The 142,284-nt window shown below is 45.6% G+C and overlaps 3 protein-coding genes and 2 long non-coding RNA genes across 11 annotated transcripts in view; 2 read left to right on the top strand and 3 right to left on the bottom strand.

Annotated features, from left to right (window-relative positions):
- Positions 1-29,796: 29,796 nt before the first annotated feature.
- On the bottom strand, positions 29,797-33,021 carry LOC129534654 (uncharacterized). The gene is made up of 2 exons (XR_008681325.2): positions 32,632-33,021; positions 29,797-29,955 (listed from the first exon to the last, which is right to left on the bottom strand). It is a non-coding gene; the product is annotated as an uncharacterized lncRNA (long non-coding RNA).
- A 29,862-nt stretch (positions 33,022-62,883) lies between these two features.
- Positions 62,884-71,805, bottom strand: AOC1 (amine oxidase copper containing 1). Its single transcript, XM_004046484.5, has 5 exons — positions 71,742-71,805; positions 66,280-67,865; positions 65,271-65,556; positions 63,645-63,777; positions 62,884-63,335 (listed from the first exon to the last, which is right to left on the bottom strand). The coding sequence occupies exons 2-5, from the start codon at positions 67,859-67,861 to the stop codon at positions 63,069-63,071; spliced, it is 2,268 nt and encodes a 755-aa protein (XP_004046532.2). The 5' UTR covers positions 67,862-67,865; positions 71,742-71,805; the 3' UTR covers positions 62,884-63,068.
- Positions 71,806-82,889: 11,084 nt separating this feature from the next.
- Positions 82,890-133,044, top strand: TMEM176B (transmembrane protein 176B). Of its 4 annotated transcripts, none has more exons than XM_055392396.2 (7): positions 82,890-82,910; positions 127,790-127,998; positions 130,273-130,383; positions 130,743-130,799; positions 131,028-131,255; positions 132,168-132,287; positions 132,721-133,044. In XM_055392396.2, exons 2-7 carry the CDS (start codon positions 127,795-127,797, stop codon positions 132,811-132,813), a joined length of 813 nt encoding a protein of 270 aa, XP_055248371.1. In that variant the 5' UTR covers positions 82,890-82,910; positions 127,790-127,794; the 3' UTR covers positions 132,814-133,044. The 4 variants fall into 4 exon arrangements, with proteins under 4 accessions (XP_055248371.1, XP_004046534.3, XP_055248369.1 ...); XM_004046486.5 differs by lacking the exon at positions 82,890-82,910 and adding an exon at positions 123,916-124,047; XM_055392394.2 differs by lacking the exon at positions 82,890-82,910 and adding an exon at positions 125,175-125,235.
- TMEM176A (transmembrane protein 176A) lies at positions 119,230-123,831 on the bottom strand. Of its 4 annotated transcripts, none has more exons than XM_004046485.5 (7): positions 123,513-123,831; positions 122,618-122,806; positions 122,009-122,119; positions 120,885-120,941; positions 120,509-120,721; positions 119,869-119,979; positions 119,230-119,515 (listed from the first exon to the last, which is right to left on the bottom strand). In XM_004046485.5, exons 2-7 carry the CDS (start codon positions 122,789-122,791, stop codon positions 119,474-119,476), a joined length of 708 nt encoding a protein of 235 aa, XP_004046533.2. In that variant the 5' UTR covers positions 122,792-122,806; positions 123,513-123,831; the 3' UTR covers positions 119,230-119,473. The 4 variants fall into 4 exon arrangements, with proteins under 4 accessions (XP_004046533.2, XP_018886597.3, XP_055248372.1 ...); XM_019031052.4 differs by having other exon boundaries at positions 123,373-123,567; XM_055392397.2 differs by lacking the exon at positions 123,513-123,831 and adding an exon at positions 123,294-123,313.
- An 8,662-nt stretch (positions 133,045-141,706) lies between the features above and the next one.
- The window catches only part of LOC134758965 (uncharacterized), a 4,874-nt gene continuing 4,296 nt past the window's right edge, over positions 141,707-142,284 (top strand). Inside the window, exon 1 of the long non-coding RNA XR_010134784.1 lies at positions 141,707-141,939. This is a non-coding gene — a long non-coding RNA (uncharacterized lncRNA). The remainder of the gene's footprint in view (positions 141,940-142,284) is intronic.

The raw sequence follows: 142,284 nt of genomic DNA, 5'->3' as shown, positions 1-142,284 counted from the left end.
CAAATATTTTTTTCTTTTCAAAGTGTGTAGTCCCACTAGCGTATGTCCCTGTTGGTGGTCCTGTGATGACTTTCCTATTGTACAATATGCTTCCATATCCAATACAGTATGCAGTTTTAAGTATCTTTATTTCAGGAAAATTCTAAATTTAGTTTTCCATGTTATTCTGTGCTGTGGCTTTTGTTTTCTTCTTGGGGATTTTTATTATATGAATCCTTCATCTTCTTAGTCCGCCTCCTGTTACTTTCTCTTGTATTCTTTTCATTGCCTTGTTCATACCTTTTAACTAAAACTTTTTTCTTTTTTCATCCTTTATTTCATTTAAGACATTATCCACTGTGTCTATTTGCACCGACAGTTCTTCTAACTTAGACTTCATTTCTAAAATAATTTTTATTTCACATCTGAGTCTCTTCTGTCTTTTCATACTATTGTTTTATTTCCTTATTTTGGATCTTTTCTACTTCTGACTCATGCTGGTCTTCATAGCGTCCATCACTTTGTGTATTTTTGTTCATTTTGAACTATGAAGGGCCAGTGTTGGTTTGTGCTTTGGCCAAGTCATTCTGGTTGGCGAGCCTTCATTGTCTGCAGGATGGTATTTGGCTCCTCATCGCTTTTTTCTCAAATTAACTTAGAATGATATTTATGTGGAATTATTTCCCACTGCTCATGCTTAAGTAAAATGAATTTTCTGTACTTTTAGGGAAGAAGGTTGGGCTAGGATAACTTTTTTTGGACTTTATGACTCTAGAGTCTGACTTCTGTTCTTTCACTCGGGGTTAGAAGATACGAACCCCACATTCTGAGCACTCTCTCTCCTTTGATCTCCTCCCTCACTTTAAACTGGGCCTTGTCTTCTCTTTGTCCCCATTGACCCCAACCCAATCAATTCACATTCTTTTCTCAGCAGTTTTTCCCCAGTGCGAGATTTGGACTCAGAAGGCAGCTGTGGTGTGTCAGTGTGCTGAATTCCCAGGGTCCAGGTCACTCCAGCACAGTTCCATCTTACTGAGGTCCCCTTGTTCTCACCTCTGACACGGCACCTACACACCCCCCGCCCGGTGTTGGCAGCTGCACTCCGACAGGCCTGCAGGGAGTCCCTGGACACACACCAGACGGGCTGTGCTGTTATGATCCCCGGGCCCAGCAGAGGCCCAGCTGTTTTTCCTGCTCTTCCTCCTTCCTACACAACTGTTTACGTCATGCTGCTCTTGAAGCTATCAGCAGTTTGCCCGGACACATTCATAATTTGGGTTTGTGAGTTTGTGGGGACACCATGTCACCCAGATTTGTTGTAGATATTCTCCATAGATCTACAACAGGAAACGTTTTCAGGAAGGGTTTTGGTTTTGCTATTCTGGTTCTGTTCTCTTTTATGTGGTGATTTGGGGACATATATACATATATATATATTTTTTCTTTGTCTTTTTAGAGACAGGGTCTCACTCTGTTGCCCAGGCTGGAGTGCAGTGGTGCCATCGTAGCTCACTGCAGCCTCAAACTCCTGGGCTCTGACAATCCTCCTGCTTCCGCCTCCAGAGTAGCTGGGACTATAGGTGTGAGCCACCAGGCCCAGCATTGATTTGAGGATATTAAACAAACAAGCAATTGTGGGCCATTAATATCCATATCTGGTCCTGTTTATTAATTGAAATTATTAAGAAATTTTAAGTGTAATATATACCTGGTGATGTTAATGAAATGCTAGTTAACTACTGTATCCTATGTGCTGGAAATGTCCTATTTAGGGCAATGTGTCCAAAGGGCACAGACTGAGTAAACATAATAAAGATTTCAGGGTTGAATTAAGTTTTCTAGGGCTGCTATAACAAAATGCCACAAACCTGGTAGTTTTAAATGGCAGAAACAGACTTTCTGGCAGTTCTGGAAGACAGGAGTTGAAAGTGTTGGCAGGCTATGCTCCCTCTGAAGGGTCCAGGGAGGAGTCTTCTTGCCTCTCTCAGCTTCTGGTGGTTGCCAGCAATTCTTGGCATCTTGATGACATCTGCAAAGGCCTTATTTCTAAAGAAAGCCACGTCCACAGGGACCAGGTGGACATGGATTTTGGGGGACATGATTTAACTCAGTACAGGGGTCTTAAGTTAGGTAATTATATAATAGGGGGACTTCCTAGATAAAGAGAAACAAAAATATTCCAGAAAAAGAGTCAGGAGACCTAGATCCAGCTCTTCCAACCTCTGGCATCAGCAAGATGACCACTGAATCCCTATTAATGGGTTTCTTTTTAGAAGCCTGAAACCCTCCTGTAGGCTAAGAAGGAAACGAGTCAGAATAGGTGCCAAGAGCTATAAATTTTCTCTGTCTGGGGTCATTATTCCATTGCCTACAGGCACATACTTGGCAGCTCAAAGTAAATCAGTCACATTCACCAGTCTAGGTGGATGCATTGGTTATTTAATTAATTGGATGTACATGGTTCAGGGTCCTAGCTCTTGATGGGCACCTGCCAAATTCTTGGCAGTCTAGAAATATCCCAAGGGAACTTTTCTGACTTATAAATAGAATTCTCATAATCACACATGCCACCCTTGTTCTACCACCAAGCCTACACCTCATCAGTGTATTTTAACAACAACGACAACAACGACAATGACAATGAACAACAGCAGCAATCCTATTCCAACTCACCATTTCTGGACAGTGTTTTACGTCTTCAGAACATTAGTAGCTGCTTCACAATGAATATGGAGCAGTCTCTTAGCTAGTTGGCATGGTCCTATGAATGATTAATATGCTCTTTGTCTTTCTGTATCATTTTTAAAAGATTTGAGCAGCTTCTCCAGGAACTTTAATTCTACTGGACACACACTGAAGTTGTGATATTTGAGGCCCAAGGTAGGATAGAGTTAGCTGTTTATTCCCCCAAGGTCACAGTTATCCAGTGTATTGCACACTATCCTCCACCATTCTCAACAACTTTTCATTCATTCTCTGCTAACGTCATACCAACTTCCCACCAGCCTCGCAAGTCAGCCTCCCAATTTCGTATTACCAACTGGTCATCTCTCAACCGTGGGCCATTGTCCCCAGCAAGGCCTTTTACCTTTATGTGGAGCATCCTCTTGGGTCTTAATGAATAGCAATTTGAGACATTTTTGCACTTGCGTCTGTCCCTGCATGCATCTTTCTATTTCTGCGTATCTTTTCATATGTCCTTCTCTCCTACTGGCCTTCTCTTTAATTCTCCTTTTCCTCTGGTAACGAGATCTGTCTAGTCTACTTTCCTTCTATTCCTTTCTCTAACAGGGGTATCAGGCAGACTTGACTTGCAGACAATAGAACTAACTCTAGCTGTTTAAATCAGAAAAGGATTTAATACAGAGAATTAAGTGCCTATAAAAATGTTGCCAAATTGGAAGGCTGTTTCCAGACCCACTCTTAGAACACCAGCAAGGAACTGGCAAGGGAACTGCTACCTCTCCCATCAACCAGGAAGCGGACACCAGAATCACCCACTAGCTGCAATCCAGGATCAGGAAGCCATGGCTATGCCTGTTTCTCCCCAAACACAACGCCGTTCATTGCAATCTGCAGGCAGAAATGTTGTTGTCACAATTGTTGGTGGAAAATGGATGCCTTCCATACTGCTGCCTCTCTTCCTACTTAAATCAGTTTTGAGATCTAGTCTATGGGCATGCACACTTTACCTGGAAAAATGGATGGGCTGGAGTGAAGCTCAACAGTAATTCATGGGCAATGGAAAATATTTGGCCAGAGACTCAGAGGCTTGGCAGGGACCCAGATGGATGATTGGTGATAGAACAACCTGAGGAAGAGGGAGGTGGGTGAACCCTGAACATGTGAGGATATTTGTGTCCCATGTGAATACTCCAGAAGAGGCTCTCAGTAAACGCAACCCAGTCTGTGGACACTGGTCAGCCTCCCCTCCACTTCCCCCAGCCATCCCAGTGATCTCTCAATGGGCCCGTGTACAAAATGCCTGTGGCAGCAGAGACGGAGGCCCAGATTTGGGCTCAACGCTATGGATTTTCCCTCACCAAGTCTGGTCTGCATCCTGCTAGCACTAAGTGCTCAGCTTCTTCTTTTTTTTTGAGATGGAGTCTCCCTCTGTTGCCCAGGCTGGAGTGCAGTGGCATGAGCTTGGCTCACTACAACCTCAGCCTCCTGGGTTCTAAGCAATTCTCCTGCCTCAGCCTCCTGAGTAGCTGGGACTACAGGTGTGCACCATCATGCCCGGCTAATTTTGTATTTTTAGTAGAGATGGACTTTCACCATGTCGGCCAGGCTGGTCTCGAACTCCTGACCTCAGGTGATCTGCCCATCTTGGCCTCCCAAAGTGCTGGGATTACAGGCGTGAGCCACTGCACCCAGCCTCAGCTTCTTAATAAGTGTCTTCTTGACCATGACAGTATTACATACAAATTACTTCCAACCAAGGAAGTGATTTTACTTCAAAAGAGTGATATGCTGGAGGGACATTCGCAGGATTCCACTGTCTGGCAATGTCCTCAGATCACCTGAAGTGCTGGCCTGATGGAGGGGTTGGCCTGTTGGAGATGCATTCCAGGCACGGGCCTGCTCATGTCACAAGGCCCAGGCTGTTGCTCTCCTCTGAGCCTTATTCTTACTCCCTTCTGCCCCATCTATCTTAGCCTTTTTCTCTTTTCCCAGCTTCCTAAAATTTTCACTCCCCAGTGTGTCCTATGAACCATTGTTCTACTGGTGGTAAAGTTCAAGGTCAACTCATTTCTTCCCCTCACTCTACCTTCATATTAACTGAAGCCTTGCTCTCTGTCTTCTGAACACATTTTTATTAGACAAGGCACTTTATGTTGGAAGTTGCAGAAACCCAACTCCAACTAGCTTATGCTAAAAGGGAATCTGTTGAGTGCTATAACAGAGAAGGGCAGGATATTACTGGTTTTAGGTTAGGCTGGATTTACATGATCAACTGATGTCCTGAGAGCTCAGTCTGTCGCCAACTTTGGCTCTGCTTTACTCTTGTTGGGTTCATTCTCTGGCCGTATCTTTCTGTGGCTTTAAGAAAGCGACTGGTAGCTCCAGGTTGTGATCTTTACAAATGCAGCTCTCATGAGGGAAGCCCTGTTTCTCTTTAATAGAAATAACCAGGCTGGATGCAGGGGCTCACACCTTTAATCCCAACATTTCGGGAGGCGAGGTGGGAGCATTGCTTGAGCCTAGGCATTTGAGACCAGCCTAGGCAACATAAAGAGACCCCATCTTTACCCCCGCCAACAACAAAAAAAGGAATTAGCTGGGTGTAGTCCCAGCTACTCAGGAGGCTGAGGTAGGAGGATCACTTGAGCCCAGGAGTTTTTGAGGCTGCAGTGAGCTATGATAGTGCCACCATACTCTAGACCGGGCGACAGAGTGAGGCCCTGTCTCTAAAGAAAAAGAAATAAAATTAAATCAGCAGCATCAAATGGAAAATTGGCCCTGCTTGGGTCATGTGCCCATCCTTCTTGAATTAATCTAGGATGACCAGGCATGTGCCATGTGATTCTTCCTTTGTGGGGTAGTTGAACCATGCAAAGCTGTGTGAGGGGCAATTTCCAAAAGGAAGGAGAGCTGGGCCGCTGGAGCATAGCAGAGCCCACTGTGATTCTGCGTTTCATACACCTGCCATTTATGCCACAAGTGCCTTTCCTCTTCTTCCTTTAGCCTGCACCTGCGCTTCTAGCTGCTCATGTCCTATTTCTTGCTGGTGAGTGTGCCCATATTTTCATACTTGATTCACTCAGACAACCACCATCTAGGTTGGGAAATCGAACTCACCGGCCCCCTAGAAGCTCCTGTGTGATGCTTCCTGATCACAATCTGTCTGTGAAAGACAAAACATAAAATACTTTTAGAAAGTAATAGCAGGAAACTAGAAGCACTAAATCTAAAGGAAAACATTAGTTCATATGACTACACTAAAATGAAGAATTTCTGTTTATCAAGAGACATCTTTAGGGAGTACCCATACAAATTCCCACAATGACAAGGACATATCACAAGGATAGAGGAGCCAGCCTGAACGAGCTTCCAGTGGCCAAAGCTGGAACAATTTGAGCAGCAAAGTAAATAACAATAGTAGTGAATTATAAACTAAAGAATAAAATAAATATCTGTGAGTAGAAACTGATATAAATACATGATTGAGTATGTAAATAAAATGGGAAGACGGGATAAGTCTTCCACGCAGAAGAATTCTAAAGTAGGTAGATGCTCCTCCCTCCAGAAATATGAGTTTCAGCACGAGCTAGACTTAGGGACTTGCTTCCAAAGAACGGAATATGGAAAAGGGAGAAGAGTCACATTACAGTGGGAAAGCCTTAACCAAATGCTCAAAGCTAATATTCCCCATGATGAGCCATGCTGAGATCACGTGCCCTAGATATGAAGTGAGGAGAAGGGCGCCTGTCGTCTGTGGTTCGCCTCTAACACATATGCCCAGTCTAGTCGTCCAAAGACATCAGACAAGCCCAAAATGAGGGACATTCTACAAAATACTTCGTCTTCAAAAGTGTCAAGATCCTAAAAAAGGGCTAAGAAATGGTCACACGCAGGAGGAGGAAACCTAAGGAGACATGACAATGAAGTGAAACGTGGTGTCCGGGATTGGATTCCGAAACAGCAAAAGGACATGAATGGAAAGAGTGGTGAAGAGTGTTTCGTTTAATTAATAGTATTGCACCACTGTCAGTTCCTCAATGTTGACAAACGTACTGTGGTAACTTAAGGTGTTAACGTTAGGGGAAGCTGGGTGAAGCCTATGTGGAACTCTGCATTATCTTTGCAACTTTTCTGTAAACCTGAAATTATTCCAAAATAGAAGTTTATTAAAAACACATCTGTACGGCCAGGTGGGGTGGCTTCCGCCTGTAATCCCAGCACTTTGGGAGGCTGAGGCGGGCAGATCACTTCAGATCAGGAGTTTGAGACCAGCCTGACCAACATGGGGAAACCCCGTCTCTACTAAAAATACAAAAATTAGCCGGGTGAGGTGGCGCATGCCTGTAATCCCAGCTACTCCGGAGGCTGAGACAGGAGAATTGCTTGAACCTGGGAGGTGGAGGTCGCGGTGAGCCGAGATCACGCCACTGCACTCTAGCCTGGGTGACAAAGTGAGACTCTGCCTAAAACAAAAAACAAAACAAAACAAAACAAAACAAAACAAAACAAAACAAAACATCTCTGAGAGAGGAAAAAAAGCTGAGTCACAGAGGGGAAGAAGGTATGTGCAGTGCACATAACCTACAAAAGACTCCTATTCAGAATGTACAGAGTCCTTACAAATCAACATGAAAAAGGCACTGGAATCAATAGAAAAATGAGTAAAAGAACAGAACAAGCACATTGCAAAACAGGACAGCCAAATGGCCAAGAAACATGAAAAAGTGCCTTGTCTCATTAGGGAACTGTGCATGAATTATTTTTTAAAATATTTGTTTTGTGGCTGCGTTTCTTCTTCGTGCATTCCAATTTTGTGGGAGTTGCAGCTCCTCTGCCTTCCTTCATAGCTGTCACTTTCTCTCTTTGTTTGCCTTTCATTTCGCTCGCCCGTCTAATCCGTTTCCCCCTTCTGGGTTCCGAAGTACTTTCTCGTGCTGCTTCCAGTTTTGTCTTCATTTTTGTGATGATTTAAATTTTGATTCTACTCTTTCTTGGGTTTTGCCAGCTTTCTTTTCATATCCTTCTGTTTTCTCACCATCTCTTTCTTGAGCTGTTACTTCATTAAGTTTAAAAAATTCATGGCAAAATATTTGGATATGCTTTTCATCTGTTCATTGCAACACATTTTTGACAAGTGTTTTTTATCTGCCATTTTTCTCTCATTTTTAGTCTATAATATTTTTGTATAGATTGTGTATAGATCTAAATATTATCCTTCTTTGATGCAGACAAGTTTTTCTTGGACCAGACATTTGCAGGAGGTTCATAAGAGGTAGGGGCCGGGGCCATTCTAGGCTGACACAAATGAACCTGTGAATTATACATATATTTTAAAAAACAGAATTTGTTTAAACTTTTTCTTTTCTCTGCTCAGCAGGGATAGGAAGGTGTAGAGCTGTCTGCAACGCAAAGTCTTTCTTCTGCTGTTGCCTTAGGGTGTGTATTACTTTCATATTTGTAGTAACAAACACTGCAAACTTAGAACAATGCACATTTGGCTTAAAATAACACAACTTTACATCTTACAGTTCTGTAGATCCAAAAGGGGTCATAGTGGGCAAAATGATTTATGACCCCTTTTGGATCTCCAGAACTGTAAGATATAAAGTGGTGTCAAGATGTTTGCAGGGCTATGTTCCTTCTGGTGGCTCTAGGGGAGAATCCACTTCCTTGTCTTTTTCAGCACCTGGAGGTCAACGACATCCCTTAGCTTATGGCCTGGTCCTCCATCTTCAAATGCATAAACACAGCATCTCCAGATCTCTCTCTTGGACATTCCTGCCTCTCATAAGAACCCTTGTGATTACATTGGGCCCACCTGGAAAATCCAGGCTAATCTCAGCATCTCAAGATCCTTCATTTAATCGTACCTGCGAAGTCCCTTTTGGCAAGTAAAGTAGCGTGTTCACAGGTTTTGGGGATTATAATGAGGACATCTTGGCGGGGGCACTCGTCTGCTGCCTCAGGGGTCACAGTCTGGATTAGGATGCTTATTATATGTGCCCTTGGGTCAATGCCTGAGGAAGGGAGGAGGGGAAGCAGGAATGGGCAGAGGCAGTTGTTGGGCTGGGATGCAGCCTGACAGCCTCTGCTCACCCATGAGGAGGTCCGGAGCTGAAAGGAACAAGAGAGTTGTCTGGGGTTGGGCAGATGTGGTGAACTTTGTTTGATACTTCTGCTTCCATCAGTCTTTGGATATGGGTTGCACACAAGCTGGTGTGACCTGGATGAGCAGTGGTCCTCAGCTGAAGAAGCCCTGGCAAGGCTGACAGCTCGAGGTCGCCCCTGATGGCACTTGCAGAAGGTGGGAGAGGTCCTTCCTCAAAGCAGGGTTTGGGTGGCACATCTCCATGGGTCCCCTTCCCTGGGACAGACTGCTTCCTACAAAAAGCGCTCATCAGTGTGACTGCACCTTCACCCGCCTCTGCTTCTTGGGATCCGATTCGGTCTCGGGAGGCCCCCGGGGTCTGCCTCCACTGTTGGAAGTGAGGAGTCCCAGGGTTTCTCTGTGGGCTGCACCCTCATCCTCCTGAGCCACCACTGCCAAGGACTCTCTCCTCTCATCCTGCATGCTCAGTCTTCACTCCATTTGGAGAGGATATTGTTCAGAGACCTATCTGTCTCCTAGCTTCATCAGGTATGGCCACTGTGTTTTGGTTTTCCTTTCTGCTCGATGGTCCAGCGCAATTTCCAAGAAGGTAAGGGGAAAGCCATCTCACACCATAGGATCCAAACTGCTCTCTCCCCTTCTTAGAGAATCACCTTCTCTCCACTCTAGGAGGACAGGAGGCACTGTGACCTGCGCTCGCTCCCGCACCCCACCCTCTGCCACTCCGCTTCAAAGGCACGCCATCCCTTGCAACACACAGTCCCAACAATCTGTGTGGCTGGTGCCCTCTGGGCCTTGCCCCCTCTCCTGGATGATCCTGACTTCTCGTCACTCCATTCCTGGGGCACACACATTATGGTGAGCATAACTTGCAGGCTCCCTCCATCTCCACCTCGCTGTAGACATACCTGAACTCCATCCTGTCTTGGCCTTAGCTGCATCAGGCTTCTGAGATCCCAGACTTGGCATTTCCCCACTGGTCAGCACTGCCTGCATCTCCAGCCTGTCCTTCACCTCCCTGATCAGCGTTCTCAGATCCAGGTGTCCTTCCCTCCCTGATTGACCCAGTTCATCCCACTGTTGTTGCTACACTTGAGCCCTCATAACTTTTCAGCTACTTCATGAAATTCTAGCACTTGGACATTAAAATGGGACTTACATGTCCTCTAGGTCAACTTGTATTTGTGGGAAACAGCCTCCAGCTTTCTGTGTGGTGAAGCAAGGGGCCCGGGCATGTGTGGCCTGGGCCTGGGTGTGTGGTCCTGTTTTCTCTAGCTGGAGGATGCTCCTCCAGCTCTCTCTTGGCTGAGGGGCTTGCAGAGTGGACAGGAGCGAGGTATAGAGGAGAGCTTTGAGCATATAAAGAAGATCTTTTGGGTTGAGTTCTCTAGATGGGGTTTAGGGGAGGAAAAAGAATCCCCAGTCAACAGAATCAATTTGGGACTATCCTCTTTGAAGAAAAGGAGTTAGTATAGAGTGGGGAAAACATTTGCTTTGGAGTTGGATTGACTTGGGTTCAAATATGAGCTCCAACATGTGCTGGCTGTGTGACCTCAGAGTCATTGCTTAAAGGACCTCATTTATTGTACCTGTAAAGTGGTTAGCGACAGGATCTCCCCATATGTGGTCATGCAATTTAAAGGATATGTGAAAAGCTTGGCAAGTGTTTAGTTAGGTTAAGCCATGCTCACTGCTGTAGTAAGCCAACTCCAAAACCTTAACCATGGTTAAGAAATAAACCTCAACCGTGGTTTATTTCTCATTAGGGCAAGGTCCCAGGCGGTGCTCCTCCCTGCCATGACAGGGGTCGAGCGGCTCACATCCTGTGACTCTGCCCTCTCAGCAGGCGGCCTCTGTAGTGGCTGCCATGTGGAGAGTGGCTACCACGTGGTGACCGAAGAGACACACCAGCTTGGAGCTTTGCCTGGAGCCAGTTTCATGGCCCCATTGAAATGCATGGGAGGCCAGGAAACATGAGGGAGACTGACGGGCTGACTCACGTATCTTAGTTCTTTACTCCACAAACATGACAACATTTTGCATTTTCCTTTGAATGAGAACCCCATAACAATTCCTTTAGCAAATCCCACGGTGGCCTCAGATGTCCTATTAGAAAAGGGGGTTCACACTTTCACACTCAGGTCTGGATTGGGACCAGGAATGTGATGGAGAGGCTGGCAGTAAGGACATTTTAAAAAAAGATGTCTAAATTTCTCAGAAGGAGAAGGGAAACCAGAAAAAGATGGGAGAAATTTAAAACTCTGGGGGATTGAACCTGGACTGGTGGTGAATGTACTTTCCTTACTGCTGGAATGTTCCTTTGAATCCATGCAAAATGAAAATCCCCTCCAACACAGCCCAGATGGATGGACCCCTGTCCAGGAACAGAGCATGCTTGACTTCACTGGACAGTGCCTGTTGTAGGCAAAATCTGTCTTCTAGTGCCTTCCATCTGTTGGTCCTGCTTCTCCTTCCAGCTGCTCCATAAGCACAGCCTCTGACAACGACTCAGATATGTTAGGCAAATGCTCGGGTCCCCTCAACCTTTTCTTCTCTGGGCAAAACAACCCTTAACACTGCAACCACTCCTGGGAGGATAGAATTTTGAGATGCTGGCAAGACACAGGGAGAGAGCCCTCACTAGCCCAACACCACTGGCTTCATGCGTCTGCAGAGCTTAACCCTTGGCTGCCCCTGTGGGGACAAAAGAAAGGCCCCCAGGAGAGCTTGGTTACTAGAATCAATGCAAATGGCAGGAGACAGGTTGCCTTCTAGGCTAAAGGTAAATCAGAGGTGACTTTAATAAAGCTAAATAAATAATGCGAGCAGAGGAAGGGCGACTTGGGGATAGACAACCCACAAAATGGGGAGTCCGAGAGATGGATGTTGATGGTGTCTGCCCAGCACTGTCCAGGGGACGTGGAATTTGAGTGTTGTGAGCATCCAGGATGCTGGAGCACTGATGTCTCGGGCAGGGAGAGTCGTCAGGCCATATCATAGCATTGGGGAGATGCCCTCCAATATTAGCACCTGCCATGGACCAAATTCCATGTTCACAGGCAATGTTTAGTTTAACAATTTTACGTCCCAGTTCTCTGATCCTGGGAAGGACAGTGTTCTGGTGGGAAGGTCATTCTGGTGGTTGGAGTGGGAACGAATGCACTGGACCCTGGTTCATCTATCAGTCTATTGCGGGCAGGAACCACTCTCTGCTAGAACGATTCCCCAGGGAGGCTGTGCACCACTGACAGTTGCCACTGTTATCTATTTTCCATTCTTCCCTGTTAGTAGAATCCATGTGCCAGCTAAAATACTCACCCTCCAGACCCTCCTGAAGCTCAGGGGAGCTGTGTGCCACAGTTCTGGCCAATGCAATGTGGGCGGAAGTTTATAGGGAGTGTATCCTTTTTCACCATAACAAAGGTAAAGCCCTGCTGGAGAAAACCTTTTTGCCCTTCCCATTTCTTTCTACCTAGAACATGATTGTGAGGCTTGGAAGTGCAGCAGCGATTTTATGACAATGAAGACAAAAGCTACACTCAAGAATGTCAGAGGAAGAAGAGAGAGAGGGGCTGTGGCTCCTTGGTGACATCCACGAGAAGCTGCCCCAGCCCCCACTTGCCTTGCTCTGGACATTGTAGAAAATAAGCTCCTGTCTGTTTAAGCCAGAGTTGGTGGTGGTCTTCATTGATGCAGGTGCTAAGCAGAGTTTCTGGGCTAGCAGAACTGAGACAGGACCCTACAATGTAGTCAGTGCACAAGGTGATGCGTCTGCGAGGTCTTTGGTGGTCTTCCCCTTGGATACTTCTCAGTGTTTTTCTGATCATAAATATAACTCACATACTTAGTGAAAATTCAGATGAATCAGTGAATTTTAAAGAATAAAGAAAAAAACTTCCTTAAGCCTACCACCCAGAGATAACCACTGTTTACACAGTGGTGAATGTCCTCAGAGATATCTGTGGGTCTCGTCGATATAGGAAATGCATTTTTAAAAACATATATAGGATCGCATTTTGAAACTTGCTATTCACTCAACAGTGTATTGTGAACCTCTTTCTAGTGATTTTGTTAAGAAAATCCCTTCTGAATGTCATCTGATTGAAAAAATATCTCCACTATTAATGTTAGCTCTTTTCACACTTAAATACTATTATTTAATCTATTATACTATAATTTAGCCGATCTATCCTCAGTGGGTATTGAATTTCTGGTATTATGTGTAGAGCTGCTGTGCAGGGTCTTGGGAGAATGTCTTTGTGAACTTCCTGATCGCCTCCCGAGGAACATCTCTGGGAGTGGGTTTGCTGGCTCAGAGGGATGCAAGCATGAGGGTCTCTCACTCCCTGGCCTGAGCTGCTTCCTGCTGTGAGGTCCCTGCTCCTGCACTGTGGGATGTTTCTGGAGATGGTCTCAGCTTTGCTGACTTCTTCTACATGTCTGTGCTCTCTGGTTCAAAACGACCCGAGACAGCTCATCGGTAGTTCAATCACTGCCGTTGCCCTTACACATGCCCCGTGACAGCTATTCTAATTCCCATCCCACTTCTTAAGCCCCCAGTCCTACCTTTCTGGAACCACTCTCAGGGAGATTTCCTTCTTTGAAGATCCAAATTAGGCTCAATTTGAGCTCAGTGTATAAGGCACTCTGCAAAAGGTTTAGCTTTCCAAGAAAAGCACTAGTCAGAATGGATTTTCTTTACAAAATCCTTTTATTTTCCAATAGAAAGGGCCCTGAGTGGGTGCCGAGACATCGCCTCCAGTGCGTTCAGCCACCCTTTTGCAGGGTGCTCTCTGTACAGTGAGCTTGTTTGTACCCAGCTCTCCATGTCCTCCTCCTCCCCAACTTAGGGGGAGGGTCGGTCATCCACAGGGACTCTGTGGCTGTAACCCAGTCCCGCTTTTCTCCTCCAAGGTGAGCTGCACCCCTTCTTTTCGCCCAAGTTGATTGACAGCACTCACAATGGATCTCAGTGTCCCTGTCCTCATTAGGGGAATTGCCAAGCTGGCTCCCTCTGTCTTGTAACAGAGATACCGTACAGTAGCCAGCACTCAACGTTTTCTAATGAAACAATGTAAGACATGAGGCTGAAGAACATTCTGTGCCCATTGTATTCACTTGTTACATTAACAAAAGGCATTAAGTATCTCGTGGGATCAGGCTCTCCTAGGCCTTGGAGTACTGGTCTATTTAGTGATGGTTTTCAAAGTCCACACATTCACAGGTGGAGGAAGTGTTGTAATTAGCAAATGGGCAGCGGCCATCCCCCAGCCTGCCACTTCTGCAGGGTGGCTCAAGTGTCCCTGGCAGGTCAACCCTTTCTTCCTTTCCTCCTGGATAAGAGGAAAGGGAGATTAGATTCCAAATCTTCTCACATCCTCTGGTTCATGGCGCTTTGTCCCTTTAGATATGTTAATTATTCAGCTTCTCTGAGTAACGAAGAAGCTCCCTTCATGAGTGCCCCCCTTACCATGAGAAGCTTGCCCTGGGCTCCATCCCAATTCTCACCAGATTTCCTGACAGACACACAACCCTCTCCGCTTCTCACACGTGCGCTCTTTCATGCACAGCCTGGCTCAGCTCCTGCACTGTCTTGAAAACACACCACTGACCGCCCCCCTGGACCTGGAATCTGTGTCCTCTCCAGGCTTCGACGTCTTCCACTGCCACCTCCTCCAGCTTCACGAGCGCAGTCAGTGGCCGCCTGACTTGCAAGCTGACTTCCATTCCCTTCCTCTTCTCTGCACCGACCATTCTTCCAGGTCGCCTTTGTTGGCTTCTTGTTTCTCCTCCTGTAAAGGGCTGATGGCCCCCAAGGTTTCCTCTGCGCCTTGAGCTCGTTCCTGTCTACATCTAGTTTGAAGAGCTCAGGCATGTGCACAACTTCCTAAGACATCTGTAGGAGGATAGCTCCCAGGCCCTTGTGTGTGGCAGGGTGTGTGCGTGGGTGCACATATGTGTGTGTGGCAGGGTGTGCATATGTCTCTGTGTGTGTGCACGTGCATATGTGTGTGCACATGGCAGGGTGTGTGTGTGCATGTATGGCAGGTGTGTGTGTGCATGTGTGTGTGTGTGTGTGTTGAATTTTCTGATGAGTGGGAGCAATGTAACTTTCACTCTCTCTATTCCACTATACTGGCCTCCTCCCCAGTCCAAAAACAAGGCGAGCCTTCTCTCACCTCTGCCCTTTTTTCTGCAGAAATGCTCTCTCTCCAGGTGTCCCCATGACGCTGTCCTCATCCCTTCTGGTTTCTGTTCCAAGGGCAGCTTGTGAAAGACTTCCTGACCCATCCATATAAAATAGCGACCTCATTTGCTGAGCTTTAAAATGTTTCTCCATAGCCCGTACCACCACTTGACATCTCTCAAACACACACACACACACACACACACCACACACACGCACCACACACACACACCACACACACCACACACACACGCACCACACACACACCACACACACACCACACACACACACACCACACACACCACACACACACCACACACACACACCACACACACCACACACACACCACACACACACACCACACACACCACACACACACACACACCACACACACACCACACACACACACCACACACACACCACACACACCACACACACACACCACACACACACCACACACACACACCACACACACACCACACACACACCACACACACACACCACACACACACCACACACACCACACACACACACCACACACACACCACACACACCACACACACACACACCACACACACACACCACACACACACACCACACACACACACCACACACACACACACACCCCCACACACCACACACACACACACACCACACACACACGTTTATTTCTTTATTGTCTGTCTCCACAAACTTAGAAGCTCCTAGTGAAAAAAGATTTTGTCTCCCTGGAAGTCATACAGTAAATATTTGTTGAATAAGTGAATTCTCATTAACACCTGGTAGGAGCAAATCTGTTGATAAGGTTATTAGCTGCAGAATCCCCTCTACTCAGTTTAAGAAGAAAAGGATTGATTCGGGGTTTGTGGTAGATCATAGGATCTTGGAGCTTGGAAGAAACAGACTCAAGAATGAGCTTTCAAGAATGACTTACCGTGTGATACCGCAGACCAGCCCCTTTCCTCTGCCTCAGTCAAGAGTTTCTAGAGCAGGAAGCCCCATCAGCCGCCAGCTCCAACAGTGCACGGCTTCTGCTACCAACCTCAATGGGACCTCTGCACTTTCCCTCTTCCCCACATAACTCAGGTCTAAATCTAAGTGTCATGGGCCCATATGTGGTTAGTGGAACCTAAATCCCATGTCCATTCCCTAACAATAACTGAGGCTCAAAAATGTGGGCTCCTCCCCACCCTCCAGTGTTAGGAAGGCAATGTTCACTTGGGGAAGAGGTGTTCAAAAGATTTGGGGGGCTGAGCGTGATGGTTCACTCCTATAATCCCAGCACTTTGGGAGGCTGAGGCAGCTGGATCACTTGAGGCCAGGAGTTTGAGACCAGCCTGGTCAACACGGTGAAACCCCATCTCTACTGAAAACACAAAAATTAGCCGGGCATGGTGGTGCACACCCATAGTCCCAGCTACTCGGGAGGCTGAGCTGGGAGGCTCGCTTGAGCTCAGGAGGCAGAGGTTGTAGTAAGCCAAGATCATGCCACTACACTTCAGCCTGGGTGACAGAGTGAGACCCTGTCTCCAAAAAAAAAAAAAAAAAAAAAAAAAAGATTTTGGGAAGGCTGGAGGCATGGTGGCTCATGCCTGTAATCCTACCACCTTGGGAGGCTGATGCCGGAGGATCACTTGAGCCCAGGAGTTCAAGACCAGCCTGGGAAACATAGTGAAACCCTGTGTCTACAAAAAATAAATTAGCTGGGTGTGGTGGCACCTCCCTCTACTCCCAGCTACTTGGGAGGCTGAGGTGGGAGGATTGCTTGAGCCCAGGAAGTCAAGACTGCAGCGAGCTGTGACTGCACCATTGCATTTCAACCTGAGTGACAGAGAGAGACCCTGTCTCAAAAAAAGACAAAAGATTTTGGGGAGCCATGAATGACAGATGCCAATTATATATACTTTCCTAGGTTTTCCATTCTGATGGGATTAAATGTTTCTGTCACTGTAATTTTAATTTTCTATGAGCTTTCCTTTCTTGTATGTTCTGTTAATGCTTAGTCAGTTTTTTTTTTTTTTTTTTAAAATAGAAACGAGGTCTCACTATGTTGCCCAGGGTGGTCTTGAACTCCTGAGCTCAAGTGATTCTCTTGCTTTGGCCTCCCAAAGTGCTAGGATAACAGGTATGAGTTATGGTGCCCGGCCATTAATACTTACTCAGTTTTAGACATTGCAAATGCCTTTTTCTAATCAGGTTTCCATATGTTAGTTTTGTCTATGGTATTCTTTATTGATTGATTGATTGAGATAGGATCTTGCTATGTCACTCAGGCTGGAGCACAGTGGCACAAACATGGCTCACTGACACTTCAACTTCCTGGGCTCCAGTGATCCTCCCAGACTCTCCAGTAGCTGGGACCACAGGCATGTGCCACCATGCCCAGCTAATTTTTGTATTTTTGGTAGAGACGGGGTTTTGCAGTGTTGCCCAGGTTGTCTCAAACTCCTGAGCTCAAGCAATCCAACCACCTTGGCCCCCCAAAGTGCTGGGATTATAGGTGTGAACAACTGCACCTGGCCTTGTCTACGGTATCCCTTAAATAGAAATTCTTTTTGCCCCTGAATGGTCATAATAAGTTAACTTTTACCTATGGTGGGTCCTCCGGAGTGCTGAGTTGTATCAATTAGATTTTTTTAAAAATAAATTTTATTGTGTATATTTAAGGCGTACAACGTGATGTTACGAGATCCATGTAGATAGTAAAATAATTACTATAGTGAGGTAAAGTAACATATCCATCATCTTATATTAGCACTTTTTTTTTGGTAAGAGTAGTTACAATATACTCGTTTAGCAAAAATTCCTAATATGATACACTATTAGTAACCAAAGTCCTCATGTCTGGATCTTTAGATTTGTCCATCCTACATATCTGCTATTCTGTGTACTTTGACTCACATCTCCCCATTTCTTTCTCCCACCTTGCTCCTGGTAACCACTGTTTTATTCTCTATCTCTGTGTATTTGCGTTTCTTTCTTTTTTTCTTTTTTAAGATTCCACATATAAGTTTGATCACACTATATTTGTCTTTCTGTATCTGGCTTATTTCAGTTAGCATAATGTCCTCCAGCTCTGTCTACATTGTGTCAAATGGCAGGATCTCCTTTATAAAGCCGAATTAATATTCCACTGTGTATACATACTATAGTTTCTTTATCCATTTGTCCACTGACAGACATCTAGGCTGTTTTTGTACCTTGGCTATTATGAATAATGCTGCAATGAACTTGGGAGTGCAGATATCTTTATGAGGTGGTGATCTCATTTTCTTTGGGTATATGGCCAGTAATGGGATTACTGGATTATAAGGTAATTTTATTTTTAATTTTTTTGAGGAGCTTCTATATTGTTTACTATAATAGCTAAACGAGCTTATATTCTCACCAGTAGTGTACAAGGAAGGTTCCCTTTTCTCCACACCAACACCAACACTTGTAATCTCTAGTCTTTTTGGTAATGGTCACCTTGACAGATGTGAGGTGGTATCTCATAGTGGCTTTGATTTGCATTTACCTGATCATTAGTGATGTCGGGCATCTTTCATATATCTGCTGGCCATTTTTATGTCTTCTTTGGAGAAATGTCTATTCAGGTTCTTTGCCCATTTTTAAATTGGGTTGTTTGTTGTTTTTGCTGTTGAGTTGTATGCGTTTTTAAAAGGCATTTTCGATATTAACTCCCTATTAGATACGTGGTTTACAGATATTTTTCCCTGATTTGTTGGTTGCCTTTTTTGTTGTTGTTGATTGTTTGCTTTGCTGTGCAGAAGCTTTTTAGTTTGATGCAGTCCCATTGATTTATTTTTGCTTTTGTAGCCTGAGTTTTTGGTGTGGTATCCAAAAAGTCATTGCCAGGGCCAATGTCGAAAACTTTTTCCCGCTTGTTTTCTTCTAGGAGTTTTATGGTTTCAGGTCTTACCTTTAAGATCTTTTATCCATTTTGAGTTGATTTTTGTGTATGGTGTGAGACGAGGGTCCAGTTTCATTCTTTTGCATTTGGAAATCCAGTTTTGAATATAAATTCTTAATTTTTATATAGGGAAAACATCAAGTTTTGCCTTATAGTTTGTGCTTTTTAGGTCTTTCTTATGAAAGCTTCCCTGAATCCAACCCCAGGTATCAAATACATGATTGTAATTTTTTCTATTGCCTTTATAGTTACATCTTTCACATTGAGATCTTTAATTCACCTGGAGCCCACCTCTGCATATGGGTGTGGTGGGAATCCAACACCCTCCACCCCCTATTAAGGAGCTAGTTTTCTCAGCAATCATTTGCTACACATGTTCTTCTTTCTACACTGACCTGTGGTGACTTCTCTGCCATAAACCAAGTTCTTGTACACACATGGGTCTATATCCAAGTTCTCTATTTTGGTTTATGATGCCAGCACTTTACCTTATTACTATGATTTTTGGGTTATCTTCCTTCTGGTGAGATACATTCTTCTTGGCTCATCTGGGATCTGTGGAAGGGTGAGTAAAAGCAAATCTTTCTGTCCTTTTCTTTGGAGTCCCTAAGCTCCACAATAGTCAAAATGAAAGAAAAATACCGGGCCTCTGACAGCCAGTTAAAAGCTACCAGCGCGGCTGCCGGACTTAAGGCACGGAGGATGGCCAGAAGATGAAGAGGGCAGAGAGATAATGGGACAGGACGACCAGCTGCAGAGAGGAGTACCCTCTCCACTGAGAGCTGCAGAGATGACCAGTGTGCAGAGAGGAGCTACCCTGTCTGCTGAGAGCTTCAGAGACCTGCAGAGACCTCCGAATGACTTGCCTGCAGACAGGAGCCATCCTCTCCAGGCCTCCTCTGCTGAGAGATGAACACTCAACGGAGGACCTACCTATAGAAAGGAGCTACCCACTCCTCTGAGCTGTTCTAACACTAAATAAAACTCTTCTTCTTCTTTACCCATCACTTGTCTGTGTACCTCATTCTTCCTGGACACAGGACAAGAACGGGCAAAGGCGCCGTGGCCACAGAGGTTTCCAGTCAGAAAAGTCGACACCCCAGAGATCCTGTAACATCTTTAAAAAAATTATGGTAGTAATACGGGAACTTTTATTCTTCCTTCTAAATTTTAGAATAAATGTATTGCATTCCTAAAAAAGGACAGTTGGAATTTGATTAGGACAACAATTGTGGTAATAATTGGGTAGAATTGATACTTTTATGTTAAGTTGTCCAATCCAACAACACAGATTATTCTGTTTATTTAGATCCACTTTTATCTCCTTTATTAGAGGGTAAAAATTTCCTTTACAGAAGACTAGTATATATTTTTTAGGCGTTTTATATGTTGTGTTGCTGTTATGAAAGGTATCCTATTTTCTTATATGTATATATGTCTTATTTTCTCCTATATATTGTAGGTGGTTAATGTGGTATAGACAAAGTGTTATTGGTCTTTGTAAGTTGACTTTACATCCATCCAGCAACCTTGTTATTAGTTTTAATAATTAGTTGAAATTTCTATGTAAATTTTCATATAGTCCACAAATAACATTTTAATCTCTTTCCTCCTTCCAACTTCTACACCTCCTTTTCTTTTTCTTGTTTTATAACATTGGCCCTGACTCTGGCTCTTTGTTACATAGCAGCAATGCTAACAGGCACCTTATCTTCTTGCCAATCTAGATGGGGATGTTTCTAAGGTTTCTCCATTGGATGTGATATTTGCTTGGGGTTTTGGTATGCAGTCCTTAAAAGTTGAGGTGATTCTATTCAAATTCTAGTTTTCTGAATTACTCTTTGGCTTTTTGCCATAACGGCTGCCTGTCCCCCATGCCCTTGGCCCACAGAGCACAGCCAGGCTTCCGCCATGCCACCACATGCAACTCCATGACTTACAAGCTGGTGGCTTACAAACAGGATGTCACTCCTCCTGGGAAGCATCCTCCACTACTGTCCTGGAGGGACATAGCTCAGCCCAGGTGGAGGAGAGTAGTGATGCCCTCCTGTGACACACAGACACCTCATGCACAACTCTGACCTGTGGTACACAGGCAGGAGGGGTCATGGAGAGAAATGACAATGGCTGTGAAACAAGGTGATTTGGCCTCAAAGTTGGGACCTGCCATGTACTAGCTGTGTGATGTGAACAATTTATTCAACCACTCTAAACCTCAGCTTCCACATTTGTGAAATGGGGAATCTAACTGTTCTTGGGGAAACCATGTGGTAGTTTGTTAAATAAAATAGCCAGCAAAAAGTATTTAGCAGAGTAATAACTGTCCGCTATTGTATTTGTAATCCATAAACGAATATCATTCACACATTATGAGCAGGGTAAATGCTCTTGATAAGAAGTTAAGCAAAAGCTATATATAGACTAAGTCGACGTTTGTTTTAAAATTTGCATAAGTAAAAGACTGAGGAGAAATAGATCCTTTATATTTGTGTTTTCGAATTTTTCTGTAGTGAGCACATGATTACCTCATAAATCTCTGAAACATGTTTTATGGAAACAGAAAGCCCAGTGTGACTCAGCAGTGCCACGGCTGCCAAGAGAGCTGGCGGTGGCCCGGCCGCTTCAGCAGAAACAGCGCCCGCACCTGGAGGTCCTGGGCCTGCCACCCTAGGCCCTGGCTGGAGCCCAGCTACACCAGTGCTTTGTTTAGCTCTGGGCATAGGTAGCCATGGAGACCCTGAGTGCCACGGTGGAACAAGAATGTGGCGAGTGTGCGAAGGCCACAAAATCTGCAGGACAAGAGGGCTGAGAAAGCCAGGAGGGGTGATGTGGGATGGGAAGAAGCAGGGAGCCCCCCGCCCGGTAGGCTTAGGGGGGTAGGGGAGAGGGGGAGAAGAGAGAGGGACAAATAGAGACAGAGAAAGAGAGAGAGAGGTATGGAGAGAGAGATGGAGAGAGGCTGGGCGTGGTGGCTCACGCCTGTAATCCCAGCACTTTGGGAGGCCGAGGCGGGCGGATCACGAGGTCAGGAGATCGAGACCATCCTGGCTAACACGGTGAAACCCCGTCTCTACTAAAAATACAAAAAATTAGCCGGGCGTGGTGACGGGTGCCTGTAGTCCCAGCTACTCAGGGGGCTGAGGCAGGAGAATGGCGTCAACCTGGGAGGCGGAGCTTGCAGTGAGCCAAGATCATGCCACTGCACTCCAGCCTGGGTGACAGAGCGAGACTCCGTCTCAAAAAAAAAAAAAGAGAGATGGAGAGAGAGGAGGAGGTGAAGGAGAAGGAGGAGGAGGGAGTCCCAGTGTGAGGAGGTGCTTCTGCTGTGGCCATCTGACCTCAGGGCCCACCTATTGCTTTCCCTGTGCCTGGCCCCAGCATGTTCTTCTGGGCACTGCCCTCCCCACTCAGCCACAATGTTCCTACAGGTCCGTCCATTGCCCCATGGTTCATGGTCCTGGGCCCTGAGATGTCTTTCTTGGGAGTTTGCAAACTGGCCTGGGAATAGAGACTCTCTCTCAGGCTGCAGGGCCTGCAGTGTCCTCAAAGGCCATGGCCCTGCAAGAGGAAAAAGATGAGAATGAAATCAACCAGTTCAGGCGTGAGCGCCCGGCCAGCTCCTCCCAGAGGCAGGTCCCTGCCCTTCTCCAGGGTCTGGTTGTTGAACGTTCCTTCACTGGGCTCGACTCCCAGGCATCTTGTCAAAGTTCATCTCCTTTTTCTTGATCTTGTTCAAGTTGAAGTTTTATCACTTGCAACCAAAAAGGTCCTGAGTAACACAAAATGACCAGTATCAGTGGTAAAGAGGAGCCTGAAGGAGAGGCTCCAGGAGAGGGTGGCCTGGGAAAGACATTGTAAAGGTGTGGCTCCTGGGGATGGGGGTGGGGCCCCAGCTGCCTGTGCTTGGTGCGCACATGCTCTGTCTCTCTCTCTCTCTCTGAGTCTCTGTCTCCCTCCCTCTGAGTTTTCATCTCTGTCACTCTGTCTCATTTTCTCAGCTCAGTAGAGACATTGGCCCTCTTTTCTAAGCTCCCTATTTTGCCCTGTCTCCTTCACTCTCTGCTGCTGACCCGCTGCTAATATGCTCTGCCTCAGCAGCCTCCCCACTCCGCAGTCCAACTGTTCCCGCGCCATCCACGACCATTCCTGCAGGCTCAAGGACAAGCTGGGCTTTGACACATGCCCTTGACTCCTACCCCCTTGGTAACATTTCCCACCCCCACCCTGCAGTCCAGCTCTCCCACCTGGGTCCCGATGTGGGCGGTGGCAGTATATCTGTGCCCAAGCTTGAAGCCCCCTCCTTCCTTCTGTGTGTCCTGGATTCTCTGAGCTCTGGTGCTTTAACCTCTGGGATCCTTCCTGGATGTGCCTCTTCTTTCAAAGCCTCCTACCTTGGCCCTGATTTAGACTCCTATCATCTCTTGTATGAAGATTTTCTGTCTCCTGCATGATTTCTCTGTTTTTGTTCCTCCCTAATCCACCCCCCACCCCGCTGTCATCATGGCAAGCTCACAGATCTCTTTGTGCCACTGCCATGCAGAGAGCTCTGCCAAGGCCCCGCCAGCTGTGCAGTAAACCGCAAGGTCGGGCCCTCTCCAGGCTCAGCCAGGCAACTGCCCACCTGTCACATTTTACTCCAGGCACCCTGGACTATTACAGCTCCCAGCACAGAATGCAGTGATGTTTCTCAACTGTGTGCCTTCGATCAAGCTGTCGCCCTCGGTTGGAACACCCCCTCCACAGTTCCCCAAGCCTGGCTCACTCTGATGCATTGGACCTCTGCCAGACCCCTCCCCTCGCCATACCCCAGCCTGCAGGGAGAGGTAACCTCTGCATTTACACCATGATTTCTAGTTACTTCCTCATGAATCAGTGCTTCCCACTAAGCAGCAGGGGCCTTGAGGTTGTGGGGCCTCTGATTTCACCTCTTTGTAGTGTAGTCCAGATATTCAATAAACAGGGACTCAGGCCTCACGAAGCAAGGAGGGGACGGGCCGAGGCTGCCTGGGCCGGGACACAGGGGCTGCAAGGGTGAATGCAGTGCACGTGCAGTGTGGCTGGGGAGGGAGCTCAAGTTCGCTCTGCAGAGGCTTGGCTGCAGCAGCAGCCCTTTGATCCCCGAGTTACAGACCTTGCCCTGGGCCGGTTCTTCCTGCTCTGGAGCTGGGGGCAGGGACAATATCACAGAGTAAGGCCAGTCTGGACTCTAGAAAAGTGTCTCTAAACCAGGAGACTCCTCCATCCCACCCAGAGTCCAGAAGCAGGCTAGGGTCTCCTCCATCCAGAAAGAAGGTGCCCTCCCCCCAGCAAGCTGGAAACATCAAACTCGACTGGAAATCCAGGTTTACCAAGGGCCTGCTCCATTCCAGGTCCCAGAGGTGTAGGTCCTGGAGGTGTAAAAATGAGCCAGGGGCTTTCAACCCAGCGAGGCAGAGAGGCAAGTGAGGCCAGGGGTGAGAGCAGCTGGGTAAGCACAGGGAAGAGGCCCCGGTACCCGTGAGTGCTCCATGGTACAGAGCCTGGGTTCTCACTGGAGAGAGAGACAGAGTAAGTGCAAGTGCATAAGGCAATTCCCTACAGCAACAGTGAGGGCAGAAGACAGGGCTGTGGGGGCTGGGTTGCCATGGAGAAAGTCTCTTTGGGAAGTGACATTTGAACTGGATGCACTGGGTAAAAGGCCAGGAGAGGCAGATGCAGAGGAATCAGAAGATGCAAGGCCCTGAGGTGGAAACAAGTTTTGGTGTGGCTGGAAATGAGGATGTCATAATTTTGTCAAAGTAATGCTGCCCAGGCCAGGTGCAGTGGTTCATACCTGTCACCCCAGCGCCTTGGGAGGCCGAGGCAGGAGGATCACTGAGCCCAGGAGTTTGAGACCAGCCTGGGCAACATAGTGAGACCCCTACTCTAAAAAAAAAAAAATTAGCCAGGCATGGTGCACACCTGTAGTCCCAGATATTTAGGAGGCTGAGGTGGGAGGATTGCTTGAGCCCAGGAGTTCAAGGCTGCAGGAGTGACCTGTGATTGCACCACTGCACTCCATCCTGGAAGACAGAGAGAGACTCTGTCTCTAAAATAATAATCATAATAACAAACAGCTCTCAAACTCAGTGCATTATGACAACCAGTGTTAATTACTCTCATACTCACAGGTCTCAGATGAATATAATTTGGCTGATCCAGGATAGGTGTGGCTGGACGGCCCTGCCTTAGGCTGTAGGTAGCCTGGGTTTGACGCAAGTTCAGGTGGTTGCACCAAGTTTGTCCTGGGGCACAGCAGAGGCTCTCTGGAGGAAGCTCTTCTTACCCTGGACTTCTGGAGTGGAAACAAGGAGCTAGGCCATGCGGGCGCAAGGAGTGCTTCTGCTAGTTCCATCCTCCAACAGCCCCAGGGCCAAAACACGTCAGGTGGTCAAGTCCAACATCAATGAGCAGGGGAGTCTATACGGGAGAAGTGTGAGTATTTGCTGAATAATAATAACCCAGACTCTCACCCGCCACCTCAGAGAGGAGCTGTGAGGACGGAGGGAGTCACTGCCTGGTTTGTGCACATGTTAAATGCTTACCCCATGCTAACTGATACGTGGAGGATGTAGGGATGGGTCAGATTCTCAAGGTCTTGATAAATCACGTTGAAAATTTTGGGAGCCATGGAGGCTTCAATCAGAAGGGTGACAGGGTTTGATCTGGATTTCAGAGCAACCCCTCTGGAAGCCGAGTTGAGGTTGGTCTGATGGAGGCGAGACTGGGGTCTCAGGGTGATGAGCAGTAAGTCATCATGGGGAAAGGAAAGATGGAACGAATTCAGGAAATGCTGGGAAGGTGGGACTCAAGGGTAGATGGCAGAGGGGCTGTGTGGAAGGAAGCAGGTGCCTAGGCTCTCGGTTCTTGGCTTGGGTCAAGGGACATGATGATAGACCCTGGGCTGGGGAGCACAGGAGGGAGGGCTGGCCTGTGCAGGGGATAGAGGAGGTGATAAACCGGCTTAGACATGTGGAGTGTGAGGTTCTTACAGGACGTTTAGGTAGAGGTACAGGTCTTGGCGTGTAAGAGAAGAATATGGACATGGGACATATATTTGGGAGTCAAATCGGTTAAGGGGCAGGCAGGAAGTGAGCTCCAGTTATTGAGGTTTCCAGGGAATGGGAAATATGCTGGGTTGGCGCAGGGGAACTCCAGTGGCGCATATTCACATGTGGCTGATGTCGCCGTGAGATAGCCATCCTCATATTCTTCTTCTAAACTAAAGCCTGAAATTACTTGGGGGTGGCAAAGCCCAGCAAAAGAGCCCACCCCCAGCCTCCACGGCTAAGGCTTGGCCAATGAGTTGTAAGACAAGTGATGTCTGTGAATTCTGGCAAAGCACAGTGAAGGTAGCCATACCCTTCTCTGTCCCCTCCTCCATCCTAATGCCTGACTTGTATGAGATGGCTGGAGCTCTGGCAGTCACCGTGGACTAGGAGGCTGGGGGCCACATCCCAGGTGGAGACCATGAGGAGGAAGGAGGCTGCGTGCCCTAGGCCTTCATGGGGCTCCTAAGCCACTCAGGACTGTGTTTACAGAGAAACACGACTGTCTCTTGTTGAAGCCGCTGTGAACACATTTTTCTGTTCCATTCAGCTGAACTTGGTCCACAGGGAGCCATTTTGAGTCTGCTGTTCTTGGTCAAGCCTCACCCCGGGGGCATTTCCAGCCTCTGTTTTCTCCGCGGGATTAATAAGAGGCAGCCGTGCCCGGTCCAGTCGCCGCGAGGTGTTGTGCGCCACCTGGTGGTCGCGTGGCAGACAGCATTCCTCCAAGCGAGACGGCACCAGCAGCTAAAATGCAGCTATCTGCACCTCGAACCCAGCCCATCTTTTAGCCAATGACAAGCCAAATGCCCCAGAGTCCTGCATGGCAGTGGACGCTGACAAGAACTCCAGGAATTCCAGATTGCATGGAGCTTCTCGGCTCAGGTGTGTTTTCGGAATCAACTGCGGGCAGTTTCCAAGGAGCCGGTTGGCGGTCCCTGCGTCTCCTCGCCCAGGTCGCGAACTTCTGTACTAAACGATTCCATGTGACCCCTCTGCTGCAGACTCTGGTCTCAGAGCAATAGTGAGAGCTGGAGAGAAGGGAGGGAGATGACTCACTGCTTTACTGAGCAGGAAATTAACACCAAGGGAGCCTAACCTGGCAGCAGCCTGGAAAAATTGGTTTGCGGTGGTTTGAGCAGTGGGCAAAGTGGGTTTATGTGGGCGAGCTTATTAATACTTCCTTTTGCTGACTGCGGGTACAAGCTTGAAATGGCCAACAGTGCAGCAAATAGAGACCGAGTTGCAAAAATGAGTCTTCATCTCACTGAAGTTTGAGAAATTGCAGAGGCTCGTGGAGAGACTCCTGGTGCCGGGACACGCAGGTCTCCACCCAATCTGGCCACTCTGTGTGTGACCCGGGGCCCGTCCTCTCTCTCCAGGCTCCCCTTGCTACATGAGGTGGCCGGAACACTGCCTGGGTTTTGAGGCCAAGGGTTTGTAGGTGTTGGTGAAGAGAAGGGGCCCCCAGGCTAGGTGAGGGGACCTCAGTTACCTCCCCCTTCCCCAATCATCCTTTTCTGAGGCCACCTTCAATTGCTACCCTATCCTAAAAGGCCTCGAAAAGCAACAGGCTCTGGTGTCCCGACATCTTCTGGTTTCCTTTTCTTTCTGTGAAACAACTGAGTCTCAGCTTTTCTCATTTGCATCCCCACCTGGCAGCTGAAGAGCCGCAAACAAAATAACACCTGCTTTACATGAAGAGGAGTGACTTGGGGCTGGAGTGAGAGGTGGGCCCGGGTCAAAAGTCCTTGTTTGTTTTCTTCTTTCCTTACCCTGCTTGGTGGGTTCTTCGTGGTCCTCCGCAAAGAGGGTTTGGGAATGGCGGGTGTCTCTCTCACTCGGAGCCAGCCCGTCTCTCTTCTGCACTGTTCCTGAGCCTGGGGTGGGTGTCTGGAGCGAATGGACTGGATTCCTCCCCAGCCCCAGGGTCTCTGTCTCTGGTGAGGGGCAGGTGGCTGTGTGTTTAACAAGCCTCTCCCTCCTCGGTGTACCCTCTGATCCACAACCAAACACATACTGGGAGTGTCCCCGTCTCTGGCCCTGCATTCTGGGGTCTGTGAACTGCAAATTGCTAGGTGGAGGGATCTGCCCACCCCAAAGGGGAATTTCCAGGGAGAGGGATCTGTCCACCCCAAGGGGTGTGGCCAGGGATCCTCCTCCAGGAGATGAACCCCACAGACATGACTTTGGGTCCAAGCACCATCAGTGCCATTTCCTGGGGCTGCATGGCTGGGAACCAGTTTGCCGACCAGTCGGAGCTAGATAGGGAGGGGGCAGGGCCGAAGTGGAGGTCTCCCCCTTTCCTTTCACTGCCTTTCTACATGCAGTGCTGGTCCTGGATCTGTTGTCCTGAGACCCTACACTTGTCCTCTCCCTCCTCTGCCATGTCTTGTGGGGACAGACCCCTGCAAGTGGTGTCTCCCACACTGCCAGGTTCCACCCACGGGAGGGCTGAGCGTGAGACAGAGGGGGCAGGACCTTCTTCCCCTTTCTCTCCAGCTGCGACAGACAGGACCCCAGGGCTCCCAGCTTCCACTGGTGACCCGGCTGCAGGGTCTGGGAACTCCACGCCCTCCCTCTGCCCCTGCCTCTCTGGGCATTGCTGTCTCTGGAGTACCCACCCTGTTTATCTCTTAGTTCACCCATCCTCTCAGCTTCCAGTTCGCTGAAGTCCAGTGTCTCTGTGCTAAGTCTCCCAGCAGTCCCTGATTCCCAACACATGTGTCTTGCTGGATCTTCCTTCCCCACCTTAATCACGCTGGCGCAGATCCCCCCATAGTTTTTTGATTGTGTTTGTGTGTGAAACGGGTCTGTCAAGTTCAACCAACATCTGACATCCAGTTCAGTTTTTCCTCTCCTCCCAGCTCTGCTGGACCCCAGGTCCAAGGCTCCTACCCTGGGGAGGGGCAGGTCTGGCCATCCCCTCCTCTCTTCCTCTCCCACACCTGCTGATACTCCTGGGGCCAGGATGGAGGGGAGGGGGCTTGAAGGAAAAGTGGCCCCACTGGCGTGGCCATTTTTGCTTACATGGACCCTTGGGCTCCGGGTGGCTGATATGCAAACACTGGCTCTTCTGCTGGATGCAGGTGTGTGTTCTTCCGAGCATCATGGACCTGGACCTGCACAGTGCCCTGATGACCTGTCCCCTGCTGTCCACCCCACAGCCTCTAACTGCATAGTTCTCCTCGTCTGCCTGGCTGCCCTCTTAGAAGGGGGTGTTACTGGATTCCTGTGGCCACCACCACAAGGTGCATAAACTGGGTGACTCAAAACAACAGAAATGTATTCTTTCGTGGTTCTGGAGGCCAGAAGGTCAAAATCAAGGTGTTGGTAGGGCCACGCTCCTTCTGCAACCTCTAGGGGAGCATGCTTCCTCATCTCATCTGGCTTCTGGTAGCCCCAGGTGTTTCATGGTTTGTGAAAGCATCACTGCAATCTCTGCCTCTGTCTGCATATGGGCTTCTTCTTTGAGTGTGTATGTGTCTCTCTGTGTCTTCTCTTCTTCTTATAAGGACACTGGCCATTGGATTAGGGTCCACGCTACTCTAGCGTGACCTCGTCTTAACTGATCACATCTGCAAAGACCTGTTTCCAAATAAGGTCACAGTGATAGGTACCAAGGGTTAGAACTTCAATATATCTTTTTGGAGGACACAGTTCAACCCACAACAGGTGCAGACACACCTTGGAAATATTGTGGGTTCACTTTCAGAACCCGCAATAAAGCAAATATTGCAATAAAGTGAGTTATACAAATCCACTGGTTTTCCAGTGCTTATAAAAGTTATGTTTACATTATACTGTGGCCTATTAAGTGTTCAATAGCATTATGTCAAAAATACAATGTACACACTTTAAATTAAAAAATCTTTATTGCAAAAAAATGCTAACAATCATCTGAACGTTCAGTGAGTCATCATCTTTTTGCTGGTGGAGGGTTCTGCCTTGGTGTTGGTGGCTGCTGACTGATCAGGGTGGTGGTTCCTGAAGGCTGGGGTGGCTGTAGCAATTTCTTAAAATAAGAAAACAATGAATTTTGCCACATCAATGGACTGTCCTTTCATAAAATATTGCCTTGTAGCATGCAATGCTGTTTGGTAGCATTTTACCCAAGGTAGAACTTCTTTCAAAATTGGAGTCAGTCCTCTCAAACCCTGCTGCTGCTTTATCAACCAAGTTTATGTCATATTCTAATTTTTTTGTTGTCGTTTCAACAATGTTTACAGCATCTTTACCGGGAGTATATTCCATCTAAGGAAACAGGCAGGATATGGTGGCTCATGTCTGTAATCCCAGCCTGGAATCGTCCCAGGCCTAGGTGGAAGGATCACTTGAGGCCAGGACTTTGAGACCAGCCTGGGCAACATAGTGAGACCCTGCCTGTACATAAAAAAAAAAGAAAAAGAACCAGGCATGGTAGCATTCACTTGTTCTAGCTATTTTGGAGGCTGAGGTGGGAGGATTACTTGAGGAGCTTGAGGCTGCAGTGATTCATGATTACATCACTGCACTCCAGCCTGGGCAACAGAGCAAGACTCTGTCTCAAAAAAGAAAATAAAAAAGAAAGAAGAAACTGTTTTCTTTGCTCATTCATAAGAAGCAACACCTTGTCCATTCAAGGTTTTTTTTTGTTTGTTTTGTTTTGAGATGGAGTCTCGCTTTGTTGCCCAGGCTGGAGGGCAGTGGCATGATTTCAGTTCACTGTAACCTCTGCCTCCTGGGTTCAAGTGATCTCCTGTCTCAGCCTCCTGAGTAGCTGGGACTACCGGCACATGTCACCATGCCCTGCTAATTTTTGTATTTTTGTAGAGAAGGGGTTTCACCATGTTGGCTAGGCTGGTCTTGAACTACTGACCTCTGATGATCCGCTCACCTCGGCCTCCCAAAGTTCTGGGATTACAGGCTTGAGCTACCGCGCCTGGCTGCCAGTCATGTTTAGTCATGAGATTGAAGCAACTCAGTCACCTCTTCAGGCTTCCCTTTTAATTCTACTTCTCTTGCTATTCCCACCACATCTGCAGTGAGTTCCTCCATTGAAGTCTTAAACCCTTCAAAATCATTCAGGAGGGTTGGAGTCAATTTCTTCCAAACCTCTGTTAATGTTGCTATTTTGACCTCTTCCCATTAATTACAAATGTTCTTAATGGCATCTAGAATGGTGAATCCTTTCAGGAAGGTTTTCAATTTACTTAGCCCAGATCCATCAGAGGAATCACTATCTATGAGAGCTAGAGCCTTACAAAATGTATTTCCTAAATAATAAGACTTGAAATTTGAAATTGCTCCTTGATCCATGGGCTGCAGAATGGATGTTGTATTAGTGGGCATGAAAACAACATTAACTCCTTGCATGTCCCCATCAGAGATCTTGGGTGATTAGGTGCATTGTCAATGGGCAGTGATATTTTGAAAAGAACAGTTTTTTTCTGAGCAGTAGGTCTCAACAGTGGCCTTAAAATATTCAGTAAACCATGCTGTAAACAGATATACTGTCATCCAGGCTTTGTTGTTTCATTTATAGAGCACAGGTAGAGTAGATATAGCGTTACTCTTAAAGGCTCCAGAATTTTCAGAATGGTAAATGAGCATTGACTTCAACTTAAAATCACCAGCTGCATCAGCTCCTAACAAGAGAGTCAGCCTGTCCTTTGAGGCTTTGAAGCCGGGCATTGACTATGAATGTCTCTAGTTATGAAAGTCCTCGATGGCATCTTCTTCCAACAGAAGGCTGTCTTATTTACTTTGAGAATTTGTTGTTTATGTAGCCACCTTCATCATTGATCTTGGCTAGGTCTTCTGAATAACTTGCTGCAGCTTCTCCTTGCACTTTGATGTTATGAAGATACTTTCTTTCCTTAAACCTCATGAGCCAATCTCTGCTGGGTTTAGACTTTTCTTCTGTAGCTTCCTCAACTCTCAGCCTTCATAGAATTGAAGAGAGTTAGGGCCTTGCTCTGGATTAGACATTGGCTCAAGGGAATGTCGTGGCTGGTTTGATCTTGTATCCAAACCACTAAAATTTCCTCCATGTCAGTAATAAGGCTGTTTTGCTTTCCTATCATTCGTGTGTTTACTGGAGTAGCACTTTTAATGTCCTTCAAGAACTTTACCTTTGCATTCAAAACTTGGCTAACTGGTGCAAGAGGCTCAGTTTTTGGCCCATCTTGGCTTTTGACATGCCTTTCCCACTAAGCTAAACCATTTCTAGAGCTTGATTTAAAGTGAGAGATATGCAACTCTTCCTTTCACTTGAACATTTAGAGGCCATTGTAGTGTTATTAATTGGTCTAACTGCAATGTTATTGTGCCTCGGGAATTGGGAGGCCCAAGGAGAGGGAGATAGATGTGAAATGGTCAGTGAAGCATTCAGAACACACACAGCATTAACCGACTGAGTTCACTGTCTTACACGGGCATGGCTCACGGTGCTTCAAAACAATAACAGTAGTAACATCAGATCACAGATCACTAATCACAGATCACCCTAACAGATATAATAATAGTGAAAAAGTTTGAAATATTGCACAAATTACCAAAATATGACCCAGAGACATGAAGTGAGCACTTGCTTTTGGAAAAATGGTGCTGATAGACTTGCTCCATGCAGGGTTGCCGCAAACCTTCAATTTGTAAGAAATACAATATATGCAAAGCACAATAAAGCAAGGTGCAATAACATGAGGCATACCTGTATCTTCAAGAGGTCCACAGGCCACTTTCTCTGGAGTTTCCCGTCATCCTTTTCACTATAAAAGGTGGGTGCAGGCTATTCCCACTTCCTGGCCATCTCAGGCTGCTTGGCTAACCTGCCACCTTCAAGCTTCTGGCAATAAGCAGGCACCAGTCTCTAAATCCATGTATGTGTCAAACTTGTGGGGTCCATGGCAAGCTCCAGATAGGAAGGGCCTGTGTGTTTCCACAACCACTCAACAGGTAGCCAGGGTGTGGGGTCCTCCCCCATGCCCCTTCCCCAGGCAGGTGCTGCATCTCTCCCAGTCATTCCCTGGGGGCCCCTCATGTGACTTGAAGTGGTGGGAGGAGAGCCATGGCACCCCTTCTCCAAGCACACCCGCCTCAGTGAACCCCCTTCATGCTCAAATAGGCTGGAGGAGGTGGTGGTTCCACCTGGGGCTGGGGGCAGCTCTGTGATGTCACCTTTAGAATGGGGGGTTCTGAGTGCCTCCTTTTCACTCCACTGCTGAGGGAGGGATCCTCTGCCTTAAATATTATGGGATGGCCCAACATATGACAGCCGACATGGGACAGGTGAGATCAACAGCAGTTCATTAGTCACATGAACTCACAGCCCCAGGGATGGAGGAAGCGCATGTCACACAGGGCCACACGGGCGGGTGCACTTGTAGCAGGGCTGTAGGAGGCAGGCTGTGGAGTGACAAGAGGATGGGGTGGACCCTAGTTCCCATGGGAGGATGTGATTGGCCTTTTTGAATAATTTCACAGGCTGGCAGGTAAGTAAACCTATTAGGTTGACGGCCAGGTGGAGTCCAGCTGGTCTGGGTGACAGGGGAACTAGAGGATGGGGAGCCTCTTCTGTGGGGTGGGGGCACCTCTGGAGAACTCTAACCCCTAACTGCAGGGGAGCTTGCGGTTAGGCCTTTGAGGCTACATGGTGCTCAGAGATGTCAAGGCAGCCTATGAAATTTTAGGCCTTAAAATACATTGCAGTGCTATGTGCTGGATGTTTTCAGCTTTGGGCTTTAGAAAAAACTGATAGACACTGAAAAAGTCCCATTCAATCATCTATTGCCTTTTTCTCATTCTTTCTAATGAGCTACCATAACAGTGACAATTCAGGTGTCTGCTCAAGTTTGTGGTCAAATCTAAATCTGTTCAATTACTTCTTGGCTATATAAATTGTTCCTGCAGTGGCCTGACCTGTCAATCAGGACTTCCTGCTAAGTCACCCACTCATTAATTAACCCTCATCCCTCTCCCTTCCCCTCCCCTCCCTTTTCCTTCTCCTTCCCTCTCTCCCTTTCTCCTTCCTCCTCACCTTCCCTTCTCCTTTCCTCCCTCCTCCTCTCCGTCCGCTGCTTTTAAAAATATAACAGTGGGAGGCTGAGGTGGGAAGATCACCTGAACCTGGGAAGTTAAGGCGGCAGTGAGCTGAGATTGCATCACTGCACTCAAGCCTGGACAGTGGGAGAGAGGCCCTGTCTCAAAAAATATTGTGTCTGTCTGTCTGTCTATCTATCTATCATCTATCTATTTACAGCTTTATCGAGTTATAATTTACATACCTTACAATTCATCCATTTAGCCTGTGCAGTTCAATGGTTTCTAATATATTAACAGAGGTTGTGCAACAATCTGAATTTTAGAACATTTTTAACATTCCCCAAAGTAACCCTGTACCCATTGGCAATTACTCCCAATTTCCCCCCAAGTCCCCTCAGCCCTAAGCAATCACGAACTTACAGAAAGTAGTAAAAAGGTGGTACCATTTTACATTCTCACCAGCATGTATGAAGGCTTCAATTTCTCTACTTCTCTACATTCTTTTTTTTTTTTTTTTTTGAGATGGAATTTCGCTCTTATTGCCCAGGCTGGAGTGCAATGGCACGATCTCGGCTCACTGCAACCTCCGCTTCCCGGGTTCAAGCGATTCTCCTGCCTCAGCCTCCTGTGTAGCTGGGATTACAGGCATGCACCACCACGCCTAGCTAATTTTGTATTTTTAGTAGAGACGGGGTTTCACCATGTTGGTCATGGCTGGTCTTGAACTCCTGACCTCAGTTGATCTGCCCTTCTTGGCCTCCCAAAGTGCTGGGATTACAGGCACGAGCCACTGTGCATGGCCTAATTTCTCTACATTCTTAACAACACTTGTTATTGTCTTATCTTTTTCATTATAGCCTTTCTAGTAATGGGAAATGGCATTGCTCTGTGGTTTTGGTTTGCATTTCTCTAATGACTGGTCATGTTGAGCATCTTTTCATGTGCTTATTGGCAATTTGTTTATCTTCTTTGGAGAAATGTCTATTCAAATGCTTTGCCCATCTTTAATTGGGTTGTCTTTTTATTGTTGAGGTGTGTGTGTGTGTGTGTGTGTGTGTGTGTGTGTGTGTGTATGGTGGACACTAGACTCTTACCAGGTATATAAATTTATAAATATTTGCTGCCATTCTTGTTGTTGTCCTTTCACTTTCTTGATAATGTCCTTTGAAGCGCAAACATTTTTAATGTTGATGAAGTCAAATGTATCTATTTTTTCTTTAGTTACTTGTATTTTTGCTGTAATAGTGAAGAAATCATACCCTAATTCTAGGTATTTCAATATTTTCTATTTTTATCTTTTAAGAGACAGGGTCTCACTCTGCTACCCAAGCTGGAGTGCAGTGGCATAATTACAGTCCACTGCAGCCTCAAACTCCTGAATTAAGTTATTCTCCCACCTCAGCTTCCCGAATAGCTGGGACTACAGACATGTGCCTCTATGCCTGGATTTAAAAAATTTTTTTTAGAGAGGGGGCCTCACTATGTTGCCCAGGCTGGTCTCAAACTCCTGGGCTCAAGTGATCATACTGCCTTGGCCTCCCAAAGTGCTGGGATTACAGGTGTGAGCCACTATGCCCAGCCTACAGTTTGTATCTTGATCTCGCATTCTGCAAATAGAGATAGTTTACTTCTTCCTTTCCAATCTGAAAGCCCTTATTTAATTTTCTTCCCTAATTTCCCTGAATAGGACCTCTGGGACAATGTTGAAGAGAAGTGATAAAAGTAGATATTTCTATCTTATTTCTGATCTTAGCAGGAAAGCATTCAATCTTTCCTCATCAAGTGTGATCTCAGCTGTGTGTGTGTGTGTGTGTGTGAGTTTTTTTGGTGGATTCCCTTTATCAGGTTGATGAAGGTTTCTTCTATTCCTAGTTTGTTCAGTGTTTTCATCATGACAGGGTATTGAATTTAGTTAATGTTTTACTGCATCCATTGAAATGATCATGTGGGTTTTGTCCTTTATTGTACTGATATGATGTATTAAATTAGTTGAACTTTGGATGTTAAACCAACTTTGCATTCCTAGGATAAATCCCAGCTAGTCCGGGTGTGTAATCCTTTTTATATACTGCTGAATTTTGTTTGCTGGTATTTTGTTGAGGATTTTTGTACCTATATTAATAAGATCTCTCTCTCTATATATAACATTTATATCTATTATAAAATATAATACATATATTTTATAGAGACAGGGTCTCACTCTGCCACCCAGGGTGGAGTGCAATGGTGCAATCATAGCTCACTGCAGCTTCAAACTCCTGGCCTCAAGTGATCCTCCTCAGCCTCCCAAAGTGCTGGGATATAGGCATGAGCCACTGTGACTGGCCTCATAAGAGATATTGATGTGTAGTTTTCATTTCTTGTGATGTCTTTGTCTGGTTTTGGTGTAGGATAATACTGGCCCCATAGAATAAGTTGAGAAATACTCTCTTCTCTTTTATTTTTTGGAAGTGTTTGTAAAGGACTGATCTTAATTCTACTTTAGAGTTTGGTAGAATTCACCAGTTGAAGCCATCTGGATCTGGGCCTTCCTTTGTGGGAAATTTAACATGACTAATTCATTCTCTTCACTTGTTATAGGTCCATTCAGATTTTCTGTTTCTTCTTGAGTCACCTTCAGTAGTTGTGTCTGTTGGGAACAGGCCCCCCAAAATCTGGCCATAAACTGGCCCCAAAACTGGCCATAAACAAAATCTCTGCAGCACTGTGACATGTTCATGATAGCCATAACGCCCACGCTGGAAGGTTGTGGGTTTACCAGAATGAGGGCAAGGTACACCTGGCCCACCCAGGGCAGAAAACTGCTTAAAGGCATTCTTAAACCACAAACAATAGCATGAGCGATCTGTGCCTTAGAGACATGCTCCTGCTGCAGATAACAAGCCAGACCCATCCCTTTATTTCGACCCATCCCTTCCTTTCCCATAAGGGATACCTTTTGTTAATCCTGTTTCCCATAAGGGATACTTTTAGTTAATCTAATATCTATAGAAACAAAGCTAATGACTGGCTTGCTGTTAATCAATACGTGGGTAAACTCTGTTTGGGGTTCTCAGCTCTGAAGGCTGTGAGACCCCTGATTTCCCACTTCACACCTCTATGTTTTTGTGTGTGTGTCTTTAACTCCTCTAGTACCACTGGGTTAGGGTCTCCCCGACCGAGCTGGTCTTGGCAGTGTCTTTCTAGAAATATGTTCATTTCTTCTAAGTTGCCTAATTGGCTGGCATAGCGTATTGTTTTATAATCATTTTTATTTCTGAAAAGTTGGTGCATTAGTTGCTAGGACCTCCACAACAAAGTATCACAGATTGGGTGGCTTAAACAATAGAAATTTATTTTCTGGCCGGGTGCAGTGGTTCATGCCTGTAATCCTAGCACTTTGGGAGGCTGAGGTGGGCAGATCACTTGAGGTCAGGAGTTTGAGACCAGCCTGGCCAACATGGTGAAATCCTGTCTCTACTCAAAAAAAAAAAAAAAAAAAAATTAGCTGGGTGTGGTGGCATGTGCCTGTAATCCCAGCTACTTGGGAGGCTGAGGCAGGAGAATTGCTTGAACCTAGTGTCAGGCCTCTGAGCCCAAGCTAAGCCATCATATCCCCAGTGACCTGCGCGTATACATCCAGATGGCCTGAAGAAAATGAAGATCCACAAAAGTGAAAATAGCCTTAACTGATGACATTCCACCATTGTGATTTGTTTCTGCCCCACCGTAATTGATCAATGTACTTTGTAATCTCCCCCACCCTTAAGAAGGTTCTTTATAATCTCCCCCACCGTTAAGAAGTTTCTTTGTAATTGTCCCCACCCTTGAGAATGTACTTTGTGAGATCCATCCCTGCCCCTAAAACATTGCTCTTAACTCCACCTCCTATCCCAAAACCTATAAGAACCAATGATAATCCCACCACCCTTTGCTGACTGTCTTTTCAGACTCAGCCCGCCTGCACCCAGGTGAAATAAACAGCCTTGTTGCTCACGCAAATCCTGTTTGGTGGTCTCTTCACACTGACACATGAGACACCTGGAAGGCAGAGGTTGGAGTGAGCTGAGATCACGCCACAGCACTCCAACCTGGGTGACAGAGCAAGACTCTGTCTCAATTAAAAAAAAAAAAAAAGAAAGAAATGTATTTTCTCATGATTCTGGAGGCTAGAAGTCTAAGATTAAGTCCTTGGAAATTAATTTCTTCTCAGGCCTCTCTCCTTGGCTTGTAGATGACCATCTCCTCTCTGTGAACTTCACGCTGTGCATTGTCTATGTCTTAATCTTTTTTTTTTTTAATAAGGACACCAATTATTTTGGATTAGGTCCTCCCAAATTACCTCATTTACCTTAGTTACCTCTTTCAAGGTCCTGTGTCCAAATACAGTCACATTCTGAAGAACTGGGGGTTAGGACTTCAATATATAAGTTTTGTTTTTATCGGGGGAGACACATTTCATCACATAAGAGTAGTAATGTAGTAATGGCCCCTTTTTCCTTTCTGATTTTGACAGTTTGAGCTTCTCTCTTTAGCTTTCATCAATCTAGCTAAAGGTTTGTCCATTTTGTTGATTTTTTTTCAAAGAACTAACTTTTGGTATTATTGATGCTATTTTTTTCTGTTCTCTTTATCTCTGTTTTAATCTTTATTATTTCTTTTCTTCTGCTGCTTTACGCTGAGTTTGCTCTTCTAGTGTTTTAAGGTGGAAGGTTAGTTTAGTGATAGAAAAACTTTCTTCTTTTTTAACATAGTTATTTATAGATATAAATTTTCTTCTAAGCACTGCTTTAGTTGCATCCTATACTGTGTCTTATATATTGTGTCTTCATTTTCATTCATCTCAAAGATTTTCTAATTTCTCTTGGGATTTCTTCTTTGACCCATTGTTATTTAGGGAATATGTTGTGTAATTTCAACTTATTGTGAATTTCTCAAATTTCTTTTTGTATTGATTTATTTTATTTCATGTGGTCAGAAAACATATGTTATATGATTTTAACCCTCAGAAATTTATTGAGGCTTCTTTTGTGGCCTAGAAAATGGTTGATCCAACCAGGTGCGGTGGCTCATACCTGTAATCCTGGCACTTTAGGAGGCCAAGGTGGGCGGATCATGAGGTCAGGAGATTGAGACCATCCTGGCCAACATGGTAAAACCCTGTCTCTATTAAAATACAAAAAATTAGCTGGGCGTGGTGGTGCGTGCCTGTAGTCCCAGCTACTTGGGAGGCTGAGGCAGGGGAATCACTTGAACTCAGGAAGCAGAGATTGCAGTGAGCCAAGATCACACCACTGCACTCCAGCCTGGCGACAGAGTGAGACTCCATCTCAAAAAAACAAACCAACAAAAACCAACAAAACCGAAAATGGTTTATCCAGAGAATGTTCCATGTGCACTTGAGAAAGATTTGCTTTCATTGGGTGGGGTATTCTGTAGACATTTGTTAGGTCTAGCTAGCTTATAAACAGTCTTCTGTAGTCTTGTTGATCTCCTTCCTAGTTGTTCTGTTCTTTACTGAAAATAGGGAATTGAAGTCTCTATTATTGTTACATTGTCTATTTCTCTTTTCAATTATTTTAGTTTAGTTTTATGTATTTTAGAGCTCTGTTATTAGGTGCATTTATGTTTATGATTATTATATTTCCCTGATGGATTAACTCCTTTTGTTATTGTAAAATGTTCTTTATCTCGAGTAACATTTTTGTTTTAATGTCTATTTTGTCTAATATTAGTATAGCTACTCCAGCTTTCTTATGGTAACTTTTGTATGATATATCTTTTCCCATCCTTTGCCTTTTGGCCTATTTATAATTTTGAATCTAAGATTCATCTCATATAGACAAAATATAGTTAGATCTTGCTTTTGTGTCCAGTTTGATAATCTCTGCCTTTTGATTAAATTGTTTAATGCCTTAACATTGAACATTGTTATTGATATAGTTGGATTTATATCTGCCATTTTGCTATTTGTTTTCTGTATGTCTTTTGTTTCCTGTATTCCTCCTTTATTGCTTTCTTTTGGATTAAGTGAATATTTTCTAATGTAACACTTTAATTCCATTAATTTTTTTGTCTGTATATTTTTCTTTTTCTTATTTTTTAATTTCAATAGTTTTTGGGGGTACAGGTGGTTTTTGGTTACATGAATAAGTTTAGCAGTGATTTCTGAGATTTTAGTGCACCCATCACCCGAGCAGTGTACACTACCCAATAGGTAGTCTTTTATCCCTCATCCTCCTCTCAACCTTCTCTCCCAAGTCCCCAAAGTCCATTATATGATTCTTATTCCTTTGAATCCTCATAGCTTAGCTACCACTTATAAGTGAGAACAAATGGCATTTGGTTTTCCATTCCTGAGTTATTTCACTTAGAGTAATGGCCTCCAGCTCCTTCCAGGTTGCTGCAAAAGACATTATTTCATTCATTTTTATGGCTGAGTAGTGTTCCTTGGTGTAGATATACCACATTTTCTTTATCCACTTGTTGGTCGATGCGCACTTAGGATGGTTCCATTTCTCTGCAATTGCAAATTGTGTTCCTATAATCATGCATGTGCATATGTTTTTTTCATATAGTGACTTTTTTATTTCCTTTGGGTAGATACCCAGTAGTGGGATTGCTGAATCAAATGGCAGTTCTACTTTTAGTTCTTTAAGGAATCTTCTTACTGTTTTCCATAGTGATTGTACTAATTTATATTCTCACCAGCAGTGTAAAAGTGTTCCTTTATCACCACATCCATGTGAACATCTATTGTGTTTTGACTTTTTACTTATGGCCATTCTTGTAGGAGTAAGGTGGTATCTCACTGTGGCTTTAATTTGCATTTCCCTGATGATTAGTGACATTGAGCATATTTTCATGATTGTTGGCTGTTTGTATATCTTATTTTGAGACATGTCTATTCATGTCTTTTGCCCACTTTTTGATGGGATTATTTAATTTTTCTTGCTGATTTGTTTGAGTTCTCGTAGATTCTGAATAGTAGTCCTTTGTCAGATGCACCGTTTGCAAATATTTTCTCCCACTCTCGGGGTTGTCTGTTTACTCTGCTGCTGACTATTATTATTATTATTTTTTGCTGTACAGAAGCTTTTTAGTTTAATTAAGTCCCATTTATTTATTTTTGTTTTTGTTGCATTTGCTTTTGGGGTCTTAGTCATGAATTCTTTGCTTAAGCCAATGTCTAGAAGAGTTTTCCCAATGCTATCTTCTAGAATTTTTATTGTTTCAGGTCTTAGATTTAAGTCTTCGATCCATCTTGAGTTGATTTTTGAATAAGGTGAGAGATGGTGATCCAGTTTTATTCTTCTACATGTAGCTTGCCAGTTTTCCTAGCACCATTTATTGAATAGGGTGTTTCTTTTCTCCCAATTTCTGTTTTTGTATGCTTTGCCAAAGATCAGTTGGCTGTAAGTATTTGGCTTTATTTCTGGGTTCTCTATTCTGCTCCATTGGTATATGTGGGTATACCTGCCTATTTTTATACCAGTATCATGCTATTTTGGTAACTATAGCCTTGTAGTATAATTTGATGTTTGGTAATGTAATGCCTCCTGATTTTTTTTTTTGTTGTTGTTGCTTAGTATTGCTTTGGCAATGTGGGCTCTTTTTTGGTTCCATATAAATTTTAGAATTGTTTTTTCTAGTTCCATGAAGAATGACGATGGAATTTTGATAGGAATTGCACTGAACCTGTAGATTGCTTTGGGCAATATGGTCATTTTCACAATATTGATTCTTTCCATCCATGAGTGTGGGATGTGTTTCCATTTGTTTGTGTCATCTATGATTTCTTTAAGCAGTGTTTTATAGTTTTCTTTGTAGAAATCTTTCACTTTCTTGGGTAAGTACATTCCTAAGTATTTTATTTTTGCAGCTGTTATAAAAGGGATTGAGTTCTTGATTTGATTTTCAGCTTGGTTGTTGCTGCTGTATAGCAGTGCTACTGATTTGTGTACATTGATTTTGTCATTTGAGACTTCACTGAATTTGTTTATCAGATCTAGGAGGTTTTTGGATGAGTCTTTAGGGTTTTCTAGGTACATGATCATATCGTTGGTGAACAGCGACAATTTGACTTCCTATTTTCCAATTTGGATCCCCTTTATTTTTTTCTCTTGTCTGATTGCTCTGGCGAGGACTTTTAGTACTATGTTAAATAGAAGTGGTGAAAGTGGGCATACTTGTCTTATTCCATTTATCGGGGGAATGCTTTCAACTTTTCCCCATTCAGTATGGTGTTGACTGTGGGTTTGTCATACATGGCTTTTATTACTTTGAGGTAAGTCCCTTTTATCCCTATTTTGTTAATGGTTTTTATCATAAAGCAATGCTGGATTTTATAAAATTATTTTCCACATCTATTGAGATGATCAGATGATTTTTGTTTTTAGTTCTGTTTATGTGATAGATCACATTTATTGACTTGAGTATGTTAAATATTCCCTGCATCCTTGGGATGAAACCCATTTGATCATGGTGGATTATCTTTTTGATATGCTGTTGGATTTGGTTAGCTAGTATTTTTGTTGAGGATTTTTGCAACTATGTTCATCAGGGATATTGGTCTGTAGTTTTCTTTTTTTGTTATGTCCTTTCCTGGTTTTGGTATTTGGGTGATACTGGCTTCATAGAATTATTTAGGGAGGATTCCCTCTTTCTGTATCTTTTGAAAAGTTTCTGTAGGATTGGTACTGATTCTTCTTTGAATGTCTGATAGAATTCAGCTGTGAATCCATCTAGTCCTGAACTTTTGTTGTTGTTGGAAATTTTTTTTATTACTGTTGAAATCTCACTACTTGTTATTGGTCTGTTCAGGGTTTATATTTCTTCCTGATTTATTCTAGGAGAGTTGTATGTTCCCAGGAATTTATCTATTTCCTCTAGATTCTCTAGTTTGTGTGTGTAAAGCTATTCATAGTAGCCTTGAATGATTTTTGTATTTCTGTGGTATTGGTTGTAATATCTCCAGTTTCATTTCTAATTGAGCTTATTTGGATATTCTATCTTCTTTTCTTGGTTAATCTCATTTAGCTGTATTTTTTTTTTTTAGTTATTTTCTTAGTGGTTGCTCTAGGCCTTACCATACACATTTTAACTTATCAGAATCTGCTTCAGATTATACTAACTTAATTCCAATGAGTTATAGAAATGCTACTTTTGTATAGTTCTATATTCTCTTCTCCTTTTGTGTCATTATTGTTATACATATTATATCTATATATGTTACAAACCCAAAAGAACATAGTTATAACTATTACTTTATGGAATTCTATACCTTTTAAAGAAGCTGAGAGAAGAAAGGAAAGCAAGTATGTATTTATAGATTTTGTTATATTAACCTTCTTATTTATCATTTTTGGCTCTTTTTATTGTACCTATGGATTCAAGTTACCATCAGCTGATATTTCCTTATTCCAATGCAGCTTTGCTCCCACCTACTGGTTTTGTGCTATTATTGTAAAATAAATACATTTCTATATGTGTAGACCCAACAATACAATTTTAAACACACACACACACACACACACAGCCCACAATTGCTTTTAAAATTAGTTAAGTAAAGAAAGAAGAAGAAATATGCATTTACACTGTTGTTTTTATAATTACAAAATTATCTACATTGGTGCTCTTTAAGTTTTGTTTGTGGGTGTGAGTTAATATCTAGGCCATTTTCTTTCAGCCTAAAGAATTTATGTTGCTATTTTTTGTGAGGTGGCATGCCAGCAAGGAATTCTCTTAGTTTTTGTTTATCTAAGAATGGTTTTATTTTACTTTCATTTTTTAAAAAACAATATTGCTGGATATAAGATTCTTGCTTGACAGTTTTTTTTTCTTTCAGCACTTTAAATATGTTATCTCAGTGCCTCTGGCCTCCATTATTTCTGATGAAAAGTCAGTTGTTAATCTCATTGGGGTTCCCTTGTATGTGACTAGTATTTTTCTCTTGGTGATTTCAATATTTTCTTTATGTCTTTGGCCTTCAACATTTTTAAGATGATGTGTCTGGGTTGAATCTGTTTTTGTTTCTCCTAATTGAAGTTTGTTGAGCTTCTTGAACATGTGGATTAATGTTTTCCATCATATTTGGGAAGTTTTCAGGCATTATTTCTTGATTTTTTTTCTGTTTTCTTCTCTCTCTTCCTCCTTCAGTTACTCCCATTATGCATATTTGGTACACTTAATAATGTCACACATTTCTCTGAGGCTCTGTTCATTTTTCTTTCTGCTTTTTTTCTCTCTGCTTTTCAAATTGCATAATCTTTATTGATCTGTATTCAAGTTTGCTGATTTTTTCTTCTTCCAGTTCAAATCCACTACTCAGCTCCTCTAGCAAATTCTTCATTTTAGTTATTATATTTCTCAACTTCAGAATTTCCATTTGGTTCTCTAAAAAAATACTTTCTGTCTTTATATTAATATTCTCTATTTGAGTGGACATTGTCATAACCTTATTCACTTCTTTAAGCATAGTTTCCTTTAGTACTTTGACCATATTTATAACAGCTGCTTTGATGTCTCTGTTAATTCCCCCATCTGGGCCCTCTCACAGAGTTTTTGTTGCCTGGTTTTTTACTCTGTGGGTTATACTTTTCTGTTTCTTTGCATGTCTCATAATGCTTTGTTGTTAAAAGCTGATCATTTTAGATAGTATATTTTAGATAATATATTGGAGCAACTCTGGATACTGATGCTGCCCTCCCCTCCACGTACTCCTTACTCCTGGCCAAGGCTTCTTGTTGTTTTTGGCTTATTTGTTTAGTGACTTTGCTTGACTATTTTGTGAAGTGTATTTCCCCATAATGTGAAGCCTCTGATTTCACTCCTCAGAGGGCTCTGCCTTAGGTACATGTACAGTCAGTCATCTGGGGTGACAGAAGTTTTAACAGGCCTCTCTTTAATTTTCTCATTTCCTCATCTCTTTGCTAAGCCATCAGTCTCTGTTGGCATCACACCCAGCTGTCAGGGTACACTAATTACTGGCTGATTTTCTACTGTTTTTCTACAATGCCTGGAGTATGCAATGCTTCACAGTATGATCCAGATAAATTTGGGTCCCTTTGTAGGATTGTTTTGAGTCCAGTCTTTGGGGTTTGTTCAGACAGTGGAAGGACTCTTCTTAGCTATTTGTTTTGTTTTCTCTGGTAAACTGGCTGGCATACAGTTTATCCCTTTATCTTTATTGTTTACCACCAAAATCTCCATTGTTTTTGCGAGTTCCCTTATGCTTGAACTTCTCTACATCCTGTTTTAAATCAAGTTAGTTTCTTGGGGGGTCGGGGGGAGAGCTTCAGTGCTCTCTGTTCTTATGATCTACCTCTTCCTTTGGGCAAAATCTTTGAGTCACTGCTCAAGACCTGGGGGTAGGGGCTGTGGCTGGCTTCTCTCAGAGCCCTCCTGCTTTACAGAGCAGGGCTCTGCGTGGTGGCAGTAGCCTCTTGTCTTCTCAGGTTGCTGCTGTAGCATGGAACCTCTGATCCAAAGGCAATTGGGGCCTCAGTAATTTCAGCCTGCATCACCTGGGGTAGTCTCCACTTATGAGTGGGGACTGGGTGGAGGAGAGAAGCTTCCATTCTCTCAGCTGCACTCATCTACAATTTAGCCTGTGCAAAATGGGGGCTGAGGGATTCTGGTGGCCTGCCTCTTCTGGGGAGCCATTGTATTCCTTGACTGGGAGCTGGCTGGAGAGGGAGCTGTGTTTTCCTGGCTACGTCCATGAAGAGTGGAGTTTCTGTTAAGTGAGTTGGGGGGATGGAGGAGGGAGGAAGTGAGTCATGGCTCAAGTGTCATCGATTCTCATTGTTCTTATTGGGAACAATTTCCAGAGACTTTAAATGCTTAAACATCATTTAACTAGATATAAGTGTTTTGCTGGGGAGCAGGTCTGCAGAGCTCCTCATACTATCATTCTGGAAGTGGTCTCTGCTTTTTTCTCTTCCTTCTTTTTTCTTTCTTCCCTTTCTTTTTCTTTCTGTGTGTAGTTTTTGTTTTGTTTTGTTAACCTATGGATCAACAGCAGAAGATGTCAGATGTAAGAAATGATGGTAGGACGTGGGATGCTATTAGTAGGTATATCAGCTAATGTTGAAGACACTACTCTTAAATCAAGGAAAATATGATCAGAATAATAAATGTTTAAAGTATAGTGAACAAATTCTTCAGTAAGGCTGAAGGTTAAAAGTAAAAAGTTTCAAAGCAATACTTTTCTTGGCTCTTCTTTATAAGAATTTATTGTCTAGTGAGCTACTAACCCTTTTTCTTTATGACTTGATTGCCCCCATATGCTAAAATACTTGCTGTTTTACTTTTCCTTTCATTGACATTTATAATCCTTTGTCTTTTAGTAGCTTCGCAAGCTTTGAAACAATGTTCAGATAATTTTAAAAAGTAAAAATAAAACAATGCTAAGGATACAGTCATTGATGTTTTAAATATATCAGCTGCTATAAGGCACTTTGTCCAATTTTCATAATAATTTTGTCTTAATGGTGTTAAGAGCAAAGATTTAAGATTTACTTTCTTAGTGCCATAAAAATAAGAGCTATTCAGCTGGGTTTCTGAAATATTAAGTGCAATGCAAAAGTTTGTTTGCCTAATATCCCTGGACACCAGGCTTCCCAAAATATCCTGCCCCAGACCACAGCCACATCTTCCCACTAGATTCCTGGGCAACTAGAAACAATGGTAAAGGAAAACAAGGTCACACAATTTTTTTTTTTGTTTTTGAGATGGAGTCTTGCTCTGTCGCCCAGGCTGGAGTGCAGTGGCGTGATCTCGGCTCACTGCAAGCTCAGCCTCCCGGATTCACACCATTCTCCTGCCTCAGCCTCATGAGTTGCTGGGACTACAGGTGCCTGCCACCACGCCCAGCTAATTTTCTTTTGTATTTTTAGTGGAGATGGGGTTTCACCATGTTAGCCAGGATGGTCTTGATCTCCAACCTCGTGATCCACCCGCCTCGGCCTCCCAAAGTGCTGGGATAACAGGCGTGAGACACTGTGACCGGCTAAGGTCACACTAATTGTTAGCTGGGAGTGGACCCCACACCTGTTGAAAGAACCCATCAGCTTTCCTTTAAGAAGGTAATGCCACAGACCACAACAGATAATTGAGGGCTATTCTGTGAGCTTCCACTAAAGCTAAAACATGTGTGGAAGGGACAGAAGAGAGGATAACAGGTTTGCTGGCCTGTTTACCACTTGGGGACATTTGGAAGGATGATGAAGAAGAAAAAGAATCAAAAGGACTGGGGCTCATCACAGGTGGGAATAGTATAATATTAGCTCTTCATTCAGAACCATGGTAGCAAAAAGAGAGAAAACTGCATCTGTGGACTGAATTATTCCCCTCAGCCCTCTACCCCAGTGTGTCTTCTTTTTGGGAATAGAGTAGAAAGCCAGGAAAATGGTGGGGATCTAGGAGGAAGCAGGCATCTCCTCTGACTTGCACGTCCCCCTGTTTCACTGTCCTTTGTTAACTCACTGTGTTTGACAGCCACATCTGTGGTCAGCCAGGGGTGCAGCTGCTCCTCCTGGTAGCTAATGGCCATAGAACACCAGGGGCGTCTTAAAGCCCCTTCTGTGATCCGCACCACTGCTCCTGGATATACTCCCAGGGTCTGTTATATGGGTAACATGCACCTCGCAGCAAGATCTCCTGAAATGGGTTAGGACAGGAATATTAGGTAATTGCAAACCCATACTTCCCACCATTCTTGTCTTCAATTATGGCCAATTACATAGTTATGGCAGCCTTGTATTGTTACAATACAATCTTCCTCTATGCTTAGGAACCTCTATGGAGATGGTTGTGTTACTTCAACCAAACACAAGAAGAGACTAATCTGCAGAATTAAAACAATTCCCTAGTTCTTCAACAAATCAGTGCTGCTTTTCTTGCCAATAATAGACGTGTTTGTATTTCTCCGTGGAAACCCTTGGGGTAAACATGTTGCTTGTTCTTCCAATAAAGAATTGAACCACCACAGGGCCTCAGGCGACTCAGGAGGTTTGGGAAGAGACAAAGGCACATGCTTAGAGGGTCTGGAGAAGGCGAGGAAGAAGGAAGCGAGCCAAGTAAAACATGTGACTGACCAGGGGCTTTGGAGAAGACAAGCCCTGCAGGAAGGCAGGCATGTGGTCATTCTGTCTGTAGCCTCCCATTCCTCCCTGCTTTCCCCAGCTGCATCTACCTGGATCCTGAATTTGAACCAAGTGGTCCAAACGGCCTGGTCACCTGAGCAACCCCTCTGCAGGAACCGCAGGTGTGGGCGGGGTGGTGGGGAGGAGGCGGGGGGTGGGGGAAAGGCGGGGGGTGGGGGGAAGGCGGGGAGGGGTGGGGGGTGCTCAGCGGCGCCATCTAGCGTCCAGACAGCGGTGGCTCTGGGAAAGCTGATTGTTCTCTTAGCCAGAGGAGGAAGAGAAGGTTGGTCCTCAGCGCCTGGACGCCTGGTAGACGAGAGGAGATGACATGATGAGTAAAATAAGGACAGGAACACGCCGAATCCCCTTTCATAGTGATAGGACCAAGCCAAATCCCCTTTCTTTTTAAAATTTGACATATACCCTTGAATATATATGTATTCTTATAAAATATGGTTATCTGGTATGTATTTATGTATATTGATATAAAGCTGCAGATTTAAAAATAGTACTTCTTTCATCTCTCTCCGTCTACGTAGTCTTCGTGGTTTTCAGTAAAATGATAATTTCTGGATTACTTAGATGTTGTGATTATGATCCAACCCTTGAGTAAGGGGAGTTGAGAGTTGGTGAAACATCCCTGTCTCAATATTTGTTCATGCCATATTTCCTTTGAAAGAATTTACAGATAAAGGCATCAAATACCTGAAAAAGTAACAAGTTTACTATATTTTACTTGAGAATTTGTATATGTATTTTTAAGAAAGCTTTTTAGTTTTAGCGTAATTATAAACTCACAAGAGGTAGCAAAAAGAGTACAGAGTTCTGTGAACCTTCAACTGGATTTCTCTAATGGTGACATCTTGCAATGGACTGAGTATGTCTCCCTCAAATTCATGTGTTGAAATCTTAATCTCCATGGTGGTAGCATTAGGAGATGGGGCCTTTGGAAGGTGATTAGGTCACAAGGGCAGTGCCCTCACAAATGAGATTAATGCCCTTATAAAAAAAAAAAAGGCCGCAGAAAACTCTCTTGTCCCTTCCACCATGTGAGGACGCAGTGGGAAGATGGCCAGTCCATGCACCAGGAAGCAGGCCCTCCCCAGACACTGAAGCTGCCAGGGCCTTGGTCTTGGACTTCCAGCCTCCAGAACTGTGAGAAATTAACTTATGTTGTTTATAGGCCACCTAGCTACGTGTTTGGTAGTCCATTGGCCTCAATGGCCTCAATGGACTAAGACACAGATAACTGGAGTACAATGTCAAAACCAGAAAATCCACATAGGTACACACTACTATTAACTAGGCTACAGAAGTTATTCGGTGTTCACTGCTTTTAAACCTGCATTCATCTCTCTCTCTCTCTGTCTCTCTGTCTCTCTCTGTGTGTGTGGGTTTGTGTGTGCATACGGTTCTATGCAAATTTATGTCAGGTGTTTTTGTCAGGTGTGGATTTGTGCAAGCAGCGCCTCAGTCAAGATGCAGAACTGCTCCAACACCACAAAAGAACTCCCTCTTGCTACCTCTTTTTATTAACATCCATGCCACCACCCCAATCCATCCCCATCCCCTGGAAATCCCTAACATTTTCTCCATCTCTGTTGTTTTCTTATTTTGGGAATGCTATCTGAGTGAAATCATACTGCATGTGACATTTGGAGTTTGGCTTTCTCCCCCACTAAGCATATGCTTAGCGATGTCTGTGCTGGTTGTCGCGTGTATCAATCATTCATTCCTTTTCATGACTGAATAGTATTTTATTGTGACAGAGTTCATTAAACCATTTATCCACTGAGAGACATCTGGGCTGTTTCCTATGCTGTTATAAGTAAAGCTACTATGAACATTAGCGTACAGGCTTTTGTTTGAATGTAAGTTTTCATTCCTCTGGGATAAGTGCCTGGAAACGTCATTGCAGGGTGATATGGTAAGTGAGTGTTTAGTTTTATAAGCTAACAAAGTATGTTTTCATTTACATCAGCAATGTGTAAGAGATTCAGTTTCTCTGCGACCTCTCCAGCATTTGGTATTATCACCATTTTTAAATTTAACTTTTCTAATTGGTGTGTAGAGACATCTCAATGTGGCTTTAATTTGGATTTCCCCAATGGCTGTTTGTGTGTGTGTGCGTGCATGTGTGTGTGAGAGTGTGTGTGCATGTGTGTGTGTGTGCGTGTCTGCGTGTGTGTGCATGTCTGTGTGTGTGTGCGTGCGTGTGTGTGCGTGCTTGTGCATGTGTGTGTGTGTGTGGTCAGCTGATGGCTCAAGCTGTTAGATTCTTCAGGGTCTATCTCAGCTTTTGAGTGAGGCTCTGCTCTTCTCTGGGTGGTCCCCAGTCAATGACTGAGCCGAGTGGCAGTTCAAAGTCTGGACCATCTCTACCCCCTACAGGATTCCTTCCTCAGGCCATCTTAGTTCTGGCCTCTTTTCCTTTTCTTTCCCAGGTGTTAGCTCCACAATAAATCTAACTCCATTTCAGCATCTCAGTGTCTGCTTCCTTGAGAACCCAACAAGTACAGCATGTTTCTTGGTACTTCATGGTGTACATTCAGTCCATTTGACTCATCCATTCCTCCAAGGATGGATACTGAATTTGCCTCTGACTCCCACTGCCATGACAAATGCTATGACGAACATCCTTGTTCTCATCCCTTCATAGTCCTGGGGGAGAATTTCTTTCAATTAGGTATAATTTGTAGTGGGCTTTCTGAGTCATAGGATGTATGTATGTTCAATTTCACCAAGTACATGCAGGCTATGTTACAGAGAGGCTTCATCAGTCCACATTTCCAAAGGCACGAAACCCACCTTAGACCCACGTTTGTGTTTCTGAAAGCCCTGCTTATATTTGGCACTAGATAATTTTCTAATTTTGATCATCTCTTGATATATTTATTAATTTGTTTTTCTATGAATTACTTGCTTCTATACTTTGCCATTTATAGAATGGGTTTCTGACTTTTACTTACAGATTTGCAGAAGTTTCCTATGTATTCTAATCATGAATCCTTTGTCAGTTTGAGATGTTGAAAGTATCTTCTCCCTCTCAACTTTGACTATGGCTTCCTTTGTTGAATAGAAACCCGTAATCTTAATGAAATCAAATCTACATATTTTTTTACCTTGTGGTTTATGATTTTTAGGTCTTGTTTAAGAAAATTTCCACCTTTAGGTCACAAATATTTTCCTACATTTTTAGTTTCACTGTTTATGTATAGATTCTTACTCTTGCTGAAGTTCATTGTATATTATATCAGGTAAGGATGCAGTTTTATTTTTCTCCATATTATGGGAGCTTTTCCCCACTATAACCTACTAAACAGTCAGTTTTTTCCTGTTTCTTCGTAATTCCCTTATATTCATGGGTCTCTGAGCTCTTTTTGGTTCTGTTGGTCTATTGGTCTACTCTTGAGCCAATACCATGATTAAAAAAAATTTCCATGGCTTTATAGTGTAACTTAATATTTGATGGGACCAGTCTCACTTCTTTGTCCTTCTTTCTGAAAAGTGATTTCACCATTTGTGAACCCATTTTTCATATGTTTTAGAATAAATTCATTAACCCCTAAAAAATTCTGGTTGGGATTTTGATTGGGATTGGAATTATAAAAAACATTTGAGAAGGATGGATATCTTTACAATGTTAAGCCATACTATCAAAGAGCACGGGTTTTTTTATTTATTCATATATTTCATTACATTATGGTCTCAGAACATGGTCTGTATGCTTTCAATTCTTTAGAATTTGAGACTTCTTTTAAAATCATTATTTGGTCAGTTTATGTGAATGTTATATGTACACAATATACACATGCATTCTTTGGTTTGTGGAGGGTTGTATACAAATATGAGTTTATTAAATGTCTTATTTAGATAATCTATGTCTTTGCTTTTTTTGTCTACTTGATCTATCAGTTCTGAGATTTATGTACTAAAATCAGCAATATTGTTGGTTTTCTTCTTGCTTGAGATTATGTTGTTAGATGCATATATGTTATGCATGTTGTATCTTCTTTGTCTATTGTTTCTTTCATCAAGATATACTATACCTCTTTCAAGCAGATACAGAAGTAGAGAGAAGGATATAATGAACCCTCTCAAATCCATCATCCAGCTTCAACTACTCATGGCTACTCTTATTTTATCCATACTACACAAACTCTTCCACACCCCTTCTACTGGATTATTTTGAGGTAATGGCAAACATAATATCATTTAAAAAGTAAATACACTAGCATCTATCTATAAAAGATAAGGAATTCTTTTTAAGCATAATCATAATACCCTATCATACCTAAAAAATTAACAATAATTTCTTAATACCATCAAATATCCAGTGTTCTAATTTTCCAGTTGTCTTATAAATATTTCTATTCTCTTTACTTAAATTAGGATCCTAATGAGATTCATACCTTAAAATTAGCTGATATGCTTCTTGAGTTTCTTTTCATCTATAGGTATAACATATCTCTATCTCTTTTGATATTTCCTGGCTATGAATTCTATTTTGTTATATATTAGGATGGCTACATTTTTGTAATTAAATTTTTTAAAGATTACAAAAACAATATATGAGTAAATGTTCATAAAACATTAAAACACATATGGAAGTGTGTTTTTTGTTTATATAAATAGAATTCTACAATGTTTATTATTATGTGACTTGCCTTTATCACTTAACAGCAAATACTGAAACATATCCTTTTTAAAAAATCACAGCTTTATTGATATACAATTCACATACTATACAATTTATAGATTTATTAAATCTATTGTCACAACCAATTTTAGAATGTTTTCATTACCTCTAAAAGAAACTCTATATCCAATTCTCCCCAATCCTCCCAGACCATGGCAACCACTAATCTACTTTCTGCCTCTATGGATTTGTATATTATGAACACTTCAAATAAATAGAATCATATACTACGTGGTCTTTTGCATTTGTCTTCTTTCATTTAGCTAGTGTTTTCAAGGTACATCCATGTTGTAGCATGTATCAGTATTTCATTTTTCCTTATTGCAGAATAATATTCCATTGTATGGATATATGACATTTTGTTTATTTAATCATCAGTTATTGGATATTTGTTTTGTTTCAACTTTTTGACTATTATAAATAATGCTGCTATAAACATTCATGTACAACTTTTTGTATGGACACATTTTCATATTTCTTGGACACATACCTGGGGTGAAATTTCTGTATTCTATAGTAGTCTGTCTAACCTTTTGAAGAACTGCCAGACTGTTTTCCAAAGTAGCTGCACCATTTTATATTCCCACCAGCAATGTATGAAGTTTATAATTTCACCACATTCTCACCAACACTTGTTGTTATCTGTCTTTCTGATTACAGTCATCCTGGTGGGGATGAAGTGGTATCCCATTGTGGTTTTGATTTGCATTTCCCTTATGACTAATGATGTTGAGCAACTTTTCATGTGATATTGGTTACTATGTATCTTCCTTGGAGAAATGTCTGTTCAGATCCTTTGCCCATTTTTAAATTGGGTTACCCATATCAGATATATGATTTGCAAGTATTTTCTCCCATTCTGTGGGTTGTCTTTTCATTTTCTTAATGATATCCTTTGAAGCACAAAGGTTTCTACATTTTGATGAAGTTTATTTTATCAATTTTTTCTTTTGTTGCTTGGGCATTTGATATTATATCTCAGAAATCATTGCCTAAAATTGGCAAGGTTGTGAAGATTTATGCTTACATTTTATTCTAAGAGTTTTAGCTGTTACATTTAGGTCTTTGATTCATTTTGAGATAATTTTTATATATGATAAATACTAGGGTTCCGGTTTCATTCTTTTACATGTGTATATCCAGTTGTCCCAGCACTGTTTGTTGAAAGTCTATTTTGCTATTGAATTGTTTTGGTAATCTCATCAAAAGTCAACTCTATATGTGAGGGTTTATTTAATTAATGTATTTATTCTGAGACAGGGTCTCACTCTGTCACCCAGGCTGCAGTGCAGTGGTGTGATCATGGCTCCACTGCAGCCTTGAACTTCTGGGCTCAAGCCATTCTCTGCCTCAGCCTCCCAAGCAGTTGAGACTATAGGTGTGCACAACCATGCCTGGCCAATTAAAAAAAACCTTTTTTTTTTTTTTTTTGAAGCGACAAGGTCTCTTTATTTTGATCAGGTTGATCTCGAACTCCTGGGCTAAGCGATCTTCCTGCTTCAGCTTCCTAAAGTGTTGGGAGGCCAAGTTGGGAGGCCAGGTTCCTAGGAGAATGGGCCCTGCAGCACCACACACAAGTGCATGATCATTCTGCCAGTCCCTGCCTTTCTAGACCTGGGAAGCTGGGGACTGGAATGCTGTTGCCACTCCTTGACCTCGCCTGCAAAACACAGCAGCATCAAAGGCAGAAAGGCAGTTTCAGTATCCCTTTCATCTTCCAGATCTTGCTCAAATGCTCCTGATTGGTAGAAACTAATTCTATACAGATAGTATAATTCTATACTAGAAAACCTAGTCCAGATCCTGCGTGGGCAGCAGCAAGTCAATAGAACACAGGTCGTTCACAGTGACACAGAGAGAGGGGACAAATTCCAGCCTTTCCTGGATCTTCAGGATGTCCCTTACTGCCTGTAACTTTTCTGAGCTCAAGTGCACAAGCTCTATGATTGGTCTTAGAGCTTAAACACCTGTTACAACACTACTGTTAAATGTCACCATCAAACTCAGCTATTGACATCCTAAACTATTGCTCTGGGCTCAGAGAAGGGACAAGAAACAAGTTTTTATGTACATGTTAAGAGTATAGCCAGGCATGATAGCAAGTGCCTGTAATCCCAGCTATTCGGGAGACTGAGGCAGGAGAATCGCTTGAACCCGGCAGGCGGAGGTTGCAGTGAGCCAAGATCGCATCATTGCACTCCAGCCTGGGCAATGAGAGTGAGACTCTGTCTAAAAAAAAACCAAAAAAAAAAAAAAAAGTGATGTTTTCAAACCTGGCTCCTCTCTCAGAATGATCTTTAGAGCTTCCCAAAAACACAGTATTCAGGACCACCCTTGGATATTCTGATATGACTGGTGTGGCACTGGTGTGGCACGAAGCAGCACAACACTGGGATCCTTAAGAAGCCTCTCTAGGTGACTCTGGTGCACAGCCAGGGTTGACACTGCTGGGATAGAGAAGGGCAGCAAAGAAAACATAGAAATGGATGCTGAGAAATAAGCATCACAAATCAACAGAGGGCAACGGGGTGAGAACTAGGGGCAGTAGGAAAACAGGAACAGGAGTGGACAAGTGCTCTTGGGGATGGACAGGGAAGGCTCATTCCACCAGAAGCTGGTGGGAAGCACAGGGGCTTTTGAATATTGTGGCCTGGGGCTTTTCCTCCTAGTTGTGAAGGAGCCCTGTTGCAGTGTGGTTGGAAGGTTGTGTGGTTTTTGACAATTTCCCCCTTCCCAACAGGGGCGGGCCACAGGGAGAGGAGCGAGGCCTTGGTGTCACAGATCTGCTTCGAGGCCCAGCCTTTGGATATGCACTGCTGCCAGTTCTTGATTATTAAATCCCATCGTGGTGGAAGCATTGTCTGGTAATATCCAGAAACTCCTCTTTCATTAGAACTGGGAATAAGCAAGGTGGCCATGGGTGAATTTCAGCCTCTGATTTGTGGGTGGGAGCTGAGGGGCCACTGAGTGGCTGAGCAAATCTTCGGTGTGCATGGTCACTATCACTAGAAAGCAACAAGGTCTATGACCAGGGTGACTGGAAAGGAGGTAGATTAAATAATCCCCTGAGGTTTTGGAGCAGTGTGCAGAGCAAGGACTTGGATTTAGGGTAGCTTCCAGTCTCTTTTTTGGGGTCCTGTTTCTTGGATTGTCACCTGCAAGTGGCCTTATCCAGCTGGACCACAGTTGGGTGGTCAGTCTGTGCTGCATGTGGTTCTTCTAGGACAGCAGACACTTTAGGAACCACAGAATATGGGGCACTTGATGTCCCTGGGATAGCTCGGTGCCTCTGTGCAGACCGTTGTCCAGAATGTCCTTCTCCCTTCAGTTGATGTTAAAGCTCAAACTCTACCTCCTTTTTAAAGTTTTCTGTGACTTTCCTTGAATGAATTAGGAGGGACTTTCTCCACTATTCTTGAGTTATTCTTTACGTGACTTTTTTCTTACAGAAAAACAAGCTTCTAGAAACCAGAGACTATGTCTTTCATCTTCGTATCCCCAAAACCTACAGCAGGATCTAATCCATAGCCATTTAGTTAAGTGTTCGTTGAATGAATGAAAGAGTTGAGTCATCACAGACATGTAAGTTGTGAATGCGTGTTCACACATTCTAATGAGTGAGGCTATGACACTGTGAAAGAAGACTCTGCTGCAGGGCTGAGTAGTCCTGATGCATCGCTGGAGGTCATATTTGATAATAAGGCTGGTGCCTTTCTGAAATGACAAGAACAGGACATACATATACCACTCTCTCCTCCCACACCACAGCAGAGGTTTCGAATTCACTATGGCATTGTTATTTACTGAGCCTGGTTGTGAATTCGGAATCTTTTGTGACACAGCCACTACAGGCAGCTTAATGATCAAAACTAGGATGAGAGAGGAAAGCTGTTTTCCATCAAGAGCATGTTCTGTTTTGCTGGCAAATATGGATATTGTGGTGAAAGGGGAACATTTTCACCTTGACAGCAGAATATAAGGAGTTTCTAAAGTGGAAGGTAAACTGGAGACACTGCTCCAAGGTGTAGAAAACTTCGGAGGCTGGAACCAAAGACAACTTTTGAAACATGATTGCAGCTTCAGCAGAGGTAGAGCTGCCTTTACTATAAAGGAAATCAGTCATGGAGTGGCAGCTTTGAACCATGGCCCCTCTCACTTTTTTGCTGGTCCTCCCATTGAGATGTGGGGTCTATGTCTTCTTCCTTTCCATTTGGGTGCAATGGTGACCAGTGACCAATAGAGTATGGCAGAAATAGTCATGGGATTTCTGAAGTTAGGTCATAAAAGGCGTGCGGCTTCCTTCTTGTGTGTGAGAACACCCATCTTGAAGCCGTGAGCCTCCATGCAAGAGTTTGATTACTTGAGACCACTATGCTCTGAGGAAGCCCCAGCCCCGTGGGGAGACCACACATAGGTGCTTGGTCTACAGTTCTAGTTGAACACAGACCAGTCCAGATGCCAGACATGTAAGGGAAAAAGCTGCCAGACAATTGCTGCCTCCAGTATTAGTATCCAAGATGCTATCAGCTTCCGAGTCCTCCCAGCTGAAGCCCCAGACATCATGGATCAGAGAGAAGCCATCTCCAGGGTGTCCTGTCTGAATCCTTGTCCCATTGAGTTCATGAGCATAATAAAATAGTTGTTGTTTTGTGCCACTGAGTTGAGGTGGTTTGTTATGTAGCAATGGATAACTGTAACGTGGAATCAGCTCTCAGGCAGTGATGGGGGATCCTGTGAGTTTTGCAAACCAATCCTTGGATGCTCTAGCAAATAAGCATGAGGGTTTAGCAGGCAACCTTTTAACATCCTGACTAAGTTCTTGGATCAGACATCTACACCTAATATATATATATTTTTAACTTTTAAGTTCACAGTGCATGTGCAGGTTTGTTTCATAGGTAAACTTGCATCATGGGGGTTTGTTACACAGATTATTTCATCACCCAGGCATTAAGCTTAGTACCCATTATTATTTTTCATGGTCCTGTCCCTCCTCCCACCCTCCACTCTCCAACAGGCCCCAGTGTGTGTTGTTCTCCTCTATGCGTTCTCATCATTTAGCTCCCACTTATAAGTGAGAACATAAGGTATTTTGGTTTCCTGTGTTAGTTTGCTAAGGATAATGGCCTCCAGCTCCATCTGTATCCCTGCAAAGGACATGATCTCATTCTTTTTTTATGGCAGAATAGTATTCCATGGTGTATATATATCACATTTTCTTCATCCAGTCTATCATTGATGGGTATTTAGGTTGATTCCATGTCTGTCGCCCAGATTGGAGTGCAGTGGCGTGATCTCGGCTCACTGCAACCTCCGCCTCCTGGGTTCAAGCGATTCTCCTGCCTCAGCCTCCCAAGTAGCTGGGACTACAGGCGCCTGCCGCCACGCCTGGATAATTTTTATATTTTTAGTAGAGATGGGGTTTTACCATATTGGCCAGGCTGGTCTCGAATTCCTGACCTTGTGATCTCCCCGCCTTGGCCCCTCCAAAGTGCTGGGATTACAGGTGTGAGCCACTGCACCCGGCCGATTCCATGTCTTTTCTATTGTGAATAGTGCTGCAGTGAACATAGGTGTGCATGTGTCTTTATAATAGAATGATTTATATTCCTTTGGGTATACACCCAGTAATGAGATTGCTGGGTCAAATGGTATTTTGTCTTTATACACCTGATATGTTTTCATGAGATATCACGTTCGTCCTGGCGTTAGCCATTAGAAATTCCAGGTTATGGGATGTAGCCACCTTGAAGTGGCCCCAGGACAGGGAATCCATGCAGTTCAAAGTAGCAGGTCAATTACCAAATGTATGACCAAAAATTATGAATGTCTCCCCCTAACTGGGAGAGGCACAGCAAATTAAGAGGAGAGATTAACAAGACAATTAGTATATATGTTCTGAGAAACAGCTCGTAGTTGGCCAAGAGTTTAGGATTAGTCCCTCAGGAACTTACAGTTGAGAAAAGCATTTAGCTAATCTTGTATTTTTTGTAAAAATGTTTACTGCCAAGATAACTTAGGGTTAAGTGTGCAATTTCTCTAATTTGCATAATCTTGAATTTGGTGGTAAATGAAACATTTACTATAACTGGCATATTGATTTAATACATATTTATTTGCTTTTGGGAAGCAGAACATGCTTTGAGGAGAAGATTACGTGCTCTTTTGCTGCAATGCATTACTATTAGAAACACAGCCAAGGAAATAGCTGCCGCCTCGGGGCCATGGCCGAGGTGGGTAGTGGGAGCAGACGGCAGGACCGGCTCCTTGGGGCTGGGATCTTAGCCTGGGGTTTCACTCTCTGCTGTCACCACCTTTAAATTCTTAATAATTTTGAAACAAGGGTTTGCATTTTCATTTGAGGCCCACAAGCTATGTGCCGGTCCTGGCGTGCAGGGGTCTGCATCAGAGTGAGCTCTGGGTTGGATGTTAGCTGAGGTCTGCTCCTACATTGAAGGGACAGAGGGAATGGTTCTGCAGGAAGCTTAAGAGGAAAGGTTTAAAGGCTCCCAAAGGTGGAGGGGCAGGTCGTGGAGGGCTTGGTCCACTGGGCCACCTGGAGGTTTAGGCAGAGGCCACCAGCAGTCTTGATGAAACAACTCCAAGCCCCAGGACTTCTTGGTTGACATCACTCTTACTGAGCTCCACCAGCTAACAGAGACCTTGTCCTATTTACGCCTTATGAGTGCTGGGAAGTCACTGTCAGGGAAGGCCCACTGGCTGCCTGGGCCATGCCGTCTATCTCCACTCAGGGATTCTTGGGGCATCCGAGTTTTCAGAGGTGAGCCAGGCTGATCATGGAGATTCCTGAACTGCCTGTCTTCTGGGTCTCCCACTCTTGGGTCATAGTTGGGACTTGGGTGGGGAACACCTGCTGCTCTCAGTTCTCCCTGTTGAGGATGGTCAGACAACAGGGACAGTAGCCCTCTCACCTGAGTGTACGTGGTGCTCAGGGAGAATTCACCACCCAGGCAGAGCTGACCTTCCAGGCCTGGGGAGGCTATGTGCTTGGGAATGGCAGAGTCGCACATGGACAATGATTGAGTGAGTCCCCAGGGGTCAAGCTCTGCCTACTTGAGGGTTAGACCAGGCTTGCAGTTTTTTTTTTTTAAGAGGTAGGGTCTTGCAATGTTGCCCAGGCTGTGGGCTTGGACTCCTAGGCTCAAGCAATCCTCCTGCTTCAGCCTTCTGAGTACTTCCAGTTTTTATTAAGAAACAGAGGATGAGCATCCGAGGACATTCCTGCCTCGGTACAGGAGCCCTCAGGCTTCCCTGTCTGTCCCTCCCTGTCTTTCCCTCTGGGCTGTCACCCCTGTGACTGTGGACATCTTGAGGTCAGGGACTTCGTCTTCCTCATCTTTGTGTCCCAGGCCAGTTACATTCTGCTTAAGGGAAGGAGGAACAGTGAGAAATGCTGAAAAGTAGAAGCCAGGGCCTCAGGGGAGGAGGGGGAAAGTAGTACCTGTTAGGACCATTAGAGATGGGGCCTGGGAGGAAGGGAAGGGGCCCTGGGATTCTTGGGGCTGCTTTCTCAGGGGTGAAGTCAGGTCCTTCTTCCATCTTGTTAGGGGTGGATGGCGTTGGGAGATGGCACTGTGGTGGCCACAAGAATGGCCAAAATAATTATTTGGGGCAAGGTGCAAAGACTCAACAGGGCAGGGAAGTGTGAATGTGATTTGAGGCTTGTATTTCTGAGGCTCTCAGCCGCTAGTCACTCAACAAGGACTGCTGAGTGCCTGCTGAATGCACAACACCAACAAACAACTATGAAAAATCACCCAGGTAAAGTAAGCAATGCCTTTGGTCTTCCAGCTGTCCTCGGTATGGTGGGTGATGACAGTCATACACCCACATCTCAGTGTGTAAAGGAGCCCCTGAGCCTCTGGTGTCCTCCACCCCCTTGAAATGTTTATCAAAACCACACACACCCTTCCTTTCTGTCTTCTTGGAGGGAGAGAAAGGCTGGAATCTGTTCTATTGAATTGTCCAGTTTGAAAGATCCAGGACCCTGCCCCACATGACCTGACTCCCCTGTTCCTGCCTCCCTGTCACTGGTTCCTGGTTCTGCGGCTGGCTGTGGGTGACTGAGCTCTGAGCAGGGCTAGGAGGGACAGTGTGAGATCCCCCATCTGTTCGCTTGTCTGCTTTCCTCTGTCAGTGGTTCTCCGTGATAGAAAACTCCACATCCATTGTGTTAGCTCCTGTGGCTGCTATAAACACAGTACCACAAACTTAGTGGCCTCAAACAACACCAATGTATTCTCTTACCATCTGAGGTCTTCAGGGCCTTGTTCCTAATGGAGGCTCTAGGGGAAAATCTGTTTCCTTGTCTTTTCCAGTTTCTAGAGGTCGCTTACATTCCTTGGCTTGCGGCCCCTTCTGTCATCTTCACAGCCGGCAGTGCAGCATCTTCTCTCCTCTCTTCTCTCCTGTCTCCCGCTCACAAGGGCCTTGTGATTACTCAAGCCCACCCGGATGATCCAGGATAATTTCCCATCTCAAGATCCTTACCTTAATCATGCCCACAGAATTCCTTCCTAGTGCATGTAAGGTAACAGATCCACAGGTCCCAGGGATCAGGATGTGGACATCATTAGTGGGGGGGTGGAGGGCATTATTCTATCTACCCCATCCATCCTGGCCAGCTACTATAGTACCACACATCAGCAATTAGAGTTTCATTTTTCTTTCTCTCTTTCCCTCCCTCATTTCCTCCCTTCCTCTCTCTTGTAAAATTTAGATTTCAGTTTTTTGAATAGGTAATATATTCTCACGATTCAAAAATAAAAATAACATAGCACTGGGGCGAGAGGCTGTGGCACCTGGGTTTCTGCAGTTAGTGCTTTCCTGGGCCATGTGTCATGGCCAGGACACTTGGGGCTCCCTCAGCTCCAGAGGGAGGGAGGAGACCCTCCTTGCCCCATCCCCATCCCCATCGCGTCTGGCCAGGCCACTCTGCTTTCTCCCCAGCCTCTATCTCCCTACCTGGCCAGCCCGTGGCCCGGCCCTCTCCATCATTCCCCTTCTGTCCCCAAAAGCAAGCAAACAAAACAATAACAAAACCCCTAACAACTCAATAGAAAGGTTTCCATGAAGAAAGCCTGCTCCTATCCCTGTTCTCATCCACCATGCTTCCCTGTCGTCTACATGGAGACCAGTCTAGGGAAACTCCTGTCCTTTCTCACGCAAAGTTAGCATGCTGTCTGTATTATTCTATGCCTCTTCTCTTTTCTTACTTGCTATGGCCTGAAGTTTTGCCCTATCAGCACACAGAGTATCCTCATTCGTGTGTTTCTTTTACAATCAGCTAGAATTGCACTGTGAGGTTGTGCCACAGTTCATTCAACTGGGGTTTTCTACAGATGAGAAGTTGGTTGTTTCCAGACTTTTGCTGTTACAAACAATGCTGCAATGCATCACTATGTACATATGTCGTTCCTGTGTTTATAGGTGGATCTTGGGGATAAGCCCCCTGAAGTTGGGCCAGTGTGCCAATGGATAAAGGCATGGTGAACCTGCTAGATCTCCCTGTAGCATCTTCTCTATGGTTGTGCCATTTTGCAAGCCTGTCACTGACATTGGGAAATTCCCTTGCAGCCTCCCCAAGAGAAAGTTGTCAGTCTCAGATTTTTTTTTTTTTTTTTTTTTTGAGACAGGGTCTCACTGTGTCTGTGTTGCCCAGGCTGGAGTGCAGTGGCGTGATTTCGGCTTCTCAGCTCAAGAGATCTTCCCATCTAACCCCCTCTGACCCGGGACTACAGGCGTATGCTGCCCTGCCTGGCTAATTTTTTGTATTTTTTAGGAGAGATGGGGTTTAGCATGTTGCTCAGGCTGGTCTTGAACTCCTGGACTCAAGTGATCCTCCCATCCTCCCACCTCAGCCTCCCAAAGTGCTGGGATTACCAGCGTGAGCCACCGTGCCTGGCCAGTCTCAGATTTTAAAAAACCAATCTGATAGGTGCAGGATTTCAGCAAGCTTCCTTTTTGTTAGTAATGGTGGCTTTTCTGGACTGCAGTAGACCAGTGTGAATAAAGTACATGCCATGTGTGTGCATGTCCGTGTGACTGTGTGCACGTCTGTGTGTGTGCATGTCTGTGCGAGTGTGTGCACATCTGTGCGAGTGTGTGCACGTCTGTGTGTGTGTGCACGTCTGTTTGTGTGTTTCCTACACACATGGCCCTGTGCCTCCCTGCAAGAAGCAGCACACAGAGCGAGGCTCTGAGGGTTTATTGTCTGCCCCAGTGAGGCTCCTGGGCTTCCTGGGAGGAACTGGGGGCTGGTCACACAGGTCTGTAGGTCCCATTGTAGCTAAAAGGGGGAGGCATCGAGCAGTCCCTGTCCTCAGGGATCCAGCGCTGGACGTAGTTGGGGCCGTTGTCCCGAGGCCACACGATCACAGTGTCTCTGGATGCCAGGGAGGGGTCCTCTGGGAAGAAGTTGAATGGCCGGAGCAGGAAGCCCACGGAGTTCCCAGGTGTGGCTGTGTTGGGAATGTCCTCTGAGTGGGGGATGTGCAGGAAGCCCACCGTCACCCAGGCCACCAGGTCCTGCAGGAGACAGGGTGGGCTTCAGTGGGCAGGGCTGAGTACTGACCACTGGAGGCCACTCTAGCCTTTGGTCATTATCAGTTCTGCCTGGAAACTTGCTGAATTCCTCTCCAGCCCCTTTTTAAAGAGACGAGCAGCTCTGTTGTGACCTCTGAACTTGCTGTCCACACAGCAAGGCACAGCCCCTGCGACTGGGGACAGATCTGGGCAAAGGGTGGTTGGGACTCCCTGATGGTGATGAGGATGGTCCTGGGCTGAGCTGGAAGGAGGCAGGGCCAGCACTGGGCAGGGCTGGGGACAGGGCAGTACCTCATTTTCAATGTTCTCGTTGTTGTGAAGAAACTTCTCGAAGACCACGGGCGGGTCCCAGGGGTCGTTCTGGTGGTAGATGCTGCTGCTGCACAGCTCCGACTCCCGGTACTTGGTCACTGCCAGGGGGTACCTGCCAGGCAGAGGCGAAGCAGCTTGGCTCAGGGCCCTGGGCTGGCCCCCCTCAGTCCCGCCCAGGGAACAGCTTCAGGGTCAGAATAGAGGAAGATGATTGCCTTCCCCAAGATGAGAGATCATCTGTCCTGGGAGTCGGCAGGACGGGCTACTGTTAACCGGGTTCAGGTGACCCACAGGAGTTCTCCCCGCCCCCCTCCCCAAATGCACAGAGACACAGGCCTAGAAGAGCAGGCAACCCTTGCACAACACAGGTGTGAGCTGCATGGGTCCTCCTTCTCTGTCTTTCCTTCCTTCTTTTCTTTTCTTTTTCTTTTTTTTTGATGGAGTTTTGCTCTGTCACCCAGGCTGGAATGCAGTGATGCGATCTTGGCTCACTGCAACCTCCGCCTCCCGGGTTCAAGTGATTCTCCTGCCTCAGCCTCCCGAGTAGCTGGGATTACAGGCGCCCACCACCACACCTGGCTAATTTTTGTATCTTTAGTAGAGACAGGGTTTTGCTGTGTTGGCCAGGCTGGTCTCGAACTCCTGACCTCAGGTGATCTGCCCACCTTGGCCTCCCAAAGTGCTGGGATTACAGGCGTGAGCTACTGCGCCCAGCCCACAAGTCCACTTTCATTTGGAGTTTCTTCCGCCTCTGCCACCGTGAGACAGCAAGACCAGCCCCTCCTCCTCCTCTTCCTCAGCCCACTTAAAGTGAAGGAGACGAGGATAAAGACCTTCGGGATGAGCCACTCCCACTTAATGGATTGTAGATATATTTTCTTTTCCTTAGGAATTTTTTTTTTTTTTTTTTTTTTTTTTTTTTTTTTTTTTTTTGAGACCGAGTCTTGCTCTGTTGCCCAGACTGGAGTGCAGTGGTGTGATCTCGGCTCACTGCAAGCTCCGCCTCCCGGGTTCACGCCATTCTTCTGCCTCAGCCTCCCAAGTAGCTGGGACTACAGGCGCCCGCCACCACGCCCAGCTAATTTTTTGTATTTTTAGTAGAGATGAAGTTTCACCGTGTTAGCCAGGATGGTCTTGATCTCCTGACCTCGTGATCTGCCCGCCTCAGCTTCCCAAAGTGCTGGGATTACAGGCGTGAGCCGCCGTGCCCGGCCAGGATTTTATTAATAACATTTTCTTTTCTCTAGCTTACTTTATTGTAAGAACACAGTATCTGACACATAGAACCTACAAAATATGTGTTCATGGAATGTTTTTGTTAGTGGTAAGGCTTCCGGTTAACAGTAGGCTATTCGTAGTTACGTTGTGGGGAAGTCGTAGTTACACTTGGCTTCTTTACTGCGTTGGGGGGTTGGCACCCCTACCCCCCATATTGTTCAGGGTCAATTTACACACAGATATACATATACGTACACAACATGCATGTGCGCCCAGATACAAAACCACATAGACTAGGAACCCCATAGACACAAACACAGACAGACACAGACACACACACTGAGGGGAGCCCCTGACCCTCCCCCAGGCCCCCTGGGTCTTCCTCACCTTGCCCAGGTGATGGCCTGCTCCTCCTGCCAGCCTGGGGGCAGCACCTGGTCGGCCATGGAGTGGATCTGCAGGCGGTAGCTGCGCTTGTGGCCCCAGGGGTTCTCCTGGGGGCTGGTAAAGAGCAGGTACCTGGGCAGCTTCCTTTTGAAGCGGAAGGCCGCCTGGCGCTCCCAGGAGTACTGCGTCAGCTCCAGAGTTGGCTGGACCACGCGGTGTCTCGGGCTCCAGGGGTTGGTGATGTTTTCTAGCTTCATCTGCAGTGTCTGGAAGCTGTTCTTGGTGCCTTGGAGGTATGCAGGGAGAAGGAGAACGAGAATCAAGCTGCCAGAACTGAAACCTCCTCATTCTACCCCAGGATTTCCATCCTCCACCATATCCAACAGCCAACTGTCTTGAATAACCGGGATGTTGGGGGATGCCCTGGGCGGCTTTGGTGATTCCATTACCACTCTGGGAAGTTCCTCTCAAGAGCTGTGCTCATGCCCATCTGCTGTGGCTGCAATCCTAGAGAAGGGGCACCCATTTTTCTCCAGGCATGAGAGGCTCTGTCCAGAGAGGTGACTGGGGCTGAGGGGTAGGAGCCGCCCGTGTGGTCCTGGTGGACTTGTTGGGTCTGGCAGCATTAGTCATTCTACCCATGCCATTCTTTTATGGTGATATCATCCAGGAGACACCCTGAATATTCCCAGACAATACTACACTCCATCTCAAAGCGCTAGACCGTGACATTTCTTACCCTCATAGGCACCGTCCCCTCCCTTGCCCCATGCACAGCCCCAGGGTCAGGACAGGGTCCACACTGTTGCATCCAGGGCAACCCTCGGCACTGTTCGCTTTCACCATTTTTCAGGGACACACAAATTTCTAGCTTTAGGTTTTACAGAAGCAGGCTTGGCAAATGCTCCTAACTTTCCACCACCAGGGAGTTATAGTGCCGTCTCCTGGGAGTTTAAGTTATTGGCTGGATGCAGATGTTTGAACGGGAGAGTCTCGCTTTGAGTCCTACCTGCCACATCCAGGTCTACGCGGTAGTGCACCAGGTGAGTGTGTATGTTGCCAATCAGGTTGGTGTGCAGGCGAGTGCCGTGGCGCAGCCCCTCGGGGGTGTAGAAGGTGGCGTGGAGGTAGCCAGTGGCATGCATCTTGGCCTCCATCACCCCGTTGGGGTAGAAGATAAAGTCCCAAATGTAATCATAATTGTAGACAGTTGAAGTTGTCCGCAGCACCAGCACCTGGCCCTTCAGCCCTGCATAGAAGTTGAAGCCACCTTTAAAGTTGGAATTAAAGTGCCGCCGAAGGGGCACCCCTGTGGGCATTTCAAAGAGGCAGAGGGCTCGGGGATAATGGACCGGGTCATCGGCATCATAGTAGTGGAAAGTGTCCAGGAAGGTGGCGGTCTCCGGGCAGTCGATGCCGGGGGCTAACTCGTGAGTGACGCTGCCCAGGCCCCAGCCGACATCGAGGTACTTGGTCTGCATGCCCGCAGGTGTGTGTCCTCCATACAGCGCCACTGCCTCTTGCACGCTGACCTCATAGGCAATGCGCTCTCCGCCGAAGTGCACGTTCAGGACCTGCAGCCCGGAGGAGGAGCGCAGCCGGAAGGCAAAGCTCCAGCCCCCATAGAGCACAGCGTTGCCCTCCAGCCTGAAGCGAGGGCCGTGGGGCTGGACCAAGCGGGGGCCGCTCACATGGATGGGGCTGGGGAAGTCCCCGCGGGGCTTGTGGGAGGAGAAGAGGGGCGGCTCCTCCGTGCTGTCATGCCCCTTGCCCTCAGGCAGCGGGTCCTCCAGGACCACCACGTCCACCTCTCCATCTGCATACTTCCGAGCCAGTTCCTCTGGGCTCCCATAGAACTTCCCGTTGTACCACACCTGCTCCACGGCCCAGTGCCGAGCATCTGTGCTCCCATGATCCACGAGGAGCTCCAGCCCAGTGGGGTGCAGAAAGTAGCCTTCTACATAGCGCTGTATGATAAGCCAACTGCGGCGCTGGCCAGAAGCCACACCCCGGGGGGCCACATCGGTGAAGGCCAGGCATCTGTCATGGCAGTCTTGGAATGAGAAGCCTGTGGTATTGAGGAAGAACTGATGCAGGGGCTTGGTGGCTTCCTGCAGGGTGTGGTAGAGGAGGGCATACTCTGCTGTGGAGATGGGCCTCGATGCCCAGGAGGACTGGTACCCAGGCCTGGGGGACAGTGCTCGCATGTAGCAGGGCCCTGGCAGGGGCCCCACAGCAAACTCGGTGACATTGGGATGCTCCTGGTCACCAAAGAAGATGACGGCACGGGCTTCCCGCACAGGATGCCTTTCACCTTTATCCAGAAACCTCAGCACATGGTACTTCTTGGGCAGCAGCATCTCGATGAGAAACACGGTGTTCTTGGCCATGGTGGTGGTACTGGAGGGCTGCAGCCTCAGCTCTTTCTTGGACCAGAGGAAGCTGTGCACTGCCTTCAGCTCTTGGTTGCTTAGGTCTGAAAACACCCCTGCCTTCCTGGGCAGAGTCCCCAGGGAGGGCTCCGCCATGGCCATCTGCAGCATCAGGATGGCAGCCACGGCCCAGCCTAGGGCCGGCATCTCTCGCTCCATGGCTCTGGAATGCAGTAGAGGAGATGAACTTAGTTGTCTTATGGGCAGAGATGGGCTTCCCTCAGGTTAGGGCCATGGAATTTTCCCATGGACTGAGCTTCCTCCCCTTGCCCTGCCCCAAGCTGGAGGCTGTCCTGGGGCAGCTGGGGTCCCACACATAGTCCCCAGCGCCGTCGGGCCGCTGCCTGTGCATCCATCCATTTATTTCTGCCCTCTCCTCACTCCTCTGTAAATGTCCTCCAGTCCTGCAGCCTTCCTTACTCAGAGGAATGCTCTTGTTTTTGTGTATTATCTCAGCCAGGGGTGCCGTGAGTCACAGAGGCCAGGCTGGGCCCCTGCACATGCCCCCAGGTGCTTCTTGTGTCCTGGAGAAGAAGACACCTGTATTAACAGCAAAACTACATTTCTGACACAACGAAATACCTTTTAGGTAGACAGATTTTGAAATTTAGTGTAGAAATTCAAAGGTAGGCTCTAGAGTCAGGCTGTCTGAGTCAAGTCCCAGTGACTCATGCCACTAGGACTTGCTGTGTGGCCTTGGGCACGCTGCTTAAACTCTCTGGGCCTTCATGTTCTTAGTTATAAAATGAAAATAACGACAACAGTGCTTAGCTCCTAGGGTTGTGGAGAGAAATCAATTAAACAGTAAATATAAAGTGTTTGTAACGATGTCTGCCATATGGGAAATGCATGAGAAATGTTAGCTGCTCTTCTTGTTAAATACAGGCTATCGACACCAGCACATTTAAAGTTTTACGCAATGTAGAGTGATTCAGGTGTGACTAGGCTGCAGACTGATGGCTTTGGGGGTGAGGTAGAGGTGCCCAGTCCTGCCTAGCCTTCTTTGTGCCCCATTCACCTCTCTTGTCCACCCAAGGCTACTAGGAGGGGACCTCAGGGAGGGTTTCATCTTAGGAAGATGCCTTTTCCTTTCTCAGGGAGGGTGGGTCAGGGTCTTCACCTCATAACCCCATTCCCCAAGCAGCTGTAAAATCCTGTGCTTGTAGCTGTGAGCCTCCTGCAGGGCTGGGAGACGTGGTGGCCACAGCTCTGTCTTCCCATGTGCTGTGTGCGGAGTCTCTGGGAGACTGTTGCTCTTGCCTGTTGCACTGTTGCTACAGATGCTGGCTGGAGCTGTCTCCCAGCCTTAGTTTCTCCAGACCCTAACTTGTCCTCCTAGGTGATGTGGGCCTCCCTGGAAGGCTGCCGTCACCATGAAATTTCCCTACAGAAGCACTGCCTTTGCCACCTTGCACCCCCTTCCTCAAGGCTCTGGGTTGAGCTGGGAGCCCCGCTTCAGGATTCCTCCCTGTCTCAGCTGTGCTTTTCACTTCCTGCAAGCAGTGCCTGAGGCACAGACACTTGATTTATAAGGTGGATGCATGAGTGGGTTGGACTCTGAGAGATCCTTGTTTTCATAGGTAGTTGCCTTTTGCTTCCTAAATCAGAAGCCCTGGGGGTAAACCTGGAGAAAACTCGTTCTCCTGTGCAGACAGACAGGTAGCAGAGAGGGTTAATCCACTCCTGTCTCAGACCTCTGCCTGGCCCAGCCTCTTCCCAGGGGGCCCAGGCCGCCTGCAAGGGAGGCCCCGAGGATTTCACCTGGAAAGTCGGCGGCACAGGGTGTGAGGTGTAACTGAGGTGCAGCAGCTCCACTTTGGGTGTATCATGGAGTGACCCACTGAGGAAACCTGATCATCATGAGCGCTTTTCATTTCTTGCTTTTGTTTTTGGAAAATGCATTTACACATCACATTTCCGAAGCACAAGCATTGGGAACACAACCCGTGTGTTAACTAGAGGCCCTGTTTCCTCGTGGCTTTTTTCCTCCAGAGAAGCTCAGCTGCACATTGTCCCTTCCCACCCGACTCTGGGCCAGTGTCACATCCTTTGCCAGCTTTTGAGGTCAGCTGAAACCCCGCACTGCCGAGGAGTGCTGTTTTCGGCCCCAACTAACATACTTCTCCACTAGTCCCCTTAGCACTTTGTATTTAATTTTTACACGATGGGCAGTTCTTGATTCATAGACAAATGAAAGGTGTTGGCTGGGCCTGTTCCATCACCCGAGGGCTCTCTAGCCCTGGAGGCCACGGTAAAGGCTGATCTGAGATGTCCTTCTCTCCCTTTCCCATGCCCCTCTCCCCGAGGGCTCTCCCCTTGCCCTTGTTTTGCTCCATGGTCATGGCCTCTCATGGGGATGTCCCTCTAGTTGCCTTGTCTTGCCCTCTGGTGCTGGCAGAAGACCCTGGAACCCACATGATCTTGGGCTCTCGGAGGCCCTGCTCACCTGGAGGGAGCAGGTGAGGCAGGGGCTGCAGGCGGAACCCAGAGCCAGCAGGAAGGATATGAGGTGAGTTCTTGTGTTCTCCTATTAAATATTGGCCAGGCCTCTTTTTTTTCTTCTTTAAATAGACTATTTTTTTTTCTTCCTGAGACAGTCTTGCTCTGTAGCCCAGGCTGGAGTGCAGTGATGCGATCTTGGCTCACTGCTACCTCTGCCTCCCAGGTTCAAGCAATTCTCCTGCCTCAGCCTCCGGAATAGTTGGGATTACAGGTGTGCACCACCATGCCCGGCTAATTTTTTGTTTTTAGTAGAGATGGTGTTTCACCGTGTTGGTCAGGCTGGTCTTGAATTCCTGACCTCAAGTGATCCACCCGCCTCAGCCTCCCAAAGTGCTGGAATTACAGGCATGAGCCACCAGGCCTGGCCCCAAATAGACTTCAATAAATAAATAAATAAATAAATAAATAAATAAATAAATAAATATATATATAGTCAGGATCTCACTATGTTGCCCAGGCTGGTCTTGAACTCCTGGGCTCAAGTGATCCTCCCGCGTTGGCCTCCCAAAGTGCTGGGATTATAGTAGACTTTTTTTTTAATAGATTTTAAAAATAGACTTTAATAGATTTCTTAATAGACTTTATAAAGTCTGTTAAAAGTCTTTAAAAAGTCTATTAAAAGTCTTTTAACAAACTTTATAAAGTCTATTAAAGTCTTTTAAATAGGAGTCTTTTAAAGAGGAATTTTAGGTTCATAGCAAAATTGAGCGAAAGGTACTGAGAGTTTCTGTATACTCACAGCCCCTACACACGCAGCCTCCCCAGTATCAATATCCACACCAGAGCCGTACATTTGTTACAGCTGATGAACCTGCATATCACTCTCACCCAGAGCCCACAGTTTACATCAGGACTCACTCTTGCTGCTGCATATTCTATGGGTTGGACAAACGGACAATGACATGGATCCACCATTAGAATATCACGCAGAGTAGTTCCACCTCCCCCAAAATCTTCTGTGCTCCACCTCTTCCTCCGAAACCCTAGCAATCACTGCTCTTTTTATTGTCTCCATAGTTTTGCCTTTTCCAGAACGTCCTGTATTTGGAATCTTACAGTCTGCAGCCTTTTCAGGTTGGCTTCTTTTGCTTGGCAGTGTGCATTTAGGGTACCTCCATGTCCTTTCACGGCTGGGTCTCCTTTTTTACAACCTCTTATCCCCATGTTTCTTTTTGCTTTTCCAGGAAGGAGAAAGATGTGGAAGAGACCTTTGCTTTCCCCAGGACAAACCTCTGTCCCCATGTGCAGTGGCAGTGGGGGTGGTGGCTGGTGAGACCTCCAGGCAGGAACAGGAAGCAAGCCCTCTCCCTGCTCACCCTCCTCTCTGAGCTTTCCCCACTCCACCCTGGCCAGCTGTTGCCTGCCACCAAGCACCCGGGCACCTTCTGTGATGTGCTAGGCTCCTGCCCTCACTTCCTGGCCCTCCTCCCTCTGTGTCCTGTTTCTTCTGCCCCTCACTCTGTGCCCTCCTTCCACTGCTTTTCTTTCCTCCAGTTCAGCCCCTTCTTGACTCTCCCGAATACCCATCAGAACGCACCTGTGTGCTCTGCTCCCAGTTCGCTCTGCTTCCAGCCTTTGCCCTTAAGCTGATCTCTGACTCCTTCTTGAAGTCAATCAGACCCCGCCCTGCAGGGAGGGACAAGGTGAGGCCTGAGCTGGCCTAGGAGGGGCCTATGGCTTGGGAGGTGCCTCTGTGGGCAGCTACAGCGGCGAGAGTGGGTTTGAGGAAGCTGGCTGTGCAGCACACTTGTCCTGAGTCTGTTTCCAGACAAGTGCCACCTTCCACAAGAATTTGCCTTGGCTTCTCTGTGACGAGCCATGCAATGCCACAATCTGTTAATCTAGGTGGCACATTTTAGAGGCAGAGATAAGGACAAGGGGCCATTTCCTAGCCAGTAGTCTTACCTGAAGCTGAGAGATGGACCAGGGCAGGGGCTGATAGAGGCTGGCACCCACAGCAAAACAGAGAATTCAACCACTCCTAGAACAAGACACCAGAGGCAGAACCGTTTGGGAGGAGCAGCCACTCAAGACGAGTTGCAAACTTTGGCGGCTTTTTAACGATCTTTGAGACCCTGACCAGATTCAGAAACGAGGAAGGACTTGGCTGGGAGAAAGCTGGCCAGGGTAGCTAAGGCTATGGCACAGAGCAGAGAGGGGAGAGGACACTGGGGCAGGTAGTGCCCATGCAGTGGGCGGACAGTGCTAACGCGGCTTAGTCAGGTTGAGAAGGGCGAACGTGGTGACCGGGGTAACTCCTGGTCGGAAAGGAAAGAATAGAGTCAGGAAAAGTGCATGGCTCAGGAGCGCCAAGGGGTCATCATCCCCCATTACCAAGGTTTGGTTGCTCAGGGATTGCACACCGCTTTGTGGTTATAGGGGTTTTGTATTTCTCATCATCATCCTTCCTGCTGCCCGCAATGCAAGTCATTTCAGTGCGCACTGGCAGCTAGATGAAGGAAGGTGAACACACTTAGTCAACTTGAAGCTTGCTTGTAATTCCAGAAGGTCTTTGGTGTTTCTGAGGAAGGGGATTTGCCTTCCATGTTAAAATGATGATTGATACAAAGACAATGAAAGCTAACGTCTTTCACCCTCAGTGTTCAAGAGGACTGTGAGTTATGTGTTCTCAGTTATGGGCTCACCAACTCTGCAGAGAATTGGGGGGATTTGGATTAGAAGAGAGTTTCAGGAACAACCTGATTTTGAGGACTACAATCTGTTTCCATTCCACAAAGGAAACTGCAATGAAGTTCATGGAGTGAGGACGGATCGAGAAAAGAGACTTGCAAAGATTTAAAGGGAAAGGGGCCACATGCACATGATGGAGTTAGACCCTTTCACACACGAAAACGGACTCGAAAGGGACCAAAGACGTACATGTAAGAGCTAAAACTGTAAAACTCTTAAAAAGAAAACATAGGAGTAAATCTGCTTGACTTTACATCTAATTCTTGGATGTGACCTCAAAGCACAAATAACCAAAGAAAAAAAATAGATAAATTGACATCATCAGTATTAAAAGACTTTTATGCTTCAAAGGACACCCACAGGAAAATGAAAAGACAAAGCATAGAATGGGAGAAAATATTCACAGATTATATATCTGATAAGAAAATTATATCTAGAATGTAAAAAGAACTCTTCCAATTCCATAATAAGAGACAAATAATCCAATTAAAAATGAGCCAAAGATCTGAATAGATATTCCCCCCACGAAGATACACAAATGGCCAATATGCACATGGAAAGCTGTTCAATGTCATTAGTCATCAGGGGATGAAAATCAAAACCACCAGGAGATACCACTTTATATCCACTAGGATGGCTAGAATTCAAAAGCAAGGTAATAACAGGTGGGGCCAGGAGGCAGAGAAACTGGAAGCCTCACAGGCAGTTCATGGTGAGATGACGCAGCCACTTCGGAAAACTGTCTGGCTGTTCCTCAAATGACTTAACGTTGTTATCATACAACCCAGCAATCCCACTTCTGGGTATATACTCAAGAGAAAAGAAAGCCTATGTCCATGGGGAAACCTGTACCAGAGTGTTTACTGCAGTGTTATTCACAATAGCCAAACAGTGGAGACGACTCATATGTCTCTGCATTGATAAATGAGTCAACAAAATGTGGTCTATCCACTCAATGGAACATCACTCAGTCATAAAAAGGAAGGAATCACTGTTACATGACACAATGTGGATGAACCTTAAAACCACTACGGCGAATGAAAGAAGCCAGTCACAAAAGACCACATTATTCCATTTATATGAAACGTGTGGGATAGGTAAATCTCTCAAGCAGATGAGAAGCACATTAGTGGTTGCTTAGGGCTGGGGTGCGACGGAGGGATGGGGTGAGAGCTAATGCTTATGGGGTTTCTTTTTGAGGTGATTAAAAAGTTCTAAAATTGAAGGTGATGGCTGCATGTACCTGCGAATATACTAAAATACATTGAATTATACACTTTAAATGGGTGAATTGTAAGGTATGTCTCAATAAAGCTGTTTTCAAAAAGTGACAGGACTAATATCTAGAATATACAAGGAGCTCTTGCAAATCGGTCAGAAAGAGGCAGCAGTCCCCATGGAAACCTGGTAAAGAATCCCAAGGGCAACTTGCAGAAGAGGCACCCCAAAGGGCTAAAGAGCACATGGAAAGATGCTCAAATGTAGTGGTTACTAGAAAAATGCAAAACATTCAACAATGAGATATAATTTTTCATGGGAAAGCTGGATGATGCCAAGTGTTGACAGAGATGTGGGGAAACGGGGACCTTATGTGTGGTTGTGGGAAGGGGTTATTGATGGCACAGCCATTCTGGAGGGCACTTTGCAGGGTGTGGGCAAATGAGAGAATTGCATGCTCTCCAGACTCAGGAACTCTGTCTCTTGGAATATATGTCAAAGAGGTTCTCACCCAGGCCTAGAGGTGGGATGCAGACACAAGTGGCTGTGAGGCTGGGGAGCTGGAGGCCATCGGGGTGCCACCCCCAGGAGAGTGGTCACTGCACACCATGGGGTGTTGTGCAGTTGGCGGGTGCAAAGGCATGGATGTCCACACAGCCACTCCTGAGAAGGGATCTCAGGATCATGGAAGACGCAGGATGAGTGATAGCACGATGCCATTACACAACAGGAAACACGTACACACCAAGCCACCCGCTTTCAAGAGTGGATACACATTATAATGGATGTGAGGGCGGGGGTGGGAGTGGGAATACATACATACACACGTGAGAAAGACAAGAGAGAGGACTTGTATGGGCCAGTGATGACGACATCCATGCACTGAGGTAGAATTAATTCAGTTCAGCAATGGACATCCATAAATAAATAAAAGAAAGGCCTGGGAGACAGACTGAGTGACTACAGGTCCTCACACCAGGGTAGATGTGGCTGAGGACAGGAACCACCACAGGTCCCGCACCTGGAGGATGCAGTGAGGGCAGGGAGGAACACTGCGTGTAGGCAGGGAGCTGAAGCACACCAGAAAGAATTGCATTTTTTATGTAACGGGGCACATAACATGTACATAGAAGGATTAATATTACAAGGTGGCACAGAGTAAGTGCAACACATTGATGCCCAAGGGCCTGTCCTGCAAGGGCTTGGAAGGAGATTCCCCTCAAGACTGCAAGCTCCTAAGTCCTGGGACTCTATCCCCTCTGCAGTATCCTCCATGGCTGCTGTCACAGAGGACCACACACAGGGGCTTAAAGTAACAGAAATGGGTTGTCTCACAGTTCTGGAGGCCTAAAGTGTGAAATCAAGGCATAGGCAGGGCCATGCTCCCTTTGGAGGCTCAAGAAGAGGGTCATTCCTCTCCTCTTCCAGCTTCTGTGTTGCCAGCAATCCTTGGTGTCCCTCAGTGCCTTGGCTTGTGGCCATGTCACTCCAATCTCTGTCCTCACATGGCGTCCTCCTTGTCTCAGTACCTCTATTTTCAAGAACACCAGTGATTGTATTGAGGGCCTACCCTACTCCAGTATGACATCATCCTAACTAATTCATCTGCAACGACCCTATTTCCAAATAAGACCATATTCTGAGGTTCCAGGGAGGACATGAATTTTTAGGGGGATGCTATGCAACCCAGCACACCTTCTTTACCTGCCTCATTGCAGAGAGCATGGTCCTTGGCCAGTGAGTGAATTCCAAGCCCTGTGCCCTGGGGGGTGCTGCCCCGAGGATCCACAAGGTAGAGCCTGTGTGGGGTTTTGCGATACACGAGGGACTTAGGAGGAAGAGGACACACTGGGCAGGGGCGGGGGTGGGAGTGGGAGTGTGAGTGGGGGTAGGAGCAGAGTCCTGAACTGAGATGTGGTGTGTTTCCCAACATGGGAAAAGGTCAGGGCTGATGGGGGGAGTGGGGTGCAGTTTGTGTCACTGTGCTGAGGAAGGGCAGGTGGGGTGTCTGGAAGGAGGAGGTAGAGTGAGGAACCTCCCCATGCGCTTCTAGAGAAGTGTGGGGGTGAAGAGGGGCTTGTGGGAATCCTATAGAGACAGAGGAGATAGAGAAGCCCTCAAGAGAGGCACTGGGAAAGCTGAGGCAAACAGAATCCTTGTGCAGAAAAGCTGGTAAGTCTGTTGTTATATACATATATATATATTTGTAGAGACGGGGTCATGCTGTGTTGCCCACGCTGGTCTTGAACTCCTGGCCTCAAGTGATCCTCCTACCTTGGCCTCCCAGAGTGCCGGGATTACATGCATGAGTGACCATGTCTGGCCAAGGCCGTTGTTTCTGCTCATGTTTGTGTGCACTGTGGCTGGGGAACTTGAGATGTCACACTTGAAATTTGGGGTCTGTTGCCTTGCCACTTCTCTTCCTGCTCCCTGGCTGGGGCTGGCCCCTCCATACTGAAGGTGACCTTGGTTTCTGAGGTGTGGTTCCTCGCTTGTGGAATTAATGATTGCTGACAGTTAGAGATAGCACTTGGGCAAAGACCGTATCCTGTCAGTTGTTGGCTGCTTGCCTTTCTTAAGGAGGTCCAGGCCTAAGGAGGGACAGCGCTATATACAAAGGTGGAGCTAGGAAGCCAGAGGTCACAGCTCACGATGTGCTGTGGCTAAATCTTGATATTTTGCTTTCAGAAAGTCACAACCTGTCAGAGCTAATTTGAGAGGATCTAGAGAGTGGGATTGTTTCCACGAAACCACAGAGAAGAAACAGAGCCACCCGCGCCTGCACCAGGACCTACTGGGGGTGCACCAGGGAAGTCATTCGATTAGATCTTTATGTGAACGAAGCCAACATCATAGCTTTTGTCCCTGATTAGGGAAGGTGGGTTTGCAAAAAAGAAAATTCCACCATTTTCCGAGGCAGGGCCATTGGTCATAAGGGGCCCTGGTGAGGTCCTGATGGCTTGGGCAGCCCCACCCAGAGAGGGGAGAACGTTCATCTCCAGGTGCTAGCCCTGCTTCTGCCACTGGCTGGTGGGCTTATGCTTGACAGTCCTTAATTCATTCAACAAATGTTTATGGAGCACTCATTCTGCACCAGGGAGACACAGCAACGAACAAACAAAACCAAAGCCTCTATGGAGCTCGCATTTCAGTGAGGAGAGTATCCAACAGCGAAGCTTGTGAGCCGTCACAGCAGACCTCCTCACTGGGACAGCTGATGACAGGGGCTGGCCCTGGGCTGGCATCTGGGAACTTAACTTTCGAGGTCCTGCCCCGCTGTGCCGGCCTGCTGACTGTTTGTACAGACAATGTGATTAGTGAACACCTGCTTTCCTATTGGGAATCTGGAATCTTGTTAGTTGTGGTGGGCAGAGAGTGTGCCTACGTGACTAGCCCCAACCTCTGCCCCAGCTCTGAGCTTCTACTTCCCTGGGGAGATGGAGGGCGCAGGGTATGCTCCGTGCAGCCTTCATGGGAGGGAGAGCTCAGCGAGCCTGTGCCCTGACCTCTCTAGACCCCGCTATGTCCTTGCTGTGTCTTGGCAGTGGGTATAACTGTCTGCTTAGTCTGGTGAGTCCTAGTGAAGCTCTGACAGCAGAGGTGCCATGAGGTGTCACGGGTGTTCACAGAGGTGTCCTGCAGGCATTGGTGGCAAGTGGTGACCCAGTGTGTTCCAGTGGCGCACATGCTCAGGGGAAAACAGAGCAGGGGCATGTAGTGGGGGCAGGGCCTGACCTTTCAGAAAGGGGACTCCTCTTCTCCTCAATGTGGTGAAGGAGTGGGCCACAAGGATGCCTGGTGGCGGGGGCATTTCAGGCTGAAGGAGCAAGGAATGCAAAGTCCCTGAGGCAGAGTGAGGGGACTGCTGTCGCCAGGGGCAAGTGGTGGCAGGTGGGTTCAGAGAGTGACCAAACGCCCTCGCCTCCGAGGCTGTCATTGGGATTTTACTCTGAGCCACTTGGGAAGCCTCTGTCAGGTTCGTGCAGAGGCCAAAACTGACCTGCCTCTAGCAAGTGCTATCTGGAGGTGCTGGGGAGACAGAATGCAAAAGAGTGAAGGCTGCAATGGTGGCAGGAGCAGGGAGCAGGCCAGGAGGTGGTTGCAATAATCTTGGTGGGCAAGGCTGGTTGCCAGGTCAGGGTTGCAGGGGTGGAAGTGATGAGAAGTGGCCACACTCTGGATATAGCTGGAAGGGAGGCTGGGGGAGATTTGCTGAGGGCTGGGATATGAGACTCGAGAGAGAAGAGTCAGGTGACCCCAAGTTCGGGCAGAGGTTCTGCTCTGCTGGGGCAGCCAGGAGCTGAGTCAGGATGCTTCAGTGTGTGAGCATGGCTGGCTGCTGGCTGAGCCCACTTCTGGACTTTGATGCTGGATCCCAAGGCACATGAGGGGCAAGGGTGGAGGGAGCCCCAGGGAGACCTTTGTGAGGAGTCAGAGACCAGGGCTGGGTCCTCCAGGCGCTCTTTGTATCTTCACTGACCATGCCTGGCAGTGCTGGCCAGCTGACAGCTTCCCCGTCAAATGCCACATTCCTCCCTCCAGCTGCAGCTGTGTCTGGCAGCTGGGGCTGGGCAGTAGACACAGCAGAATTCTTCCTTCCTCCTGGCTCTCTTTAGTAGCTACCTCATGAAATGTGCATTGGATTCTTAAAGAAGAAAAAAATCAAGAGGCCAGAAAATCAGGAAGCAGAAGTTAAAATATGTTGCTGATCTTGGAAATAAAGAATTTGTGTTGATAGACATGTGACCTTGTGTGGTGCAGGGATGTATTTGTGTTAAACCATTTTGGTGACTATGACATTCCAGGTGCATGTTGGAGGTAGCATGTAGGACTTCAGAAATCCCCAGAACAGTCACTGCCTCTCTGCAGCCCTTTGCTGAGCACAATTTTGGAAGGAAATATAGCAGCATGGTTACTGGTACAGGATATAGAGCCAGAAGGCCTGGGTTTGAATCCAGGTTCTACTTCTTTTAGTTGGATGTTACGTGGGAAAAGCAGTTAACTTTTCCTTTTAGAGATGGTGATTTTCTCTGGTGGTATGATTTGATTTCTTGCTTTTTAATTTTTGTGTATCTGTTGTATGTTTTTTGATTTGAGATTACCACAGGGCTTGCAAATACTCTTACAATCTATTATTTTAAGTTGATAACAACTTAACACTACTTGCATAAACAAGCAAACTAAAAAGCAAAAAGAAAACTAATAAAGACTTACTCTTTATCTTTGTTCCCCTACTTTTTTTTTTTTTTTTTTTTTGAGGCAGCATCTCACTCTGTATCTAGGCTGAAGTGAGGTGCATGGTGTGATCTCAGCTCACTGCCACCTCCGCCTCTGGGGCTCAAGCGATCCTCCCACTTCAGCCCCCAAAGTAGCCGGGACCACAGATGTGAGCCACCATGCCAGTTAATTTTTGTATATTTTGTAGAGATGGGGTCTCACCATGTCATCCAGGCTGGTCTTGAATTCCTGAGCTCAAGCAATCTGCCTACCTCTGGCCTCCCAAAGTGCTTGGATTACAGGGGTGCCCTGTGGGATTACAGGCATGAGCCACCACGTGAGGCCTTCCCCCACTTTTTAACTCTTGAGGTTTCCATTTATATCTTACCGCATTGTCTATGTTTTGAAAAGTTGTTATGATTTTTGATTGGTTCATATTTTGGTCTTTCTACTTAAAAGTAGTTTACACACCACAGTTACAGTGTTATATTCTGTGTTTTTCTGTGTACTTACTAATACCCGTGAGTTTTGTATCTTTAGATAATTTCTTATTGCTCATTGACATCCTTTTCTTTCTGATTGAAGTATTCCCTTTAGCATTTTTTTGTAGGACAGGTCTGGTGTTGATGAAATTCCTCAGCTTTTGTTTGTCTGGGAAAGTATTTCTCCTTCATGTTTGAAGGATATTTTCACCAGATATATGATTCTACAGTAAAAGTTTTTTCGTTCAGCACCTTAAATATGTCATGCCACTATCTCCTGGCTTGTAAGATTTCCACTAAAAAGTCTGCTGCCAAATGTATTGGAGCTCCATTGTATGTTACTTGTTTTTTTTTTTCTTTTTCTCTTGCTGCTTTTAGGATCATTTTTAAAAAAAATCCTTGCCCTTTGGGAGTGTGATTATTAAATGCCTTGAAGTGGTCTTCTTTGGGTTCAATCTGCTTGGTGTTCTATAACCTTCTTGTACTCAGATCTTGATACTTTTCTCTAGTTTTGGGAAGTTCTCTGTTACTATCCCTTTGAATAAACTGTCTACCCCATCTCTTTCTCAACCTCCTCTTTAAGGCCAACAACTCTTAGATCTGCCCTTTTGAGGCTATTTTCTAGATCCTGTAGGTGTGCTTCATTAAAAAAAATTTTTTTGTCTCTTCTGGCGATATAATTTCAAATAGCCTGTCTATTCTCACTAATTCTTTCTTCTGCTTGAGCAGTTCTGCTATTAAGAGACTCTGACGCATTCTTCAGTATGTCAATTGAAATTTTCAACTCCAGAATTTCTGTTTGATTCTTTTCAATTATTTCAATCTCTGTTAAATTTTCTGACAGGATTCTGAATTCCTTCTCTGTGTTATCTTGAATTTCTTTGAGTATCTTCAAAACAGCTATTTTGAATTCTCTGTCTGAAAGGTCAGATATCTCTGTTTCTCCAGGTTGGTCCCTGGTGCCTTATTTAGTTCATTTGATGAGGTCTTGTTTTCCTGGATGGCTTTGATGCTTGTGGATGTTCGTCAGTGTTCGAGCATTAAAAAGTTAGGTATTTATTGCCATGTTTGCAGTCTGAGTTTGTTTGAGCCTGTCCTCCTTGGGAACAGTTTCCAGGTATTCAAAAGGACTTGGGTGCTATGATCTAAGCTGTATCTGCTTTAGTGGGCACCCCTAGCCTAGTAACACTGTGGTTCTTGCACACTTGTAGAGGTACCACGTTGGTGGTCTTTGATAAGGTCCAGAAGAATTCTCCGGATTACCAAGCAGAGACTCTTTTTTCTTCCCTTACTTTCTCCCAAACAAATGGAGTCTCTCTCTGTGTTGAGCTGTCTGGAGCCAGGGGTAGAGTAACACAAGGACCCCTGTGGCCACCACCACTGGGACTGCGCTGGGTCGGATATGGAGTATCAGCACAACACTGGGTCTTGCCCAAGGCCTACTGTAACCACTACCTGGCTACTGCCTATTTGCTCAAGGCCCTAGGGCTCTACAATCAGCAAAGGTGGTGACGCCAGCCAGGCTTACATCCTTCCCTTCAGGTTGGTGAGGTCCCCTAGGTCCTGAGTGGGTCCAGAGATGCCATCTGGAGCCATGGATGGGAGTCTAAAATCTTAGAAGTCTACCTGTTGTTCTATTCTACTGCAGCTGAGCTGGAACTCAAACCACAGGATGCAGTCCTTCTCATTCTTACATCCCATTCTCACAGGCAGAGGAGCCTCACCAGGCCCGTGGGGAGTACTGCCAGGCTACCACTGATGCTCAGTTAAGGACCAAGGGAACTTCAGTCAGCTTGTGGTGAATGTTGCCAGGCATAGGAACTCATCCTTCAAGACAGTGGGCTCCCTTGGCCCATGGTGTGTCCAGAACTGTTGTCTGGGAGCTAGGGCCTGGAACGGGGGCCTCACAGCCTTTATCAGTGCCCTAACATACTGTGGCTGAGCTGGTATCGAAAATGCAAGACAAAATCCTCTTTACTCTTCCCTCTCCTCAAGCAGAAGGAAGGGGTCTCTTTTGGAGCTGTGTGCTGTGCTGCCTGGGGTTGGGGAAGGAGTGGTGCAAACACTTCCTTAGACACCACAGTTGGTGTCTCATGTGCCCCACCAGTTCGCTAACTCCAAGCCCAGCTCAGCACTAGGTCTTGCCTAGGAATTGCAGTCCTTGTTGCATAGACTGCTCCTCAAGTTCACTTAGGGTCCCAAAGCACTGCAGCCAATGCGGGCGAGGCTTGCTGGAACTCATGCTCTGACTGCCGGGCTGGGTGAGTACCCTCTGGCCAGGGCTGGTCCACATGTTCCCTCCGTGGTGTCAGCTGAGTACAGCTCAGTTTTGCTTTCCGCTGTGACATAGCAGCACTGAGTTCAATGCAAAGCCTCACAGTCATGGCATTCTCCCTCTCTCAAGTGTATATACAGATTCTCCGTGCCATGTAGCCACTGCCAGGGGATGGGGGAAGGGTGGCATCAGCAACTCAAGACTGTCCTTCTCACCCTCCTCAGGGCCTCTCTCAGGAATTTGAAGTCAAAACCAGGCACTGTGAGTGCTCACCTGATTTTTGGTTCCTATGAAAGTGCTCCTTTTGAGTAGATAGTTGTCAAACTTGGTGTTCTTGTGTAGGGGTGGGGATGTTTGGTGGAGTCCTTTATTCTGCCATCTTGCCCTGCCCCTAGGGTAAAGAACTTAATTTTTTGGCCGGGTGCCGTGGCTCACGCCTGTAATCCCAGCACTTTGGGAGGCCGAGGCAGGCAGATCACGAGGTCATGAGATCGAGACCATCCTGGCTAACACGGTGAAACCCCGTCTCTACTAAAAATACAAAAAAAAATTAGCCAAGTGTGGTGGCGGGCACCTGTAGTCCCACCTACTTCGGAGGCTGAGGCAGGAGAATGGCATGAACCCGGGAGGCAGAGCTTGCAGTGAGCAGAGATCGCGCCACTGCACTCCAGCCTGGGCGACAGAGCGAGACTCTGTCTCAAAAAAAAAAAAAAAAAAAAAAAAGTTAATTTTTTAAACCTCACTCAGTTTTCTCATTTGTGAAACAGGCACAATAACGGATATGAAGGTGTGACAAAATTGTTGGCATCAGATGAGGTAAAAGGTATGTAAAGCACCTAACTAATGTTTTTGACACATAGAAATCACTCAATAAATGTTAGCTATGATGATGATGATGATGGTTAGCTATGATGATGATGATGGTTACAGTCGGGGAGGTATGAATGCGGGTAATACAGAGGACTCCAGGGGCCCTGAGATGTGGTGAGTGTGTGTGAGGGCTCCTTGACTTTTCCCCTTCCCCTGCTCCATAAGATCAGAGAGTTGATTTAGTTCGCGTCTGTCTTGTTTAGTTCACGTCTGTCTTGTTTAATTCACGTCTGTCTTGTTTAGTTCACATCTGTCTTAGTAACAAGCCAGTTTCCCTAAAGGCTTTTCATTCACCCCCCTCTCTTTTCAAAACTCTTATTTTTCTTTCTAAGTGTTATTTTCCCTCTGCATGTGAGTAGGTTGTTGGCCATCTCAGGAATCAAAACTTCCAGAACCAGCTGGCTTTGTAACCAGCCCGGGGCTTGGACCTGCTCACTCACCAAGGTGGTATCTTCCAGCCACCTTTACTGATGAGGTGGCCCTGTCAATCTGTAATTTATCACAGATACCACTGGTAAGAAATTAACCCAAAAGCATAATGAACCTAGGAAGTCGAAGCCGAAGTGAGCTGTGATTGCACCACTGCACTCCAGCCTGGGCAACAGAGCGAGACCCTGTCTCAAAACAACAACCACCACCACCACCACCACCACCACAACAACAACAAACAAAGACTGCACAATTTCCTTCAAGATATAGCAATTGGCTCCTTGTCAGTATCTAACTGTTTTGAAGTTCTTCCTGTTCTAATTCTTAAATAGCTCTGGATTTCTCTCCAGCCTCACAGTCTTTGCTATCATTGTCTACATCAAGGATTTTCAACCTTGGCACCATTGATAGTTTGAGCCTGATCATGCTCACGGGCCTGTCCTGTGTGCAGTAGGATGTCTAGCAGCATCTCTGGCCTCAACCCACTAGAGGCCAAAAGCAGCCACCGCCCTATCAGGACAACCAAAAATGTCTTCAGACGTTACCAGTCATTTCCTGGGAGGCAAAACTGCTGCCCTGCTGAGAACTTCTGGTCTACATTTAAGCCCTTGTGATTTGGCCTGAAAACTGCAATTGCCTCCAGATGCCCTGACTCTCCTCCTGAGCACCTCCAATCTGCCCTTCATGCTTTTGCTGGAAGATAGATCTGACCATGTCCCCTTCCTCCCTCTGGTGGGTTCTAGTTGCCTATTGGATAAAATATAAACTATTTAATTTGGCATTAAAAACCTTTTACAGCCTAGCCCCAATCTTCCTTTTGTTCTTGGTACACTAATGCTGCCTCACCCTGTGCTTGAGCTATTTCAAATCATGCCAGGTTCACTGGGGCCACCTGGCCTTTGCCGGCTTTGTTCCCTTTCTGCAAGCCTTTCTGTCTTCTTATTTTGGGAGCAAGCTCTTGCTTCAAGGCTCAGCACCAACTACCCCCTACCCCTGCTGTCCCCACCCTCTTTACATCTTCCACATAGCTAGCTTGTCCTCTCTGGTTCCAGGGCACTTGCCCATCTCCCTCATTGCATGTGTCTTATGGCTTTATAACTATTTGTTCACAAGTCTGTCTCTTATACGGCTTCCTTGAGGTCAGGAATTCTATCTTAATTTATTCAGAACCACAGAGACCAACACAGTGCATGGGATACAGTGGGTGCTCATTTTTGGGTTTTGGAGTGAATTAATAAACAGATGACATGGACAAGGAAGATGGAAGAGGTGTTAGATACCTAGACGTCAGAAAACTTTTAATTTCCCTGTGGCATTTTAAGAAAAAAACATGCTAGGTAACCTGGTTTCAAAGGATGCTATTAACTCTCAACTGAAGGGAAGAGTCTTTATACAACATCACAGGCTCCTTAGGCCGAGGCCAAGGACAACTGGGAGTGGTCTGAGTCAGCACCGGCTCCTGGCCATGCAGCTGTGCAGTCTCCCAGGGTCTCACACTCAGAAGGGCTCTCTACTTGGCTTAACGCTCCGCTGCTGTCTTTAGATTCTTAACTTTTGAACAAGGGGCCCCACATTTTCACTTTATACTGGGCTTTGCAATTTATGTAGCTGGTATTGGCTTGGGTTGAGAAGGTTAGGGAGGGAGGACAGGGCAGTGGGCAGTGAACTAGCCCTTGCAGGGAATGAAGTTAGATGAATAGGTTGATAGGATGAAAGCTGCTAGACCAGGTATCAGCAGGCATCAGGAAGAGAGGCCCCAGGCAGACTGGTGGCAGCAGCAAAAATGTAACAGGTAACTGAGGCCAAAGTCTTGGATGCCTGGTTCTGAGCTTAACCCTTGCTGGCTCCAATTCCTTCCTGTTATGATTCTCTCTTTTAGTCCCCTTCCTGTTCTACAACTCCCCATTGGCAGAAGGAAGGAGTGCTAGACAGGGGTAATTTCTTTAAAACCAAATGCCCCTTTGCAGTGACACCGCACCTGGGTCTGGAGGGAGGTTGAGGACTGAAGAAACAAAATTGAAGGGGCTGGTTGACATTTGCACCTATGTGAGCACCAGAGGAAGCCTTCAGGCTATTTGAAAATGCACCTTCAGGCTGCAACCAGTACCACGAAAAATCAGGAGAGCCTGGCAGCTTCTTACCACTGGAATTGTACCCCAGGGGCTCTTTCTCCAGCTTAGGGACTTATTTTTTCATTAAAGGTGGTAGGATTTTATAAATAGCAAGGAAAAAAACCCCATGGTATTAGCATACATTATCTACCAGAGTAGAGGGATGGATGAGGCCCAGGCAAGTAGGTAGGTCAGTAGCCAGCCCCAGAATTGGGGTCTTAGGGCTGGGAGGGGCTGGGCTTGGAGAACATCATGAGATGAAGCTTTGAGAGCTGCAAGCCAGGTTCTAGCCTTGCTCTCCATTTGATTTGTGCCCCACTAGGATGTGGTAAAGTTTGGCTTTACAAGTTTCAGTCTGTGTGAACTGTGCTAAGGAGAAATGAAGCCGTGCCCTGTGTCCATGTTAATGGAAGGCAGGCCTTGCAGGCAGGTGACACTCAGGGGGACACATGGAGGCCATGGTCAGTTATTCTCTGCAGTTAGGAGGGTCCCTTTCACATTAACTTGAGAAATTCTGGGTTTGGCTAAGGAATGAATAACAATGATCACGCCTGCCATCCACTGATGGCCCTGGCACTCCTGTGCTGGGGACTTGTTCAATCCTAGAGATGACTCTGCACAGTAGGCATCGTTCCTACTACACTAAAGTTGCGCAGCTAGTAAATGGCACAGCCAGGATTTGAACTTGGGTTTTTCTGGCCCCCAAACCTGCAGCAATCTCACGAAGGGCATGCCTTTCCTGTGGTAGGTAGCATCAAGACCTACAAGGGGCATTTCTTTCAAACAGTTGTGGGGGCAAATGAGAACTTTTCTCTGCTAATGAATTATGTCCCGAGCCCTCAACTTTCTCTGCACCCTTCACTGCCATAGGCAGCCCTTCTAAATCTGCTCCTGGAAAAGGGCTTTTGTGTCTATGCTAGGATGTGTGTTTGAGAAAAAAGACTCACTGTGTCAGGGAGCATGCCATGCTTACGTGTGTGTTCATGTAAATTTTTTTTTTTTTTTTTTTTTTTTGCGATGGAGTCTGTTACCTAGGCTGGAGTACAGTGGCACCATCTCAGCTCACTGCAACCTCTGCCTCCCGGGTTCAAAGTATTCTCCTGCCTCAGCCTCCTGAGTAACTGGGATTACAGGCATGCGCCACCATACCCAGCCGATTTTTGTATTTTTAGTAGAGATGGGGTTTCACCATGTTGGCCATGCTGGTCTCGAACTCCTGGCCTCAAGTGATCCTCTCACCTCAGCCTCCCAAAGTGTCAGGATTACAGGCGTGAGCCACCGCACCTGGCCCATGCAAATATTTTTACATAACTTTAAAAATCTTCAAACAACTATTAGACCCTGAGTATATCTTTTACCATCTCAATGGCATTATAACTTATTCTAGAAGGGAGGGCTCAAGTATGATAAATTAGCTTTTTGTGGGGCTTAAAAATGTTTTGCACCCCAATCGTTGTGCTATCTCTGATTTGAAGCCATTGGAACCTGTCCTGTATAAACACCAATTCTATGCACTGGAAGTCTCTTCTTAAAGCTTAGACCCCACTTTCTACCCAGTGGCCCCAGCACGTGATGGGTTTGATGAGCCCTCAAGCCCTGGAGAAGTTTATTTGATGAAGGTCACCCCAGGCCCACTCTGAGCAGGCTCAAAACCACAGAGAGAGGAAAACTGAGATAGTGTATCTGATTGTACTTATGGAGCTCATACAGAGGGGTGACTGTGACCACCATGCCAACATACACTGCACTGCTCCAGATACAGACCCCGTTTTAAATGCTTTATGAGCATTATCTCATTTCACCTTCCCAACAATCCTCTGAGAAAGGCGTTTTTCAAACGAGAAACCCATCTCTGAAACATCCTGAACAATTACATCCCTGTAATTGTTCTTTGTCTGCACCAAGTCCTGGGCCAGCCGCACCCAGAGTCTCTGGAGAAGAACCCTGTTTTCTACAGCATAGGTGTCTTGACTAAGCCCTTGCTCCATCTCCTTAGTAAGTGATTTTCCAGCACCCTCAGGATACAAAGCCAATGAGGGTTCAAGCTACCTAAGAACAGTGAGCCTTATGCCCAATTTGAGAAGGAAGAGGTTTTATTCTCTCATGGGTAGGGTCCTGGGGTAGTGGAGCAGCTTGTGCTGTGTCTGATCCCCATTTTGGATGTGAGTCTCCAGCAGGAGAGCTTCTTGCCCCTGGGGGTTTAATGGTACACTGGAAGGAAACCCTGGTGGCTTTGGACACTGAGGAGGTTCCTCACTCAAGCTGGTCTGCTGGACTTCCACCAGGTCACCTGAGGGACGGTGTTGACTGCACAGTGCAGGAGAAGAATGGACATTGCCCAGCATGAGCATCTAAGTGCCTTAGCAGGTTGTCATTGCTATGGACGTGATTCAAGGCTTCTCTCGAGTGACAGAAGGAGCTGATGAGCTGGTGTTGGCTTAGGAGATTTGTGAGCACTCAGGGTAGAAAGGCCTCTGCCATGGGGCTCCAAAACTTTCCACAGAAGCAGGGTCTTGGCTAGGCTGTGCCTCTGGGTTATTAGGTCAGCTCATCCCACTTAGGTTCCTGTGCCACCAATGTCTCCCTGAGTTTCACTGATCCCTGGGCTTTTCTGTTGCTCTGGGAATGGGCCATGATGCTGCTTTCCTGGTTTTTCCTGTCTGTGACTGATGTGGGCACAGGACGCCCAGAGGCGTGAACTCCACAACACTCCTGGGTCTCACAAGCATCCAGCTGCCTGCTTTGTCCTGAGCCCTTCACTGTGTCCCTGTTCTATAAAGGTTTTGGTTTCTAAGGGATGCAGCCACAGCCTGGAAGCCCTTCTCCAGATTTCACTGCCTGGGAGGTGCTGACTGAAGGGAGTCATGCAGATCCTAAGGAACCTCAGTGGAGGCCCCGTGGAGCCCCTGCAAAGCCCCCAAAGACCCATGCCCTGGACCAGAGCCATTGTGGGCTGTTCTCCCTGCTGGCTGCATGTTGGAATCACCCAGGCAGTGTTCCTAACTATTGGTGCCCAGAGGTCCCACCTCCGGATTCTGATTTAGACAGGGGGACCTGGGTTTGTAGGGGGTGGGGTTAAAAGCTCCCCAGTTGATTCCGAGGTGCAGGCAAGACTCAGAGCCATTCATGGAGCAGCTCCATTGATAAAAAAGAACTCAACGCAGGCACTGATGGTGCTCAGAGAAATCTGCTTTGCTTTTTTTTTTTTCATCTTTTTTTTTACTTGACATAACTTGTATGTTTTTCTTGGGTGAAACATGATGTTTTGATATACATATACATTGTAGAATGGTTAAATTTAGCTAATTAACAAATGCATTACTTCATATAAGTTATCGCTCTTGTGGTAAGAGCACATAATGTCCATTTTCTACATTTTTCAAGAAGAGAATATATTGTCATTAACTATAATCACCTTGCTATACAACAGATCTCTTGAAATTTATTCCTCCTAACTAGCTGTAATTATGTCTCCTTTGACCAACATCTCCCCATCTCCCCACTCCTTTCTAACCAGCCTAGCTTCTACTTCTTTGAGTTCAGGTTTTTTTAGATTCCACATGAATCTTGATGAGTGAGATCATACAGTATTTATCTTTCTGTGCCTGGCTTATTTCACTTACAGAATGTCCTCCAAGTTCATCCTGTTATCACAAATGGCAGATTTCATTCTTTTTTAAGGCTAAGTGGTATTCCATGTGTATATATACAACTCATTTTTTAAATCCATTTGTCCTTTGATGGACATTTAGGTTGATACCATATTTTAGTTATTGTGCATAGTGCTGTAATAAACATGGGAGTGCAGATATCTCTTCAACATACTGATTTCAATTCCTTTGAATATATACCCAGTAGTGGGGTTGCTGGATCATATTGTAGTTCTGTTTTTAATTTTTTGAGGAACCTCTATACTGTTTTCCATAATGGCTGTACTAATTTGCATTCCCAGCAACAATATATAAGTGTTCCCTTTTCTCCACGGCTTTGATGGCAAGTGTTATCTTTTGTCTTTTTGATAACAGCCATAATAGTGAGGTGATATCTCCTTGTGGTTTTTTATTTGCATTTTCCTGATGATTAGTGATGTTGAGCTTTTCTCCATACACCTGTTGGTCATTTGCCTGTCTTCTTTTGCAAAATGTCTACTCAAGTCTTTTGCCAATTTTTCACTGGGTTATTATTATTACTATTTTGCTATCGAGTTGTTTGGGTTCCTTATATATTTTGGATATTAACTGATTGTCAGATGTATAGTTTGCAAATATTTTCTCCCACTATTTAGGTTGTCTTTTTTGCTCTGTTGGTTGTTTCCTTTGTTGTGCAGAAGCTTTTTTGTTTGATGTAATTTCATTTGGCTCTTTTTGCTTTTGTTATCCATGCTTTTAAGGTTTTATAAAAAAATTATTGCCCAGACCAATATCGTGGAGTTTTCCCCCTAGTTTTCCCTCTAGTAGTTTAATAGTTTTGGGTCTTGGATTTAAGTCTTTAATCTATTTTGAGTTGAACATGGTGAGATATAAGCCGGGTAATTTCATTTTTCTGCTTGTGGATATCTAGTTTTTCTAACACCATTCTATTGAAGCAATTGTCCTTTTTCCATTGTGCTATCTTGGCACTGCTGTTGAAAATCAGGTGGCTATGAAGGTGTAGATTTATTTCTGGGCTCTCTATCCTGTTCCATTCGTTTATGCGTCTGTTTTTATGCCAGTACCATGCTGTTTTAGTTACTATTGCTTTGTATTATACTTTGAGGTCAGGAAGTTTGATGCCTCTAGCTTTGTTCTTTTTGCTTATTTCAGCTTTTTGGGTTTTTTTTTGTGTGTGTGTTTCCATACAAATTCCAGGATTACTTTTGTTATTTCTGTGAAGAATGTCATTGGTGTTGTGATATGCCTTACTTTTAAAAGTTAAACAGCAAATTCTCATTAAGTTCAATTTTTTTTCATTTTAAAAATACTTGGTTCTAAGGAGCTGAAATTTCCACTCGTTACTCTTGTTGATGGAGCAGCCTTGTCAGGATCAAGTATCACCAGCACCTAGTGAGACACTGTCATAGGCTGAACTGTGTCCCCCAAAATTCATATGTTGAAGTCGTACCCCTAGTACCTCAGAATGTGACTATATTTGGAAATAGGATCTATAAAGAAGTAATTAAGTTAAGATGAGGTCATTAGGTGAGTCTTAATCCAATATGTCTGGTGTCTTTATGAGAAGAGGTAATTGGAACACAAACACACACAGAGGGATGACCATGTGATGAGGAGAACACAGGCAGAACACAGACATCCGTGAGCCTAGGAGAGGTCTCAGAGGGAACCAACCTCGCAGATGCCTTGGGCTCAGGCTTCCAGCGTCCAGAACTGTGATAAATAAATGTGTGCGTTTCAGCCTCCCAGTTGTGGTACTTTGCTATGGCAGCTCTAGCAAACAAATATGGGCACCAACCAAACAACCAACTATCATAGTCACATGGAATCAAGGCTCAGGTGAAAGGACCTGACAGGGATCTAGGAGGAAGGGGAAGGGGGAGCAGGTAGGTCTTAACTTGAATCTCTGCACCTCCCTACCACACTGTCCAGTCCAGTGCCTGGGCTTTGGGTTGTAATTCACCATCTCTGGAGTTATGTTTGCTGCCTTTGCTGCCTCTGAGAGTTGAGCTAAGCAAACACTTACCTAGGCAGGATGAGCAGGTGAAGGATGAGGGTCCACATGACCACCCAGTCTGGACTCTTGGGACCTTCCCAGTTGGCAGGTTCAGGAGTTTTCTTCAATATAGCTTTTCCTTCAGTCCACCTTGGTCACATTGAAGCCTGTAAAAAACTAGTCCTGTGGCTGGGCGTGGTGGCTCATGCCTGTAATCCTAGCACTTTGGGAGACTGAGGCAGGCGGATCACGAGGTCAGGAGTTCGAGACCAGACTGCCAACATGATGAAACCCTGTCTCTACTAAAAATACAAAAATTAGCCGGGTGTGGTGGTGCGTGCCTGTAATCCCAGCTACTCAGGAGGCTGAGGCAGAATTACTTGAACCCGGGAGGATGATGTTGCAGTGAGCCAAGATTGAGCCACTGCACTCCGGCCTGGGTGACAGAGCGAGATTCCATTTCAAAAACAAAACAAAACAAACAAACAAACAACTAGGCTTGTTGGACCAAGAAATCTAATTATTGGTGTTTTTCCACTTGTGGGAAAAATGTGCCTAATGCATTTGTATGTCAGTCTACTTATTTGTTTATCTATCTATCACTAGTGAAAAGATCATACAAAAATATTAACAATGGTTATCTCTGGGATGTGAAATTATGGGTAATTTTTGTCTTTTTGTTATACTTTTCCATTTTTCCCAGCTTTCTCCAATGGGCATGTATTTATTTTTATAATCATAAAAAAGCAATAAAAAAGTCTATAACCAAAATATAGTGTTCGAGAAGCTCAAGTTCTTGATGAATAGCGTACTCTGAAAAAAGGCATATAATATATGGTAAAGACAGGGAGAAATTCCATCAAAATATTCTTCTTAGTTGTTGCTGGATTGTTAACCTCTTTAGGCTCCAGATTAGCTCAGAATAAGAACATTTAGCAATCTCAAGGCCTATGTTGGAGCTAGTTTCACAGTGAAGCAAAGCCCCTACCCCAGGGCACAGCAAAGTCTTTGTGCTGAGAGGGAAACAATGGCACATATGTCCCAGAGAAAGAGGCAGCTCATAATTCTTTTCCCTGGCAGCCTATTAAAGCTTCTCAGACATTGGACTAAATTCTGTCCTTCCTCCAAGAAGAAGTGGACTTCTGTGTCCTTGAACAAAACTCAAAATAAGTTATGGACATAAGCCAGCAGCTCTTCTCATGGATTGCAGAGCCAAGAGTCACTACTTGTCTGTCCTCCACATTCAGGTCAGTTTTCAGAAAAAGGAGATTTCTCACTCCAACGAGAATGCAAAGAAACCAAAGCGGCCATTGTGTCATTATTTAACAAGTTCCTTCATCCATTTATGCCCCAATTGAATCAGATGCAGATTCTGTGCCCGGCACTGTGCTAAGTGCTTCACTTGTATATTTTGTTCACTCCTCACAATGACCCTGTCAGGGTCATCAGATTACATATGAAGAAGTGAGAACCGGTTGGGCGCGGTGGCTCACGCCTGTAATCCCAGCACTTTGGGAGGCCGAGGCAGGCAGATCACGAGGTCAGGAGATCAAGACCATCCTGGCTAATATGGTGAAACCCTGTCTCTACTAAAAACACAAAAAAATTAGCCAAGCATGGTGGCGGGCGCCTGTAGTCCCAGCTACTTGGGAGGCTGAGGCAGGAGAATGGCGTGAATCCGGGGGTGGAGCCTGCAGTGAGCCGAGACTGTGCCACTGCACTCCATCCTGGGCAACAGAGTGAGAATCCATCTCAAAAAGAAAAAAAAAAAAAAAAGAAATGAGGACCAAGATCTCAACCCACCCTGGCAGTGCTTTCAGAGCTGCACAGCCCTACCACACTATACTGCCCTTGCTGTGCAGACACAGATATGAAAAGCCCTGGCTGTGCCCTGGGGGGCATGAACTAGAGTGAGTAGAGTCAGATGTCCTCAAGTAAGGGTCAAGTAAACAAGTAAGGGTCATAAAAGGGCCAGGTGCAGAGAGCGAGGTATGTACAGGGCATGGAGGAGGGAGTGGTCCAGTCACCCAGGGTGGGGCAGTGGTTTGGGAAATGTTTCCCAGAGCAGGTGGCCTTTGTACTGGGTCTAATGAGGCTGACAAGGGTGACTGATTCTTTGTGAGGGGAACAGATGCTAGTGGTGAGGTTATTACAGGCCAAAGGAACAACCTCAGCAGCAGGTTCGGAAGCACAAAGATTGACCCCCACTCTCAGCATTGGACATATATCATCTAGGCAGAAAGTCAACAAAGAGACATTAGATTTAAACTGCACTATAGACAAAGGGACCTAACAATTTGCAGAACATTCTATCCAACAACTGCAGAATATACATTCCTCTCATCAGCACGTGGTACATTCTCCAGGATAGACCACATGTTAGGCTTCAAAATAAGCCTCAACAAATTTCCCAAAATCATATCAATTATCTTCTTAGAGCACAATGGAATAAAATTAGAAATCAGTACAAAGAGGGAACGTTGGAAACTACACAAATACATGGAAATTAGACAACATGTTCCTGAATGACCATTGGGTCAATAAGAAATTAAGATGGAAATAAAAACAGTTCCGTGAAAGAAATGAAAATGGAAACACAACATACCAAAACCTGTGAGAAAAGTAAAAGCAGTGCTAAGAGGGAAATTTATAGCAATAAATGGTTCCATCAAAAAGTAGAAATATTAAAATTAACAATCTAACAATGCAAGGTGAAGGGGCAAGTGAGCAAGAAGTGAGATAAGGAGTAGAGGTTGAGCAGCCAAAACAAAAGTGAGATTAGCTGGGCGTGGTGGTGGGTGCCTGTAATCCCAGCTACTCTGGAGGCTGAGGCAGGGGAATTGCTTGAACCAGGGAGGTGGAAGTTGCAGTGAGCCAAGATCATGCCACTGCACTCCAGCCTGGGAGACAGAGCAAGACTCTGTCTCAAAAAAAAAAAAAAAAAAAAAAAAAAAAGAAAGAAAAAAAAGATAATACACCATGATTAAGTGAGATTTATGCCAGGGATGGAAAGATGGTTCAACCCATATACAAATCAATAAATGTGATACATCACATCAACAGAATGAAGGACAAAACCATATGATCATCTCAATAAATGCAGAAACAGTATTTGATAAAATTTCTGATAAAAATTTTTGATAAAAATTGATACAATTTACATAAAAACTCTCAACAAACTAGCTATAAAAGGAACATACTTAAAATAACAAAGACCATATATGACAAGCCTATATGAATGAAACATGTCATTTGCAGCAACATGGATGGAACTGGAGGCCATTATCTTAAGTGAAATAAGTCAGGCACAAAAAGGCAAATATCACACATTCTCACTTATATGTGGGAGCTAAAAAATTTGATCATATGGAGGTAGAGAGTGGAAAGATAGAGAACAGAGATGGAGGTAGAGAGTGGAAAGATAAAGAACAGAGACTGGGAAGTGTGAGTCTGGGGAAAGGGGGAGGATGAAGATGAGGCAGGATAGTTAGTCAAGGAAGTTACTATGCCCTTGGGATGTGGCAACCTTGGTGACCTCATAGTCACCACAGTAAGCCCCAGCATTCGCACTGCAGTCAAGCTCATTCAGCAAAGTTGCCTCCAGTAGGGAATTTCCCCTGTAGAGAGCATGCACATTTTGATTTTACCTGTCCTCAGACTGACCCTTTGCTCATTATAATAATAAAAAACACCCCTGGTTGGAGATTTAGGGTGCTAATGACACATGCAATGTATGAACAAGCATGTACAGGTACTGCGCACCCATCCTAGAACATGCTTCCTAGCAACACAGTTTCCCACCCCCTCCTGAATAATCAGGTAAGCCTTCGATAAAGGGAGTCTCCCTCAAGTGGGTCTTTGCTATCTCATTCTCATAGGCAGCCCACCCTGAATCCCTCTTGGGGCATCCTGTCTATTCTGCACCTAACTTTCAGGGTATTCTTCCTCCTTTGCAATAAATTGCTCTACGCTGCATCTCCTTTGCTGTGTGTCTCCTGTTTAAATTCCTTTAAACTAGGAAGACAAGAACTGAGGTTTCACAGCAGCCATCAACAAAGAGAAGTGGGTTAAAGCATATAAATATACAGTTAGATAGAAGGAATAAATTCAATGTTTGATAGCAGAGGAGGGTGACCATACTTAACAAAATGTATTGTACTTGGGTGATGGACACCTGGAATACCCTGGCTTGATCACTATACATTACACATAAGCAACAAGTTTTCTCATGTACCCCATAGATTTGTACAAAAACAAAAAAGCACAAAAACTGGAAGCAGTCTGGAGTCTGTCAACAGGAGAATGGATGAATAAGGAAACTATCTGATTGTGGCCTATTTGATGGAATATTACTCTGCAATAAAAAGGAACAGACTGAGACTGATACACGCAGCATGGATGAGTCTTCATGACATTGTGTCAAGTAAGAGAAGTCAGATTCAAAAGATGAAGTCCTTTCCTGAGCACTTACTACATGCCAGACACCATACCAGGTATTTGCAAGATAACGCCATCTATAGGAAGTTCTGAAGAGGCAAAAAGAACAGTGGCTGGCTCTAGGGGGTGAGGGTGAGAGTGGAACAGACTGGGAAGGGGCATGAGAATGTTCTGGGGGTGATGGTAACGCTATCTTGCTGGGAGTTTGGGTCACACAAATATATGCATTTGTAAAAACTCATTAGATGTGCATGTGGTAGGCTGAATAATTGCTCTCCAAGAGGGTCACATCCTGATTCCTGGAAGCTGTGAATATGTTGTTTCACATGGCAAAAAGGACTCTGCAGATGCGATTAAACTAAGAATCTTGAGATGGGAGATTATCCTGCGTTACCCATGTGGAACTGATGTAATCACAGTCTTTATAAGAAGAAGGCAGGGGATCAGAGTGAGTAGGAGAGGTAACTATGAAAGCAAGAGGTTGGTGATGTGAGGAAGGGGTCATGAGCCAAGGAATGCTTTCGAAGGTGAAAAAGGCAAGGAAACAGATTGTCCCTTCAGAGATACCAGAAGAAGCCAGCCCTGATTACACCTTGACTTTGGCCCAGCCAGACTGATTTTGGACTTCCAAGAGAATAAATGTATGTCATTTAAAGACACTAAGTATGTGGTGATTTGTTACCATAGCAAGGATACTAATACACTGCCTCTAATATTTGTGCATTTCATTGTATGTTAATTTTACATACAATGGGAAAAAATTTCATTATATGTTAATTTTACATACAAAAGAAAAAAAGAACTGGAAACAAACTTGGAACTCTAGTTAATAATATGCCTGCTGAAGCATTTAGGGGTAAGTATGCAGATATCTACTACTTACTTTGAAATGCACAAAAATGGGATGGATAAATGAATTGATACATGATAAAGCAAATACAGGAAAATATTAATTTTAGTGTCTAGATAGAGAGGTATTCACTTGTAAATTTTTAAAATTTTATTTTTGAAAATTTTCATAGTAAAATGTTGAAGGGAAAAAAGCAGAGGCTTGATCCTCGATGGTGTTTAGGAATTGTGAGTAGTTCTGCAAAGTTAGGTTGTCTGTACTGGGGTAAGAGTAGTTGGCTCAGCCAGTCAGAATGCTGGAGGAGTAGGGAAGGAGACGTGGAGGGAATTTAGACGTTATCCTGAAGGCAACGAGGAGCCAGTGCAATGCTTTAAACAGGGAGGAACAGAACAGGATTTGCGTTTTCAACTCTCACTGCACAAGTCATACCTCCGACTGAATTCTTTGAACAGCTGCTTACTTGATTTGAATGCAGGTCATTCGAAGAGAAGTTAGGGCTTTAGTCCTTTACAATTCAGCTTTAGTCAAAGGGGTTCCTCTCTCTGTGTTTGCCTCATCATTGGTAGTAGGGGACAAACCTGGAGGTTCTCCCATCAACAGGTACAGATTTGAAAGCTGAGAGTTTGTAGGAAAAGGGCAGTTAATTCTAGTCTCATCTTTAAGGCTTACCTGTTCTTGGGGGTAAACTACATGAAGGACAAAAATATAAAATCTTTTTATAGAACAAGTAACTGAGGTGAACCAGGAGTCAGAAAGTCTGGATTCAAATCTCAGTTATGACATTTTCTAGCTGTGTGGCCTTGGACAAATTCTGAACTTCTCTGAGCCTTAGTTTCCTAGTTCAAAAATGGGGAAAACACTAGTCAGGGCCTCATAGGGTTGCTGTGAGGATTCTAATAAATGAGGTCAAAGTATTCACCATGAAGTACCTCGTATATTGCCTGCCATGTAGTCAGTACTCAAGAAATGTTCAGCATTTTCATTATTGTTCATTGACCTACTTCTCAACAGAAAGCACGGAAGCAGAAGCTTAGCATACTCCTCGCTTATACCATTCCTCCCCTATCATGAAAATGATGATCAACTGCATGCCTTTAGTCTAGACAATTCTGAGCTTCAGACCCATATCCCCATTTTCCTCATGGGCATTTTTCTTTGCCTAGCCCACAGGTACCTCAAACTCAACAAATTCCAGGAAGAACATATTGCCCCTCCCTTATCATGGGAATGCCACCATAAACCCACGAATGCTCCAGCCAGGCATCTGAGAGTCCTGCCAGACTCATATTTCTTCCCCTCCCAGTCACACCCAATGCCCCAGCAAGTTCTATTTCCTGAGAATTCCTTCACCTATCTCCTGCATTCCATTTCCTCCTGTATTATTTTGGATTGTGCTTTTGCTATGTTTTACCTAAATTCCTGCAGTAGACTCCTACTGGCTTTCCTGCTCCCAAACTTGTCTCCTCCAAATATAGCCTGTCTGCCTCTGCTAGAATGACCTTTCCACAGTGGGAATCTGGCCATTTGCCACCCTGCCAAAGTCCTCCAGAGGCCGCCTACTGGGACATGTTGGCTTCTGTGTACCTCTAGGGTCTGACCTCTCATCAGTCTCAGCAATGCCAGCCTACCTAGGCTCCTATCTCGGCACACACCCCTTGCCTGGAACACTCTGCCCCTTCTGACCTTTGCCTGGCTGCTGCTGACTCTCTGATGCCTCCCTTGATCATCTTCCTCTCTCCGCCGTGCCCCTACCTGGAGCTGACCTCCATCATAGCCCTGGCCTCCCAAGATATCCACAGACTGTAACCTGTGCCTCTTATCTCTGCATGGCCAGTGCTTAGCACAGTAGCTGGCAATTGTAGGTACTCTATGGTGAATGCAGTTGATACCAGGATCAAAGGAGAGTAAAGTTGAAGAAAAAGAAAAGTCAGTTAGGGTTCTGCTAGGAAATGGCATTCTCAGAAGGAGGAATATCGAGTTTAAAAAAGGGACTATTTACAAAGATGAGGCAGGGGCAAGGACATCACCAGAGGAGGTGAAGCACCTTGAAGCTAAGAGCAGTTGGAAGCCATTTTCACCCCTAGGTAGGTGAGAAGAGGCAAGGAGAGGGCATGGCTAATAGATCGGGGGAGGCTTGCAGGACACAGTCACCTGACCAAATCGGTGGCTTTTGGCAGAACAGTGCTAAGCCAGGCTGTGATCTGGCACAGAGGAAGCCAGGGGAACAGATACTTCGGTCTCATTCCTTTCTTTTGTTTTTGTCTTCAGGGCTGGCCACATACTCTGTTGGGAAGAAGGCTCAAAAATGAATCCTCTCAAGCAGACCCGCTTTGGTTTCCACCCCTCTATTCTGAGAACCCAAGCTCAACCCATGTGTTCTGCCTTCAGGCAGAAAATGTCAGAATCATAGGGAAGACTAAGCTGAAAAAAGAATTTGGAGTTCCAAAGGAATTCTGTGCCACCTGCCGTCCGGCAATTCCCTTTGCCAGGTAATGGCATGACAGTAAAGACGCACTCTGTTCTGAATAGGCAGAGAACCGGCTTGGCCCAGGACTTAGGTCGAGGTGGGTAATGTTCGAAAAGACCCATTTGCTAGGGCATCTCAGGGAAGGCACAGAAGCCTTTGCAGGCGAGGCTGCAGGGAGAAGAAAACGCACGGGAGGCAGTCCTGATTCCAAGGGGTTACAATTGGTTGGGGAGGCAAGGCAGCCACAAAGAAAGCACAGCATGTTCGGGCCAGGTGGGTGCTTCCTTAGGACAGCACTGCCTATTTGGGAAACAGTTGTAGAAACAGATGGGACAATCCTTGTCCATCGAGATGGGGTCAGAGTGACTGCACAAAAACATGGCTACCCCGAGTTACCACAGCTGTCAACACTTGCCCTCCTTCCATGCCCACCAGGCAGGGTGGAGGAGCTTGTTCTTTCTGCAGCCTGACGCAGGAGAGGAGGTAAAGCAGATGGCTCCCAGAGGCCGCCCTTGTAGGTCCTAGTGCAGCAGGGTGACGCTGGGCCAGGAGGGCCCCGGGAGTGGGGTGGGGGAGGGCCACTGGGTGGAGGTGCCCTTCAGGGCTGCAGCTCGTGGCGCCGGCTCCAGTTCCACTTCGGCTCCCGACCCTCAATTCCCATCTGCAGCCTGGGGACCTCGGCCTTCTCCCCAGCCACGTTGCTGGCTGGCCCTGTCTTCCCAAGGTCAAGTTAAAGGACCAAGGTGTGTAAGGTCACGTCTTCCCAGTCAGGGAGCCGTCATATCTTGGTATCCAATGGACAACCTGCCTGCCGCTCACTCTCTGACAGCCAATGATGAGGGAGCTGTGTGCTAAGCCCCGCCTCCCCACCCCATGAGTGCGCACAGCGCCACCTCGTGTCCCAGTAGCGCAGCTTTGGGGAGTTTGGAAACACTCCTGGTTTGGGGTTCACTCAGCAAATATTTAATGTGTGTGTGCTGTGGCCAGGTAAAATGCCAGGTACTATCTTCCTCTACATGGCAGGGACAGACATGTGTTCCTCAAGCTCACTGGGGATAGCACCACCTTTCTAAAGTTCCTCTCATCTGTTGCCTGGCCTCCAAACCCAGTGGTCCTTCATTAATTCAGCTGTGGCGTGGGAGTTCATACTCTCAGCTTCCTTTACTGCGTTTCCTACTGTTTCTGGCTTGAAGTTGTTAAAGCCAAAATAAAAAAGTAGAGACTGAGCTCTAAATTTAACCGTTTATTTGGGAAGAAAGGATTGCCACTTGGGACACACATGCACACCGTAAGAACAAAGAGAAGGCTGGAGGTTTTACCGAATGTTACCCATTGCTCTTTGAGAAAGTTCATTGGCACTAATAAGGTTCTAGGGAGCTGGCAAGTTCCAACTGGTGGGCAATGGCATTGGGCAAAATTAGTCCTAGAGTTGCAGCAAGTTATCTCGGCAGAGTAGATAAAACTGGTCTCAGGTTACAACAGTTGGTTTCAGCAGTTAGACATGCGGAGAATTACATTCTTGGAGCAATGCTATCTTTCCTGAGTGCTTTTCCCCCTGGCTTTTTGACTTTGTTTTAGTTGAGTATGACAAAAATGACCCAATTCATTTGATCAACTTTCGCAAACATTTCTGCAACTTGCGGCATCCCTGATGTTGGTTTTATTTTGTTCTTCTTGAAAGTGTTACCAGATGGTGCTGTGCAGCTCCAGGCTGTTGGTGTCCTGACCGAAGAATTGGACGAGATACACACAGATAGCAAAGCAGCAAAAGTGTATGATGCATAGTATTACACTCTCGGAGAGGGGAGAGTGGACTGACCTCTGCGAAATGAGATCAACGTCAATTTGGTGTACTTTGAATTCTTTTATATATTTTTTCTCTTCCGTGGCCAAGACTGCCTGATCTCTAGCCAGTGTCTGCCTTTTGATGGACAGGTGGGCTGCTTAGTTATTTAATACTTTGGCCCGTGTGCGCTTGTGACTTCTTGCGAGTCACCTCCCTCCCATAATTTTAAGTACGTGCATAATATGCAGTCCATATGCATGAACCTTAAGTAGCTAATTACCATACGGGAACATTTTAAGGATACGTTTTCTGTCTAACGTGCATGCTCATCTCTGAGGAGCTGCCCCTGACAGGTTTGGTCCAGATCTAGCCGGCCATGTGGGCTCCTTACTCACTTTTTTAAAATCTCACTTTTGTTTTGGCTGCTCAGCCTCTGCTTCGTATCTCACTTCTTGCTCACTCGTCCCTTCACCTTGCTTCTGCTCTCATGCTCTCACTCATTCTTCCTGTATCCAGTCTCTGGTTCCCTCTCTACCATCTCCTGCCTCAAAAGTGCTGCTCAGCATATAATTTCTCTTTGTTAAGTTGTGGTTCTTGATTTTGGGAAATGAGTTACCATCTTGCTGAACTTCTTAACTAGAGAATACTGTTGGGATGTGTCTACATCTATGTGACACTACTGGGATCCCTTGAATCCTATTTAGAGTCTAAAAGAGGGACATTGTTACTTAAAGGCGGTGGCCATTTAGCTGTCCCTCTTAGATTTGGTTCATATAATTTCTGATTTTCATGTCAGATTATAATCTGTAAACTCCTACTCAGGTCACTGCACCACTTTGATGGAATTTCCATTCCCTTTGTCCTCAAGATTTGTCTAAAGATATTTGACTTTGACAGAATTTTGGGTTCTTCAGTTTTCTTTTTAATTATAAAATATACATACAAATGAACATTAAGCATATATAGTTGTGTGAGTAATTATAAAACAAACTTAATGTATCACCAAATCAAAGAATAGCTCATTGCCCCAGAAGCAACCCCAATCCCCTAATAACAACCCCTCCCTTTCTCCCTCTCTCCAGAAACGAGCCATATAATAACTCTTGTGCAAATTACTTTTTTGCTTTTCTCTAGATTTTTTTCCTTTTTCGTAGGCATTCCTGAAGGATATAAGTTGGTTTTTGTCTGTTTTGAACTTTCTATAAACAGGGTCTTACTGAAGATAATTTTTTTGTCTTATATATTTTTCTTAATTTTATGTAGTTGTAGGTTGTTCATTAGTGTGTAATTTTCTACTCTGGGAATTTGCAACAATGGGTGTATCCATTCTAATGATGATGGATATTAGTCTTGTTTCTAGTTTGGGGATATTATGAACAATGTATTTATAATCCTTTCTGCACACATGATCTTGGTAATTTGTGTATCTGGGTGTATACCTTGAAATGCAATGGTGGAGTCATAAGTCATATATTTCAACTTTGCTAGTTCATGCCTGTTTTTCAAAGTGGTTATACCAGTTTACATTTCTGCCAGCAGTGTACAAGAGTTCCCATTGCTCCACATCCTAACCAACACTTGGTATTGCCAGACTTTAATTTTTGTGGAATATTGTGGATTTAGTTCATGTTATCTTATTGAGGTTTTAATTTGACTACCTGGTTTATTGATGAGGTTGAACACATTTCCACTATTTATTGGCCATTTGGGCTTCCTCTTATGTACAGTGTCAGATCTTTGGCAATTTTTTCTGTTGGGTTGTCCGCCTTAATGATTTTTAAGAATTCTTCATGTGAAATTGCTGGCACTTGACCATTTTTGACTTACAAAAAATGGCAGTTTCATATGATTCAGTTTAACACCTTCTGGATATTGGTGCTTTGTTAATTATGTGTTGACTAATATTTTATCAGATTATGTGGCTTATCTTTTCATTTCCTTCCTTCGTTTTTTGAGAATCAGAAAGTTTTAACATTAGTGGATTTGGACTTATCAGTCCTTTTCTTTATGGCTGGTGCTTTTTATGTCTTGTTTGAGAAATCCTTGTCTTTGAGGCTAAAGGTGACCAGATTGTGCTGGGGGACTGGGGCTGCATTCTCAGGGCATTCTACTTTGGGCCCTGGGTCACATTGCCTCTGCTGGGGAGGAGGCAGGTTTCTCTGTGCCCCTAGCCTTGACTGGGTCGGGGAGGGAGGAGAGGCCACTCCTGGGCTCTTTGTAGGGTAGCACTCATGTTTTCAAGAAGATCCTTTCCTGCAGATTGTTTCCACACTGTTCTTTCAAGTGCAGAGGGTCTTCCTAATGAATCGGCAGCCCTGCATCTCACTGGGCCAGGGTTGGGGCAGGAGTAGGCCAGCATCACGGTGGATGTTCAGCTAGGGTGGGCTGTGACGGGGGCCCCAGCTCAGAACTGGAAATCCTGTTTCCTGAATTGTGTGTCCTAGCCGATGAGGTGGGACAAGGAGAAACTGGCTGAAGACAGTGAAACAGTAGGAAAAACCCTGCCTGCCCTGTAACTCTGGGGCCTGGGGGATGTAATGGTGTGATTCTGACTAGTTGGCTGGAGCAGAGCAGGTAGCCTGGGGCGCGCCAGACGAAGACTGGAAAATGTCATGGCTTTTTGGCCCTCACTCCTCAGCGTCACTGTGGGTTGGGGGAGGCAGGGGACTGTCCAACCTGTTCACAGTTCCCTTTCCAGTGCTGACAGTGCCTGCCACATGAGAGATATTAATACACATTTGTTCAATTAATGAATTAATATTTTTCAAAGAATGGCATGAAAGAGTTAATGTTTTCTTTTCTATTTCTTTCCCTGGGGAAAACTTTTTGTAGCCCCTAGGCGGCAGAATTAATCACATCTAGCTGGCTTGTGATACGGAACCAGGCTTTTGAATTTAAAATTAATCTTGTTCTAATTCTGTTTTTGAACTTGTTAATCATTAAGGTCCTAAGAAACATTGGCAGAGTAAAACTGAAATAAAGACCTGGTAAATTACTTTCTCAGGCTAAAGAAGGTATGAATTTTTCTTCTAAGTGCTTCTAAATCAGTCCTTTAATGGTTAGGTTGGATGTAAATTCTTACCATTCTTCACTCAGATAAATGAATGTCAACCCAGTTTTTCCTTCTGCTGGAAAATGGTCTTTTACTCTCAGAATCTGGCAACCTCCTTTGTGTCTCGTGTCTGGAGGATCAGAGTCTGGGAAAGCAGCTCCCCTCCACCCCACTTCTCAGGCCTTCTCCCAGCTTCCCTGTTTCTCTCTCTGCAGCCACCCATCTTCTCTCCCTGCAGCCACCCTGCCCCCTCCCAAACTGCCTCGGAAAGTCCCATGTCTCCGGTTTTCTCTTCTGTAGGAAATCAGATGTCATGCCACCGCAACCTTTCATTCAAAATAAAAATTCAAAAGCAATTTGTGTATTTGAAAACACATCTAAACCACAGGCTTGAAGTTCCTGTTTTGATGGGGAAAATGAATATTCCCATCTGGAGATAACTTTGGGATGTTGAGATAGAGACAGGCAAATTCATCTCAAACTCATTATTATTTTAGATTCTTATCATTATCAATTATCATTATAGCAAAACTCATCATTTTTTCTGTGTACAATTTGTGAATTTTAACTTATGTACAGATTCATGTAACCAACACCATGATCAGGATAAAGAACGGTATTGTCACCCCGCAAATCTTCCTTGGGCGGTCCCTTTTTCAGTCACATGCCAGCCCTAACCACGGGGAACCAATTGAGTTGTTTTCCATCACTATAATTTTTCCATTTTGAGAATATCATATCAGTGGAATCATGCAGTACGTAACCTTCGGGGACTGGCCTCTTTACCTCAGCATAATGATGTTAAGATTATAATCTGTAAACTCCTACTCAGGTGACTGCACCACTTTGATGGAATTTCCATTCCCTTTGTCCTCAAGATTCATCTAAAGATATTTGACTTTGACAGGATTTTGGGTTCTTCAGTTTTCTTTTTAATTATAAAATATACACACAAATGAACATTAAGCATATATAGTTGTGTGAATAATTATAAAACAAACTTAATGTATCACCAAATCAAGGAATAGCTCATTGTCCCAGAAACACCCCCAACCCCCACATCATTCATGTGATTGTGTGTATCAATAGTTTATTGCTTTTATTGCTGGTAGTATTCCAATGTATGGATGTTCCTACAGTTTATCCATTCACCCATGCAAGGACATTTGTGTTGCTTCCAGTTTTTTGGTAATTATAAATGGAGCTGCTATAAACATTCACATACAGATTTTTGTGTAAACATGAGCTTTAATTTTTTAGGGTAAATATCATGGAGTGTGATCACTGAGTCACAAGATGTAGGGTTAAATTTGGAAGAAGCTGCCAAAGCATTTTCTAGAGTGACTGTACCATTTTGCATTCTGGCCAACATCTGGTATTGTCTGTGTTTTCTATTTGACCTGCTCTAATTTGTGTGTAGCGGCATCTGATCATGGTTTTGATTTGTATTTACTTAATGCCTAGTGGTGGTGATCATTTTTTCATGTAGTTATTTGTCATCCGTGTATCTTCTTCGGGAAAGTGTCTAAGTCTTGCTCATTTCTAAAACTTGGGTTGCTTGCTTTCTGTTGAGTTTTGAGAGTTCTTTATACATTCTGGTTAAGTTCTTAACCAGATATATGGTTTGCAAATTTTTTTTCCTTGCATATAGTTTGTCTTTTAATAAAGTATTTTGTAGACCAACAATTATTAATTTTGATGCAGTCAAATTTATCACTTTTTTTATTTTGTGAACTGTATTTTAGTGTCATGTCTGAGAACTTTTTGCCTAACCTCAGGTCAGGAAGATATTTCTCCTGTGTTTTCTTCTACACGTTTTATGGATTCATGTTCTACATTTAGGTCTATTATGCCTTCTATGTTAATTTTTCTGTACGCTGTGAGATTGATGTCAAGGTTAATTTTTTGCATATAGATGTCCAGTTGTTCCAACACCATTAGTGTTGTTGTCTTTCCTTATCAACTCCAGGACACACAATTTGGGAAACAGGTTTTCCAGCTCTGAGCTGGAGTCAACCCCTGTTCACATTAGTTGAAAAGACTATCCTTTCTCCATTGAATTGCTTTGGTACCTTTATCAAAAATCACTTGGCCATGTTTGTGTGACTATTTCAAGACTTTCTTTCTACCCTGTTCTACTGATGGATGTGTGTCTCTCTCCACCAGTACCACAATGTGTTGATTGCTGTAGCTTTATAGCAATTCCTAAAACATCCAATTTTATTCTTTGTCTTCAAAATTCTTTCAGCTGTTGTGGTTTATTTGCCTTTTCATATTCATTTCAAAATCAGCTCCCCCCTTTCTCTCTTTCTATCTCTCTCTCTCTATGTTTATATGTATATTTATATATACATAAAATTTCTGCTGGGATTTTGGTTTGAATTGTGCTAAATTTATAGGAAACTTTGGGGAGAATTGACATCTTTACTATGTTTAGTCTCCCAACCTGTGAACACAGTATGTATCTCATTTAGTAAGGTCTTATTTGATACCTGTCCTTAACATTTTGTCGTTTTCATCATACAGATCCAATAATATTTTGTTAGACTTACATCTAAGTATTTAATTTTTTGGAGCAGTGGTAAATATATTTTAATGTTGCTCACCAATTGTACATTGTGAATATATTCAAGTACAGTTGTTTTTTGTGTGTTGACTTGTATCCTGTGACTTTGATAAAGTCACTTATTAGCCACAGGGCTTTGTGTGTGTGTGTGTGTGTGTGTGTGTGTGTGTGTGCGCAAATTCCTTGGGATTTTTTGTATAGGCAATTATTGTCACCTAAAATAGGGACAGTTTTTCTTTTCCCTGTTTAATCTATATGCCTTTTTCATTTCTTGCCTTACTGTACTGGCTAGGACTTCCAGTATAATATTGATTGGAAGTGGTGGGAGGACTCTTTTTTTTCTTTTTCTCTATCTTAGGGACAAAGCATTCTGTTTTTCACCATTAAGTATAATGTCGACTGCAGGATTTTGGTAGATGCTGTTTATCAACTTGAGGAAGTTTCTGTCTATGTCTAGTTTACTGAGACTTTTTAAAAAAAATCATATTTTGATGCTGAATTTTGTCAAATGATTTTTCTGCATCAATTGATACGATCATGTGGTCTTTCTTCTTTATACTTTTCATGGGGGATGGTCTGTAGTTTTTCTTATTTTTACTGTCTGATTTTGGTCTCAGGATGATGTTGAGCCCATAAAATAAGTTTGGAAGTTCTCCTCTTCTATTTTCTGGAAGAGATTATGTAGAACTAGTGTTATTTCTTCTTTAACTATTTGGTAGAATTATCCAGTAAAACCATCCAGGCCAGGAGATTTCTTTTTCAGAAGATTTTTCGCTATAAATTCAATTTCTTTAATAGATGTAGCACCATTCATGTCAGCTAATTCATATTGGATAAGTTGGTATTTCATGGGTTTTGAGGAATGAGTTTATTTCATCTAAGTGGTTGACCTTCCACATATAGAGTTGTTCATAATATTCCCATATTATCCTTTTAGTGTATGTGGGGCTTGTAGTGATATCCCCCCATTTCATTCTGGATATTGGTAATTTGTGTAGTTTTTCTTATTTTCTTTTTTTCTCTTTTTGGACAGAGTCTCACTCTGTTGCCAGGCTGGAGTGCAGTGGTGCGATTGTGGGACTTACTGCAGCCTCAACCTCCTGGGCTCAGGTGATCCTCCCACCTCAGCCTCCAGAGTAATTGGGACTATAGGTGTGCACCACCATGTCTAGCTAATTTTTGTATTTTTTGTAGAGGTGGGGTTTTGCCACGTTACCCAGGCTGGTCTCAAACTCCTGGGCTCAAGCGATCCACCCACCTTGGCCTCTCAAAGTCCTCGGATTACAGGCAAGAGCCACCATGCCTGGCCAGTTTCTCTTATTATTATAATTTTTTGACACTCTTACTAGAGGTGTATCAATCTTTTCAACAAACCTGCATTTAGTTTCATTGATTTCCCTAATTTTTCTGTTTAATCAATTTATCTTCTTTATAATTTTCTTTCTTCTATTTTGCTTTGAGTCAATTTTGAGTTTATTTTGCTCTTTTTTTAGTTTCTTAAGATAAAATTTTAGATTATTGAGCTAAGAACTTTCTTATTCTTTTCTCATACAAGTACTTAATGCTATGAATTTACCTCTAAGCACTTCTTTAGCTGTATTCTACAAATTTTGTTAGGAAAAAATTTCATTTTTGTTCTGTTCAACATATTTTCTAATTCCCTTGAGATTTATTTGATCCATGAGTGATTTAGAAATATGTTGTTTAGTTTTCAAGTGTTTGGAGATTTTCCCATTACTTTTCATTTGTTGATTTATAGTGCATTATGGTTAAGGGATACACCGAAGATATGGTCTATCTTGATGAATGTTCCATGAGCACTTGAAAAGAATGTGTATTCTGATATTGTTGTGGATTGTATTATAAAGGTAATGAGATCCAGTTGTTGATGATGTGGTTCAGCTCTTCTATATCCTTGCTAATTTCTGTACACTCATTCTATCTATTACTGAGCGAGGAATGTTGTGTCTCCAGCTATAACTGTGGATTTGACAACTTCTCCTTTCAGTTCTATCCACAGTTGTTCCATGTACTTGGAAGCTCTGTTGCTAAGTGCATGCACATTTAGGATGATTCTTTTTGAGGTGAAAATTTATTAATTAGAGTTATGTCTGGCAGCGAGTGCCAGAATATGTAAACGAACCCAAGCTTTTTTCACACATCAACATCTAGGCAGGCAGCCCAGGATTAGTATGTTGTGCATAGGTCACACTCTGTCCTGTTGCTCTTCAATGAATGGATACTATTCCTAAATCACGTCATGGCCCAAGATAGCTTGCTCTAGATCCACGTTTTTGTTTTTTTTTTTGTTTTTTTTTTTAGACGGAGTTTCGCTCTTGTTGCCTAGGCTGGAGTGCAATGGTGTGATCTCGGCTCACTGCAACCTCCGCCTCCCGGGTTCAAGCGATTCTCTTGCCTCAGCCTCCCGAGTAGCTGGGATTATAGGCATGAGCCACCAAGCCTGGCTAATTTTGTATGTTTTTTTTTCTCTTTTTTTTTTGAGATGGAGTCTCGCTCTGTCACCCAGGCGGGAGAGCAATGGCGCAATCTTGGCTCACTGCAAGCTCCGCCTCCCGGGTTCACGCCATTCTCTTGCCTCTGCCTCCGGAGTAGCTGGGACTACAGGCGCCCGCCACCACGCCCGGATAATTTTTTTGTAATTTTTAGTAGAGATGGGGTTTCACCATGTTAGCCAGGATGGTCTCGATCTCCTGACCTCGTGATCCACCTTCCTCAGCCTCCCAAAGTGCTGTGATTACAGGTGTGAGCCACCGTGCCGGTCCGGTCCGCGTTTTAAGTGAAACTCTTCATTCAAAACAGTTTTTTTCCATCAGCTTGGCTGGTAGCTACTATCCACAGCAGCTAACAGAGGTCTGGACAAAAGAGCAGCAGGACATCCACCTGCATGGGTCCCTTTGGGGAAGCCTTGCCATAGGGCTCAGATTTCAGGCATGGCTTCAATGACACAACCACAATGTGAAAATTTAAGAGATTTTAGTACTTGCAGACCCTGGGGGCTACACGGCATGCCTGGAGGTCAGGCAGCACAGGCAGAGACAGAGAGAAAAGGATCCCTTTATTGGGTCCAGGGCATTATTTAAATAGGTTTCCCACAGGGAGTTTTAGTTGGTGGATTTAGAGCAAGCAGGCCTGAGTTCCAGGAGCATGCAGAGGTGGTCACTGCAGCATGTCCGCACAGTCGATACAGGGTGTGGGCGTCAGCAGGGCCAGTGGAACAGGGTGTATCCAGTTGACCCATAGTGAGCTGGTCACCAGGAGGCAGTTGTATAAGGCAGCTATCTGGATTGACCACACAGGAGAACTGGGATCAAGTGTAGAACTGGAAACTGTATCGAGGGTAACTGAGCTCTGTTGCTGGTATGGGAAAGTCCAGTTAATATTGAAAATTAATGCTGAGACAAATAAAATTATAAGCATTCATTATACTGCTGCTATCACACCTGCACTCCAAGCGTCAAAAGAGATCATGGGGGCAAAGGGCATCTCTCTCTTAAAGGATGTTCCCAGGACACACACGCACTATTTCCTCTTAAATCTTATTGCTTAGAATTAAGTCGCCAAAGGAGACTGGGAAATCTAGTCTCCATTCCAAGAAGCTATATGCCCAGTTTTTTTTCCGAGGGACCTATTACAAGAAATAAAGGAAGAAAGAATGAAAATTGGGGAACACCACCAGTCTCTGCCAAAGGCCACTTCATGCACCTTCTGTGGTGTCTGCGTAGTCAGTCACACTGATGATGTATATAGCTCTGGTTTTCCGCATGCCCATTCTAGAAGTTTGACCAAAGGAGATTATATTCCCATTTGGGGACTCTGTTATACTTCCTTTGAAGTAGGGAGGAGAGAGGATTTGGGGATTGGTGAGTACTTTCTGTTCTCCCCAATTTTTTTTGTTAGTAATCCACATTTATTTGAGTAATTCGTACTGTAGGGTGTCCAGTTTTTAGACACTTCTATATTTATATGTATCATTTGATCCTCACATTAGCCTTGGGTTTTAGATATAATTATCCACATTTTACAAATACAAAGACTGTTGCTCAGGAGGTATTGTAGGTAGGTCAAGGAGCTAGGAAGTGGCAGTGCTGAGATTTGTGCTCATGTCTCTGACTGCAAGCTCAGAGCTCTTACAGAGCACCATGCCAGCTTTATTCCCCCTGTTGTCCTTGGGACAGCTTTGCCAATTGGGGCCATAGTCTGGTTTGACTCCCTGCTTTGTCTAACTATTTATTTGGATTTCGGGGGACATGGAAATTTTCTTTGACATTCTTGATTTTTTTTGTGGTGTTTGGTGAATTTTTTTATTACTATACTTTAAGTTCTAGGGTACATGTGCACAATGTGCAGGTTTGTTGCATAGGTATACATGTGCCATGTTGGTTTGCTGCGCCCATTAACTCGTCATTTACATTAGGTATTTCTCCTAATGCTATCCCTCCCCCAGCCCCACACCTCATGATAGGCCCTGGTGTGTGATGTTCCCTGCCCTGTGTCCAAATGTTCTCATTGTTAAATTCCCACCTATGAGTGAGAACATGCGGTGTTTGGTTTTCTGTCCTGATAGTTTTCTCAGAATGATGGTTTCCAGCTTCATCCATGTCCCTGCAAAGGACATGAACTCATCTGTTTTTATGGCTGCATAGTATTCCATGGTGTATATGTGCCACATTTTCTCAACCCAGTCTATCATTGATGGACATTTGGGTTGGTTCCAAGTGTTTGCTATTGTGAATAGTGCCGCAATAAACATACGTGTGCATATGTCTTTATAGTAGCATGATTTATAGTCCTTTGGGTATATACCCAGTAATGGGATCGCTGGGTCAAATGGTATTTCTAGTTCTAGATCCTTGAGGAATCACCACACTGTCTTCCACAATGGTTGAACTAGTTTACACTCCCACCAACAGTGTAAAAGTGTTCCTATTTCTCCACACCCTCTCCAGCATCTGTTGTTTCCTGACTTTTTAATGACGACCATTCTATCTGGTGTGAGATGGTATCTCACTGTGGTTTTGATTTGCATTTCTCTGATGACCAGTGATGATGAGCATTTTTTCATGTGTCTGTTGGCTGCATAAATATCTTCTTTTGAGAAGGGTCTGTTCATATCCTTTGCCCACTTTTTGATGGGGTTGTTTTTTTCATGTAAATTTGTTTAAGTTCTTTAAAGATTCTGGATATTAGCCTTTTGTGAGATGGGTAGATTGCAAAATTTTTCTCCCATTCTGTAGGTTGCCTGTTCACTCTGATGGTAGTTTCTTTTGCTGTGCAGAAGCTCTTTTGTTTAATTAGATCCCATTTGTCAATTTTGGCTTTTGTTGCCATTGCTTTTGGTGCTTTAGTCTTGAAGTCCTTGCCCATGCCTATGTCCTGAATGGTATTGCCTAGGTTTTCTTCTAGGGTTTTTATGGTTTTAGGTCTATCATTTAAGTCTTTAATCCATCTTGAATTAATTTTTGTATAAGGCATAAGGAAGGGATCCAGTTTCAGCTTTCTACATATGGCTAGCCAGTTTTCCCAGCACCATTTATTAAATAGGGAATCCTTTCCCCATTGCTTGTTTTTGTCAGGTTTGTCAAGGATCAGATGGTTGTAGATGTGTGGTGTTATTTCTGAGGACTCTGTTCTGTTCCCTTGGTCTATATCTCTGTTTTGGTACCAGTACCATGCTGTTTTGGTTGCTGTAGTCTTTTAGTATAGTTTGAAGTGAGGTAGTGTGATGCCTCCAGCTTTGTTCTTTTGGCTTAGGATTGACTTGGTTATGCGGGCTCTTTTTTGGTTCCATATGAACTTTAAAGTAGTTTTTTCCAATTCTATGGAGAAAATCATTGGCAGCTTGATGGGAATGGCATTGAATCTGTAAATTATCTTGGGCAGTATGGCCATTTTCACGATATTGATTCTTCCCATCCATGAGCAGGGAATGTTCTTCCATTTGTTTGTGACCTCCTTTATTTTGTTGAGCAGTGGTTTGTAGTTCTCCTTGAAGAGGTCCTTCACATCCCTTGTAAGTTGCATTCCTAGGTATTTTATTCTCTTTGTAGCGATTGTGAATGGGAGTTCACTCATGATTTGGCTCTCTGTTTTTCTGTTATTCGTGTATAGGAATGCTTGTGATTTTTGCACACTGATTTTGTATCCTGAGACTTTGCTGAAGTTGCTTATCAGCTTGAGGAGATTTTGGGCTGAGACGTTGGGGTTTTCTAAATATACAATCATGTCATCTGCAAACAGGGATAATTTGACTTCCTCTTTTCCTAATTGAATACCCTTTATTTCTTTCTCTTGCCTGATTGCCCTGGCCAGAATTTCCAACACTATGTTGAATAGGAGTGGTGAGAGAGGGCATCCCTATCTTGCGCTAGTTTTCAAGGGAATGCTTCCAGTTTTTGCCCATTCAGTATGATATTGGCTGTGGGTTTGTCATAAATAGCTCTTACTATTTTGAGATACGTTCCATCAATACCTAGTTTTTTAAGAGTCTTTAGCATGAAGGCTGTTGAATTTTGTTGAAGGCCTTTTCTGCATCTATTGAGATAATCGTGGTTTTTTACCTTGGTTCTGTTTATGTGATGGATTATGTTTATTGATTTGCATATTTTGAACCAGCCTTGCATCCCAGGGATGAAGCCGACTTGATTGTGGTGGATAAGCTTTGTGATGTGCTGCTGGATTCAGTTTGCCAGTATTTTATCGAGGATTTTTGCATCAATGTTTATCAGGGATATTGGTCTCAAATTCTCTTTTTTTGTTGTGTCTCTGTCAGGCTTTGGTATCAGAGTGATGCTGGCCTCATAACATGAGTTAGGGAGGATTCCCTCTTTTTCTATTGATTGGAATAGTTTCAGAAGAAATGGTACCAGCTCCTCTTTGTACCTCTGGTAGAATTCAGCTGTGAATCTGTCCGGTTGTGGACTGTTTTTGGTTGGTAGGCTATTGATTATTGCCTCAATTTCAGAGCCTGTTATTGGTCTATTCAGAGATTCAACTTCTTCCTGGTTTAATCTTGGGACAGTGTATGTGTCCAGGAATTTATCCGTTTCTTCTAGATTTTCTAGTTTATTTGCATAGAGGTATTTATAGTATTCTCTGATGGTAGTTTGTATTTCTGTGGGATCGGTGGTGATATCCCCTTTATCATTTTTTGTTGCGTCTATTTGATTCTTCTCTCTTTTCTTCTTTATTAGTCTTACTAGCGGTCTATCAATTTTGTTGATCTTTTCAAAAAACCAGCTCCTGGATTCATTGATTTTTTGAAGGGTTTTTTTTGTGTCTATATCTCCTTCTGTTCTGCTCTGATCTTAGTTATTTCTTGCCTTCTACCAGCTTTTGAATTTGTTTGCTCTTGCTTCTCTGGTTCTTTTAATTGTGATGTTAGGGTGTCAATTTTAGATCTTTCTTGCTTTCTCTTGTGGGCATTTAGTGTTATAAATTTCCCTCTACACACTGCTTTAAATGTGTCCCAGAGATGCTGGTACACTGTGTCTTTGTTCTCATTGGTTTCAAAGAACATCTTTATTTCTGCCTTCATTTTGTTATTTACCCAGTAGTTTCAGGAGCAGGTTGTTCAGTTTCCATGTAGTTGTGTGGTTTTGAGGGAGTTTCTTAATCCTGAGTTCTAACTTGATTGCACTGTGGTCTGAGAGACAGGTTGCTGTGATTTCTGTTCTTTTACATTTGGTGAGGAGTGCTTTACTTCCAACTATGTGGTCAATTTCGGAATAAGTGCGATGTGGTGCTGAGAAGAATGTATATTCTGTTGATTTGGGGTGGAGGGTTCTGTAGATGTCTGTTAGGTCTGCTTGGTGCAGAGCTGAGTTCAAGTCCTGGATATCATTGTTAACCTTCTGTCTTGTTGATCTGTCTAATATTGACAGTAGGGTGTTAAAGTCTCCCATTATTATTGTGTAGGCATCTAAGTCTCTTTGTAGGTCTCTAAGGACTTGCTTTATGAATCTGGGTGCTCCTGTATTGGGTGCATATATATTTAGGATAGTTAGCCCTTCTTGTTGAGTTGATCCCTTTACCATTATGTAATGGCCTTCTTTGTCTCTTTTGATCTTTGTTGGTTTAAAGTCTGTTTTGTCAGAGACTAGGATTGCAACTTCTGCTTTTTTTTTTTTTTTGCTTTCCCTTTGCTTGGTAGATCTTCCTTCATCTCTTTATTTTGAGCCTATGTGTGTCTCTGCATGTGAGATGGGTCTCCTGAATATAGCACACTGATGGGTCTTGACTCTTTATCCAATTTGCCAGTCTGTGTCTTTTAATTGGGGCATTAAGCTCATTTACATTTAAGGTTAATATTGTTATGTATGAATTTGATCCTGACATTATGACGTTATCTGGTTGTTTTGCCAGTTAGTTGATGCAGTTTCTTCATAGCATCAATGGTCTTTACAATTTGGCATGTTTTTGCAGTGGCTGGTACTGGTTGTTCCTTTCCGTGTTTCGTGCTTTCTTCAGGAGCTCTTGTAAGGCAGGCCTGGTGGTGACAAAATCTCTCAGCATTTGCTTGTCTGTAAAGGATTTTATTTCTCCTTGACTGATAAAGCTTAGTTTGGCAAGATATGAAATTCTGTGTTGAAAATTCTTTTCTTTAAGAATGTTGAATATAGTCCCCCACTCTCTTCTGGCCTGTAGAGTTTCTGCCGAGAGATCCACCGTTAGTCTGATGGGCTTCCCTTTGTGGGTAACCTGACCTTTCTCTTTGGCTGCGCTCAACATTTTTTCCTTCATTTCAACCTTGGTGAATCTGACAATTATGTGTCTTGGGGTTGCTCTTCCCAAGGATTATCTTTGTGGTGTTCTCTGTATTTCCTGAATTTGAATGTTGGCCTGCTTTGCTAGGCTGGGGAAGTTCTCCTAGATAATATCCTGAAGAGTGTTTTCCAATGTGGTTCCATTCTCCCCGTCACTTTCAGGTACGCCAATCAAATGTAGATTTGGTCTTTTCACATAGTCCCATATTTCTTGGAGGCTTTGTTTGTTTCTTTTTACTCTTTTCCCTCTAAACTTCTCTTCTCGCTTTATTTCATTAATTTGATCTTCAATCACTGATACCCTTTCTTCCACTTGATCAAATCGGCTACTGAAGCTTGTGCATGCTTCACGTAGTTCTCGTGCCATGGTTTTCAGCTCCGTTATGTCATTTAAGCTCTTCTCTACACTGTTTATTCTAGTTAGCCATTTGTCTAATCTTTTTTCAAGGTTTTTAGCTTCCTTGCGATGAATTCGAACATCCTCCTTTAGCTCAGAGAAGTTTGTTATTACTGACCTTCTGAAGCCTATCTGTCATCTCATCAAAGTCATTCTCTATCCAGCTTTGTTCCATTGCTGGCGAGGAGCTGCGATCCTTTGGAGGAGAAGAGGCGCTCTGGTATTTAGAATTTTCAGCTTTTCTGCTCTGGTTTCTCTCCATTTTTGTGGTTTTATCTACCTTTGGTCTTTGATGTTGGTGACCTACAGATGGGGTTCTGGTGTGGATGTCCTTTTTGTTGATGTTGATGCTATTCCTTTCTGTTTGTTAGTTTTCCTTCTAACAGTCAGGTCCCTCAGCTGCAGGTCTGTTGGAGTTTGCTGGAGGTCCACTCCAGACCTTGTTTGCCTAGGTATCACCAGCAGAGGCTGCAGAACAGGAAATATTGCAGAACAGCAAATGTTGCTGCCTGATCCTTCCTCCGGTAGCTTTGTCCCAGAGGGGCACCTGCCTGTACGAGGTGTCAGTCGGCCCCTACTGGGAGGTGTCTCCCAGTTAGGCCACACAGGGGTCAGGGACCCACTTGAGGAAGCAGTCTGTCAGTTCTCAGAGCTCAAACGCTGTGCTGGGAGAACCACTGCTCTCTTCACAGCTGTCAGACAGGGAGGTTTAAGTCTGCAGAAGTTTCTGCTGCCTTTTGTTCAGCTATGCCCTGCCCCCAGAGGTGGAGTCAACAGAGAAAGCAGGCCTTGCTGAGCTGCGGTGGACTCTGCCCAGTTCAAGCTTCCCCAGCTGCTTTGTTTACCTACTCAAGCCTCAGCAATGGCGGACGTCCCTCCCCCTGCCAGGCTGCTGCCTTGCAGGTTGATCTCAGACTGCTGTGCTAGCAGTGAGCAAGGCTCTGTGGGCGTGGGACCCTCCAAGCCAGGCATGGGATATAATCTCCTGCTGTGCTGTTTGCTAAGACTGTTGGAAAAGCACAGTATTTAGGCGGGAATGTACTGTTTTTCCAGGTATAGTCTGTCATGGCTTCCCTTGGCTAGGAAAGGAAAATCCTAGCCAAGCGCAAGGATTGCGCTTCCCTGGTGAGGCAATGCCCTGCCCTGCTTCGGCTCACCCTCTGTGGGCTGCACCCACTGTCCAACCAGTCCCAATGAGATGAGGCAGGTACCTCAGTTGGAAATGCAGAAATCACCCATCTTCTGCGATGATCACGTTGGGAACTGCAGACCGGAGCTGTTCCTATTTGGCTATCTTGGAACACACCAACATTCTTGATTTTTTGATCTTCTGTATGAAGTTGAGAATTGGCCAATCACATACTAAGAAAACTCTGGTGAGATTTTGATTTGGATTGCACTGAATTTATGCATCAATTTGGAGGGAGATGCCATCTTTACAAAATGGAGTCCTCTCACCTGTGAACATAGTATGTGTCTTTTTTATTTAATTTAGGTATTCATTAATGTTTTTCAATAAAGTTTTATGATTTTCTTTACCAGTCTTCAATATCTAGATTTATTTCTAAGTACCTTATAGTTTTGTTGCTACTGTAAATTAAAAAAAATTTTTTTTCCTTAAAAAAAGCCAGCAAGGCATTTATTTTTGTCATATAGAGCTGTTCAAAGGTAAGTATCCAGGATTCATTGGGCATATTCAATTAACGTCGTTGAGGGTCCAGCCTCCTTAGTCTTTTGTATCATTTCCAACCTCTGACTATTACCCGCTTAGCCATAAGATGGCTCCTCCAGTGCCAGGTTTGGGGTCCTGATTGCTGGGAGAAGGGGAGGAAGCAGGGAGCAGAAAGTAGGGAAACCAACCAATTCTTTCTGTTCCCAGTGAATTCTCTTGACTTCTCATTGGCTGAGAGTGTGGGTCACTGCAATCCTCAGTTGCAAGGAAGGCTTGTAGTAGCGACTTAAAAACAAAACAAAACTGGATTTCTATTAGTAAGGAAGAGAGAATGACGATTGGATTGACCGTGAGTGGCCTCTTTGTCTCTGGCAATGCTCTTGAATACAGTCATACTAATTTGGTTGTTATATCTTTTTTCCCCATCCTTTTACTATCTTTCTGTATCTTTGCTTTAGTTGTGTTTTGTGTAACTAGCATATGGATGAGTTTTATAAAAATACAGTCTGTCTATCTGGTTCAAATGGACTATTTTATCCATTTATATTTATTGCAGTTACTCATAAACTTAATTTATAATCATCATCTTTTTTTTTTGCTTTCTATTTATTTGTCTCACTTTAAAAAATATAGTCATGCAGATCATTTAAGGGTTTAGTTGAAGGTAAATTTCTCCAGCAGAATTTGCATTTGTTTCTGACAAGTGTCAGGGGTCACTACCATCTGGAGAACCTTTAAATTATTTTCTCAGGGTTTGGGGGTTTATCCAAGGAGTGGGAATTCCATCCATAAGTCCATGTTAGGGCCGGCTTGTATTCACGAATCTTCATCTGACTCCTTTCACCAAGAGTTTACTTGTCATCTCCCTCGAAGGAGTGGATTTTTTCCCAAATGTCCTCTGAAAGTGAAGATTTATACTGGGTCCTTCACTGTAACTCTCCAGCTTAAGTGGCTCTAGGCTTCATTTACTGTCTTTCACATAGTTATTAAGTGCAGTTTTGGGTTGCAAGAGGTTGGCAGATGCCCTTAGGGCAGTGTGCAAGAAAGAGTTAACACAGAGGGTCACCCTTTACAAGGTTTTGCTACCCTTGGCTGTCTTCTAGGAATTGGGCTTCTGGAATGTTCCTTGGCTGATAAGGTGGTTTTGTATGCCTGCATACTAAATTCCAGTCTATCAGCTTGCCTAGACTGTACAATGTGATTTCAGGTGGACACCTGCTTTTCCTCTGGGAGTCTGGAATTGCAGTAGCTGTGCAGGTGGAGGGAATGCCTATGTGGCCAGCTCTCAATAAAAACCCTGGTCTTTGAGTCTTAGGTGGGTTTCCCTGGGCAGAAACACTGCTGTGTTACTGTGTGGCCTCTCACTGTGGGAAGATATAGGAAGCCTGTGCCAGATTCTTCCAGAGTCCGCCTAATGTGTTCTTTCCCCACTTTGTGTATCCTTTTACTATAATATAACTTAGCCATGAACACAACTACATGCTGAGCCCTGTGGGTCCTTCAAGTGGAACACTGAGTATGTGGGTGGTTGTGGGACTGACACAGGCAGATACTGGCTTCTACTCTCTGAATTCTTGCCCCTACTTCTACTATAGGCTTTGATGGCCTCCATCTTTTTCTTGGTTCATAGTCATGAATTTAAAAATACATGATTCATATTTTATCAAGCAGTTTTAGGATTTTTTATGGGACAATTTGTAAGGGTTTCTATTTTGCCATATTGTTGGATGTCCTTTCTATGTTGTTGGATGTCCTATCGGTGTTATGTTGTCTACTTAATTTTTTCAAACAGTCACAATAAAAAAAAATCTAATTCTTAAATTGCCAAGCATTCACCTTCTTAAATGTTAGTAGTAGGGAGTGGGCTCAGAATCTCAGCCCCGTTCATCCTTTATTCCTAGGCTTTTGAACCTACAGCCACAGGATCAGCCTCAAAGAGGTTCTAGCTCCAGGGCCAGCAACTCTAGCCTGAGGCAGGAGGTTGGGGAGCTGTGGGAGGTTTGCCATTGGCTCCTTCTCCACTTCCTCCTCCAGCCAAGAGAAATTCCCTGGAATAACTAAGCGAGAACCTGGGAATAATAACATGAGAGTTTATTATCACATGACTACTCAGGAGGGGACATGAAGCGGAGCAGGATGGGGAAGGGGTGTAAGGAATGGGCAAGTGCTGCTGGAGCAGGGCTGTGGCCATGGTCATGGGGGCAGGATAACTGGGGCTGTTGAAGAGCCTCTTTTCCTCAGTCTGGTTCTTCTTCCAGCAGTCAGATGCAGGGACGCCCAGTGCAGAAGCACCAGGCACTAATAATCAGGAGAGGCATGGCTAGATTCCACTCACTTCCAACATTTCCTTCTGGTCTCTTTTCTAAGGGAAGAGGAAAGGCAAGACAATCGTGAGTGGGAGAGAAAGGGCGGAGTCTCTTCTCCAGGGCAGCTTAGCTCTGGAGCTACCAGAATCAGCAGCATGGTACCTGATCCAAAGGCATAGCATGGATATGGACTTCCCTGGATTCCTGGGCTCTTTGACTTGGGGGCCACTTGGTTGGGGATAGGGGCTTTCTGGGCTGGGCCACCACTGGGTAGAAAGACAGGCATGATAATAGGTGGGACTTGGGTCATGGGCCCCTTTCTCCTCCCCAAACTGTCCACTGTCCATTCCTGTCTCCTTTGAGCAGTTCCACTGCCCCAAATACACAGGCACACACTTTAGGGACTCACCCCTTTGGTTGGGAACATTCTCCAGCAGTACAGCCACAGAGGGGCCAGAGATGCCAGAAGCAGCAGAATCCAGACACCCAAGAGCATGGCCTGAAGGGTTCTAAACAAGGCCTGGGGACAGAGGGCCAAGGCCATAAGCACCAGGATGATAGCTGCCTTCCTGCTCTGTCCCCATGCTCCTTATTGACCTGGGAAAATCTCTACCCCTTTATCTCCAAGTTCGTGGCTTCTGGAGGGGAAGTCAATGCATTCAATGTACAGAATACAGCTGGAAACTGCTCACATTGGGCCTGTGTCCTCATTTGTACAGTGACAGGTTTGGGCTATGATTTGATTCCCTGATAACCTCCAAGACTTCAGAGGATCAAGGGAAAACATGCATTTAACACCTTTGCAGCACTCGGCACACTTGCTATATTAGTTCATTTATTATTATTTTAATGCTTGTATTTCCCACTAGTCTGTAACACCCTACAGGAGCCATTTCTATTTTGTCTGATGCTTTGTCTTTGGTGACAATACTCAAGCTTGGTGCAGAATAGGTAACACCTATTTCTGGTGGAGAACCTGACTCTTGCCCCTGGCCTGGCCTGGCCATCCCTGCCCCACCTGCTGCTGCCCCTTCCCCTTGGCCACCTACCTTCAGCATGTCCATGAAGGAGGTACATAGGTGTAGCCTTCTGACTTCTTTTGGACTCTGAGTGGGGGCTGGGGTGTTCCAGTCACTCGAGCTGGAGATGTGGCAGGCACTGTTGTAATAAGAGTAGCCATATCGGAAATCTTCACTCCAAAGTTTGAGGGCAGCGATGGCTGTGGAGAAAGCTGCCAGCGCTAGCAGAGTCCTCAGCAGGGCCTGGGGAGGGAGGAGGCAGAGAGAAATCTTTGTGTTTCAGTCTCTCTCAGAGTCCAGTCGGGGGAAAAAAGGGCAAGGCCAAGAGAAGCCTGCAACAGGGCAGGAGATTGGGGTGACCTCCAGCCTGAACCTGGTCCCCTCCCATGCCCTTCCCTGAACTTACCCAGTATGTACCACCCCGTTTCTCGTAAATGAAGGCAGCAGCTCCAGCCAGCACAGCCTGGGGAGAGATTGAGCCAGGAGCAGGCTTAGCACAGGAAATGCAACTCCTCTCCCACGAGACAGCCTCCACGCAGGCCCTTCCCCAGCACACAGCTTGGGCCGGAGGTTTCATGCTAAGCTTTATTATCCACGGTAAGATAATTGCTGAGAGGGTGGAGCCTGGATCCAACTCCTGAGGCTGCAAAAGGCCCTGCTTTAGTGACACCTAAGAGCTTGTGGTCAAGCCAGGTGTGAGCCCCTCTTCCCTTCTAAACCTTCCTTTTTAAACAACACCAAGTGCTTTATGAAAGTTCCAGGGATGGTGGGATCCTGTGGATAAAAGTCATGGGGTGCTGGAGAAGATCTCAATGAAGGGTGAATCTATACAGAGTGGGCACTGTTAGGTCTAGAAGCCTGTCCTAACAGTGCCCAATAATCCACTCAGCTGGGCTTGAAGAACAGGAAATCTAGTATATCCCAGTGGACAGGTGGACCTGAATCCTGTTTGGCTAATTCTGTAACTAAGCTGGGTATTTTGCCACAGGCTGGGTGAAGGTAATTACTCTCGGCTTCTGTCAGTAAATATGAGTGTTTTAGTGTTATTCTGAGAGTGTAGGTACCATGACCAGCCTACCCAGCTCCTGTGCAAACTGCACACACCCATCTGTTGACAACAATTCCTGGGTTTCCATTGTGTGCAGGGCCTGTGGAGGACAATGGCAGGGGGTGATGCTTCCTGGGGGACCACATACTATCTGGAACGCTCTGCCTCCCCCATCTCAATGCAAGTATCTGGAGATGAGCAAGTCCTTAGATCCTTAGTTGACATTAACTGTTGAAGGCGGGGAGAGGTGGCCAGCCTGGTGGGAGCAGCACTGGGCAGGGTATGGGAGAGCAGACAGTGTGAATAGGACATGCCACCGCCGCCCTCAGCTGTTTGCTCGTCTGAACAAGCAGGGAATGGGCCTAGATAATCAGATCTCTCCGACTGCCAGCATTCTGTGGCGCCATGTTGGAGGAAGGCAATCAGGAGAGCAATGCCCCACCCCTCTCACAGGCAGTCAAGCACTGTCCTGCTCTACTCACCACAGCCCCTGTCCAGATGGCAGCTCCCGAGGTGACCAGGAGGGTGTAGTTGCGGATGTAGAAAAATCCTCCCAGGACTGCACTCAAGATCCCCAGCACGATCTGAATCACCTGAAAGACAAAGGACCCAAGATCCCGGCTCCTAGGTGGACCTGCCACTGCAGGGATTAACCGCTAAAACCCCAAAAAGAGAGGGAGAGGTAGAGAGAGAGAGACAGAAAGAAAGAAGAGAAGAGAAGAGAAAAGAGAAGAGAAGAGAAAAGGAGAAGAAAGAGGAGGAGGAGAAAGAAGAAGAGGCAGGAGGAGGAGAAAAGAGAAGAGAAAGGAAGGAGAGGAGAGCCAGCCCATCCTGAGTTTGGCCCAGAGGAAAGGATGGACTCAGGGCTCCACTGATTGGGACTCTGCATGGTCAGTGGCTCCTCCACACCCCTTCAGCCCAGAGCCTCCCCTCCCCAGGCTCTTACTGAGAAGGCCAGAGAATCACATCGCTAAGTAAGAAGACATAACCGGCTCGGTGTCCTGTTCAGAGGGAGGCTGGCAGAGAGTGCTGCTGCGGCCGGAGGTGGGGAGTCCCTCCCGCTGCCCCACGAGGCAGGCCGTCACACTCACCCACGAGGCCACCAGCAGCCGGCTGCTGCCCCTGGCCTGGGTGGCCCGAGGCCGCAGCGCAGAGCAGCAGGTGAGCAGGAGCTTGGCCAGGGCAGACTCCTGGTGGATGTGCACATCGATGTGGGTGTGCTGTGGGGCCTCCGGGGCCATCTCATCACTGTCGGCTGTTCCCATTGTCAGGGACACAGTCTATGAGGAAGGGAGCACCAGAGAGGAAGGGCTGTCAGAAGATTTTCGCAGATTTCATTGGAGTTGGGGAGGTTAGGGGCCAGTGGTGGCTCAAAGTCACACAATGAATGGCTGTCCTGGTCACAGGGCCACACCCCTGGCCCCTCACGAGGGGAATGTGTGTAGCAGAGGGGGCTGCTGACCATGCTGGAGCTGCGGCGATTACTGAGCCTGCGGGAACCTCCCCTTTCGCCCAAGATCTGCTCTGTCCCCCTCATCCTCCTCCCAGGGCCCTGGCGTCTGGGTCAAGCAGCGCCCCACACCCCGACCCCTCACCCCCTCCTCCCGGGCTCTTCCTGCCCTCCCCTCCACAGTCCGCAGGCTCTGGGACAGGACCGAGTCCTTGGCTGCCTGTGGAGCTCCTGTGCCAGCAGCTGCGCCCCGGCTGCGCTCCGGATACCCCCATCCCCGCCACCGCCGACCTCCCGCTCCACCGACTGCTGCTCACGCCCGACGGGTTCACGCCGCCCCTGCCCCGTGAAGGACCGCGCTGCGGTGCGGAGGGAGGTCACAAGCCGGGGCCGCACCTGGCTTCCTCCGCAGTCCCCCTCCTGCAGTCTCATCCCTGGGTGGGGGTCCCTCCTACGCTCCTCCAACTGTGCGGAGGCAGCTCGGGGCGCGTGCGGAAGGAGGCCCGGGGGCCGCCGGGAGTGGGGTGCCGCCTCACCTGCGCTCCTCGGGACCTGCGAGCGGGCGGCGGGAGGGCTGGGGCGCCGGCTGGAGAAGTGGGTTGAGAGTTGGAGGGGGAGGCGGGGAGGGGAGGGGAGGCGGGGGTGGGGCTGAACTTCAGCCCCTCGGGTTCATGACAGGCTGCAGGGCCTGGGGTCCGTCTGGGGTTCTCCTGCTGCGCGAGGGTCACTGGGCTCTGGGGAGCTGGGAGGGTCCGCGGGCGGACGGCCCTGGGAAAGCCCGTGGGGTCGTTCTCGCCCCCAGCCCCGCCCGGCCAGGGCCGGCGTGCAAGTGTGCGCGAGTGGGAGCGCAGGGGGCGCGCGGGGGCTCGGTCTTCTCCCGCCCGGTCCGCTCCTCCGGGCGGAACCCCCCTGCCGGGCCCCCGGGCCGCAGCTGGTTTCGGGAAACCGCTCAGCCTGGGCGGGGCCGCAGCCCCCACTCGTGCATCTGCCGTCTCCGCCCTCCCGTCGCTCCCCTGCTCGGGGTCAGCTAGTGTCCGCTCTTCTCGGCCGCGGGCTCCCGGAGGACGGCAGGTGAGGCAGGGCCTCCGCGGCCCGGGAGACCCTCTTGCCGCAGGACCCTCTGTCACGAGGAGTCCCCAGGGCCATGCCCCCACCCCGTCCTGTCCACAGGACGTCTTTCTTCCTCCAACCTGGTTTCCAGGAGGACTCACGTAGGAGGGAGGGACAGCTGGGTGCAGGTGTTTCTCCCCAGAAAAACGGCTGGAGAGCGGGAGGAGAGGCCTGGGGCTGGCGCGTCCCGTCCACCTTCCGCCGCCTGCACGCCTGGACCCTGGCTGGAGCCCTACGGTGGGGTGGCTCCTGGGACGGGGCCAGGGCGCGGCGGGGCTGCCGGACGCTTTCCCCAGCCCCGGAGCACGGGAGGAGCTGGACAGAGGAAAGTGTTCGGGGCAGCCGGGAAGAGCCCACCACCTACCAGGCGTCGGGCGGCCCGCAGGGGAATCTCCGTGGTGCCGGCCTGGTTCAGATCCGACTCTTCAGGCGGGGGCGAGGCAGATCTAGGGGTTGGCGTGGGGCGGGGGAAGCGGTGGTCCTGGGGGCCCGGAGGTAGCTGGAACCCGAGGTGCCCTCAGGGCGAGGCCTGGGCCGTCCAGGGAAGGTCTGGCTGGAATCTGGGGCTGGGCTTCCTTTTGCGGGAAGCAGTCTGAAGCTCCTTTGTGCGTGTGCGGAATTGTCTAACTCCTGTCCTTTCTAACCCCAAGGAGGCCAGGTGGGTGAAAGAGTGAAACTGCTTTGAAAAGTAGGTAGAGTACGAATGGGAGGTGTTACTAGAATTGTTAATAATATCTGATTTAAACTGTGATACTTAGCCAGGATGTCCATTAGAATTGCCTATGCAGGATTTATTTTAGAGCCAGGCAAGCTGATTCTAAAGTGCACGTGAAGAAGTAGTCTAGCAAAAATGGCCATGACAATTCTGAAAGAAAAACCACACGAGGGGATCATGAAACAGCCCAATTAGCATTAAGCTCCATGTTAAAATTGTGGTAATGATGCCTAGCCCATGAGACATGCCAATGGGCAGAATATAAGGACTAGAATAGGCCTACATTCCTAGGGGAACTTCATTTCTGCTCAGGAGAGAATTTTAAATCACTGAGAAAAAGAGGATGTATTTTCCGCAAATGGAACGTATCTTTCAGAAGTTAAACATCTGAATGACAGCAACAGAACTTGGATCCGTGTCTCCCAACGGCCAAGGTTGGTCACCCAGCTCCCAAATTCCAGATGGTCGGCATTTAAAAGTGAAAACTGAAAGCATAAAGGCACTTAGAAAAAAATGTGGAAGATTATTTTATAATCTTGAAACGGGGAAGTCCTTTAAAAGTGTAAGAGCTAGACACCATAAATAGAATGAAATAGAACATGGATTGTATGAATATACAAGCAAGGTCAAAAAATAAACTTCAAATTGTAAAGAAACATTTGAAACTCATATCACAAATGGTAATTTTGTGAATAGATAAGCAACTTCCATAGAAAAAAGCAAAACAAAACAAAACAAAACGAAACAAGGACATAGGATGTGAACGGAGAGCTCACAAAAGAAGAAATAAAAATGGCCCTTAACATATGGAAAGACAATCAACCTCACTCATAATAAGAGAACTATGGGCCAGGCGTGGTGGCTCACGCCTGTAATTGCAGCACTTTGGGAGGCTGAGGTGGGAGGATTGCTTGAGTCCAGGAGTTTGAGACCACCCTGGGCAACAAAGCAACACCCCATCTCTCTCTAAAAAAAGAGAACTGGCCGGGCACGGTGGCTCACGCCTGTAATCTCAGCACTTTGGGAGGCCGAGGCGGGCGGATCATGAGGTCAGCAGATCGAGTCCATCCTGGCTAACACGGTGAAACCCCATCTCTACTAAAAATACAAAAAATTAGCTGGGCTTGATGGCGGGCGCCTGTAGTCCCAGTTACTCGGGAGGCTGAGGCAGGAGAATGGCGTGAACCCGGGAGGTGGAGCTGGCAGTGAGCCGAGATCGCGCCACCCTAGCCTGGGCAACAGAGCGAGACTCTGTCTCAATAAATAAATAAATAAATACATACATAATAAAAAAATGAAATAAAAGAAAACCATGGATTAAAAATATATGGAAATCATTACAGAAAGCAGGTCAGTGGTTGCTCATGGCCAGTGGTTGGGGGTATTTTCTGGGGAGGGGCTTTAGGGAATGTATTGCTGTGTAGGAATGTCCTTTATCTTGATTGTAGCTGTAATTGCACAAATGTATAAATTTGTCAAAACTCGTTGAGATATACATTTAAAATGGGACATTTTATTACATAAAATTGATTAAAATCAATGCATTTTTCCCCATATAAAAGGAAAAAGATAAAAGAGTTTGCCTCCTGCATGTGAATTGCTACCACCTCCATGGAGGATAACTGACAATATCTACTAAAATTGCAAATGCGCATTCCTGTTGCCCTGCCAATTCCACATTGTCTGTAATGGAAAAGGATTGGAAATAACCTAAATGTCTGCCAACAGGGAACCACTTAAATAAATTATGAGGAATTCATACTCTCAAAATATATGCAGTTACACAAATGAGTGAAGAAGCTTTTGTGAAAGTTGTCAGAATCATAATCGAGTCACTTCAGTTAAAAAAAAAAATCTGAAAATGGAAGGCCCACAAGGCAGGGTTCTCATGCGTAAATAACCTGGGAACAAAAGTCATCACAAAGGACTCTGTAAAATGACAACCTTACACAAAAAATACTTCTGTGAGGACATCCACCAGCAACTGCCTGTCTAACCCTGGACTTGTGTCACCCTTGTTATTGATCCTTGTAGCCAAGGCTGATCATCTCAAAGAGATTATGTAAGTCTCCCCATTTTTCCTTTAAAAACCTTTGTCTTCCTTTACCTCCCTGAATGTGCACAGGATTTACTATGGTAAGCATATTCTCATTGCAATGCCCTATTCCAGAATCAATCTCATTTTCTTTTGTAGAGCCTCTCGTTGTTATTTAGGTTGACACTTTTTATGGACTCATGTAGGATTATTCTAAAAACATATGATCATGTGATCACAGCATCATGCAAATCAGTGTGTATAGTATGCTGCTATTTGTGGGAAAAGGGGGGAGAAATACTTTTTCACACTTTTGTATGCAAAAATGTCATGGTAGGATTTATAAGAAACTGATAATATTACTTTGCATCTGCAAGGCAAATAGGTGGTTGAGGGAAAAAGATGAGCGATAAGGTTTTAAAGGTATATATACCCTTTTGTATCTCTTAACTTTTTTATGTATAAAATCACTAAAGTCGCAGTGCCATTGATATCTGCACTGGGAAGACCCTTTGAATTTTGACAAAGACACTGTTTTTTGTTTGTTTGTTTGTTTGTTTTTGTTTTTTTTTGAGATGGAGTCTCACTCTGTCGCCCAGGCTGGAGTGCAGTGGCAAGATCTGAGCTCACTGCAACCTCAGCCTCCCGGGTTGAAGTGATTCTCCTGCCTCAGCCTCCTGAGTAGTTGGGACTACAGGTGCGCACCACAGTGCGAATTTTTGTATTTTTAGTAGAAAAGGAGTTTTGCCACATTGGCCAGGCTGGTCTTGAACTCCTGACTTCAGGTAATCCACCCACCTCAGCCTCCCAAAGCACTGGGATTACATAGGCGTGAGCCATTGTGCCCAGCTGGGATCTTGACAAAGACACTATTTCTCTCCTTTCACCTGTGCTGTGTATTTTTCCCTCACCTAGTTCCCAGACCTCACTTGTATATGTCTTCTCCCTGGCAGGCAGGATGACGCAAAACACGGTGATTGTGAACGGAGTTGCTATGGCCTCTAGGCCATCCCAGCCCACCCACGTCAACGTCCACATCCACCAGGAGTCAGCTTTGACACAACTGCTGAAAGCTGGAGGTTCTCTGAAGAAGTTTCTTTTTCACCCTGGGGACACTGTGCCTTCCACAGCCAGGATTGGTTATGAGCAGCTGGCTCTAGGGGTAAGACTGGGCTGGTGCGGGTTGGGGGGCATGTTAACGAGGTGATGAGGTCAATTAAAATATGGAGCCAAATCTTCAAAATTAAAACGTTTTATTTGGGAGGAGAGAATTGCAATTTGGGGCATACACACAGACCAGGTGGTCTCCAGTATGTCTTCAGAACAAAGAGAAGGTTAGAGGCTTATAAAAAGGAGAAATGTTACATATTGCCCTTCATGAAAGATCATAGGTTTTGGGGAGCTGGCGAGCTCTGATGGGTGAGCGATGGCGTGGGTAAAACTAATCCTAGAGTTGTAGCAAGGTCAGAAGCTGTAGATAAAGCTGGTTTCAGGTTGCAGCAGGCAGCTTCAGCAGCCTGATTTGTAGAGAATTACATTTTGGGAGCAACATTTTGTGCCCCGAGTGCTTTTTGCCCCTGGCCTCTCGACTCTGTTTTAGTTGAGTGTGACAAGAATGACCCCATTTGTAGGCTCAGCTTTCACAATGGAAACTCTCCTTCTTCAATAGGATGCAAAAGAGGAAAGTGGGTTGAATTCCCATGAGAGGGACATGAGAAATCACTATTTATATCTCATCCTGTGTAGGAAAAAGTTGTAAGTATCCCCACAGAAATTTGGATGGAAAGGAAGAATCGACCTCCTCTTTGGCGCAGAGGAGTCGGTCCCAGCCAGAGGTAGGGCAACAGGAAGAACAGTCTAGAGGCTGTTAATTTGGTTTCATTGACCCCACATGGACTGAAAGCCTACAGGTGCAAGGCAATGTGTTCAGCACTTCAGGCCAAGCTACAGAAAGAATCCCTGGGCTATATCTAAAAGTACTCAGTGACCATCAGAAGGAACAGCAGCTACACTAATGACTGGAACTAAAGGTAGATCAGGCGAGGGAGAAGCACGTCTGACATCCTTGAGGGCAGGAGAACCCTGAATGGAGAAGGAATAGGTATAGACAGAGGTGGAAGATGGACAAAAAAGAATTCCAGGTTAAAGAATGGCAGGAGCAAAGGCAAAGAGGCCAGAAGGCATAGGGCAAGTTCTATAATGGTTAAGAGTAAAGGGAATGGGCTTCATGAATGGGTGATTTGGGCCCATATTGCTGAGAACCTTGAAAGACCAGGTGAGGAGACTGTCCTGAATCAGCTTTGACAGTGAGAACGCTGTCAATGGATTCTGAGCAGGAACCTGCCTCAGAGTCAGGAGGCATCCACGTGAGAAGGATCGAGGGTCTGCACTCGCATAATTGTAGCAGGAATGGTGAGGAGACAAAGGAGTCCCTGTCCTTCGCAGACCTCCATGGCATGGGAGTGAAGGAGTTTGGGGCATAAGGAAAGAGAGGCATTCACAGCATGCAGAGGGTTGAAGTGTGGGTGACCAGGAGATCGGAGCCCTGAAAGTCAGGAGGAGCAGACATTCGAGAGGTGTGTGTGTGTGTGTGTGTGTGTGTGGTAGTAGGGGATTTGGATATGACAAATCCGAGATGCCGGTAGGATGTGGAGGTGGTGACAGTTGGTTTTTCCAGGAAGAAGAGGAGTTCTCTTCTGAGTCGGAGTTGGGTGTGTGAACGGCTTATTGGGGTGTGACACCTGTGAAATGAAAAGAGGGGGAGCAGGATTGGGCGGGAGGAACCATCAGGCTGCAATGCAGACTCTGCCAGGCCAGTGGGGAGCTCCCAGGCAAAGGTTGCCCACCGCAGGAGTTCCACACTGGGTGGAGATGGCCCTTGAGCCACTGTCTTGCTTAATCATTGGCTGGGGGGCCCTCCTCAGTGTGTGTCTTCAGCCTGAAAAACTAGGGTGACCCTGAAGGAGCTGACAACTGCAGGCTGTCAGCAATCAAACAAGCCCTTTCTTGAAGGAGGTCTCAGCGGCACTTCTTTGTGTCTGCCACAGAGCCCTCAAGAGTGTGTGTTTGGATCTGAGGAGAAAGGATAGGCCAGAAGCTCAGGTCAGGCTGGGGGTCTGGATGGGACAGTGGGACCTCTGAAGGAGAATGGGGGGGAAAGTGGGAATCCTCAGGTGGGATGAGAAAGTGTTGAAGTTGGGAAAAATTGATGAAGGATAAATAGCCAAGCCTATGAGAAGGGTGAGGGGAGACCCAGGCCAGTGCTGCTTCATGGATTTTAAGGGGACAGAACCTTCCAGAATCAGAGCTGCAGAGAGGTCAAGGCACAGGAAAAGGAGAGGAGAGCCACCTAGGTAGGAGCCAGGCAGCTGCTCCCGGGGCAGCCGGGGCACGTGGACTCACGGGAAGGGGTCTGGTTTCTCATCCTGTCTTGCAGGTGACTCAGATATTGCTGGGGGTTGTGAGTTGTGTTCTTGGAGTGTGTCTCAGCTTGGGGCCCTGGACTGTGCTGCGTGCCTCAGGCTGTGCCTTCTGGGCGGGGTCTGTGGTGAGTAAGGAACAGGCTGTGAGCCTGGAGGGAGGCAAGTGGTGATGGGCTAGAAGGCGCTTATGGATCTCGGTTGGGGCTTTGGGGAAGCGACCAAAGTCTCTGGAGCCAAATGGCCTTTGGCCATGAGGAGGCTGCTCTGGGGTTTAGCTAAAACCCTGTCACTTCCATTTTTCTCTTGAAGACAGATGGGAGGGGTGGGGCAGGTATAGGTGGAATCCTCTCTGTGTGTCAGAGTTCTTTGTCTGTCCTTGGGATCCTGCTTCACATTGGCTATTCTGGGAACTGCTGGTGGGAGGGTGATGATAGACCAATTCAGAAGAGTAAACTGGAGGCCTTTTTCTGGTGTCTCTTTTCAGGTGATCGCAGCAGGAGTTGGGGCCATTGTCCATGAGAAGCACCCGGGCAAACTTGCTGTGGGTCTTGGACACTCTCTCTCCACCTTGTTCACTGACCCCCTCCTGAGTTCTGCTCCATTATCTGTCTTCTGCCCTTTGGTTGTCAATATCTTGGGGTCTTTCTTGGAGGGGAGGAGAGGGTTTCCTGGACAGGGGCTGGGGAAGAGGAGATGGGTTTGAGGCGGGGACCTCATGACTCTTCCACCGATTGAAGGAGCCTGTGTCTTGACCCTCTTTCTCTTCCAGGGCTATATATCCAGCCTGCTCACCCTGGCAGGCTTTGCTACAGCTATGGCTGCTGTTGTCCTCTGCGTGAATAGCTTCATCTGGCAAACTGAACCCTTTTTATACATCGACACTGTGTGTGATCGCTCAGACCCTGTCTTCCCTACCACTGGGTACAGATGGATGCGGCGAAGTCAAGAGAACCAATGGCAGAAGGAGGAGTGTAGAGCTTACATGCAGATGCTGAGGGTGAGCAGGAAGAGTCCAGCCTTCGGGGACCCATCACAGCTCTTTGCTCCCAGGGAGCTGGGGGCCCTGGAGGACAGAGATGTAGGCTCTTTGAGCTTGGACTTCATGCTGGGTCTTTCATTCAGGAGGTTTTAATGTAAGCTACAGACATTTTTCAGACCTCATGACACGAAGATTCTCTGAATCAAGGAGGATGAGGAACAAAGAGGAGACATTTGAGAGAGGAGATAGTGGGTCACCCTTCTGGCTTTTCTGGTGTGTTGGTATCACAGTTTTCCATTACTGAATTAAAAACCACACCAAAATGTAGCGGCTTAAAATTACAACTTATTATTTCTCACGGTGCTGTGAGTTGGCTGGATTCAGATGAGCCATCCTCACTCACGGGTTTTCTCATGCAGTTACAGTCAGATGGGGGTGAAGTTATCCAAGTGCTCGCCGAGGCTGGAGGTCTGAGATGATGCAGTTGCATGGTCCGGAGCTCAGCGGGGGCTGTCAGCAAGAGCCGGCAATGGCTTCTCCACTTGGCTTGGGCTTCTCGTAGCACAGAAACTGGATTCCGATGGGGAGTACCCTAGTTGCAAGCATTTCAGGAGACAGAAAGTAGAAGCTGCCAGACCAGCTAAGGGCTTCCCTGTCACTGTATAGTGTCACTTTCACTGTGGCCAAAGCAGTCCTAGGCTCTTCCAGATTCTACGGGTTGAAGGAATAGTCTCCACTTCTTGACAGGGAGTGATAAGGTCACTCTGCAGACAAGCCAACGGGATGGAAGCTGTGGCTGGAAACACAGTCAGCTGTGGTGGGAGCAGCAAGCTGGATAGAGTCAGCGCCTGGGTGGGTGGAGAGGGTGGTGATGTGGGCGGCATTGGAGTAGCTGACGCCTGACTATCTTTGTTCTTCCCTTATCTCCAGAAGTTGTTCACAGCAATCCGTGCCCTGTTCCTGGCTGTCTGTGTCCTGAAGGTCATTGTGTCCTTGGCTTCCTTGGGAGTAGGTCTTCGAAACTTGTGTGGCCAGAGCTCCCAGCCCCTGGTGAGTTGTCGGGGAGGGGCCTCTGGGCAGTGTGAGTCTGGGTGGTGAGTGTGTGGGACAGGTAGGAGTGCAGGGCCAGGGGCACCCGAACCTGAGGCTGGCCTGGTGCCCCTCAGCTTCTTTCCATATGCAGCTCTCCCCTTTGCTGTCTGGGGAATGTGGCCATCACCATGGTCCTGCGCCAACCGTCGCCGCCCTGTGCCTCTCTGCGCCCTCCGCTGCTCTGATCTCCCCACTCTCCCCTCTGCCCTGTCCCAGGTGTTCGTCTGACTCCCCTTCCTCTGCCACCTTTTTTTTTTTTTTTGCCTGATCTGCGTTTCCTGTCACATTTTCCTTTCCCTCCTCCTTTCCTCTTTCTGCTTTCTGAGTTCTGTGATGCTAACTCTGCCTGCATCCTTTTCCCCTAAGGATTTCTTTTTTCTTTTTTTTCCAGAATGAGGAAGGATCAGAGAAGAGGCTACTGGGGGAGAATTCAGTGCCCCCTTCGCCCTCTAGGGAGCAGACCTCCACTGCCATTGTCCTGTGAGCCGCCAAAGACCCCACGGGGTGCCCGCATGTCCCTGTCTAGGGCAGCCCAGGGCCCCCACTCCTGGCTCCTCACACTTGCCTCCCCTATGGCCGCTCTCCAGACCCTCCTCCTTTCTTCTCCCCACATCCGCACCTGCTGTTCCCACTCCGGGGTTCTCAAGTCCATGAACAGATATTGTTGCATTTTCCACAATGCTGATTAAACATAATAAACAATCCAGAAAAGCAATTTTGCCCAGAAAGATATGGTTTCCCTTTGTTTATACACCTCGTGCACCTTGAAAGGCCTTTCTTTGTGTCGCTATGTATGAGGTTAAATGGGAGCTGATTTATCCCATTAAAACACTGTCCCAAGAAGATTAAATTTAATTATGTTCTGCTGTACATCCAGGTGGCAAAACCCCTTTTTTATGATTTTCTTCAATTCAGTGTAAAGTGTAAGTCTAGTGGGCCTAGAATCTTCTTACCTGCTGAGATTGTCTAGGCTTCTACAACCTCGGCCTGTACACTTAAGAGAACTGTGTGGAGCATGGAACGAGATTTTTGCCCCCTCCCTCCCTGTCTGCCTTCCTTTCTCTTTTTTCATTTTGCAGTAATTAGTGTTGGTTCTGTCTCTTTTCCTGTCTCCACACACACATAAACACATCCTTAGTCTTCCTTCCTTTCATTGTAAATGATAGCAAACTGATTTTGACTTTTTCCATTTTCTTTATATATGAAGATATAAGATAAATATATAGATGTAAGCATTTCTGAAGGGCAGGAAAGCTGGTAGGGGCTTTATGAAATCTCCATGAGGTCAGTTTCATGACTTAGCAGCCCTACAGGGCTGGTCTTCAGATCCAAGCCGATGGGCCGCAGGGCCTGCACCTTCCCTCTTGGCAGAGCGGTGCCACAGATGTGCAGAGCTGCTGCGCTGGGCGAGACCTGCTCCCGCACAGGACTTGGAGTAGGGGCCTGTGCCGAGGGCGGTGCGGCTCTCCCTGGGGCCCTCACCAGCCTGTGCTTTACATAGAGGCTTGTAAAGAAGCCTGCGAGACAGGAGTGTGTTCAGAATATGGACAGGGTCAGCTGATGACAGCCTGAGGGGTAAATCCAGCCTGCCATTGAATTTTGTAAATAAAAATGTATCTAAACACAACCACACCCATTTCTTTACACATTGTACCTGTTTTTGTGCCACAAGGGCAGAGTTGAGGAGTCTAACAGAGACTGAATGGCCCACAAAGCATAAAATATTTACTATTAGGCTTTTTACACACAAAGCTTGCTGGCCCCGATGTAGGAGCTTGCAGTGCAGAATGTTACGTTCTGTTTCGCTGTTGAGGGGTGTGGGGTGCTCAAGAATCCCTTCCAAGGGGAGCCAGCCTTGGACGAGCAGCGGGTGTGTAGCCAGCTGGTTTCCTCATTTCCCAGGGTCCAGAGCCCACAAATCATCAGGCAGAAAAACTTGGACTCAGAACCATTGCAGTCCCCATCCCTCCCTCAGTCCCCAGTAAAGAAGACATTAGAATCTCAGAGGAATTTAGAATCTCCTGAACCTCAACATTTATTTTACCCCCAGTGATGGAGTAATGGAAGCCCCCAATTCTTTGCTAAACAGGCAAATGTAAAGTAGCTGAGCCCAGAAGCCAAGCTGGGTTGAAGTGGATAATGTGGAAAGAGACGCATTAGCAGGGCAAGAACCTATGGGGCCTCACTTAGCCAGGCTTCAGGGAATGCTTAACCCATTAAAATGCGGGTGGCTGCCTTTCCCCCGGTCTCATGTTTCCACACATCTTGTGAGCAGTGGTACTGACTGCCTTTTCAAAGATGTTCTCACCTCCCAGTGGGCAGCCTTGGAAAATAGTGTCTTCTTCTGGACCAAAGGACAGGCATGATCACCTGTTATAAAAGAATCAGATTCCTTAAGCTCAGGGTTCCTTTTCTAGAACCCAGCGCACTGGCTGTGCTGGTGTCACCTGCAATGCCTCTTTGCATTGTCTGTGGGAACTGGGGTCCTAGAACCCATGCAAAAATGCTGCTACCGTGGCCACTGCTATTGCCGTGTGTAATAAATTGTTTTTTGTCACAACTCGGGGTTTTGTGGCTTCTACCAGCATCCATGAAACTGTGGCAGACTGACTTGTTGACCTGCATGTACAGTTAGATCTCAGACCCTTCACCGTTCCTGACTACTGTGTCCTGCTGTGTGCAGGGCTATGATACACACAGACTTAAGACAGAGTTTCTGACACCAAGAAGTTTACAGTCTGCTTAAGAGGTGAGGCATAAACCTTTTACTACAAAGAACAAATGTTACTTGACTGCCAAGTTAGCGATGCATCAGGCAGGAAGGTGGTGTGCTTGCTGAAGAACTGTAGGAAGACAAGGAACATGAGAAAGGAGAATGCAAAGTAGCAGACACTCAGGGGCAGAGCACCCTGAGCTTGCTGTTGCTCATGTCATGAACAGCCATGAGAACGCAGAGTGGGCTGGGCTGCTCAGACCTCAGTGTCCATGGGCACATTTGATAGGACTGAGTTACTTGCCCACTCACCACCCTGACTCCAAGGAACTGTGGCCAAAGTTGGGCAGGGGGGTTGTCTTTTAGTTGTCACAGATGTTGACATTCAGAACTCCATCTGCAAAGATCTCAATCTATACTGCAGCATGGACAGAGGGCTGGTCCTCAAGCCTGGAGAGTACCAGAGTCCTTGAGGCAGGAAGGAAACCTTTTTTACTTCTGGGGTAGGGTGGGAGGTGGTGGGCGTGAGAGGCTGAATTTTTGTCCTCTCCAAATCTATATGTTGAAGCCCTCACCCCTAGTAGCTCAGGATGTGACTGTATTTGGAGACAGTGTCTTGAAAGAGGTAATTAAGTTAAAATGAGATCATTGTGGTGGGCCCTCATCCAATATGTCTGATGTCATATCAGAGGCAATTAGAATGCCGACAGGCCCAGAGGGAAGGCCACGTGAGGACACAGGGAGAAGACGGCATCTACTAGCCAAGGAGAGCCTCAGAGGAACTCCGCTGGTGCCAAATCTTGGACTTTGGCCTTCCAGAACTGAGAGAAAAGAAATTTCTCCTGTTTAAGCCCCTCAGTTGGTGTTTTGCTACGGCAGCCCTAGCAAACTCAGACACTGGGAGACGGGAGACAGCTTGGGACAGCCTGAGAGGGGGATCAGGTGTGCCCCAGCACTGCATTTTCAAAATCCCTTCCTTGTTTACTGTTGAGGAGCCCTTTGTGCAGCCCCCCGGGTTCCCCATAAAGGGGTGCCTCTCATGGTGTGGGACCACACCTGCCTTTGCAACTGCAGCTGAAAGCTGCAGTTCCCAGGAGCTGGTGTTCCTGGCATATCACCCTGAGGTCTCATCACATCCTCAGGCCACCGTCACCCTGTGTTGCCTGGTCCCACCAGCCTCTCCTCTCCCTCCACATCTGACTCCTCGGGGTCTCCAGGACAGCTCCCCACTCCCTAAGTGCCGCCTGAGGGGCACCCCACCCCCTTTGTCTTCACAACATCTCTTCTAGCATAATCTCTATAATCACAGGCATTTCTAGCACAGTCTCCTCTAGTATAATTTCCAGTAAATCTCCTAGGCTTTTCTGGTATAATCTCTTCCGGGAGCTCAGACGTTAACAAGCCAGAAAGAGCAGCTTCTGCTTTCTGCTTTGGATATCAGCCAAAACTGTCTGAGGCTGAGAAAGGCTTCTGAAATGTCCTTCTATCAAGGGCCCAGGTATATGGTCAAAAAGAGGAAGTAGAAATACTTGGAAATCTGGGGCCACTTAAGTCTGTTCGTTATCTTGTCCTGATGACCTTGGGTGCTGACATTTGCAGCTCCTGCTGAATGTCCTCTCTGCCCTAAAGCAAGGCCCTGCCACTCTGTTCTGGAACCTTTTCTTTCTGTTTCCACGTAAGGCAGATGACTCTGCTACCCCAGAGTGGGGCTTTGCAGGAGCTGCCCTGTTTCAAACTGGGCATGTCTGTTCCTTGGGATGTGTCACTGGAGCAGATGAGGTGAAGGAGGGAGAGCCTGGCCAGGGATAATGAAGGAGCAGTAGAAACTCTACTCTGTTCTCTATAATCATGAGGGCTTTGGGGGCAGAGCACGGGATTCTCTGTGCAGGTCACACTCCCCATGGGATGGCACAGTGCTGACCTGTTGGCACTAGCAGAGCAGGTGGCATGCGGACACACCTGGTCCAGACTGGAGGCGAGGGAAGATGTCACAGTTTCTGGGCTCATAATCCTGAGCTTCTCCATGGCCTGGAGGAAGGTGGGAGCTATGTTTTTCTTGTATTCAGCCTTCTAGGGGTTATTAATAAATATTCAGTCAATAAGCAACAAAAAAATTTTTTTTTTTAGAGACTAGGGGGTAAAGGTTGATTTTTTTTTCACTTCTATATTCTGTAAAAGAAAAATTTTGGCAGCCAGTGGGTGGTCTCAATTCTTGCTGCTCAAGGTGTAATCCACTGGCCTGCATGGGCAACCCTGGGAACTGGCTAGAGATGCAAAATCTCCTCCACGCCAGACCAGCCAAGTCAGAACTTACATTTTCACAAGGTCCCAGGCACTATATGTGCTTCGTACATTTCGAGGGGCACGGGTATGAATATTACAGTTAGGTGGTTTGCAGGAAAGAATTCAGATACAGAACAGGGCTCTTTGAATTTAATCTCTTTGTTTTCATTCTTTTCATGAACTTGTTAACCTTGGAGTTTTACAAAATAATTCTAGTGGTGGCTGGACGCGGTAGCTCACACCTGTAATCCTAGCACTTTGGGAGGCCAAGGCAAGCGGATCATGAGGTCAAGATATAGAGACCATCCTGGCTAACACGGTGAAACCCCGTCTTTAGTAAAAATACAAAAATTAGCTGGGCATGGTGGTGCTCACCTGTAGTCCCAGCTACTCGGGAGGCTGAGACAGGAGAATCGCTTGAACCTGGGAGGCAGAGGTTGCAGTGAGCTGAGATCATGCCATTGCACTCCAGCCTGGGCGACAGAGTGAGACTCCGTCCCCTACACCCCCTGCCAAAAAAAAAAAAACAAAAAAAAAACTCTAGTGGTTTTGAAATACTGAAATTAAAAGTAAAAAGTGGCCTCTTTCCTTACTTTCCTTAGCTGAAGATAGTATTAATTCCTGTACTTCAGTGTCTCTAAGTTAGTCCTTTTATGGCTAGATCCAGTAGCAATTCTTTTCCTTTTTTTATTCTGGTAGACAAATGTCAACTTGGTGGTTTTCTTTTTTCTTTTTCTTTGTTCCCCCTGGGTTGTTGTTGCACAAAATGGCCCCTTTCTGCTGGGCAACTTCTGTATTTTTCCCCTGGAGTTTCCAAGCCTCTGAGTGAAGATGGTCTCCCCTCTATCTGATCCCTCTCCCAGCCCCACTTCCTCTATTCCTGTCTCCCCTTCCCATCCTTTCCCCTCTCCCCTCCTGTGAATAGCCTTAGAAGTCTGAATCTTTGTGCTCTGTAGAAAGTCAGATGTGACACTCCTTCTTTCTGCTTCTGTTTCCTTGGAAAAGCTGACAGCTATTTGTCTCTTTGCACAGCTCAGTCTTGGTGGTAAAACTGCACAGACACAGATGGGCATGACTTCACGGCCCTGGCATGAGGGCATGCAGATAATCTCAAGCCTATTTGTGTGCAACATATTTATTGAAGGATTTAAAACCATTCAGAGTATAAACAGGAAATGATTCTTCTTCTTCTTTTTTTATTTTCTAGTCACTTCTTTTAACTGTATTTTGTCAACTCACTCATTCCCCATCGGATCTTGGGTTCTTTAACATCAGGACCAGATTCTAGATTTCACAACTCTGTCATTGCCCAATCCTTTTCGTGTTAAAAACTGCAGCTATCGGCTGGGTGCAGTGGCTCAAGCCTGTAATCCCAGCACTTTGGGGGGCCGAGGCAGACGGATCACAAGGTCAGGAGATCGAGACCATCCTGGCTAACACGGTGAAACCCCATCTCTACTAAAAATACAAAAAAATTCGCTAGGCCTGGCGGCATATGCCTGTAGTCCCAGATCCTTGGGAGGCTGAGGCAAGAGAATGGTTTGAACCTGGGAGGTGGAGGTTGCAGTGAGCTGAGATCGCGCCACTGCACTCCAGCCTGGGCGACAGAGCGAGACTCCATCTCAAAAACAAAACAAAACAAAACAACACAACTGCAGTTATCGGATCCTGGTTTGCCTCTCTCCCAGAGGAGACTCAGATTGCATGGACGGGGAGGAGCTGGGGAGGGAAGTGTGGTCAGGGCTGACTCCTCTTCCCCGCTGCTTTCCCACTGCTCTTCTCACCCCACTCCAGCTGAGACAAGGAAGAGGGATGCAGGGCAAGGTTTCCAGAAGTGACTGGCCGCAGGAAAGCTGCAGAGGGAGTAGTGTCTGGGCTTCGCGTTCACAGCCTTTGCTCATGTGATGTGGGTGATGGGTGGTGTCTAATTCTGTTGCTCAGTGTGGGAGGCGCTTGGGAATTACCCTGCCCTCTGCTACCTTAGCTGCCTGGGTCAACCAGGAAAACCTCCTGGAAAAGTATTTCTAGAGGAGGAGGATATGAAATGGCAGAAAGGAGAGGATTTTCTTGTACTGGGAAAATTCTTTTGACCACCTCTTGCCTCTGCAAAAACCCAGAGTCTGCTTTTACAGATATTTCTAACCCTAAAGAAATCTTTAGGGTTTTCTAGCGGATGGCATAAGGCCCTGTGGTGTCAAACTTCACAGAGAAAGCCTGGAGCCTCAGATCCAAAGAAGCACTCACACAAAAAATTGCAACAAAGTATTAGGAAAACTGCCAACTGTACAAAAAAATCCCCTCCTGAAGTAGGAATTCACTTTCACTAGGTGCTGCTGTGAACTTCAGGATTTATCTCATTTACCTCCCTCCCCTGACTCCTCACTTTCTTACTGGTTTAATCTATTCCTCCTGTTTCACCCCTAAAAACGAGGTTTGTTCACTTGCCAAGTAACAAACGACTTTTAGCGGGAACTCAGGTTTTGATTAATGGGAGGCCTTGTACTTCGTACAAGTGAGGAGAGCACTGAGGGTATTCTCCAAAGCCACGCCTCCCCGACGGAAAGTGACAGGAGGGCTTATGGGGCGGTGGAGAGGGTGCGTCATCGTCATCGCATGCAGAGGATTCTCAGCTGCACTCAGCGAGTCCTCATGCCAGCATGTAGGTGGTGTACAATGAACAGGAAACTGTAACTTCCCCGGGTGGAGGTTTTAGCATGGGCATGAGCAAAGTCCACTCAGGTTCATCTCCTTTTTTTTTTTTTTTTTTAAAGAGACAGAGTCTCACTCTGTTGCCCAGGCTGGAGTGCAGTGGTGTAATCATAGCTCACCACAGCCTTGAGTTCCTGGACTGAAGTGGTCCTTTCACCTTAACTTCCCAAAGTCCTGGGATTATAGGCATAAGCCACCATACCTGGCCCCGCAACTGATTTTTGAATGTTGATTCTGTATCCTGCAACTTTGCTGAATTTACTTATTAGTTCAAACAGATTTTTTTTGTGTGTGTGTCTGAGTTTGAAATCTTTAGGGTTTTCTACCTATAAAATCATGTTGTCTGAGAACAGAGATACTTCTGCTTCTTCCTTTCTAGCTTGGATGCCTTTTATTTATTTTTCTTGCCTACTTGCTCCAGCTAGAACTTCCAGTACTATATGGAATAGAAATGGCAAGAATAAGCCTCCTCATCTCATTTCAGATCAGTCTTTCACCGTTGGTGTTAGCTGTGGGATTTTTATATAAAAATATTTTATTTAATTATATGTTTTGTGATTTAAAAAAAAAATTTGACCTCATGTTTGTTGGAACTTTATCTGTGGGATATATTTGAAACCTAGGTTGATGAATGTACTTTTTTCAGAGAAGATTTTAGTTTGTTTCTGCCAGAAACCTTGGATCACTATAAGTTTAGGATTTAAAAAATTCCCAGATTGAGATTTTTTGGTATCTTAAGTTTAGGCTATAAATTCTACATATTTTTCAAAAGATTTCTAGTGGATTAAGCCCATAGTGCACATGCTCTTTTTTTCTCCTTTTCTTTCTCACTCTCCTAACTCCCTCACTTGTGATCTCCAGGATCATCTCCAAAATAAATTATGTGTATCCACATCCTTGCCATAGTCTGCTTTGGGGAAATCTAAACTAAGGCAGGCCCCAAATCTACATGTGAGCTATAATGCCGACAGTTTCTCAGGAGAGTCTCTCCTTTCTATCCAGAACCAAGGTAGTGCCCTTGCCGCAGTTTGTTATGGGCAAAATTCTTTTGGGGTTTATTTTTCTCTTGAAAATATAATTTTTTTTTTTTTGAGACAGAGTCTCACTCTGTCACCCAGGCTGGAGTACGGCCCACTGCAATCTCACCTCCCAGGTTCAAGTGATTCTCCTGCCTCAGCCTCCCGAGTAGCTGGGATTACAGGTGCCCACTACCACACCCGGCTAATTTTTGTATTTTTAGTAGGGACGGGATTTCACCATGTTGGCCAGGCTGATCTCAAACTCCTGACCTCAAGCGATCCGCCCGCCTCAGCCTCCCAAAGTGCTGGGATTACAGGCGTGAGCCACCGTGCCCGGCCAGAAAATAGAATAATTTGAACATCCCGGTTTCATATAAGCACCTAAATCTGTTTTCCACCTGTGTTGGCACTCAGTTTTTCTTCTCTCCTCTATGTAGCCATGAAAACTCAAGTTTTTAACAAGTTAACAGAAATTGAAAGTTGCTCTGAATGAATTTACAAAAATTTAAAATAACTATTTGTGTCCAGAATTTTCTGCTTTTTTGTAGTGAGTATTTTTTAAGGCTTTTGGGCTACTGCATTGCTAAAAAATGAATACTTGAGTTACATTAGATCTTACTGATTTCTAATTTAATGACATTATTATGTTTTAGATGATTTAGGCCTCCAGACCTCCATATTTTTAGATATGGAAGCCCAAGTCTGTCTTGAAAGTAACAGCTCTGGTGGCTGGCTGTTTTCTTCTTCACCAAACGTCTTCTCAGTCAGGACAGAAAACTGCCAAGCCTGGCGCTTCTGGAACTTCATCCTACTGTCTAGTCTTTTGTGCCCTCATCACATGCCTGTTCCTGAAGCCCAGGAACAGAGAGAAGCTCCTCTGGATCAGGTTCATGAGCCTGGGGAGCAGCATCTTATGATTTTGTTTCACTCATTTGCTGATCTCTTCCGCAGCCCAGAAAATTTCCTTGTGAAGTTAACAAAATCTGTGAGGCTGCATTCAGAAAAGATGACATGCACACTGGCTGGTGGTTGTGGAGATGAGGATGGGAGGGTGCATGAGTGGCTTCAATGGGTTAGTGAGTCAGAGAAGGGTCTGTATGGTCACTGACGTGGGGCTACTTGAGATATCCAGGGGGCCTCCCACATCCTAACCCTGCACCAGTTGTATGTCAGTGTTTGTGGTCCTAGGAGTCAGATGCAGGGACATGTGGCCATGCTGAGGCTGCAGGAG

Source organism: Gorilla gorilla, chromosome 6 (genome assembly GCF_029281585.2).
Source record: "Gorilla gorilla gorilla isolate KB3781 chromosome 6, NHGRI_mGorGor1-v2.1_pri, whole genome shotgun sequence".
Taxonomy (NCBI): Eukaryota; Metazoa; Chordata; class Mammalia; order Primates; family Hominidae; genus Gorilla; species Gorilla gorilla.
This window is presented reverse-complemented; position numbering and strand designations above follow the sequence as displayed.

Bases quoted from the DNA above. Each gene is read 5' to 3' on its own strand.
- TMEM176A (XM_019031052.4), bottom strand. From the start codon at position 123,408: ATGAGACTGCAGGAGGGGGACTGCGGAGGAAGCCAG. The intron at 120,942-122,008 runs GTGAGTAGAGCA...ATCTCTCCCCAG, and splicing joins CCATCTGGACAGGGGCTGTG to GCTGTGCTGGCTGGAGCTGC. The intron at 119,980-120,508 runs GTAGGTGGCCAA...CTCTGTCCCCAG, and splicing joins CCTTCATGGACATGCTGAAG to GCCTTGTTTAGAACCCTTCA.
- TMEM176B (XM_055392394.2), top strand. From the start codon at position 125,193: ATGACAGCAACAGAACTTGGATCCGTGTCTCCCAACGGCCAAG. The intron at 130,800-131,027 runs GTGGGTCTTGGA...TTTCTCTTCCAG, and splicing joins AGCACCCGGGCAAACTTGCT to GGCTATATATCCAGCCTGCT. The intron at 132,288-132,720 runs GTGAGTTGTCGG...TTTTTTTTCCAG, and splicing joins GCCAGAGCTCCCAGCCCCTG to AATGAGGAAGGATCAGAGAA.
- AOC1 (XM_004046484.5), bottom strand. From the start codon at position 67,861: ATGGAGCGAGAGATGCCGGCCCTAGGCTGGGCCGTGGCTGCCATCCTG. The intron at 65,557-66,279 runs GTAGGACTCAAA...CATACCTCCAAG, and splicing joins CGTAGACCTGGATGTGGCAG to GCACCAAGAACAGCTTCCAG. The intron at 63,336-63,644 runs GTACTGCCCTGT...TGTCTCCTGCAG, and splicing joins ACGAGAACATTGAAAATGAG to GACCTGGTGGCCTGGGTGAC.